The sequence below is a fragment of the Typopeltis vanoorti genome, chromosome 11 (assembly GCF_054136105.1).
Source record: "Typopeltis vanoorti isolate ZY-2024b chromosome 11, IOZ_Tvanoo_1.0, whole genome shotgun sequence".
Lineage (NCBI taxonomy): Eukaryota > Metazoa > Arthropoda > Arachnida > Uropygi > Thelyphonidae > Typopeltis > Typopeltis vanoorti.
The window spans coordinates 48,783,870-48,917,303 of record NC_143559.1 but is presented as its reverse complement, the minus strand read 5'-3'; the positions used below and the strand labels follow the sequence as shown (position 1 = coordinate 48,917,303).

The window sequence follows — 133,434 nt, the reverse complement described above, 5'->3', positions numbered from 1 at the left end:
TAAATTATAATATGCTTAATCAAATCCAGGTGCTAGCTAATTCTCGTCCCACTGATGATAATAAGAGCATTATAAGTTTCCAACTTTTCATAAATGATGTTATAAAAAATCAGGATGATAATCATCATCATCATCCTTTCAGGGATTATTTATTGTAGGTATAATGGCCTGTTCCGGTGTCATTCCATCTTTTACTTAGTTGACCCTGACTTCGATGTCCTTCAACTGGGTAGTATTGGAATATCTTTTGTGTAGTCTGTCCCTTATTTCAATATGTTCGATCCACTTCTTTCGATACTCGTATATTTTGTCCAATATCGACTCTATTTTTGGTTCTTTATGTATTTCTATGCTTCCTTTTTCTTTTCCTTTTGTCCCTGAGTATATAGCCTGTATTCTTCGTAGGAATTAAATTTCTCCAGTTTTTATTATTTTTATGGTGCGTAATTCACTTCCGTATACAGAAGGTCTTCCCAAAACTTTATAAATTCTTATTCTGGTATGCTTTTGAACTTTTCTAAGGTTCAAAATATTATTGATCATATATATTATCTCTAGGAAGTTTGAAATTTAGATATCAGTGTCAGATTCCCGTATGTATAATACAGCACATCCAAGGCATTTGAAGCTATTAATTTATTCTGAAATTATATTTTTAAATGAGATTTTATTTACTTTTTATTTTTTCAAAAGGATCCAAAACGCATGGATGCGCAATATACGACTCTCTCAAGTAGAACCTAACCTTCTTCCTCAATCCAACTTTCCCTTCCACGTGGTTAACCGTGGAACTTGAATAACCAAGTGGAAGATCGGGTACTAACCCCAGTAGGAAGCTTGGTGAGGTACACATACCTGCCACTGAATTAAAAATCTGTATATAGATGTACGCAAACTTCTCTTACTCAGCGTATATACAAAATACTTGGTCACGTGCATCACCACAGGTTCTAAGCAACTGCTGGCCTGTAATCGTCAATAGTTCTGATCACAATGTGGAAAAACAAAGCATCTTTTGTAGCTCGATAAAGAGCTTATTGTGGGTATCCGTCTGACTGGAGCCACGATTTTGAAAACAGCAGAGCTGACTAGTTTCTCAAAAGGCAGATATCCTGGGTGTTTAATCAGCAGAAAAATAATCCTCAGTTTGTCTAAGAGGCCTAACCGTGGTACTAAGACAGTCTGCTAGGAATGAGATCGCTGTCGTCTGAGAAGTCTTGTATGGACAAACAGAACTTCCTGTGTGCAACAGTTGACCAAAGCATTTAATGAAGGCTGTTCCCAGAGGCATGATGAGGCTATGGCCAATGTGGCCCTGGCCATAGGCGCAAAAATTTAGATTTTTAAAGTTTTTTTTTAGAACGGCGCAATTTTCTTTCCTCACCGTAGGCGCCAAAATTCCTCACGACGTCTCTGGCTGTTCCCAACCCATACGTGACCGAACTGTGTGCACAGAATTGAAGAGGATCAGTACTGGTAGTCGCATACCTATACGGAAACCACTGATTTCTGCGAAATAAATGAAAGTTCCTAATTCAATGGCCAGCATGTGTAGTATTACTATTATATTTGTATTACTTCCAAGCTTCCATCCTGTCCAAAGACTGACCAGGTGAGGGAGGAGGATTGAACACTCACAGCCCACAATAACTATCATATCATGCCTTGAAAACATTCAGTGTTTTCATTCACGAACTTATAATTTATAATCATATCGCCCCTCCTCATCATCTTATTCACCAAGCCCTGAAGATTGCACTCTCTTAATCTGTCCTCATGCTCATAATTCTATTGTCTAGAGACATTTATTCACCTTTGCACTCTCTCTCTCTCTCTCTCTCTCTCTCTCTCTCTCTCTCTCTCTCTCTCTCTCTCTCTCTCTCTTTCTCTCTAGTGTTTACTTTCCTTCTCTCCAATATAATAGCCTGGTGACTGTATCTGTATACACAAATCAAAATGAAATGATGCCATTTTCTGGGTAATCTTTATAATTTTCGCGATGTGTCCCTGAATTTCGATTTCTTGTTCCCCAAGGTCCACAGATCATTTGTTTCCTCCACCTCCCAAAGCAAAAAGTTCTTCCAACCCTAATTCCTTTTTCACTAACCAAAGTGCATAACTTTATACTTAGCATCATTGAAATGACATCGCCATTCCTCAGTCCAAAGCACCTATTCAGATTCTCTTGAGGCAACATCCGCAAACAACTGAATATCTCCTTTCGCACCTTCCTTTTTCGGGACAATTGATCCATCCCACACACAATGTGTTGACTTCTCTCAGTCAATTATCCCCGTAACCAAGCTACCAAATAACTATTCATTCCATCCTGCACAATTTGAGACGTTTATCATACAGTACTCTATCAAATGTGCTAGAAAAATCAAGAAGAAGAATGACTGTATAAGAATCTCATTTCCTTAAATCCCTGATGATACCCCCCCTTCAGTTTCACATCCTTATTAACACCAAAGTCACTTAATATTCTAACGGCTTCCCTTTCCTTAACTGTCCCTCTTCTGAACTCTTTCTTGTTATTATTATTTTCTAACACTACTCCTAACTCCCCAAATGAAATACACCATCAAATATGACAGACTGACATCACCTCCTGAAGATTGCAAGTAGCATTTGTGAGCATTTAGCAGAAATGTTCAAATGTTCACAAATGTTACTTGCCATCTCCAGGAACTAAAGTCAGTCTCTCATATTCCCCCTTTCTTCTACTAGTGACATAGCTATAGAATTCTCTATAGTTTAACGTTACTCCTCCGGTCAATCTCCTTTTATACTAATTTCTCACTACCACTTTTACTAGACTGTTCCTTAAATCCTCGTGCTGCTGAGGAGGAGTACCCTGTTCTTGATATCTCCTCCATAACATACTCTCTACCTCCCTCTCTGAACCTCCTGCATTACATGATTCATTCATTTCACAATTACTTTATTTATGCTTCTAGCCTTAGGAATACAACCTGATATTGCCATAAAGTAAATAAACAATTCCAAATCAAATCCCAGGCATTTGAAGGGGAGAGAAATCTGCTGATTTCTCTCACCTTCAAATGATCAAGACAGTGCCTCACTAATCTGTTTTCTTAAATTATCATAGTTCCTTTGCACTGTAATTCCACATATCTCTTTAGTTCCATGAAGATTGTACCTGCCTAATCACTTCCTCACGTCAAAACTACAGGATCATTCTCCCAATTGGTAGCATCGCTGTGACATCTGTTATCTATGTATCACACCATATTATGTAGCATACCATATTATTAAATACAATACTCGTGTCTCACGATTTGCTCCAATTATATGTTACATAAGGTAGTTTCGCTAAGTGACTCAACAAATTCCAACTGAAATGGAATAATCTCCCTTTACATTTTCTAGACTGTAGCAACACCAGACTAAATATCTATCATTCATGCTTGCTTCAATTTCATACCAAATGACTTCAAAGCCATTATCACTACTGCTTTCTCTAAGTTGCACATTGAGAGGATACAACTCTTACGAAATCATCAGTAATACGCCCCCTCCTCTTTTATCTTTTCTGTCTTTAGAAATATGCCAGAACAATCACGTTCTATTCCCGTCAGTATATCATCCTCCATTAATTGTATGACTGATATCAATGATTTGTGGGATGACTAACTGTATCATGACCACAAACTGTTGAGCCTTATTCCTAATACTCCTTTCATTGGTGCATAAGCACAGTAGCTCTCTCTCCTGGTCTTCCTTTCCTTTGTACAATTTCTCGCGCCATCTCGTCCTTTGCTCTCACTTAGCCCATTCCTGCTTCCTTATCTTGTCTTCCTTCGTCAGTTATCTCACACCTATCCTGGTAAGTTACACTCACATTTCCCTCATCTAGTTTTCGTTTCCCTGATTAGCTACACTCTTTCTTCTTCTCGTCGACAACTACCCAGTTTCTCACTACTGATCTCACTCAGATGCAGACTGTCTGCAGCAGAAAATCTTCAAACTTATTCCATACATTCACATAATCAAATCCTCTATTCTGCACATGCTAGCTTAATGCAATTAGTAATTATTTTACTTATCTTCCCCTCTGCACCTTTAGCCTAGGAACATAATCATAATTCCCCTTGCACTCTTCAGCTTCTCTCCATGAACACTCACACATCTCACCCTATATTATTCACACTTCCTTGGAAATCATTGCTTCCTATGTTATGTTAGAAGGGGAAAAGCCATTGATCTCCGGTTACATAATACATTGATAATTAAGATAAATACTATAATTGCTTGTAATTTTAAAATTCAAAATGTGTAGGTATACTGTGAAGACATTTCACAAATACAGTATATGTGCACCACCCATTTTCCAGCACTCTTGATTCCAGAACCTTGCTGGATTAGACGTTTCTAGACCAATGGAGTCACATAATAATCATTCACCACTATATCTCTGACACACGAAGAAAGTTCTCGCGTCTCTATAGCACTATGGACTGCTCTGAACGTAAATTATATATCAATTGAGTAATTAAACGAAACACATTACTATAAATGATACAATACAAGTGGTATGGACCTGTGTTTATGCTTAGCATTACAACGGCGACTGTGAACTGACCCTTGCTTAGAAGCCCTAATTAAGGTTAAATGTAAGCAAATTTAAATGTAAACTAAGAATCACCATTCAATACAGATATAAATAATTAAGCTTTCGTGCGCAAGTAACGCCATCTATTGTAGTCCAGTAAACTAGCAGGCCACATTAGGCATTGCTTGATTATTGTGAAATTTCGAGTGTGCTCTCTTGCCTTCAAATGAGACAAAAAAAATTGCTTCATTAGCAATTTTTTTGAACAGACTTCATTAGCGAAAAGGACATAAAAAAAGTATCAGAGAAAATCATACGAATACTGGATTTCTACACAGCAGAACGTATAAAACAACACAGGTTAACGTTTAAATAGAAGAAAGAAAGAACTCTGGCTGTAGCAACATGGCCATGCGTGCGTGTCAGGTCTCCTGATCTCCAGTATTGAATGGCAGAGCTGTGAGAGTCTAGCAAACTACAGCTCAGGTTGCTATTGATATTAACGGGATTAAGAACCATTTCCTTAGATTCTAGAATCCGTCTCTCTAATTTGTCATAAGATCTGTGAACGTCGTGAGTTAGATCCCAGCGTATTTGATGTTGTAGGCCTAGTTTTTTTTTAATTTTTTTATGTTGTTGCCAGTCTCTTTATCGGTTGTGGGCTTATAATGATTGATAGTCTTGGGTCGGCTATCTCTGTTGGCTAATGGTGGAAATTAAAACTTCCCACTCAGTCTTCGAGAGCTAGATAGGGTTAGAAGGCCTCGTCTACTCCGTATAAGGGAATAAAAGGTGTTAACTGAATTTTTTTGGATTTTTTTTTTACAGTTAGAAGAAATTAGGTATGAATGAAGTAATGACATGAAAACACATCTCTTCTGAAATAAAATAAAAATTATGAAATGATATTTTAATTTACTCCTACTGTATTATCGTCGAGTGATAATCGCTCAAAGAAAAACTTCAGTTTTCATACTCTGGGACCAAGGATTACATATGTTTACAATTATGTTTCAGGGAAAATGCAGCCTGAAATAAAATGCGACATGTTTCGCTATTTGGAAAATATGATATGTCAAATATACAGATGTTTATAATTTGCAAATGTTATAGGGAAAATGTTGTTTTTTGTGTGATATATTGGCTTCACTGACTTTAAAACATCAGGTTAGCTTTTGCTAACAGGAGACCAAAGGTGTTTGTTTCCAGGCATTTTTTGCTTGTGTATGTGTGTGTGTGTGTGTGTGTGTGTGTGTGTGTGTGTGTGTGTGTGTGTGTGTGTGTGTGTGTGTGTGTGTGTGTGTGTGTGTGTGTGTGTGTGTGTGTGTGTGTGTGTGTGTGTGTGTGTGTGTGTGTGTGTGTGTGTGTGTGTGTGTGTGTGTGTGTGTGTGTGTGTGTGTGTGTGTGTGTGCATTGACTTTAAATGGTGAGATTTTCTTTTGAGGGACATAAGTCCGAGGAGTTTGCTTCTTGATACGCGTGTTACTGGTGTTGGTTTTGTGTATGGTGAGCGATTTTGTAACACCTCTGGCCTGCAGTTCTCGAAAGTTAACATTGCCTTCTAAAGGCAGTGAAGCCAATGTATTACAAGTTATAAACATCTGTACATTTTTCATATCATATTTCCAAAGAACGAAAACAGTGACGCTAGCAGTGATTGTTGTCGGCGTATGAAATAATGCGAAACGTCATTGTAAAAAATATCTCCATAAAAAATTGAAAATGGCGTGTCATTTTTACACCTGTCGCCGAATGTGTGAAAATATTCTAGCGAGCTTCTGCAGATTCACAGTATGTTGGAAATATAGCCCAGCCTGAACATGTTAGAGTTTTAATATATTTCTGTATTACGGATTTTTTCCCCACAACCATGCATTTTTGATTGGTGGTCCCTTTATTGTCTTTTTTTTTAATGTTCCTGATTCAAAGTATTTCACTCTGAAGCGTGGAACTCCAAGTATATCAAGAAAACCCTTTGAATATAGAGATACTTACTCATTTTAAATTGCATTAACACAGTACTTAGTCAGTGGCTTTTCAACTGTATCGTTCTGTCTTTTTAATTATTATTATTACCTTTTTTAACTGTTTCTCGCTCTCTTCAAAGCTTGGAAATTTATAACGCATTTTATACTGTTGGCCGGCAAGTGAATCTTAAGAAACAATATACTCATAAAACCAAACATACTTTTTTTAAAGCCACTTTAGGCATCGCGTAAGTAGGAGGGTGTTCTCGCATTAGATGACATCGAGCATTAGAAGATTTATCCCCCACCACTAGTAAATTTTAAATCCACAATATGTTAGTGAAAAGCAGAATCATTACCCACTCTGTTGATGAGACCTGCAATTTGAACTTTCGTTAAGTGACATGTTCCAAAAACGTTTGTTAATTTATCGAAGTTCAAGTACTATTTAAGCTAATTTACTTCCGAAGTTAATTCCATATATCTATCGGTTATTTTAGAACGACTGCACTTCATGCATTTTGGGCAGGCTGTCCATATTTCCTTAAGACAAAAACGGGACATTGGGATGGCAAAAACGGGACGTGGTTATGTAATATTCTGTATTCATGAAAAAACAAGACGATAAAAAAAGTTTTTTTTTTTTTTTTTTACATAAACATATTGAGCTTACCATTATTCTTCAGTGACAGAACCCATACAAAATTTTAGGCAGACGTAGAGGAGACTGTATTTCACCACGATCGTACAATCAATATTTCCGATGAAGTGATCTTACACAGCAAATTTCGGTCTTTCAACATCTTACCATAAAACTTCTCACATTCCATAATGCAATTTTGTCTTACAACTAACATAGCCCTCATTGTCTCAACATTTAATCTAGATTTCTCCTTTGACCACATACTGTTCATAACAGAAAATATTCTCTCAACAGGTGCTATACTTCTTGGAAGACCAAGAATAAACTCTACAATATTATAAAAGTCTTGAAAATCTAGGCGTTTTTCGCTCATTTCAGAAAAAAATCGGTGCTTTTGTTTCATCACTTGTGCACAGCTTTTCCAGTTAAATCTGAATTCTTTCTGGAGATCGTCATATAGGAAGTACGGATTAAAGAAGAAGAAAAAAAATCAGCTAACGCCTATTTGTTCCCGTATAGAAAGTGGACGGGACCGTTTACCCTATCTAACGGATTAAAGTTTTCTTTTAATTAATATTCCGGATATTAAGGACTAAAATAATTTAATAGTCATGTGTGACCAACGTATAAGCTTATCAACATGAATAAACTCTTTCTGGAGATTAAAACTTCAATTTCACGTCTCTGACATTGCAAGGAAAGACTTAAAACTTTAAAAAATATGAAATTTAAACAGTTGGCATCGAATCACAAAAGCCACTGGTTAGCATACAGGCAAATCAAAAACTAACGCTACAGCAGAACAGACGATGCGTCTGAGACGCGCAAGTGTTGACAACATGTATTTTTATTTTTATTTTCTCTGAATAAATCACTGCAGATATCGATATTTAGTATCCAACAATGTCACTCCATGGTTATACAAATTGCTGGTATCGATGATATTGATATAAGATTATAATTTTAAAAAATCAGCTAACGCCTTTTTATTCCCGTATACGGGGAGTAGGCGAGGCCATTTAGCCCAATCTAACTTTTGGAGTGGGCAGTTCAATCTCCACTGGTACCAAATCAGAGATAGATGGCCCAAGGCTATCACTAATTAAGCGGTACTCAGTGAAGACAGACGGCTCAAATGTGCCGCCATCTCGTGGTCCCTAACCCTAACACAATATATTTAATGTCTGAAATAATGTGGGCTCTACGGTCGATTTTCTTGAGTTTACAGGACGAAAAACCCGAGTTTCCGGGAGGAAAAACCTGCTTGCCCGTGCCAGAGATCGACTAACTCGGGAACCGGTCGAAAAAAGGCTTAGAAAAATTTCCTCTAGTCGCCGACTAGACTCGAAACCAAGTCTTCCTTCGTGCGGCCAAGCTCTGTGTAGGCCTGTGTAGCTCAGTGGAAGTGGCGCTTGCGTCCTCTGCGCTTGGTCGCTTGAAGTCAGACTTAAGCTCAAGTCTAGTCACCGACTGGAGGAACATTTTCTAAGCCTTTCTGCGACCGATTCCCGAGTTAGTCGATCTCTGGCACGGGCAAGCGGGTTTTTCATCCCGTAAACTCCAGAAAATCGACCATAGCACCCACATTATTTCAGACAGTGACATATCTTGTTAGGGTTAGGTACCAAAAGATGGCAGCACTTGTTTGCCAGCCTCTTCATTGGTGGCTGCTATAATTAGTGATAGACATGGGCCAGCTATCTCTGATTGGCTACTGATGGAGATTGAACTGCCCACTCAGTCTCCAAAAGCTAGATAGGGTTAAAAGTCCTCGCCTACTCCCTATAAGGAATAAAAGGCGTTAGCTGATTTATTTTTATTTTTATTACTTTATGATTGACCAATATTAAAGGATATTTATAGTTTTTATTAAAAACGGGACAAAATTGACATTTTTATTAAAATGACAAGAACGGCCAGGAAATTTGAAAAAAACGGTACTGTCCTGTTCAAAATGGTATATGGTCAGCCTAATTTGCATTTTACCTGCAAATAAGAAAATGATACAGTTTGAGCTTTCAAAAAACTTATAATGTTTTGTGATGTTTGTATCATCGTTGATAATAATTTGTATCATTTATCAAAAATATGGAAAAGTTTGATCTGAATAAAAAAAATAAAATGAAATAAAAATCAGCTAACGCTTTTTTATTCCTGTATAGAGGGGCTGCTTTTTGCTCTATTCTAACTTTTGGAGACCAAGTGGGCAGTTCAATCTCCACTGCTAATCAGAGAGAGTTGGCCCAAGGCTATCACAAATTAAGCGTCACCCACTGAAGAGAGACATGAAAGCTCAAAGAGAGACAACAAGTGCCGCCATCTCGTGGTCCCTAACCCTAACAATATATTTAATGTCTAAAATAATGTGGGTTTTAAGGTCGATTTTCTCGAGTTTACGGGACGAAACACCCGAGTTTCCAGGAGAAAAAACCCGGGTGCCCGTGCCAGAGATCGAATAACTCGGGAACCGGTCGAAACAAGGCTTAGAAAAATTGCATCCAGTCAGCGACTAGATTTGAAAGCAAGTCTTATTTCGTGCGGTCAAGCGCTGTAGTGTGCAGTCACATCCACTGAGCTACACAGGCTCTCGATCCGAATAACACATTAATTTTTTTTTTTAAATTAAGACCTTCTAGATACTACATCTGTCTCTTGTCAAAAAACTGTTTTATGTCAAGCCACTGATGATAGTTTGTTATTTTCAAACAGAAATATCTGGCAATACGTTAAATATATATGATATATGATATATGATATATGTTAAATATGTTGAATATATATTTATAAATATATAAATATATTAAAAACAAATATGTGGCAATATGTTTTCTTGTGCTAATGTGTTGATAATTCTTAATTCGTGTCACAAGTTTCTCTCAAAAGTAGAATTTTCATCATCATTTGATAATAAATCATTGTGAAACATATGGTTTCAGTTCCTTTTTTTCTGATTTTTCTTATTCTTTTTTCTTTCCTTATTACTTCTGCTGTTGCTGATCGGAATCGATATATTATTATTACTGGCACCTCTAGGGATTTATGGACTCATTGATGCGAGGCCACATATCATTCACACCAGCTATAATACCGTTTCTTGAATACATTCACAGTACATGCAGTGATCACTACAAAGGTAAGGCGCTTCAATCGCATCCACTCTATGAGAGAAAAATCGAGCTGTACCTCCTTTCTTGACTGAAGTCGTGATCAACTTCCATGGACGTCGTCTCGCCCTTTCCCACTCTCCATGAATGAAAAATTTTATCGACTAATATCCCGAATGATCTTTTTATAAGTCACATCTTTCTTTCTCCTCTTTGCTAGTATTTGTGGTCCACAAATTCTCGGTCTGTTGTCTTAATCTAAATTCCACAGTTCCGATATCATCTTTAGCAACTCCTCTTCACCCTTTCCATTCTCATTGCCTCACTTGCTCGGACACTAGCAGACCCGACCTGCCCAAAATAATTCAGGTAATGTCGCATAAAAGCCTTGTTAAGAGGCAAAATGGCTTTCTTATCCCTATATATCAAGGTTGGTATATATATATATATATATATATATATCGCTCTGATATTCAACTTTCTATAAAATAAAACTAAGATTTCTAACCGGTCAGTTTCTTCTAGCATAATCCTCCAATGTCATACGATATTGACATCTCAACACTGCAAAGCATGTAAATTTACATTTACCATAAGTGAAGTGAAATGACAGCCATTTCACATATCCACAATTCCAGTCTATTCAAAGAATTCCGCAAGTACTGCATATCAACGGAATTTCTGTTGTCGATTGTCTTGCCTAATTTTACAGTCTCCAATTAGCTACATGTCTCATGTCAAATCCTACCCAATATAATTAATATAAAGATTGAATAGCAAGGTATCAAGTCATGATTCCTAAGGTACAGCATTGGTCATAATTAATTTTGAAGACTTATTCCATACACTAAGTTTTCATAACTTTCAGTCAGCCATCCCATGCTCTTATTCGGGCTAAGAATTCATAATCAGTCCAGTATCTTCCATTTTATGCAACTTCCCTCCTTGCTGCATCTTGGCCTTAGCAGTCCAAAATATCTTGATGTATCCATAACACTATTATGAAAGGTGAGCAAGTTAATGAAACGTGACGTAAAAAAAAAATCAGCTAACGCCTTTTTTTTCCCTGATAGGGAGTAGACGATGCCTTTATACCCTATTTAGCTTTTGGAGCCTGAATGCACAGTTCAATCTCCACCAGTAGACAATCAGAGATAGCTTGCCCATGTCTATCACTAATTATAGCAGCCACTGAAGAAGAGGCTAGCAAACAAGTGCTGCCATCTCTTGGTACCTAACCCTAACAAGATATGTTACTGACTGCAATAATGTAGATACCATTGTCGATTTTCTTGAGTTTACGGGATGAAAAATCCGAGTTTCCGGGAGGAAAAACCCGCTTGCCCGTGCCAGAGATCGACTAACTCGGGAACCGGTCGAAGAAAGGCTTAGAAAAATTTCCTCCAGTCAGCGACTAGGTTTTAACTTAAGTCAAACTTCGGGTGACCAAGCGCAGAGCACGAAGTGCCACTTTCACTGAGCTACACAGGCCTTTGAAACGTTATCTTTCCTTAATAAAACCATACTGTTATTTTTGGAGTATTCTCTATCAACCCATTTTTGTATGGGAGCTCTTATGAACTTTTCGTAATCTTTAGGCGAGATAACTACAGTACCATTCAGATGTAAGAGTGGTGGAAACTTGGGTGGCCAGAAGATGTGTTCAATGGCCTTGGTAAGGGTCCAGAAGGAGCGATAATCATTCGGAAATGAGGCGAATTTTCAGCATTTGGCCCTTTCAAAGTCTGATTTGGATTTGATGATGATTCTTTTGCAACTGTTGCGAGCTGCAGTATTGGCAGAGTGGGCAGTTGGAGTTTTGGTCTTGAGCCATTCTTAGTATATAGAGGTGTTTTCTTTTACAGCATTGCCACAGTTTTTTTTTTTTTGAGAACCAAGGCTTGACTATGGTAAATTTGGAGTGGAATAAGGGATGAAAGCCTTCATTTGTGTGAGGATTATTTCTGTTATTAGGTATGAGGAGGTGTTTGGATCAAAGGAACCGAAGCGGTAGTTGGACCATGAGAAGGAATAAAAACAGTTACTGAGGTCGTTCCATTTGGCATTCTTGTAGTGCCAAAAGACATGACACTGTGAATTGGTGGGTGGAGGTCTATGACAAAAAGAAACTCATATGAAGTTGTGATCCGAGTTACCAAGAGAAGAACTGACATCCACATTATACTTGGAAGGGGAGCTTGTTAGGAAAAGGTCAAGTGTGTTGTCAAATTGGAGGGTGTTGTCAGGTATTCTGGTAGATAGACTGATGATCTCTGATTGGTCTTTGCTGATAGCAAACACCTCAGCATCTCTTCCTACTTGATCGGTGAAACTAGAGGAAAAAATGCCAGTATGATTGTACATGTTGAAGTCCCCCAAGAAGGATAACCTCACTATTGGAGTAATTTCATTGCAGAAAGTCGAGCTTTAGAGAAAGAGAACGTTGAAGAGGCCAGAGTACTTAATGGAGTTTGGAGAGCAACAGAGAGAGATAGCATATGAAAAGGGCAAGTTGATTTGGTAAGAAACTTTTGAGCAAAAGCAGATTAAACCGTGAGATTCGAGGTTTTTCAATCTCTGGTTTGGTATGTCAGTTCTGATGAATGCACATGCGCCTCCCGTATGGCGGAAAGAATTGTATAATATTTGCTTTAGCAGTTGACATGAACACTGGTTGTTGAGGTTACCAATTGAGGTTCTGATATTCCTATCAGAACCTCAGTTGGGAATCGAAACCTCAGTATGTGGTTTTGATGACAGTAGGTTCTTGTGCACATCGTTTAAATTGCAATGGATGTGAAATTTTTTTAAAGAATTAATGTTGGTCGGTTGTTTGGTTGGATTTTGGTGTTTTTTATGGATTTTTGGAACTATTTTTTGCGGGAGAATTTTTGTGATCCTCAGTAAAATCGCATGTCATTGGGTTGTGGTCCATTGTATTTGGTGATAATGAAATAAAAAGGAAGTGAGGCATTCATTGGTAGGTGACAGACTCGCAAACATACCGCCCACACACAGCGGGAACTTGGACTCCTGTCCATATGTGCCTCATCGACCATTCCCCCTGCAGCCACAGTATTTGGTCTCCTTCTAGTCACACACTGGCAAAATATGTGGTTGCAGGAATTGACGTTAGTTAACTGGGTAACCTTCAGATTCGTTACTCAGTGGTTTGGTCCTGTGTGCTAACCTCGGCCTGCCTACAGAACTGTTTTTCTGCTGTATTACCCTGGATTGGGGAGTGTCCGGTCCTCCGAATTGAAATGAAATTGATATGTCTTTGAAGGTATTACTCTCACTGCATGTGAGAAGAGTAGGGGGACAGAATCTGGAACCCTTGCTGTAGTGACAAACATGTCTTCAGTCACTCTAGATCTCTAATAAGCGAAGTGGTGGTATTTCACTGGACAAAAAGACATATACCGCCTATGGGAAAATATATTTTGTTGCTACACTGATCGCTAGTCCCGAGTTCCGTTGTGGAAACAGTGAATCACTCTTATAAACGAGTTTATTAATGTTCATGTTCCTGCCGTATTACTCTTTTCCGCATATCAACTAAGTGAGCTCCCTCATTATTATGGTTACCCACTATATCGAAATAATAAAGCAAGCAAGCAAACAAACTAATCTATGCACACTATTATACAAATGGCAATATCAAAGTCCTCTAAATATCTTAATATGCATGATTAAGATTAGTTTGGTCGATTTTGTGGCAGACTAGATGCAGGAACAGTCTGCAATTCCAGACGATATTACCACTCTCCATTTTGTATTTATTTTAATTTTATTTTAATGGATATAAGTGTTTTTTTTTTTTTTTTTTTTTTTTTTTTTTTTTTTTTTGTACTCACTGCTTCGAAATTGCTGACTTAAAAATTTCCGCCTGTGTAGCTCAGTGGATGTGGCGTTTGCACACCACCGCGCTTGGCCGCACGAAGGAAGACGTCATTTCGAGTCTAGTCGGCGACTAGAGGAAATTTTTCTAAGCCTTTTTTCGACCGGTTCCCGAGTTAGTCGATCTCTGACACGGGCAAGCAGGTTTTTCCTCCCGGAAACTCGGGTTTTTCGTCCTCTAAACTCAAGAAAATCGACCGTAGAACCCACATTATTTCAGACATTAAATATATTGTGTTAGGGTTAGGGACCACGAGATGGCGGCACATTTGAGCCGTCTCTCTTCACTGCGTACCGCTTAATTAGTGATAGCTTTGGGCCATCTGTCTCTGATTGGGTACCAGTGGAGATTGAACTGCCCACTCAGTCTCCAAAAGTTAGATAGGGCTAAATGGCCTCGCCAACTCCCGTATACGGGAATAAAAAGGCGTTAGATGATTTTTTTTTTTTTTTTTTTTAATTTCCTCAGTTTGATCAAAATTTTCGAAACTCTTGCTTGGACTTGGCAGTTAAATTCAAAAAAAAAAAAAAAATTGGTTGTTTTATCTTCCAGTTCTTTTCACGCAATGCTTCATTGGGAATACAAACAACCACAACCTTTCAAATAATGAATATTAAAAAAAAATAATAATGAATATTATACTTTTTTAAATAATATAATGAAGATCGGCTTCCCCATTCCCAGTTTCAAGAATTTTGTTAAGCCTCTCATACTCCATTTCGTGAATAAAAGGTTCTAGTGGATTTATTTATTGATTCATTTATTTATAGAATATCAGAAAACGGTCTAGGCTACTCCCTATACGGGAATAAATGACTTTTTCCAGAATTTTTTTCGACAAATAAATTTTAGAAATTATTAATTTTCCCTTTTTCGATAGAGGGCACATCATAGTTTTAAAATGGTGAGAAACGTGTATGATGTTTATGTTGCTGCCGAAACTGGTTTGTTTAAAGGTATGCGTTCATATATATTTAAAAAAATTTTTATATTTAAAAAATTTTTTTTTTCAATATAAATGATCAGTATCCATGGCAATAAATTGATTAGTATAATGTAATTTTAATCAGACATACTCTTTCTGATTTGCTTACCCTGAGCTCAGAACTACATTCTCTGGACCATTACTAGAAGTACTAATGTTCACTTTATGATAATAGAGTGGTCTTTTTGTTTGAGAAGTGTGCCATAAACTTGTTTATTCTAGATCATCTCAGTTAATAGATGGGAGTGAGTTTACTGATAACATTAAAGCTGCCATGATTAGAACAGGTGTAGGTAGCTTAAGTTAAGGGGATAATAAATCCCTCATTGTTTTAGCCTCTTGGCTCTTTATCGTAGGTGTAGGTAGCGTTCTAAATATACGTAGAAAAACAATTAGTAAATCCATGTCTGTATTAAAGGTCTATCTGACAAACTAAACAAACAGACATTTAGACAAGCAAAGCATCGAAGGTGTCGATATAGACAAGATAATTGAAGCGTAAACGCTTCAATTATCTTGTCTATATCGAAAAGAAAATTACGAAAAGCAATTCCCTACCTCTGTTCAACTCCAGAACGATCTCTAAAATTCGTCGCCGAACCACAGCTTTTAAAAATTTCCACTTTGAAAATCGGACTATTTCCGATGTTTTTTAACATGGAAGTCTATGGAGAGAGCCTCATGAACTCGTTGCTGTGTGAAGCTTCCAGAAATTCTAGAATTTTGAAAATTTGATGCATCCATTACTAGTCTTAGACCCATTTTAAGTGAAGTATATAAAATTGTGGATGCCAATTTGCTCACAGCAAATCAGGAAGAAGAGAAGAAAAACAATACTTTGGGGTTTTTATTACTATTGATTCTTGGTCTTCGGTACATCATTTCAATGTCAGAACTGCATCAATTGCATTTCATCCCTCACAGATGTCACATTCGGTGGCATCACTTGGGTGCATCTACAAGGTTCTCTCCTTAAACTTCCATATTAAAAAACATTGGCATCACTCCTACATCATTTTCATTTCATTTCATTTCATTCCCCACAGATGTCATATTCGGTGACATCTTACAGTGATGCAAAGTGATGGGTGCCCCAACCAGTTGCTTTACACAGTAATACATCTGCAAGGTTCTCTCCATAAACTTCCATTTTAAAAAAAACATCAGAAATAATCTGATTTTCAAACTGGAAATTTTTAAAAACTGTGGTTCTGGTAATGGATTTTGGAGGTGGTTCTGGAATCAAACAGAAGTAGAGAATTGGTTTTTGCTATTTTTTTTTATTTTTATTTATGCTTTGGTTATCTTGTCTATATCAAGACCACATCAAAACCACCTTTAAATTCCCAAAATTGAAATTGCCTCACATTCAGGAATTGCCAAATTAAATTATGTGAAACCTTCTGTACTTAGTTGAAATTGGATGCACAACAGATATTAGAAAATAACTAAAAACCATATCCATTAAATCCACCTTTTGGAAAACAAGCCTTTTTTTGATCATACCTGGAAACGTTTCTTAGGACTGATTGAAAGGCACATAGCTTTTACATAGAAGCTTGTGAAAGCTTCATAAATCAACCAAACTTAAGAACGATCTCAAAATTTTGAAGATTCAATTATCATCTATACAATTCCAATCACAGTGCTCACTCTCAGAGTGCCTCATCAATATCCACCTAGAAATTGGTCAGTAACAAAAATTATAAGAATGATATCAGCTATTGGTTACTTCAGATAGGGCAAAGAATTAACAGGATCCTAAGTTGTGAATGAACACTTTAACATAAATTAATAGAACTAATTATGATTGGTGTCAATAATAGGAATTTCTGATTGGCTGATATAATGATTTGTTTTTGTTTTTTAGGTTTCCTACATTCCTACATTTTAGTTGCTTTTGAAATGTAGCATCACTAGTGTGTATGTATATACACACACACACACACACACACACACACACACACACAGTGATGCTACACTAGTGTGATATAATGAATGCAAAGTGTATCATTATACACATCACTGGTGTATGTGTAATATAGTGTATAATCAGTCCTATTAATTTATGTTAAAATTTTCATTCACAACTTAGGGTCCTGTTAATTCTTTTCCCTATTTGAAATAGCCAATAGCTGATGTCATCTTCATAATTGAATGAGCATGATATTGATGAAGTGAATTGTTGTGTGTGTATATATATGGGTACACATACACACAGCATTTCAAAGCACTTAACATTCATATTAGCTTTGCCCTTTTTTCCAGATTTTCCCCAAAAACTTCTTTCTGTTTGATATTCATTTCCCTTTTGCAGTTTATATTACCACCAAGAACCATCTTTATCATTTTCTTTATATCAGATATTCTCTCTGAGAATTCAACAAATTCCTTTGCTTCTTCTCTACAAAAATCATTCATGAGACCACCAGGCATAAATTGGTCTTCATTGTCCATTCCATTTTGAAATTTGGACATCACTTCCGTGTCACTTGAAACATGCTCCTATTTTAAAACGTATTTTTATGTTTAACATTGAATATATATATATATATATATATATATATATATATATATATATATATTTATTTATTTATTTATTTATAATTGATTAGGTGTAAATACAGAAAAGAAGGTTTTCGACAACTTGAACACACTTACAGATCTTAGTAGAGATCAGGAGATTACATCACTTTGCTGGGGTGACAACACAGAAAATGAGGTAAGTCTAATCATTATGAATTGTGCTTGTTTTTATCCTTTTCAGAGCAGTCACAAGTCTTGATTTACATTAGTGTTTTATAAATAAATTATGATATTTCATGATAAAGTGTAACATGGCTGTTAATGTAACTGAAGTCGATAGAAATGTATAAGAGAAGACAAGAATTTGATAAAGTCAAGTTGTCTAGCACGATATACTATTGAGATGTTGTTTCTTGTGTATTTTTATCTGTGTCATTACAATTTTCACATTGTATTCCTGAAGATGTCTCTGTGATAGAGACAAAATATTGAAACTCTTAAACCTGTTGTTTAATTATTTCTCTTTGTGGTCTAGTTATTCCATTAAATTGTATTATGGATGTGAGATATAATCATCATCAAATTCCTGCCATGTACCCTCAAGGGGTGTACAGAATATGATAGTACTACATTAAAAAAATTACATCATTATTATCTTCCTATCTACAATTTTCCTCCAAATCAGTCTGTTACTTGTCAAGACTCCAACATTATCAGATCTGTTATTTCTATCATCTAAGGCACTTTGTACCATATCAATCCACTTATATCTTGGTCTTCCTCTGGGTCATTTTCCTGCCAACCTAGCAGAGAACACTTGTTTTGCTAATCTTTCTTTGCCCATTCTGTTTAAGTGACCATACCACTAGAGATTAGCTCTTCTAATGCATTCCTGGATGCTGACAATGTCAAGTTCTTTCCTAATATCCTCATTTTTAATATAATATTGCCATTGATGCCATCTGTTCACGCCTCTCATCTTTCTCAGGACTCTCATATGTGCTGTCTCTAGTCTTTGGTCAAGTGTTTTACTTCTGACCCAGCTCTCAGATCCATAAGCTAAAACTGGTTTGAACACTGTCTTGTATATAGCTAATTTAGTGTTCCAACTAATTTCTCTCTTATTCCATATGAATTTATTCAATTGACTTCCCACCATACCAGCTTTGCTGATTCTGTTGTCTATTTCTATATTTAATTTACCATCTTCACTAAAAATCATGCCTAAGAAGCTGAAATGTTTTAGTTGTTCCACAGGTTCTCCATTCACAACACAGTTGACATTTTCGATGATTCTGCCTGTTTTCATTGTCTTTGTTCAATTTAGTTAGAGAATCTGGCAGACTTGTAGCGGTTTTATTTAGAAGTATAACATCAATCGCATAAAGCAAAGAGCTAACATTAACATCTCCAATTTTGATATCATGTTTAATACCACTTTTCTTCATATAGATAATGAATAACAGAGGGGATAATGTACATCCTTGTCTCACACCAGATTTAACATTAAACCATCTTCCTGTACTTCCTTCAATTCTAACTGCTGACTTTCCACTCAAATAAAGACTAAGTATTGCTTGATATAATGCCCCATTGACACCATTTAACTGTAGCGTATCGAATAGCTTCTCTCTTGGCACCTTGTCATATGCCTTTTCCAAATCCACAAAACTTAAATACAGATCTTTGTTATATTCCCATACTTTTTCGACTATTTGTCGTAAAGTGAAGATCTGATCCTGACATCCTGAATCCAGCTTCTTCTTCACCAAGCTTTTCTTCCACAATTCTTCTCAACCGTTTCACAAGTATATTTGCATAGATTCTGCCAGGAACACTCAATAGGGAAATACCTCTGTAATTCTCACATTGTTTTATTTCCCTTTTTATATATCGGTACTATGAGAGCTCTACTCCAATCATCGGGAATTCGTTCCACTGTCCAGGCTTTCTGAACTATGCAGTGCAGCCACTGTAAGACTTTTATACCACCATACTTAAGCATTTCTTGTCAAATATCATATACTCCTGCTGCCTTTCCACATTTCAAGCCTTTGATGGCTTTTTCTACTTCAAGTATGGATATGTATTCCTGACTGCATGCCTGGTCAGTGTTTTTTACCACTCTGTTGTAATCACTGCTAGTTTCATTGAGCAGTTTTTCAAAGTAATTACTTCATACTTCAAGGATATCTTTTTTTTCCCATTTTCATGTCACCTTTATCATCTCTAACTCCTTTTAAAGCACTCTTTCCTCCATTCCTAAGCTTCTTCAACAACCTCCAGAATATTTTGCTACCTTCTTGATATTTATTTTCTATATTCTTGCCAAAGGCCTCCCATGACTTTTGTTTAGCTAGTTTTACACAGTGTTTAGCATTCTTGCATTTGTCTCTGTATTCTGTAAGAGCAAAAGCTGACTTACTTGCCAGGAACTTTTGATATGCTTTCTTCTTTTCCTTCACTGCTTCTTTAACTTCCTGTGTCCACCATGGAGTTCTAATTTTTCTATCCTTGCAGACAACTTCACCACATGCCTCTTTAGCTGAATCAATCAGGGCTTTCTTCAAGGCTTGCCACTGAATCTCCAAGGTTTGATTCTTGTTCTCAAACTCTTTCATTTTTTCTTCAATAATCTTTGTGTATTTTAGTCTACAGTTCACATCTGAGAGCTGCTCAACTTTTATTTGCTTTAAAACTTTCTTACAGGTTATTCTTTTCAATATGAAATTCAGTTTTATCCTGCTCAATACTAAATAGTGATCACTTCCAATTTCAAATCCTCTGTAGACTCTGGTGTCCTGTACTTGGGAGAAAACATCACTATCAACAATAACATAGTTAATGAGACTTTTCTTATTCCTTGCCTCTTCTCTCCATGTGAATTTGTGCTCATTTTTTATGTTGGAACATGGTGTTAGTAATAACCTGAGCAGAAATCCAACAGATATTTGCCATTATTATTAGCTTTGCTCTTTTCTCCAAATCTTCCCGAAATATGTTTTTATGTCTGACAATCATTTCCTACTCTGCTATTTAGATCCCCATCAAGGACCAACTTTTCCTTTTTCATTGTGTCAGTTGCTTTTTCTAAAGACTCAAAAAAATTCTTCCACTTCTACCTTAGTAGAACCTTCTGTGGGACCATAGGCACAAATAAGTGTCATTGTCCAGTTCCCTATTCTCATATTTGCCCACATTACTCTACTTGAGATTGACTGCCATTCAAGAAGATTAGCCTCGTATTTTGTGTTGAATACTATGGCTACTCCTTCTTTTCCTTGATTGTCATTGCCTGAATATAACATTTTGTATTTATTGCTCAGAAAGATCTCTCCAGTTTTTGTCTTTTTTGTTTCATTCACCTGTATTATGTCGATCTGGTACTTATCTAATTCCTCAGCTAGCTCCATTTCTTTGCCATTCAGGCTTCTTATGTTGACAGTGCATCTTTAACTCTGGTGATGCTGAGTTGGGGTGTGTTTTCAGATTTGTTCCAGGTGCTGACTTTTTGCTGTTCGCCCTGGTTCCCTGGCGAAAACTATGGGGGCCTTGTTTAGGTGACGCCCCAGCCGGCATGAAATTTTGTCATGTTGTACCATCATTTTTTATTTTGGTTTAACCAATAAGAATACAATTTGGTCGGCTAAATCCCATATTGCCAGCCCATCCTCGTTTGTTCAGTATCCAAGTAGATACCCAACTGGGTGCAACATGAGAAGGTGAGGATTGGACATTAGGTCAGAAGCCCTTATCGGTTCTCCGCATTCCTTTAAAGGCTATGTGGAAGTGTCCTCTTAGTTATACAGCTTTGACCCTTAAGCATCCCTTTGTTTTCTAAAGTTTCTTGGCAAATCATTAAAAAGAATTGTCTGTATTATGTTATCATCAAATTTTTGATAGATAACTCAAGGAATGTACAAGATCTGTGATAGTATTACATGAAGAATTTACATTATTACTAACTTCCTGTTTTCAGTTTTCCTCTAAATTAGTCAGTTTCTATCAGAATGCCAATATTATCAGATTTTTTTTAACTCTTCTTACTTCATCAATCCTTTGGTCTTTCTCTGGGTCCTTTTCTTGCTATCCTTGTGCATCCATAACATGTTTTACTGACATATTTCTACACTTTTGTTTCCCTTACTGAGTCACTCTCCTTACTTGTTCTTTGTACTCTTCATGTAACTGATTATTGTCATTATGCATCTTATACTCCCTCCAAAGTGCCTTCTTCCAGATTTTATGCATACACCCTCATTCATCCATTCCTACCCTATTTAGCATTTTGATCTTCTGAATACAATCATACATTGATGCAGTCATTTTCAGATTGCATCTGGTCCGACTTCTACTATCTAGTCCTAGTTCTTTTATAATTTACATTGAATTGTTTGTGCAACTATGTAGTTGATTGCTCTCTGTTTACTAACAAGTATATGGTTACACTGAAGATGCTGGTTTGAAATCCAACAGAATATTAGTAACTTAATAAATAATACATATTTTGTTTCTCTGGTGTTTATACCATAAAGTCAGGCTATCTCAGTTTATATTTATAGAAACATTCCATGTCTGTGATATACATGTATAGTATTAGCATCATTGGGTGATTGCTAGTGTATAAATATAACTCATGTATCTTCCACTGACAAACAAACTCCAAAGCCTAATATGTTGCCTGCCTGCTTGTAGATCCCAAAGTCTTAATCTTGCATGCTTCAATAAAACAATAACTGCCATCCCATGGCTTAGATCACAACTGTTTTATTTCTTTTGCTAGTGTTATGTGTACGTTGGTCTGTAGTTTATACTGATAAGGTATTTGTTTGATTTTTATTTTTAAAGCATTCCTTATACATTTTTCTTTGTATTGTTCTTTTACATTACTCCTTTGGAGCCAAATCATGCTTGTTTGATTTTTGTTAGAAAGAAATAAAAGGAATCTTCTTTACTCTGTATACTAAAACACTCACCTAATCTTTGTATTATTCTGAAAGTTTTGTGTTCCAAATTGTTGCCTTTTCACATTTCCTGTTGGTATGTCTAGCATACATCTACTCAATTCCTAAAAAGGGGGCAAATCTTTACCATCACTCTCAAAAGCAACTGAGTCAACGTTACTAGTCTACTTTTGTATTACCTGGAACCTTTTCAACTTTTTACTATCTAATTGTGAGTATAGACTGCATCACTGTTGATTGATAACGGATTTTCTTGCTTATGTCACCATAGAAAACTTTGGTAGAATGGTTGCTCTTTATTTCAAAGTCATTGGATCAAATGTCTTAAGTATGCTTTCATTTTATGGTTCACCTTTTGTAACTAGTTTACCATATCGATCTCTCTTTCTCTCTGTTTGCAGATCTAGAATAGTGGACAGATTATCCTCAAACTTTGCAACCAATACTAAAGTACCACAGAACCATTTATTCATCTACTCTCTTCCTTCCATATATCATTGGTCTTCTCCATTTGATTGCAAATCCAATCCATAGTATTGCTGATGACCGCATTACACTTGTTTGATAAAATTTTCACTACATAAAATGAACAAAACTTTTAGATTATCCACTTCTATAAGTAGTATTTCCAAACCATTCTTCCAGTTATCAGGATTCTGGTAACCTTATCTCTTGTAAAATAAACTCAATCCTGTCTTATTCCTATAAATTAAAGATGCCAAGAAATTATATTCTTGGTTTAATCTTTTATCCAAGTGCAATCAAACAAAGTTTGTGTGTGAAGTAACTTCATGATTGGGCAACTCATATATAGAGACTAATGACTTCACATCACTTGCCTTAATATTCCATGATGCAAAGTACATATCCTTACAGACATATATAATGCTATGCATTATGGGAAGGGTCACCACCCAGATCAGTTTTGACTTTTATTGAGGTCTCATCAGTGGGAGCCAGACCTAGAAGTAATTCCAATGTTAAAGTAATGCAGAAGTCACATTTCCATATACAGGGTTACTATCCTGTCTGGGTAGTGACCTTTCCCATAGTGTTTCAACTTTTGTCTTATTCCTCACTTCATGAAACTAGGTTTTCTCTTTCAGTAATAGACAATACTTCACTTTGGAACAACTGTTGACCTTATATGAGTTGCAGATTAATCTACCCATTTAATGCTGAAATCTGGGAAGGTTCTCGGTTCTTGATTCATTATTAACAATAGCAACCAGATTAAACCCCCATCTTTTTCTGATTTTCTATACTCTCTTTCACATAGATATTCATGTTCTTCTGTGTGCATTTCCTGTGGATATTTCAATGGTCACTGTTTATCCTCTACTCTACTCTAAATCTGTTAGGACATAATGTGATTAGTCACCATCCCTTCATATCTGTTGTGCAAAAACATGTTCATTCTTGCTTATTCTCCCTGCTGTCCTTGGAAACATTCTCTTCATATTTTCCCTAAAAAGTGCAATCTGCAGATTGTCATATCTTACATCCACAGCAGTGGTATACTATAGACAGAACAGCCTCTTGTTTGGGTCATCATAAAACTGTTCCCCCCCCCCCCCCTGCCTGCCTTATTACCTGGAAAAAAATAATAATAACTACACACCTTGTTCATGCATATTCTCATTACTAATTTCCCATCAGCAAATTTCTTCCAGAGTAGTCTTGTTTTTTAGGCTCCTAATTTTATCAGCTCTGGCTTTGTTATACCACCTTATCTTATTCTGTTATCTATTTCGCACATGCATGCACACATTATCTCTCACTGAACATTGTATCGAAGTATCTAAAATAGTGCATTACTCGTTGCTTTTTGTTTGCCTTTCATTTTGATATTTTTTGTACTGTTGCTGATTTTTCATACCTGATTTTTTACTGCATTTATTTAATTTAATTTGATTCATCATTATCAGTGGCTTTTTTTGCAGGCACTAAAGCACCCATGGCCTTCTAAGTATCCTTGGATTTCCTAACTATGATACAAAGATAAGGTGGTTAGCCCTGTGTCTCTAAGTATTCTTGTCTTTAAATTGTGTGTGTTCTACTGGCCAGTTTGCCTGTTCTGGGGGACGAAAAACCGAGTTTCCAAGTGACTCCCCCCACCTCCATATGAGACCAGCTAACTCACCTTTCATCGAAAGAGACCAGATAAAGATTCCTTGCATCACTGACAGGAATCAAACCCAGGTCTTTCCAACCACAGGGCTTCATCTATACTGACTGAGCTGTGGATGCTCATTTAATTTGATTACTGAGTCTAAAAAACTTGTAAGGGTAGGGTTTAAGAGGATGATGCCATTTCAGGATCTTCAGTAATGATGCCCTTCGGTTGGAAACACCAAGGTTCAAATCCTGTTTAGGAGATGCAAAGAGCCTTTCAACTGAAGGTGAGGTAGTCTCATATGGAAGTGTCATGATTTTCATTTTGTAAGACACAATCTGACCACCAATACATGCAGTTGACAGATAGTGTAATAATTTATATAGGATTTACTATCTTGCCATAAAATTAAGCCAGGTAGTTTCTGTAATGCCATGACAGGCCATTGAGCCTTACATCTAAGGCTGGGGTAGGGGAAGTCTCATGCATCCAAATTTGTTGAGGTTTGAGAAGTTTTTTTAGAGCTGAGGCTGATTCCAGGAATAATCATTCATATTTGTACTTGCTGCCGTGTAATATAGTGGTCTTCTTCCAGCATATTCTGTGGTGGGTGTCCAATGCATTGTCAGCAAGCCCTGAGTGATCATATTGGTGAAACTGGATGTAGTCCTTGTGTTCAGATATCCTGATATTGGCTGTCCTGCCTGTTTGGCTATAGTAGGACAGCTTGCAACTGCAGGGGACCTGGTATATTCCATACAGGTCTAGGGGAAGTGGCTGGTCTTTGGAGGAGATAAGAGATGCCAATTGCTTATGTGGTTTGTAACAAGTTGTGAGGTAATATTTTTTTAGGATTTTTGTTAGTTTTTCGGACGTACCCCAGATATAAAGAATGGTGATAGATTTAGAGTAATCTCTGTTATGAAGGGGGTGGTTAATTGGTTTTAATATTTTTTTTGGTTAAGGTTTGGATATGATTAAGTTCAGTAGTCAAGGCATTGTTATCTGAACTGATTCATTTTGCCCTGCTATATAAAGGTGTTTATAATCCTATACAAGGGAGGGCCTGCTGGTGAATGTATTCACCTATATGTATAGGTTTTCTGTAAACAGAGAAAGCCAGGGATCCATTAGGCTGGCATGTAATCAGAGTATCTAGGAAAGGGCCACTATTGTTGTTTTCCTTTTCCAAGGTAAACTGGATCCTGGGGGTGTTGATTGTTTAGATGTGTTAAGAAAATGAGGAGTATGTATCCAGGCCATGCAGCCAAATAGCAAACACATCATCCTTGTAGCATATAGCCAAACAGTGGGTTTATATGGGGCAGAATTTAAGGCATTTTCTTCAAAGGTCTCTATAAAGAAGTTGGCCAGGGGTGGAGAGAGAGCAAAGAACCATGACTGTCCCCTCTATCTGTTTGTAGAATTTTCTTTGCCAAATGAAATAGCCTGAGTTCATGGTGAACTGAAATAGGGCTGATATTGGGAGAAATTTGGCTTGGATGAGGTCTAAGGCACCTTTGAGTGGGACAGTCATGGACTCCAACATGCTTACACAATTTCCATTATGTAAGCGTGTTGGAGTGAGAGGTTTTCTATACTGACTTTAAAGTGGGCTGAGTTTTTTATCTGAAGGTGTGTTGCCAGTACATTGTGTGTGCACTTTGGCTAATTTGTATGTAGGTGAATCAATGCCATCCATAATGGGATGTAATGGTACATTCTGCTTATGGATTTTTGGTTGTCATCAAATATAAAGTCTCAATCACTCTTTGGCCTGAATCCAACTTATTATTCAATAGGTCCTGGGTAGCTGTGTTCTGCTCATCTTTTTTATAATATTCTTATAATAAAAATTAATATAATTCTTGAATGTTAGTTATTTTATTATTATACAGCATAATATAAAAACTGGTAAAAATTACATGTTGTGACTAGAAAGTGAAGGATTATTATGAATTTTCCCCCCCCCTCCCCCAAGGTACTCTTAGGCCTGAGAAGTCAAGTTGTGAAAACCTATAACAGAAAACTGAAATGTTTTACTAATTCAGTCAATGTCAAAGGAGGAGAAGGACCTCTGAAAGGATTGGGAGTATACGATGGGTATGTATTTCAATTTAACAAAAAATACAAAAAAAAACAGGAGTCTCTTCTTTACTCAAGTAGTGTATCCTATGAAAATGCTGTGTTAAGTGAAAATGTGTTAATGAAATATAGTAAACAATGAAAAAAGATATTTGAAAGAAAATTATTTTGTTGAAAAATGTTTAGAGAAGGTAGTTTGCAGTGACTTTTTTTTTGTGTGTGTGTACATCTCACAGCTTTGCCTACATTCAGGCAGACTTGCATATTACAATCAAGGTTAGGGTCAGTATTCCTAAGTTCTTTTATGTTCTTTGCCACACTCCTGTCTCTTAATTCACATTTTTGCTCTAAAGTGTTAACTTTTCACTTCTTTTTATCATCGGCATTCACCATTTCCCTGTTCCATTTATCCATATCAGTGTTGATGTATAATTTATTAATATGAAAATCCTATATAATGTAGTAGACATTAGTTAACACACTGTTTATAAGAAACTTTTGGAACACTTATATTTGATGTCATTAAAGACCTTTATTAATCCATAATCGTAGATTAATCCATAAATATGCTGTATATTTATGCATTAATAAATTAATCCAGAAATTTATATGGATTAATTCATCAGCTATGCCAGTTCTGGAGCCCGGATAAAATTTGGGGAGACTGAGATGGTGCCGTACCTCTCTGTTAAGGAGACTCATGGCCATGTATCATCATACGATTATTATTAACACACTATAGGCGTTATGTGATTTTTTTTTTTTTATTTAATGGTGGCTTGAATTACAATGCTGACTACCCTTATATTATGTATGTTTGCCATGGTATAACTGTTTATGAAGACATGTGCATCACTTGAAATTATAAAGCAGCTCTTGGCAAAAACACCAATTTTAAATAAATTATAATATCAATTATTAACTGTATTCATTCGAAAAGCATGTTATTAAAAACCACGTAGAGTGAGGGATTCCCTTATATGTTATTGCTTTAGTTTCTTGTGTTTGGCATGCATGCCTCTTAAGAAAGAAATCAATAAGAAAATGCTGAAGTGTTCTACAGAATACTGTATGTTTGTTCGCTATATGTTAATTTGAACATCTGTAATGTCAACAGCTTCCAGGATTGAGACCACATGTTTTTAGATAAATAATGAGTTTAATAAAACTAAACAAATATAATCCTATAAGTTTCGTAAGTCACCAGATTTATATCGTCTAGGATATTAGCATAAGTTGTACAAAAAAGAGATTAGAAATAATTAATTACACATATTAGATGTTATCAGAACTTCACAGTTGGTATATATGTACCAATTGTGATATATGTACTGCTGTGTTTTGATAAGCACAACTGTCATTTAATATAATTTTTTTCCAGCAACTTTTTACATTTAAAGTTATTTTAATTCTTAATAGATTCACAAAATTTTCAGCAATCAGGGATATCAGCAATGCATGGAAAGCTTTGAATCATCATCAAATTCCTGATATGTATTCTCAAGGTGTACAGAATATTATGTGGTAGTATGACATGAAAAAGTTACATCATTATTAACTTCCTATCAATAATTTTCCTCCAAATGAATCTTATCTGAGAAGTTTGAAAAGATGCTTAAATAATGCACATAATGCCAGAAATCCGAGTATACTAAAGAAATTGGCTGTGCAGGCTAAAGGCAATCCAAAAGATTATCATTATGTTGCAAGTAAAAGAAAGAAAGAAAGAATGAATGAATGTGGGATAATAACTATACTGATGCAAATGGTACCCACTGTCTTAGAAGATTGTTCAGCTAATGAGTACTCACTTTGCTGAGAGGTATCAGGAGTTTTTAACATAGCACACAGTGTTATCCCTGCATTGGATGAAGAGATAGAGGTGCACGAGAGGGAGATTCTGGACCATTGCAAAACCTGGATAAGAATTTAACAATAAGGATAGATAAGATAACAGCACGTATGCAAAACGAATATTCATCCAAGCTGTCTAAGTCCCTGACATGCTTGTATAATTTGAGTCTCATCTTGGGAAAGAATGTATGATAATTCTATTGCACAAGAATAGTGTAAAAGACAGTATCTCTGAAGAGGTTGTGAAGATTTTAGAAAAGTAGTTGTTAGAACTCACATACAAAAATGGGTTAACAGACAAACTATACTTTCCAATGAACTATATGTGTTTACTTAAGGGAGGCCATGTCTGAGCAAGTTGCTCATATTTTATGTATTAATAAATACTACATTCATAGAATGATTTGAATAGGCTGGAAGTGTTGTGGTCAAATGATAATGGCTATCACATTCAGTGATAAATTGAGTGTAAAGTTATGCATTTTGATGGAAAAAGTTATGAAATGTCCATTGCATATTTATATTAGTGGGATTATGCTTAGAGTAACTAATGAGGCTAGAGATGTTGAAGTTATGGTTGTAGAAAGTTGAAGTTCAAAGGTCACATGCCAAAAATTGCAAATACAATTCAGAGGATAATTGTAATGTTGAAACAAACTCTGACTTGTAAGGATAAGGAAGTCATTTTGTATCTTCATAAGACTTTGACTGATCTGTACTGTGTACACATTTGGTCTTCCTGGCTTTGGAGGAGATAAAGGAGCTGTGGAAAAGTAGCAAAGAAGAATTATAAAAATGATAGCCAGATATGAATGTAGATTATGAGAATAGATTGAAAGTATGTATGCTGCAGTTGCCAGTTGATGGGAGAAAGAGGAGTGATATGATTGAAGGCTTTACACCTCTGAAAGGATGTTATAAGATATCAGTTGATAAAATTGTTCATGATATGGAAAGTGAGGAGAAGAGGATAAGTGTGTGTGTGGGGGGTATCTGCGAAAGTTAAGTTTGTGTGCAGTTAAGAAAGAGTTGAAAGAGCTAGATTTTTCTGTCACTGGGCAGTGAATGAGTGGAGCAACTTGCACACACACACACACACAGTTGTGTGTTTGTGGGCAAATGCTGTTGTGTCTTAGGACCTCTTGTGTGTGGAGCTAAGAGCTAAGGGTGGGGGGAACTCATAGAGATGAAGTGTGTTTATGTTCTAATAGGGCCTGAATCATATGATAATGCATTATCATCATCATCACGAACCATGGGTTCACTGCTCGTTGGTGTCCAATGCCTCCTTCACTATCTTCTTCCACCTTTCTTTATCCAGTGCACAGTGTCGCAGTTTCTGTAAACCCATTCTACACCACCAGTCCTTTATGTCGTCTATCCATTCTCTGTATGGTCTACCTCTTATGTTTACACCGTCCATAATACCAAACATGAATGTCTTTATCTTCCGGTCCTCACTCATTCTGCAGATGTGTCCAAATAATTGCAGCTTCCATTTTATAATCTTCTGCATTAGATTCCCCTTTGGTTGTATCTTCCAATAGAGCTCTTCATTTGTGACTTTCTGTACCCATCCTATTCTGAGAATCTTCCTGTAACAAGTTCTTTCAAATGCCAAAATTCGTTTTCTTGATTCCTTATTGTATGGATCTGAAACCCACGTTTCAGATCCATACAGTACTGCTAAAGATGAATGTTTCCAGTACTCTTAGTTTTGTTTGCAGGCTGATCACTTTGCTTTTCCAGAAGTTATTCTTGGCCTTCGATTTGTTCTTCCTTTTGCAATCATGATCTTTATTTCTTTTTTACAGTCCAAATCATATGTCATTTTACTTCCTAAATATGCAAATTGTTCTACATTTTCTATATCAATCAATTCCATCCACTTGTATCTTTTGTTTCATGTTCTTCTCACTAAATACCATTGTCTTTGTTTTTTCCAAGTTCATAATAAGTCCAAATCTTTTCCCTTTCTCATTTAGCAGTTTCAATGTTTTTTGTGGTTCTCTTTCATCTTCAATAATGACATTCTCATCTGTAAATCTCAGATTGCTAATTCTCATACCATGCATTGATATTCCTTTTGCATCTTCCTTCATTTTATCCATTGCTCTTTCTAAATGTGCGATGAAAATGCTTGGTGATATTGGTTCCCCCCCCACCCCATCTCGTACCTCTGCTTGTTTTAAACCATTTCCCCAAATCATCACCTATTCTAACTGCTGCAACTGCATTGTTATAAGCATCTTTTAATATAGCTATTAGTTTTTTGTCAATTTCATGGGATTCTAGCACTGCTAATGTCACTTTCTGGTCGATACTGTCAAATGCCTTTTGAAAATCAACAAAGCAAGCATATATGCCAAAATTCTGGCATATATGCTTGCTTATATGTTTTTGTTTATTCCTCCTACCTTTCTCTGCTATTAACCGCATTGTCAAAATCTGTTGAATTGTAGTTCTATCTTTCTTAAATCCTGCTTGCTCATCTGCAAGGTATGCTTCCAATTATGTTCTCAGTCTTCCTGTCAATATCATCAACATCACCTTACCAAGATGACTTGTCAAAGCAATTGTCCTATAATTTTTACATTCTAGCTTATTTCCTTTCTTGTATAATGTCACTAATATCGATTTCACCCACTCCTCTGGCATTTTCCCTTCTTTTCATACCATATTACATAGTTGGTGCATTTCTGTAACCATACTTTTGCCACCATATTTAATCAAAGGGCGCTTAAGGGTCAAAGCTGTATAACTGAGAGGAGACCTCCACATAGCTTTTAAAGGAATGCGAAGAACAGACCAGGACTTCTGACCTAATGTCCAATCCTCATCTTCTCGTGGTGCACCCTGTTGGGTATCTACTGGGATACTGAACGAATGAGGATGGGCTGGCAATTTGGGATTTAGCCGACCAACAAATTGTATTCTTATTGGTTAAACAAAAATAAAAAATGATGGTACAACATGACAAAATTTCATGCCGGCTGGGACGTCGCCCGGTTAAACAAGGCCCCCATTGTTATTCTCCAGGGAACCAGGGCGAACAGCGAAAAGTCAGCTACTGGAACAAATCTGAAAACAAACCCCAACTCAACATCACCAGAGTTAAAGATTGGTACTGTCAACATAAGAAGCCTGAATGGAGAAATGGAGCTAGCTGAGGAATTAGATAAGTACCAGATCGACATAATAGGGGTGACTGAAACAAAAAAGACAAAAACTGGAGAGATCTTTCTGAGCAATAAATACAAAATGTTATATTCAGGCAATGACAATCAAGGAAAAGAAGGAGTAGCCATAGTATTCAACACAAAATACGAGGCTAATCTTCTTGAATGGCAGTCAGTCTCAAGTAGAGTAATGTCGGCAAATATGAGAATGGGGAACTGGACAATGAGACTTATTTGTGCCTATGGTCCCACAGAAGATTCTACTAAGGTAGAAGTGGAGGAATTTTTTGAGGCTTTAGAAAAATCAACTGACACAATGAAAAAGGAAAAGTTGGTCCTTGTTGGGGATCTAAATAGCAGAGTAGGAAATAATTTTCAGACATACAAAGATATTTTGGGAAGATTTGGAGAAAAGAGCAAAGCTAATAATAATGGCAAATATCTGTTGGATTTCTGCTCAGGACATGGACTGGTTATTACTAACTCCATGTTCCAACATAAAAATGTGCAAAAATTCACATGGAGAGAAGAGGCAAGGAATAAGAAAAGTCTCATTGACTATGTTATTGTTGATAGTGATGTTTTCTCCCTGGTACAGGACACCAGAGTGTACAGGAGATTTGAAATTGGAAGTGATCACTATTTAGTCTTAAGCAGGATAAAATTGAATTTCATATTGAAAAGAATAACATGTAAGAAAGTTTTAAAGCGATTAAAAGTTGAGCAGCTCTCAGATGTGAACTGTAGACTAAAATACACAAAGATTATTGAAAAAAAAATGAAAGAGTTTGAGAACAGGAATCAAACCATGGAGATTCAGTGGCAAGCCTTGAAGAAAGACCTGACTGATTCAGCTAGAGAAGCATGTGGTGAAGTTGTCTGCAAGGATAAAAAAATCAGAACTCCCTGGTGGACACAGGAAGTTAAAGAAGCAGTGAAGGAAAAGAAGAAAGCATATCAAAAGTTCCTGGCAAGTAAGTCAGATTTTGCTCTTACAGAATACAGAGACAAATGCAAGAATGCTAAACACTGTGTAAAACTAGCTAAACAAAAGTCATGGGAGGACTTTGGCAAGAATATAGAAAATAAATATCAAGAAGGTGGCAAAATATTCTGGAGGTTGTTGAAGAAGCTTAGGAATGGAGGAAAGAGTGCTTTAAAAGGAGTTAGAGATGATAAAGGTGACATGAAAATGGGAGAAAAAAGATATCCTTGAAGTATGGAGTAATTACTTTGAAAAACTGCTCAATGAAACTAGCAGTGATTACAACAGAGTGGTAAAAAACACTGACCAGGCATGCAGTCATTAATACATATCCATACTTGGAGTAGAAAAAGCCATCAAAGACTTGAAATGTGGAAAGCCAGTAGGAGTAGATGATATTCGACAAGAAATGCTTAAGTATGGTGGTATAAAAGTCTTACAGTGGCTGCACTGCATAGTTTAGAAAGCCTGGGCAGAGGGACGAATTCCCGATGATTGGAGTAGAGCTCTCATAGTACCGATATATAAAAAGGGAAATAAAACTGAATGTGAGAATTACAGAGGTATTTCCCTATTGAGTGTTCCTGTCCTGGCAGGATCTATGCAAGTATACTTGTGAAACGGTTGAGAAGAATTGTGGAAGAAAAGCTTGGTGAAGAAGAAGCTGGATTCATGCTATCAGGATCAGATCTTCACTTTACTACAAATAGTCGAAAAAGAATGGGAATATAACAAAGATCTGTATTTACGTTTTGTAGATTTGGAAAAGGCATATGACAAGGTGCCAAGAGAGAAGCTATTCAATATGCTTCAATTATATGGTGTGAATGGGGCATTATATCAAGCAATACTTAGTCTGTATTTGAGTTGTAAATCAGCAGTCAGGATTGAAGGAAGTATAGGAAGATGGTTTAATGTTAAATCTGGTGTGAGACAAGGATGTATATTATCTCCTCTGTTATTCATTATCTATATGGATCACATTATGAAGGAAAGTGGTATTAAATATGATATCAAAATTGGAGATGTTAATGTCAGCTCTTTGCTTTATGCGGATGATGTTATACTTCTAAATAAATCCGCTACAAGTCTGCAAGATTCTCTGACTAAATTGAATAGCTGTTGTAATAGATATGGTATGAAAGTCAGCAATAGAAAGACAAAGAAAATGAAAATAGGCAGAATCATTGAAAATGTTAACTATGTTGTGAATGGAGAACCTGTGGAACAAGTAAAACATTTCAGCTACTTAGGCACGATTTTTAGTGAAGATGGTAAATTAAATATAGAAATAGACAACAGAATCAGCAAAGCTGGTATGGTGGGAAGTCAATTGAATAAATTCATATGGAATAAGAGAGAAATTAGTCGGAACACTAAATTAGCTGTATACAAGACAGTGTTCAAACCACAAACCATTTTTAACTTATGGATCTGAGAGCTGGGTCAGAAGTAAAACATTTGACCAAAGACTAGAGACCGCAAACATGAGAGTCCTGAGAAAGATTAGAGGCATGAGCAGATGGCATCAATGGCAATATCATATTAAAAACGAGGATATTAGGAAAGAACTTGACATTGTCAGCAGGGCCGGCGGAAGCAGTCATGCGGTGCATGCGGGCGCCGCTACGAAGGGGGCGCTGCTGCCGAGGCACATTCATAAGTTCATTTTTAAGAAACAAAATTTTTATCATGAAAACAAAAAATTTTCAGAGTGATCAATATTAAAATAAATAAGCGGATACACCGAATAAAAATTAAACAAAATTGTTACTTAAGTATAAAGAGCTAATAAGCTTCATTTCGGCAATGAAAACATTACTTAAATTAAGGGGATATTAAATCCCACATAGTTTTAAAACCGAATAAGAAACTCAAAGATCGGAATCAGAGAGTTTCTTGCCGAATATAGTATAGTATAGTAAACTATAAGGTATCGGCGACACTAGCGTTAGCCAATGCAAGTGATCCTAGTACGTAGTACAATACCGGGCAACTCGTTGCAAAGGTGGAGGAAGTTCAGATCGCTATTCTTAGGTATTTTCCATAATGTAAAAACACATTTCCTAGGAAATGTATGCTGTTATTACATTATGGAGGGAGGTCACTACCCAGACCGGTTTCAGCCTTTTTTGAGGCTTCATCAGTGAGTAGCTAGACCTAATACCAAAGTGTATAACGAAAAGAACTTATGTACTCTGCGAACGAGTGCAATGGTTGCACCTGTTTGGAAAACTCGTTCGCAGAGTACATAAGTTCTTTTCGCTATACACTTTGGTATTAGGTCTAGCTACTCACTGATGAAGCCTCAAAAAAGGCTGAAACCGGTCTGGGTAGTGACCTCCCTCCATAATGTAATAACAGCATACATTTCCTAGGAAATGTGTTTTTACATTATGGAAAATACCTAAGAATAGCGATCTGAACTTCCTCCACCTTTGCAACGAGTTGCCCGGTATTGTACTACGTACTAGGATCACTTGCATTGGCTAACGCTAGTGTCGCCGATACCTTATAGTTTACTATACTATATTCGGAAAGAAACTCTCTGATTCCGATCATTGAGTTTCTTATTCGGTTTTAAAACTATGTGGGATTTAATATCCCCTTAATTTAAGTAAAAAAATTGTATATTGCCGCATCTTTGATCAGCCAGCTGTTTACAATTTTGCAGTGAGAGCAGGCTAAATGCTTGCCTACAGAATGTTGTGTCTAGTGCAGTCTATCTGAAGTGAAACGGTGAACGGTTTTTATGTGCAGAAACGAATTTTCGTACAAAACATTTGTTGCTAGTTAACCAGTCATATGGTACGCATCTCAGTAGGCTACTGACAGTAGCGCAGTGTGGACTATTATTGCGTCTCTATGTCGTGTTGTTTAATCATTTCTTGTGGGTATAAAATAGAATGGGAATCAAAAATTAAAAAAAAGTTATCCGGTGCAGAAAATCATAAGCGTCATGCTGTGAAAGAAGCAGAATTTAAGATACAAACTGGGGCTCTTAATAAATTTATTAAAATATTAAAATATTCTGATGCAGATTGTAACCAACTTGATACATCAGAAATCAGGGTTGAAGAAAAATGTGCGCATCATCCAGTTTGCATCCAGTTTGCAACTATTGAACAAGATATCAAGACGCAGGATTTAAGTGAAAAACAGTTAAGAGAAGGTTTGGTTGTAGTTGACCATGAAACTAACACGTTAGTCTCTGTAAATTTAGAAGATCCAGGTGAATGGGGAAATATTGATGAAAAATTACGAGTTGTTTTAATTGAAATGGGGCCTGTTCAAAATAAAAATATAATATATCCCATAGATACATATGGTTGTAAATTTGGCGACACGTATTATAATAGAAAAATAGAAAACAGGGAGCTCGTGCCAAGAACATGGCTCATTTATTCCGAAACTTTAAATTCTGTTTTTTTTGCTTTTGTTGCAAACTTTTCGCACCTACCGAATCAAGTAGTCTTGTAGAAGGTTATAACGATTGGAGAAATGTAAGTACAACTTTGCATAGACATGAGACACTAGTTTAACTCACATGAAAAATTTCTTAAAATGGAAGGAAGTTGATAAAAATTTAAAAAACAAAACTACTATTGATTGCCAGACTCAATGGAAAAGAAACATTGGACGAGTGTTTTAGAACGCTTGATTGAAATCATAAAATTCCTCGGTAGCCAAAATTTAGCTTTTCGTGGATCATCTGATAAATGGACTGTACAACAAAACCATAGAGTACAATATTTGAGTAAAGACAGTCAAAATGAAATATTGGAAACTTTAAGTAACGCAATCAGGGATACAATTTTATTATCAATTCGAAAATCTAAATATTATTCCATAATTTTTGACTGCATACCTGATGTAAGTAAAACAGAACAAATGACCATTATTATTCACTTTGTTTCCTGTGACAATGGAATTGTCAAGATCAGGGGAAACTTTTTAGGTTTTGCATATATATATCAGATTCCACAGGACGTGGTTTATGTGCAAAAATAATGGAACATTCCCATTGAAGACATGCGAGGTCAAGGGTATGACCATGGGAAAAATATGGGCTTCAAAATTTGCTTTTAAACAAAACTCCTCGAGTTTTTATGTACCATGTGCTGCTCATACTCTAAATTTAATCATTAGCGATGCATCCAAAGTGAATGTAGATACAATTAGTTTCTTTGCAATTATTCAAGAAATATACAATTTCTTTTCATTCTCTTACAAATGTTGGGCAATCCTTTTAAAGGATTGCCCAACGTTTGTAAGAGAATGAAATGTCCTTCATACTGAGTTGGTAAAAAAATTAACATTGAAACAGCCATTAGAAACGCGATGGGAAAGTAAAATGAATGCAATCCGCCCTCTACGATATCAGTTACGAGAAATTTACGATGCACTTTTTGAAATTTTAAATAATGAAAATTTTAATAAAGAAACTCAGCATGAAGCACAAATGTTATGTGCTAAAATAAAAGACTACAAATTTATTTGCTCTCTTATAACTGAGCATGATTTACTTAGCAGAATAAGCCCTGTGAGTAAAATGCTTCATGACAAAAATATGAACATTACACTTGCTTTAGAATCTATCGAAAACTTAAAAATATTCTTATAAGAGTATCGATCAGATACAAATTTTAAAGAAATTCTAAAAATGGCAAAAGAACTGAGTGAAGAGATGGATGGAGAACAAGAATTTAAAACTGGTACGGAAGTTCGATGACAAAAATAGACACGACAATTTGACTACGAGCATCATGACAAAATGTCACAATTGCCAGAAGATAAATTTAGAGTGAATGTGTTTTATACACTTCTAGACGTTGCAATGTGTTCATTAATAGAATGCCAAAAAACATATTATGATAATTTCAATTTCTTGTATAGATCACTACAAATTAATAATGAAGATTTACGAAAAAATTGTGACGATTTAGAGATTCTCTTGAAGGATGGCGAAATAAAGACGTAAATGCAATAGAACTATATGACGAATTATGTGCTTTCCAGGATATTTTTCGGAAGGATAATTTAAATATTCAAAACCCTTTCGATATTCTTAATTTTAGTGTGTCCAATAATTTATCTTTCCCTAACTTTTCAATTGCTTTAAGAATACTATTAATCTTACCTGTTAGTGTAGCGAGCGGTGAACGTTCCTTTTCCAAGTTGAAATTGATTAAAACCTACTTAAGAACAAGTATGTCACAAAAAAGGCTTGTTAGTTTGGCGTTAAAAGCTATTGAAAATGATATATGTGCGGAATTAGACGTTAAGACCATTATTTCTAATTTTGTGAATATGAAATCAAAAACCCTAAAATTTTAATTAAAAAATATAGTATATTTATGTAATTTGATTTATTTTCTGTTATGCTGTAAAGATGTTATTTTTTGAATACTTATATTAAATGTTCTAATTATTTCTGAATTCTTTTCTTATTTTCTCATCTATCTTGAGTTTCTTTTATTTTCCTAAAAGAGAGTTCCACTTATAAAAATTATTAAAATATTTTTACAAGTTTCTAAGAATTTAGTAACTTGTAAACTGCAAGAATTTTTGAAACCTTAGTTCAAATAAATTTTAACTTTAATTAAAATTCATTTTAATTTTGTTAGCGATTTGGGTCGGTGAGAAGGCTATAATCCCTGTATCATTATATTCAACGATTAAAGTGAAGTGGCTTTATCAAAATTTGCTTTAACTTTTGAGAATGTTTTGAATTTTCGGGTTTTTAACAATTATCCTGCCTAGTCAACAACCTTGGTTCGTTACATTTAGCGAACCAACGTGTGGCTGTTCTGTCAAAATTTATTTAAGAAATTTCAAATAATTAAAATTTTTATTATCGTAAAAGAACCACACACACCTGGATCGTTACAAGGGTGCTTAGATAAACATTGTATGCGGGCGACAAATACTCTAGCGCCGGCTCTGATTGTCAACATCCAGGAATGCGTTAGCAGAGCTAATCTCAGGTGGTATGGACACTTAAACAGAATGGGCAAAGAAAGATTAGCAAAAAAAAAGGATTTTTAACGATTATCCTGCCTAGTCAACAACCTTGGTTCGTTACATTTAGCGTTACATTTACAAAAAAAAAAAAATCAGCTAACGCCCTTTTATTCCCGTATATGGGGAGTAGGCGAGGCCATTTAGCCCTATCTAACTTTGGAGACTGAGTGGGCAGTTCAATCTCCACTGGTACCAATCAGAGATAGATGGCCCAAGGCTATCACTAATTAAGCAGTACACAGTGAAGAGAGATGGCTCAAATGTGCCGCCATCTTGTGGTCCCTAACCCTAACACAATATATTTAATGTCTGAAATAATGTGGGTTCTATGGTCGATTTTCTTGAGTTTACGGGATGAAAAATCCGAGTTTCCGGGAGGAAAAACCTGCTTGCCTGTGCCAGAGATCGACTAACTCGGGAACCGGTCGAAAAAAGGCTTAGAAAAATTTCCTCTAGTCAGCGACTAGACTCGAAACCAAGTCTTCCTTCGTGTGGCCAAGCGCCGTGGTGTGCAAACGCCACATCCACTGAACTACACAGGCTCTATTTTTGAATTATATGATTGATAATTTTTAAATAACAAAAGTAAGGATTTTGAGAAAAATCATTGCTCCCAAATTATATGTGTATGCTGCTGAAAATTTTTTGAATCCTTATTGACATTTAATACTTAGATTCCTTATTATTAATGTATTCATGTATTTCATATTCATATTTATGTATTCAAAAACAAATTTGATATTTGTTTTTTATACAAAGTTTTGTATAATAAAATTTGAATTTTTATAATACTGTTTATTATAATTTGTTTATAACATGTGTGTTTCTTTCTCCTGTCTCCACTTTCGAGTTAAACATGTATATTGTTTTATTTGGTTTGGTCTATAATCAGCAGTACTTTCAACTATAGAATAAAGTGGCGACAAGTTTCTTTAATTGTGTTAAGACTGACTCATCATCTGTTAAGTTTGTACATCCCACCTAATAACTACACATATGTGCTACAGAAGCAGAGCTTTACCCACTCTGCCAGTAAAGCTGGAAGTTAAATTTCTGTATGTTGAGAGAGAAGTCAGCTAAAGCACCAGGCTATCAATATACAAAACAATGTTTAGACCAATTTAGCATATGAATCTTGAGAGCTGTATTAAAAATAGTCAAATTTGGTGACTACTGATATGTGAATGATAAGGGAAAATTCAAAGAAGACTGTGTAGCATTATTGGTAGAACTATATTAAAAATAGATATTAGAAAGGAACTTGGCATTATTAAAATTCAAGAAAGTGTATATCAGATCAGTTTGGAAGAAAAATTGTTTCTGGGAAACTAGTAAAGAAATCCTAATTGCATTGGACTGTCATTGCACTTCTAATAGATACTTTGGGAGTACTTTAGAAAATGATTAAATGGATATCAATACATTTTGTGTTTATTATATAAAATGAAACAAATCATAGCAATAAACAAATCGGGTATTCTACTTTCCCCCATTCACATACCTCTCAGATTATTAGGAGCATGGCTGTAATCAGAAATCTCATAAAAACATTTCATATGTAAAAAAAAAAAAAGTGAGCCAGGTAATTAGAAAGTAAATGATTGTCTGCCATTTAGAAGCAGCTACTTTGTTGTTATTGTTATTTGCCATCCAGTCATTTCCATCTCTTGGTGATTGTGAACAAAGGATCTCCATCTCACATGGTCTCATCTTTTCTTTCAGCAGTTGTTCAAAGTTCAAATTGGTTTATGTTGTTCATTCAACTCTATCACAGTCTTACTCTCCTCCTCTTTTTTTTTTTTTATTTTTTTTTTAAGTCAGTAAACCAGTCATCAAAGAACTAGTCAAAACAAGTTGAATAATGTGGCCTTTTTTACAGGGTCTGAATCATTTTTTCTCCCTCTTTTACAACTGCATCTTTTCACCTCAAATATTTGTGGAGAAAATGACCCACCATTATATCCCATTCCCTACTTCCTTTTAGTCCAATTAGGCTGAATTTTTTTGAGGACTATTGTCAAAAATATCTGTATTCCACATTTGGTCAGCATTATTCAGCTTAGAATTGGAGATATAGCAGGTAGAATTTTAACCATAATGATTCTTGTAATAAGAATAGCCAGTGACTACTGGTTAGACTATTTGGCTAAAGACTTGCTGCTGCTGTTGTTATTATTCATGATAGAAAATTGTCCCTGAAAGAAATTAAATATGATTTTAAGAGTTGTCTATGTAGTACGAGGGTGGTCTGAAAAGTTCTCAGCCTCGACCATAGATGGCAACACTATTGGCACGATTTTTTTTTTTTTTCTAAGTTGTTACATCTGTCATAAGCATGCATGTGAAATTGCAAGTCATTCTATCAAGTAGTTTGTTTTATATTGCTGTCTGAAACAAAAGTGTTGTCTGTATCCCTTGAAATGGATAAAATTGAGTATTGCGTGGTTATAAAATTGTTTGTAAAAGAAGGTTTAACGCCAAAAGAAATTCATTCGAAGTTCATATAAGTTTATGGGCACTCTTCTCCTTCATTTTTGACAATTAAGAAATGGGCTGCTGAGTTTAAACGTGGCTGTACCAGCCTTGAAGATGATCCACATGAAGGACATCCAAAAAGTGTAATAACACCTGAAATTATTGAATAAGTGCACGATATGGTATTGGATGATCGACGAGTCAGAGTACGTGAAATTGCTGAGACTATAGGTATTTCAAAAGAACATGTAGGATATATTTTGTGAAGAATTGCAACTGAAAAAGCTTTGTGTCAGATGGGTGCCACGCTTGCTCACAGCAGATCAAAAATGCACTTGCTTGAAAATCTCTGAACAGTGCTTGGACCGTTTTAACAAGAATAAAACTGATTTTGTGCATCAATTTATTACTATGGATGAGACTTGGATTCACGATTGCATATCAGAATCCAAACAGCAGTCAAAACAGTGGACAGAAGCCGGTTGTTCAGCACCAAAGAAGACGAAGTTGGTTCCATCAGCAGGAAAGGTCATGGCATCGGTGTTTTGGGATGCTAAAGGCATTTTGTTTATTAATTATCTTGAAAAGGGTAAAACCATAACTGGGGAATATTATTCCAATCTTTTAACCAGACGAAAAAAATTTGTGAGAAAAGTTCCGGTTTGCAGAAGAAAAAAAATCATCTTTCATCAGGACAATGCACCTGCCCACAAAGGTGTTTTGGCAATGGGAAAATTAAGGGATCTGCACTATGAATTGTTGGAACATCCACCCCTATTCCACAGATTTGGCTCCCTCTGACTTCTATCTCTTCCCAAAACTAAAACTCTTCCTTACTGGTCAGCATTTTTCTTCAAATCAAGAGGTGATTGCAGCTGTAGAGGGGTATTTTGCAGATCTTACTGAGGTGGGCTAATGGTGTTGGAGCATCGCTGGAATAAATGTATTAGTCTTAAAGGAGATTATGTTAAAAAATAAAAATAATTTTGAAATTATAAATTTGTTTTTTCATTGTTAGGCCGAGAACTTTTTAGACCACCCTTATAATTAGAGGAATACTCCTTGTTTTTGTAGTCATGGGAAGAAATATTTTTCTCTTCCCATGATTACATTCTTTTCATTTGGGCACAGCTGTAGCATTATGATTTTCTAATCACTTATTTCAGAAATTTAAATTTCTGCCTTGGCCTTCCGTGCATTCTCTCACCCATCATTTTTCTTTCAGAAATCATTTTCAAGAAATTGCTGTGCTTCAGGAGATGCCCTATCCATTTTCTTCTATTTTTCTACTGCCTTAATGATATTGCTGAAAGTTTATTTTTCACTAGGTTAGACTATAATAAATTTAGTTTAATCCTTTATTCCAGTGAGAGCAAACAAAGTTTGCACCTGAAGATATCTTCAGGACTGAATATAGTGTTGTACTATCTTACCTGGGTAAGTAGTACAACACCAGGCAACTCAGAGCAAAGGTGAAGCAAGCTACCAACACTCCTATCCCAGTATCTCCCATAATGCAAAACACATCTCCTTGTGGATATGTATACTGTTATGCATTAAGGGATTGGCCACTACCCAGACTAGTTTCGAACTTTATTGAGGTCTCTTCAGTGGGAGCCAGGCCCAGAGTTGGAGATACCAGGCAGAAGCAGTAGCATGGTCATCTTTACCTATAGGAGTTGCCAAAAGGTTTGCCACCGTTTTTTTTTTTTTTTTTTTTTTTTATAACTTAATCTGGATTTAGAAAAGATGGGAAAGTTTATTTTTCACTAGTTTAGACTGTAATAAATTTATTTTAATCCTTTATCCCAGTGAGAACAAACAAAGTTTGCACCTGAAAATATCTTCAGGACTGAATATAGTGTTGTACTATTTTACCTGGGTAAGTAGTACAACACCAGGCAACTCAGAGCAAAGATGGAGCAAGCTACCAACACTCCTATTCCAGTATCTCCCATAATGCAAAACACATCTCCTTGTTGATATGTATACTGTTATGCATAAATTTTCAACTTTCAACATCTTTCTCTAAATCCAGAGTAATTTAAAAAAAAAAAAAAAGGTGGCAAATCTTTTGGCAACTCTTATAGGTAAAGATGACCATGCTACTGCTTCTGCCTGGTATCTCCAACTCTGGGCCTGGCTCCCACTGAAGAGATCTCAATAAAGATTGAAACTAGTCAGGGTAGTGGCCAATCCCTTAATGCATAACAGTATACATATCCACAAGGAGATGTGTTTTGCATTAATTATGGGAGATACTGGGATAGGAGTGTTGGTAGCTTGCTCCACCTTTGCTCTGAGTTGCCTGGTGTTGTACTACTTACCCAGGTAAAATAGTACAACACTATATTCAGTCCTGAAGATATTTTCAGGTGCAAACTTTGTTTGCTCTCACTGGGATAAAGGATTAAACTAAATTTATTATATTTTAATGATATTGCTGCTTTCACTTATTCTCATAAGTCACTTTTCCACCTATTTGATTTTCAGTACTCTTTGCTAACACTGTAACCAAATGCTTCCATTCTTCTTGTGTCTAGATTGATAAAGATTGTGTCTTAATGCATAAAGAACAGTAGTCTAAACATGTTCTTGTATGTGTCTTTTATTTTGCTCCAAAATTTTGAATTTCATAGTTGTGAATATAAATTTGTTTTGTAATTATATTATAATTATTTAAGACTGATTATAATGGTATATTTTGCAACTTTTAATAGTCTTATTATTTCTTACTTAGAATTGCAGTAAAAACTTTAATAAATTATTTCATTTTATATTATTTTTTATGCAGAAATTTATTGACTTGTGTAGAATCAGGACTTGTGAAGCTGTGGAATAATAAGCAGAATGAACAGGTAAATATATGAAATGAAAAAAATTGACATTAACTGCATGTGTGTTTGTTTTAAGAAATTTCTTTACAATTTGTTAGTAAAAACTTTATTTCAAGACTTACAGTTTGACTGTGTATGTTCCCTTGAAGAGAATTTCTGTGAGAAGTAATAATGTTCTGCTTCCATCACTTTTTCACCATTGCTAAGGATGTTTATGGAATCACTCTCATTTCATTTGCCATGATAATTTATGTCATTTGAACTGAGATGAACTTATTTATAACGATTCTCTATACTGATTGAAATCTTCCTTTTAGGATCATTTTTAATCCCGTAGAAGGCATCTGTAGGAAGAGAGAGTCTGGGTGAATGGAGGATTTGCAAAAGAACGGAAATTGAAAAATTCTTGATATCTACCATGATCTACTCTCAAATTGACAACTTTGTCATTTTGAGAGTAGATTTATGGTAGATACCAAGTTTTTGTTACTTTCATCAACCAGCATTCTACCAAGTTCTTGTAAGCTTGATTAACCAGCTTGCCCAGGAGTGAATTCATAATGAGTCATGTTAATATCATAAAAAAATTATCCACAACCTTTTCATATTTGAGTGCACATGTTTTGTGTATAACAAATGAGGACCTTCCATTGTCATGATTGTCGTTTTGTTGAAGTATCTGTTTATTAACCTAAGTGTTATATATCCAGTGATGTTTTTCAGAAATGTTCATCCTCTTTTGCTCATTGCAGAAAATCTTTGCAAATTGAAACGTGTTGAATTCTTTTTGTTCATATAACAGCATTGACACAAACTGTGCAGACACATAATCATTTCTAAATCTGTTAAAATTTCTGCACACCAGTGGATATTCCTGTCTCATCTGCTATTTGAACACTCAATGACTTCTTCATATTAGGCTCGGACTTCTAAAAGGCTATCAGTGCTCAACATATAGCCTCTCAAAGTTAAGTTACTCCAACCTTTTTTCATGATGTAGCCTTTTACATAAATGGGGTTCTGGTGTATCTGAGGATTATTACTGCTTCAGAACCATACCTCCTCTGGTTGGAGTAAATGTCAACTAGACCTCTTGGTGGTAGTCTTTCATCACCTGGTGAAACACATTCTTGCTTATTGGAGGCTTGAAGCAGCTTGATTTCATGTTTCCTCTTCAAAGCAAGGACAGCCTTCAAGGACATGCAAAATATGCTATAAAGATCCAGCCTCTCCCATTCAAGGGTAAGTACAGCATTAAAGATGGTTCCTCTGTCTTACTGCTAGATAGTACACAGGACTACCTGATAGTAATGAATTGGGAGGCCTTCTCAACCAGCTAGAGAAAAATCCTGCTGCCACTTATCTATCATTTCCTATTTGAAGGGAGTGCATGTGAATAGGAGACTTGGTTACCTTTGTGTGGGCAGTATATCTGCAAATCTTTCACTTTCCATTGCATTCCCCTATTCTTTATTTAAAACTTCTCTCCACATATACTGAAGGATACAACTTAATCATATACAATTTACTGCAGATAACAAAAAATCTCTAGCAAACAAAGACATAAAAATAATAAAAATCCAACCAAAAAAAAAAAAAATCAAAAAAGCAACAAAAATCCAACTAAAAAAAAAAAAGTGAAAAAATCTAACCAAGATAAACTACAAACATGAATAAATGTTACAAAAAAAAAGTTTCTCTATCCACTTTACCAACAGCTATGAACTCAACAGCAATATAAATGATGTGCACCAACACCTACAGTCATCTCAACTAGACTTATTATTCTAATGGAACCTCATAGGGCAATCTCAGCAACTACTATCCACTGCAGCTGCTCAACTACACCTTGCACAATTCCTTCTACCACAAGGGCAGCATCTGTACATTCATCAGAATGTATTTCCCATTGTCAGAGAATGCAAATCTTGAATATCTTCCTGTTTGATTGGCTTTGGCTCAAAATTTCTCCATAGTGCCATATTGTATTTATTTGCAAATTTCACTCCAAATTGAAAATCACCCTAACCTCTTTAACTACCTATCTCGAAAGCTCAATTTAGATAGATATCGAATAGATAGTGAGAAAGCTCAGAAATGGGGAAAAGAGTACTATAAAAGAAATCAAATAGTAAATATTCCATAAAACAGGATAATATGGATTCCTGGGATTATTAAGGATTACTTAACAAGATAAGATAACAAGAATTTGTGTTTAAGTAATCTGTTTATAAGTAAATCTGCAAAAGCATAGGATAAGGTGCCAAGAGAAAAGCTATTCAGAACTACAGTTATATGGGATAATTGGGACACTGTACAGAATAATACATATTATATAATTTAAATTGTAAGAGAGTAGAATTGAAAGAGATAGAAAGGTGTTTTGATTTAAAATGAAATGTAATACAAGGGCACACACACTATCTCCACTCTTATTCATCATCTGTATGGGTCTTATTATGAAGAAAAGCAGCATTTAATCTGATATCAAAATTGATGATAATCAACTCAACTGTTTATTTTATGAAATGATGTTACGTATAAAAGTACATAAATTGAGTACATCTTCAGAATTCTTTAACTAAATTGAGTAACTGCTGTAATTGCCAGCCTGGTTGGCCAAGTGGTTAGTATCTCCACTCTCCACTTAACAGGCTGTAGGTTCAAATCTCATCATGACCATGAATGTTTGCGAAAATGTTCAGGTGGGAGATGATGCTCATTGCCCAAATGCGAGATACCATTCCACTTATTCGAGGTTCAGAAGTGGCTTGAAAAAGTTCCATATTTCGTTTCTAGAGTAGAGTTTCTGATTTATGTATAAAAGAAATACCAAAAAAAAATTATATAAAATTAATAAAAATTGACAAACATATACTATAGAAAAGACTCAGTCAGAAGCTCTGCAATTAGGGAAACCCTATTCAACTGCTGCTTCTCCATGTTGAGAGATCACAGTTACGTGATCTCTCAACACGGCTCCCCCCCAACAGGCCCTCTTTGCCAGGCCAGAGGGTGAGAGGCTATGCAGAAGGCCAAGGACTCACTGGGTTATATCCAGAACCTTGGGTGGACATGTCTTGGAGTCCTGCCAGAACACCTAAGCTTTGTGGTGGAGGATTGTGACCATTGGAAGTCCCTCTTGCAGCTGCTGTCCCCACAATCCAATTAGGAAAGGTTGGCCTTGAAGATGGATGGATGGACTATAGAAAAGGTTTTTGTGAAGCAAGGTCACATTAAAAAAAGGGGGGGGGGAAACCCATGAAAATGAGCAGGAATGAATCAACTGTATTTTCAATGGGAGACCTGCAGAATAAGTAATTTTTTCACTTATTCGGGTGGCACAGTTTTTAGTTCAAATGGCAAATTACATATGGATGATGGAATAAGCAAAGCTGGTATGGTTGAAAACCTGTTGAAGAAATTTATATGAAATAAAAAAAGAAATTAGTCAAGACATAACTATAATGGGGGGAGGGTGCTGAAAAGTTCTAATAAACACCTAGAACAAAAAGGACTGGTTTGTGCAACAAGGGAAAGACTTTTTTCTCAAAGAATTGCAAATGATGCAGCACATTGTAACAAGTGTATAACACTTTGTGAGAAATATGTAGAACAATGTGTAAGTGTCATGGTTCTACCTTAATTCCTTCATAGAAATTTTTCAGCACACTCTCATAGGTGCTGTATACACTCAGTATTCAGACCAATTTTAGTTGTGAATCTGAGGTTAGATATAAAACATTTAATTATAAGCTAGAGATCACAGAGTTCTGAGAAAAATTAGGAGCATGAACAGATGACATCAGTGATAGAATGAATCCTGTGAAATATGAAATATTAGGAAGTAACTTGACATTAGCATTCAAGAATTTGCTTGCAAACAGCTCAAATTCATAGATATGACATATAATGGAGAGGAAAGCTGAACAAAACAGGTATTTGATGGCAGGAAAAAGACCCGGATGAAGACCAGTAATTGAATCTCTCTGTTTACTAATCTGTGCAGATTGATATAGTTTGCCCACAGATTCGATACCCTTCGACATTTCTGTGCATGTCAACAGGAGAAGAATCCATTCCGATAATAGGGTAATCAGTCCGTATTGTGGGATGAGTTGTTTATTATCACACGTCGGAAAATTAAGTTCTCTTTTATGATCATTGTAGTTAACTATGTTGCTTGTATAACAGTTGGAAAATTTTACCTATAAAGCACGTGATTTCACGTATTGGCAACCAATTCGTACATCTTTCATTTCTTTCTCCCCTTCAGCATGAATAGACTATTCTTGGCAAGACGCCAAGCAGAGACCTGCAAACTGTGGGTGAACTATACGGTTAGAAGTGCCATAGATAAGATTTGACAGTTTGGTAAGAACAAATAAATAACTCATTTGGAAGAAAATTGACGATAAGAAGTTAGTACAGTATTAATGTAAACTTAATCATATAGTACACTCTTTGAAGATGCATATAAGGAATTTGATGATGAACATCATCTGCATAAAGAAAAGAGCTCAGAAACAGAGATGTTAAATTCTTTAACATCTCTGTTTCTGATATTGGATTTACCAGCACTCTCCATCTAATAATAGTGGAGATAAGATGTGCCCTTGTTTTACATCCAGTTTTATGTCACATCAACTTACTGTAAATCCTTCAATTTTAAGAATGTCCCATTTGTAATTGTAGCATTTTGACACTTTTCACTTGCACCTTATCATCATATGCTTTCTCGAGAGCTACAAAACTTAAATAACAATTATTATTAATGTTCTCCTAATTTTTAGATTCTGTCTAAAAGTGAAATTGAGTTAGCTGGCCTCTTATGAAGGTAGCAGTGTTCTACTGTCTAATTAAAATCAACTGCCTTTCCATTATAGCATTCTTTAAATTTCTATAAAAAGCCAAGTTTCTGTCCATGATTGACCATTGAGACTAACACATAAGGAAAATATGAAGAAGATATTGTTTTCTGGTAAAAAAAAAAAAAAAATATAATCCTGACAATCCTTGTAGCAGCCTCTTTAGATCATTCAGTTTCAACAATTTGTAAATACCGGTGTTCAAATCTTCTTAAGCATGCAGAGAACCTTTATCACGGCTTTTCAGGCGAAGGTTTTCCCTCCTTGAAACTCAGCCTACAAAACAAGCAAACTGGTCAGAAGAACACACAGTTGATAGCCATAATACACTATGCAGATAGGATTAACTGTTCTATTAGTGCATTTATAAGGTTTCAAAGAAAGCAAAGTAATTGGCTGTGACAGGTCCTTGGGCCTAATATGTTAGGAAAGTGGAGAAAGGGACATTGACTGTTTGGCCTGAACTCAGCTTGTTGTTTTCAAAGTTTCTCTTCCATAATTTTTCTTAGTCTCGTGTTATGTATACTTATATACATCTCACCAGGTACACTCAGAAGGGAAATTTGTTTCTGTACTTCTCACATTGAGTTTTATTTCCTTTTTTTTATGGATAATATGAGACTTTTACTCCAATTATTCAGAATTCAACCTTCTAATCAAGCTTTTGGAATTGTACAGTAGTCACATATAATCTGCTACAGCTGTTTCACATTTCAGATTTCTGTCAGTTTTTCTGCTAAATGTATTCTACAAAATATACTCATGACTACATTCCTCCAGTATATTTCCTACCACTTTATATCACTGTTTATCTCATTTCTTCTTCTTCAGTGGCATTAACAGACTTAAGTGCCTGTTAATGCCACTGAAATCCAACTATCCTTAGATTTCCTAACATAATACGAGGATAAGGCAGTTACCCTTATGCATCTAAGTATTCTCCCTGTAAATTGTGTATGTTCTACTGGCCAGTTTGCCTGTTCGGAAGGATGAAAAACCCTCTACCTCTGTATGAGACCGGCTAACTCACCTTTCCTTTAGTCAAAAGAGACCCTTAAATCATTTAATACTTTGTATTTACTCCAGGCATCCAAAATGTCTTTAGTTTATATGTCACCATTATCATCTCTGATTCTCTTTACAGTATTCTATCTTCATTTCTGGGCTTCTTCAATAACCTCTAGAAAAGTTTGCTGCATTCATGATATTTATCTTTTATATTCTTTTCGGTCTTCCTGTGATTTTTGTTTAGCTACTTTTATATAATTTCTTTTGATATTATTTCTTTAACTTCTTGAGTTTACCATGATGGTGGCCTGATTTGTCTATTCTTGCAGACAACATCACTATACACCCTCTGTTCAAAAAGAAACCAAACTTTTGATAGAAAATAAAATACAGGCCAATTATAATTATTCAAATCATTTATTTCAATCAATATACTCTCTCTCAGCTTCGATACAGCATTTGGCATGGTCAATTAATTTGTTAAATGAGTTTTTTATATCAGTTTTTGGGATACTCTTGAGGATCATGGTTACTGATACTTGAACGTTTTCCTTTAGTCAAAAGAGACCCTTAAATCATTTAATACTTTGTATTTACTCCAGGCATCCAAAATGTCTTTAGTTTATATGTCACCATTATCATCTCTGATTCTCTTTACAGTATTCTATCTTCATTTCTGGGCTTCTTCAATAACCTCTAGAAAAGTTTGCTGCATTCATGATATTTATCTTTTATATTCTTTTCGGTCTTCCTGTGATTTTTGTTTAGCTACTTTTATATAATTTCTTTTGATATTATTTCTTTAACTTCTTGAGTTTACCATGATGGTGGCCTGATTTGTCTATTCTTGCAGACAACATCACTATACACCCTCTGTTCAAAAAGAAACCAAACTTTTGATAGAAAATAAAATACAGGCCAATTATAATTATTCAAATCATTTATTTCAATCAATATACTCTCTCTCAGCTTCGATACAGCATTTGGCATGGTCAATTAATTTGTTAAATGAGTTTTTTATATCAGTTTTTGGGATACTCTTGAGGATCATGGTTACTGATACTTGAACGTTTTCAGTGGTGTTGTATCGCTTTCCTTTCATCGGCAAATAAAGTTGGGGAAAGAGAAAGAAGTCAAAAGGTGCTAAATCAGGTGAATACGATGAGTGACCCAACACACAAACTTGGTTTTTGTTCAAAAACTGTCTTACAATGTTCGAACGATGAGATGGTGCATTATCATGCAAAAGTGACCATCTGCCTGCATCACAATACTCACCGTACGCGACGAATTCTCGCTATCAGTCGCTTCAAAACTTCGAGATAAAACTCACGTTGACCGTTTGGCCAGGCGCTTGGAATCGTAGAAAAAAATCAGCATTGTCTTTACTTTTGACTTCTCCAAGCGACTTTTTTTCAGATGCCCCTCTTCTGGTGGTCTCCACTCAGTTTTGACACTTTGTTTCGGGCATTTACTCAAAACCTCACGTCAGTCGCCTTGTGGGGACAAATCGCGAATTCAGTTTACAAAGGCCCAAACTCTCAGTCAAAATGTTGTGCACAGTTGATTTTGGAATCCCCAATTCATCTTCAATCAATCTCGTGGATGATTTTGGGTTTTCTTTCATGAAATCATACACTTTTTTTGATGTTAACTTCGCTCAGTCCAGTTTTTGGAAGGTCCGGCTTTTCATCGTCCTCAAGCGTCTCATGACCACTTTGAAATCGCTTAAACCACTTGTAAACTTGAGTACGGGATAAGCATTCATCACCATATGCTTTTTTGAAGCATTTGATGCGTTTCGGTAAAACTTTTACAAAGTTTAACACAAAAGTCAATCGCTGCTGTCTGTTTGAAACTCATTTTCCAACCATTTGTCAAAACACACTGTCACTCTTGGCACTATAACTCAGCTTCTAATGAAACAAATGTCATAAACAGTTGACTCAACACTAATGAAGGTTGCCGCCACTAGTTTTTTCTATTTTCAAAAAGTTTATCTTTTTAAAAATAAAATTTTTGAATTAGAGATGATAAAGGTGTCATGAAAACTGGAGAAAAAATTATCTTGAGGTATGAAGTAATTTCTTTGAAAAATGGCTAAATAAAATAAGCAGTGACAGCATGGTAAAAAACACTCAAAAGGCATGCAAGCAGGAATACATATTCATACTTGAAGTAGAAAAAGCCATTAAAAGCATGATATGTGGAAAGGCCGATAGAGGGTGTATATACCTACTTTGTTGTTGCCAATCAGTCGGTGTTTAAAAAGAAAGGTGAGCAACTTCATAACACATATGAAGTTGCTCACCTTTTGATTCTTTTTAAAACTTTCATACATATTTTTGTTTTTAATATGATATTAATTTTTATCCTGTTCAAAATTGAATGATTATTGCTTCCTGTTTCAAATGCCTGTATTGTTCTTGTATCCTGAACATGTCTGAAGGCAGCACAATCAACAATTAGCAGTCACTAATTTGTGTGGGTGTGTGTGTTTTCTCTGTGAATTTATGCACATCTTTATGTTAAAAAAGAGAATTAATAATGACTGAAACGTGTGTTCAGCAGAAATCATTCTGGTACATTAGCTTTGGTTTTTCTTCAATGTTTTTCCGGTGCATTTGAAAAAAAAACAAATAAAGCTGCAATCATAATTGACAGAGAGAGACACCATATGAGAAGTGTGGACACTGGATTTAAAAGTGAATGTGTGAGTGAACAAGAAAGGACTGAAATGACCCAGAATGTGAGAGAATTTTGGAAGGATTGTAGACAACAGAGAGGAATTATGGAAGAGTAACATCTGATAAGTGGTGTCCATGGGACTTGTTATAGAAAAGGAAATGAACTATTATGTTTGTATATGAATACCAGAGGTATCTTAAATAAAGGGAACAAAAACTGTTGCATTGATCGAGTTCATTTTGACCAAAAATTGTCAAAGTGGGTTGGATGTGGATGACATTCTGATAGGAATAGTAGAGATGAAGAGATATGTTTTTTGTGAGGAAAGAGTGGGCAGAAAGGAGGAGGGATGCTCTTTATGGTAGCCCTTTGGACAAATAGTGACAGTGGTTTTTGAGGCAGTATGGCATGAGGTAGAAGTGGACAAGATGAAATATTTAGTTGGGTGTTGTTGGTTTAGACTTGTAATAATGAGTGTGTTGAGAAGGAAATGTATCGGTCAGTTAGATTAAAAAATAAGAAAAGAATGAGGCAGGTGAGGTTTACTAAGGTAACAGTGGAGGAATTTTTTGAGGCTTAAGAGAAAGCAACTGACACAATAAAAAAGGAAAAGTTGGTTCTTGTTGGGAATCTGAATAGCAGAGTAGGAAATGATTTTCAGACATACAGAATTATAAAATTTGAAGGAAAGAGCAAAAATCTAATAATAATGGCAAATGCCTGTTGGATTTCTGCTCAGGACATGTACTGGTTATTACTAATACAATGTTCCAACATAAAAATGTGCATAAATTCACATGGAGAGAAGAGGCAAGGAATAAGAAGAGTCTCATTGACTATGTTATTGTTGTTAGTGATGTTTTCTCACTGGTACAGGACACTAGAGTGTACAGAGGATTTGAAATTGGAAGTGATCACCATTTAGTCTTGAGCAGGATAAAATTGAATTTCATACTAAAAGAAAGACATGTACGAAAGTTTTAAAGTGAATAAAAGTTGAGCAGCTCTCAGATGCAAAGTGTGGAATAAAATACACAAACATGATTGAAGGGAAAATGAAAGAGTTCGAGAACATGAACCAAACCTTGGAAATTCGATGGCAAGCCCTGAAGAAAGCATTGATTGATTCAGCCAGAGAGAAATGTGGTGAGCTTGTCTGCAAGGATAGAAAAATCAAAACTCCATGGTGGGTGGACACAGGAAGTTAAAGAGGCAGTGAAGAAAAGAAGAAAGCATATCAAAAGTTCCTGGCAAATAAGTCAGCTTGTGCTCTTAGAAGATACAGAGACAAATGTAAGAAAGCTAAACACTCTGTAAAACTAGCTAAACAAAAGTCATAGGAAGACTTTGGAAAGAAAACAGAAAATAAATATCAAGAAGGTGGCAAGATATTCTGGAGGTTGTTGAAAAAGCTCAGAAATGGAGGAAAGAGTGGTGTAAAAGGAATTAGAGATGATAAAGGTGTCGTGAAAACTGGAGAAAAAATTATCTTGAGGTATGAAGTAATTTCTTTGAAAAATGGCTAAATAAAACAAGCAGTGACAGCACAGTGGTAAAAACACTCAAAAGGCATGCAAGCAGGAATACATATTCATACTTGAAGTAGAAAAAGCCATCAAAAGCCTGAAATGTGGAAAGGCTGCTAGAGTGGATGATATTTGACCAGAAATGCTCAAGTATGGAGGTATAAAAGTCTTACTGTGGCTGCACTACATAGTTCAGAATGCCTGGACAGAGGGATGAATTCCATATGATTAGAGTAGAGCTCATAGTATTTATATATAAAAAGGGAAATAAAACTGAATGTGAGAATCACAGAGGTATTTCTCTACTGAGTGTTCGTGATAAGATTTATGCAAGTATACTTGAGAAACGGCTGAGAAGATTTGTGGAAGAGAAGCTTAGCGGAGAACAATCTGGATTCAGGCTAAATAGAAGCTGTCAAGATCAGATTTTCACTTTACAACAAATTGTGGAGAAATCATGGAAATATAACAAACATCTGTATTTAAGTTTTGTAGATCTTGAATAGGCATATGACAAGGTGCCAAGAGAGAAGCTATTCAAAATGCTACAGTTGTATGGAGTCAGTAGGGCATTATATCAAGCAATACTTAGTCTCTATTTGAGTTGTATGTCAGCAGTTGGAATTGAAGGAAGTAGAAAAGATAGTTTAATGTTAAATCTGGTGTCAGACAAGGATTATCCTCTCTGTTATTCATTATCTATATGGATTGCATTATGAAGGAAAGCGGTATTAAGGACTTGACATTGTTAGCATCCAGGAATGTGTTAGCAGAGCTAATCTCAGGTGGCATGATCACTTAAACAGAATGGGAGAGGAAAGATTAGCAAAACAAGTGTTCTCTGCCAGGTTGTCATGAAAAAGGTCCAGAGCTATACCAAAAGTTTTTTAATTAATATTCTAGTATATTTTGTCATTTCCTGAAAAAATTTAAAGCTGTGTGTAACTAATGTATAACATTATCTACAAGAATGGAAGATACCATGTCTTCATCCATTCATCCTCAACTCTCTCTTTTGTTTCGTTATGTCAAGACATTTTTGCTGTTTGGCCTCATTTTGGAAATGAACCTACCACTTTTCTACATTGGATCAGTAGCCTTCACCCACACATTCAGTTCACCATGGAAGAAGAAAATGCTGGTAGTTTACCAGTTTTAGACATCCTTCTTACTCACACAGCCTCTAGTACTTTGTCAACCAGTGTTTAACGAAAACCTACCTTTACTAGCAGATACATTTATCAAAATTCTGCTCATTACACTTCTCAAAATATTGGTGTTGTTACATCTTTGATTAATAGAGCATATAATGTATACTTCTCTCCCTTAAGCTTACAACAAGAACTTCTCACTATCAAAACTTTAATTGAATTGAATGATTACAACCCTTGTCAAATCCAGCAAATAATTGACTCCCATGTTCCATCACCTGAGGATTCTTCAACAGACCTCAGGGTTTCATCCCCCTTATATTTCTGTTATCTTAATCTTATCTTATATTTCTGTAATTCTACTAACCTATTAGTAGAATTATTTTAAAATTTATGCAAGTATACTTGAAAAATGGTTGAAGGATAGTGGAAGAGAAGCTTGGTGAAGAACAAGCTGATTAGGGCCAAATAGAGGCTGTCAGGATCATATTTTCAATTTAGGACAAACAGTTGAGAAATCATGGGAATATAACAAAGATCTATATTTAAGTTTAGATCTGGAAAAGCTGGCCTGGTTGGCCAAGTGGTTAGTGTATCTGCTCTCCAGCCAAGGGGCTGCAGGTTCCAATCCTGCATAGGCATGGATGTTTGTGATTGTCTTCCACCTTCATACATTCATTCACCCAAGTATAGATACACTCTATACTTGGATGAATAAATGTATGTATAGATAGACTCTCCCAATATGGATTGTGTCACGCAAAAGTTGTAGTAGACCCAAACCTCCCTCAATGGGAGAGGCCTTCACCCTGCAGTGGGTAGAAAAATAGGCAGTTCATCATCATCATCATCAGATCTGGAAAAGGCATATGACAAGGTGCCAAGAGAGAAGCTATTCAAAACACTACAGTTGTATGGAGTAAGTAGGGGCATTATATCAAGCAATACTTAGTCTTTATTTGAGATGTAAGTCAGCAGTTGGATTTGAAGGAAGTACAGGAACATGGTTTAATGTTAAATGTGTTGTCAGATAAGGATGCACATTATCTATATGAATCACATTATGATGGAAAATGGTATTAAACTTGATATCAAAATTGCAAATGTTAATGTCAGCTTTTTGTTTTATATGGATGATGTTATACTTCTAAATAAATCTGCTACAAGTCTGCAAGATTTCCTGACTAAATTGAATAACTGTTGTAATAGATATGGTATGAAGGTCAGCAATAACAAGACAAAGACAATGAATATAGGAAGAAGTATTGAAAATATCAACTGCATTGTGAATGGAGAACCTATATAACGAGTAAAACATTTCAGCTACTTAGATATGATTTTTAGTGAAGATGGTAAATTAAATACAGAAACAGACAACAGAATCAACAAAGCTGGTATGGTAGGAAGTCAAATGAATAAATTTATATGGAATAAGAGAGAAATTAGTCAAAACACTGAATTAGCTGTATACGAAACAGTGTTCAAACCAATTTTAACTTATGGATCTGAGAGCTGGGTTAGAAGTAAAACACTTAAACAAAAGACTGGAGACTTAAGATATTTGAGTCCTGAGAAAGATTAGGGTGTGAACAAATGGCATCAATGGCAATATCATATTAAAAACAGGGATATTAGGAAAGAACTTGACATTGTCAGCAACCTGGAATGTGTTAGCAGAGCTAATCTCAGATGATATGGTCACGAAAACAGATGGGAGATGAAAGATTAGCAAAGAAATTTAGCAAAGATTAGAAAGAATTTCCCAGGTTGGCAGGGAAAAGATGCAGAGGGAGACCAATATATAGGTGGATTGATATGGTAAAATGTGCCTTAGAAGATAGAAATATAAAATCTGATAATGTTGGAGTCTTGATAGGTAACAGATTGATTTGGAGGAAAATTGTAGATAGGAAGTTAGTAATGATGTAAATTTTTAATGTAGTACTATCGTATCCTGTACACCCCTTGAAGATACATGTCAGGAATTTGATGATCATGATGATGGATGTTTTTAAACTGTGGAAAAGTATACACCTCAGTTTGTAATTATTGATGATTAACAATTTATGTGATAGGAAATGGTGGAAATTTCCATAGACTTATGTGACTAAATTTTAAGTCACTTAACTGACTGTGAAGCACATTTCAGCAAAATTTATAATGCATTTTCTAACATAGGATTAATGAACATTGTCCATTGACAGCCTCTGCTTTATTTGTGCATGTCTCTGATATTGAAATCTTTTGAAAAATACAATTAAAAGAAGAAAAAAAAACACGTTACATGTAAATGAGATGTAGATTTTTAGATGTATTCCTGCTGTGATGACCACTGCCTGGTCATCACAGCATGAGTCCCCAATCAAAAAGACATATGTAACAAGTACATACTGCAGTAGGAGTTCTATCCAGCAGGAGCAATTGTCTTGGAGGAATTTTGCATTGAAGCCATTTGAATGAAATTCTGAAGAAATGGAAGCTTGGGAATTAGATGATTTATCATTTCAACATGACTGACTGGCATCTGAACTTCTCCAGAATCTTTGCCAAAAAAAAAATTAAAATGTCATAAATATTAAAGTCTATTTGCTGTATGCAACTTTTTGTTTGTTTATTCCCATAGCTCTGAAAAAATTTTGTAAAGCCACAGTTTTAACATTCAGGCCATATTTAACAAAAACACTCAAATTCTGAAAATGGATTTTGATCATTATTTCCAGCAATGTGTTTTCTGAAGAAGGAAATAACTATGAAGGACTCTGAATCCTGCAATTTCTTTGTGCATTCAGGGTTCAGTCTGGAAACTTTTTGAAAACCTATTGTATATTTCATTTACCTATAAACATGTATGCAGTCATGCATAACTTTCAGCTGCATTTTATTGAACTCTAAATATTATATGGATTTTTAATTTTAGGTGGAAATCAATGTTGGAGAAGATATTTGCAGAATGCGACAGAATCCACAGAAACCAAACCTGTTTGCAACAGGTGGAAAAGAAAATGATTTAAAAATATGGGATTTGCAAAATCTTAAAGAACCTGTTTTTAGAGCTAAAAATGTAAGTAATCATATTTTTACATAATATAAAATCAGGTATGGTTTATTTATATTTGAAATTCTTTTGAAAAATAGAAAAAGATTTCTATTAAGTGAATTTTCGCTGAATAAATATGTGAAAGCTTGACTTTATATTTCAACAAATCTTATTATTTATTATTACTGTTGTGCATTGGAACAATATGGATTCAGAAGACTCATTGCAGAAGAGAGACACACACACACAGCACCTATCATGTCTTCTCTCCTTGAACACATTCACTGACAGAATACTTACGAGAGTGGTCTGAAAAAGTTCTTGGTCCAACAATGAAAAATCGAATTTATAATTTCAAAATTATTTTTATTTTTCAACATAATCTCCCTTTAGACTAATACATTTATTCCAGCGATGCTCCATCACCATTATCCCGCCGGTGTAGTGGTTCTCAGTAAGATCTGCAAAATACCCCTCTACAGCTGCAATCACCTCTTGATTTGAAGAAAAATGTTGACCAGCAAGAAAGAGTTTTAGTTCTGGAAAGAAATGGAAGTCAGAGGGAGCCAAATCTGGGAAATAGGGTGGATCTTCCAACAATTCATTATGCAGATCCCGTAATTTTCCCATTGCCAAAATACCTTTGTATGCATGTGCATTGTCCTGATGAAAGATGATTTTTTTCTTCTGCAAATCAAGTCTTTTCTCATGAATATTTTCGTCTAGTCTGGTTAAAAGATCGGAATAATATTCCCCGGTTATGGTTTTACCCTTTTCAAGATAATTAATAAACTAAATGCCCTTAGCATCCCAAAACACCGATTCCATGAACTTTCCTGCTGATGGAACCGACTTTGTTCTCTTTGGCGCTGAACAACTGGCGTCTGTCCACTGTTTTGACTGCTATTTGGATTCTTGTGTGTAATAGTGAATCCAAGTCTCATCCATAGTAATAAGTCGATGCACAAAATCAGTTTTATTCTTGTTAAAATGCTCCGAGCACTATTCAGAGATTTTCAGTGTGTTTTTGATCTGTTGTGAGCATGTTTGGCACCCATCTTGCACAAAGCTTTTTCATTTGCAATTCTTCATGCAAAATATATCCTACACGTTTTTTTGAAATGCCTATAGTCTCAGCAATTTCATGCACTTTGACTCGCCAATCGTCTAATACCATATCGTGCACTTGATCAGTGATTTCTAGTAGTGTTACATTTTTTGGATGTCCTTCATGTGGATCATCTTCAAGGCTGGTACGGCCACATTTAAACTCAGCAGCCTATTTCTTAATTGTCAAAAACAAACAAGAAGAGTGCCCATAAACTTTTATGAACTTCGAATGAATTTCTTTTGGCGTTAAACCTTCTTTTACAAACAATTTTATAACCACATAATACTCAATTTTATCCATTTCAAGGGAATACAGACAACACTTTTGTTTCAGATAGCTGTATAAAACAAACTACTTGATAGAATGACTTGCAATTTTACATGGATGCTTATGGCAGATGTACCAACTTAGAAAAAAAAAAAAATCGTGCCGATATATGTTGCCATGTATAGTCAAGGCTGAGAACTTTTCAGACCACCCTTGTAAAACAGACTTTGGCCATATCCATTTCACTCATTCATTACTATAAGCAAAAAATCTAATTCTCATGCCCTTACAAAGCACACTCTTCCTCAGTTTCCAGAGATAATCCCTGTAACCAAGTGCTAAAAATTTCTTTTGCATCAGTCCTATAAAACCCTTTTAGTAACTAAAATGTTTCTTTTATATTCCCTCTTTTTCTGTCTACCAACCAACTTTTGCAACCCACAAACCCTCAATTTGTTTTTTAGGGAACATTCCATAGACCACTTGCATCTTGGTCATTTGTCTCTTGGCTCTCTACACCACTTTCTTATCCCATGAAACCCTTATCATACCTGTGCACTTATCATAATTATTTATGGTATATACTCTTGAGGAGTATATATATTAGATACAGCCAAACTTCTACTTATGAACTTTCAAGAAGTGAACAGTTCTTATTTATGAACATTGTACAAACTAACAAATTGCAACTCCCAGTTCATTTAATGAACACAGAATCCCACTCTTAAAGCATTTTATGACATTTCAAGTTCACTGATGTATAACAGAAAACATTTAGTCTAATAATTCCTTTCCATTTCTGTGCCAATAAATAGATATATATATTTATTCAATATTCTTCAGTTACTGTGCATAGTCTGCACTTTGATGTAGGGCATGTTTATATATACAGCTCTGTTTTTTTGAATACCTGATTTCTACATGGGATGCTTAAGAGTCATAGCCTTTAAAGTAATGTGGAGAACCAACCAGGGCTTCTGACCTTATGTCCAATCCTAACCTTCTTGTACTGCACTCTGTTAGGTATCTATCTGGATACTGAACAAACATGGCTGGGCTGGCAATTTTGGATTTAGCCAACCAAATTATATTCTTATTGGCTTAGAACCACAAACAAAATGAAGGTACAACATGATAGAATTTCATGCTGACTGGGTCACCCAGTTAAACAAGGCCCCCATTGTTTTTGCCATGGAACCAGGGCAAACAGCAAAAAGTCAACTACTGGAAGAAATCTTGAAACACATCTCCTACTGAACATCACAAGAGTTCAAGATCAATACTATCAACATAAGAAGCCTGAATGGCAAAGAAATGGAGCTGGCTGAGGAATTGGATAAGTGCTAGATCGATATAATAGGGATGACTGAAACAAAAAAAAAAAGGCAAAAACTGGTGAGATCTTTCTAAGCAATAAATACAAAATACTATATTCGGGCAATAACAATCAGGGAAAAGAATGAACAGCCATAGTATTCAACACTAAATACAATTAATCTTCTTGAATGGCAGGCAGTATCAAGTAGGGTGATGTAGGCAAATATGAGAATGGGGAACTGGAAAATGAGACTTAGTACCTATCGTCCCACAAAAGGTTTTACTATGGTAGAAGTGGAAGAATTTTTTGAGGTTTTAGAGAAAGCAACTGACACAATGAAAAAGGAAAAGTTGGTTCTTGTTGGGAATCTGAATAGCAGAATAGGAAATGATTTTTCAGACGTACAGAATTATTTTGAGAAAATTTGGAGAAAAGAGCAAAGCTCTTTTCTCCAAATTTGTTGGATTTCTGCTCAGGACATGGACTGGTTATTACTAACACAATGTTCCAACATAAAAATGTGCATAAATTCACATGGAGAGAAGAAGCAAGGAATAAGAAAAGTCTCGTTGACTATGTTATTGTTGATAGTGATGCTTTATGTTTTCTCACTGGTGCAGGACACTAGAGTGTACAGAGGATTTGAAATTGGAAGTGATCACCATTTAGTCTTGAGCAGGATAAAATTGAATTTCATACTGAAAAGAAAAACATGTAAGAAAGTTTTAAAGCGAATAAAAGTTGATCAGCTCTCAGATGCGAACTGTAGACTAAAATATACAAACATTATTGAAGAAAAAATTCATTTTTTCTTCAATAATGTTTCATTTTGTCGCTTGCGAACGAATCTCTCAATTTGTTCGCAAGCCCTGAAGAAAACATTGATTGATTCAGCCAGAGAGGCATGTGGTGAGGTTGTCTGCAAGGCTAGAAAAATCAGAACTCCATGGTAGATGCAGGAAGTTAAAAAGGCAGTGAAGGAAAAGAAGAAAGCATATCAAAAGTTCCTAGCAAATAAGTCAGCTTGTGCTGTTAGAGAATACAGAGACAAATGTTAGAAAGCCAAAAATTGTATAAAACTAGCTAAACAAAAGTATTTGGCAAGAACATAGAAAATAAATGTCAAGAAGTAGCAAAATATTCTGGAGGTTGTTGAAGAAGCTCAGAGACGGAGGAAAGAGTGCTGTTGTAAAGGGTATTACAGATGATAAAAGTGACATGAAAACCGGAGAAAAAAGATGTCCTTGATGTATGGAGTAATTACTTCAAAAAATTGTTAAATGAAACAAGCAGTGACGGCACACTGGTTAAAAACACTCAAAAGGCATGCAATCAGGAATACATATCCATACTCAAAGTAGAAAAAACCCATCAAAAGCCTGAAATGTGGAAAGGAGCAGATGATATTTGACCAGAAATGGTGATGAATTATTGTAGAAAATATTCAAGAAGAATGTAGTCAGAAGTACATATCAATGCTTGAGGTTAAAAAAATCAAAATAAATAAATTGATTTAGTCACAGTTTTTAGTCAAGATGGCAAATTAATTATGGAAATAGGCAACAGAATAATCAAATTTCATATGGTAGAGAGTTAAGTTTATATGGATTAAGAGAGAGATTAGTAGGAACACTAAAGTAGCAGTATACAAGATAGGCTTGTAGATAAGCTTACCAATACAGCCATTCTGGGCTTGCAGACCATGCTCTGGATATCCACCACAGAATACGATGGAAGAAAGCCACTTTACTACATCGCAGCAAATATAAATACGAAAGATTTATATTTGCTCTATAAAACTTGGGAAGTTTTATAGAGCCTCAGCTCTATAAAACTTCCAAACCTCAACAAATTTGGGTGCATGAGACTACCCGAAATTTGGGAAGCTTTCATCATAAGAACATCAGCCCAACAGCCAAGACGACCCAATTTAGCCCACTAGGGGGCACCTTTAGGACTCTAGGAACAACATTAGTTACTCTCTTTGGCCTCATTTGCTCGTTGTTAGTGCCTGTGTGCACTTATCATAGTTTTATGTTCCATGAAGATGGCAATATAACATTTCCGAAATATATGAAGTATTGATTAAAGTTTTCTTTTAATTAATATTTAGTATGTGTTGTAATTTCCTGAAATAATTTAATAGTATACAATACAGTTGATCAAAGACTGAAACTATAGACATGAGAGTTCAGAGAATAATCAAGAGAGAAAAGAGATGGCAGCATCACATTAAAAACGAAGATATTAGGAAAAAACTTGACATTGTTAACCTTCAGTAATTTGTGAGCAGATTTCATGTGGAATGATCAATTTAACAGAATGGAAAAGAAGAGGTTAGAAAAATAACTGCTTGATGCCAGACTAGTAGGAAAAAGGCTCAGAGAAAGACCGAGATCCATGTGGATTGGTGCAGGTAGAAGTGTTTTAGAAGATTGAGATATGAGATCTGACTGTATTGGAGTTCTGACAGATACAGATTAAATAGAGTAAATTTTTTAATAGGAAGTTATAATGTAAACTTTACATTTTGTAGTATTATAGTATCCTGTTCACTGCTTGGCAGTATGTATCAGGAATATATGATGATGGTGAAATGAAAAGTTTCATTTAGTTATTGACACTTCAAAACTGTAAAAGTTTAAAAGTAATGATATTGACTAAAATAAAAGTTTTTTTTTTATCCTGAATGAAATAAGAGCTTTTAATACACATCAATGTATTATATAAATCACAAATTCTTTGACCATTCAATAGAGATTCAGCATCCCACTTATGCAATAAATGTGGCAAATCTTTGGTTATCATACTGATGAGTTGTACATTATCACTGGCAGTATTGTACAGTTTGAGGTAGAGTATGTTGGTAATAACTGAACTACATTTCCTTGTACAGCAAATCACACATTAATAGGCTACGTAATCACAGATCTTGGGCTTGATTTTGTTGGCTGAGTGGTTAGCATATCTGCTCTCTTGCCAAGAGGCCGCAGGTTCGAATACCACCAAGGGCATGGATGTTTGTGATTGTCTTGCTAACCAGTTACCATATGTACTGCTGTGACCTGTGTCTTGGCACAGTATGACCTTTGATGTCTTTGTGCCATAAAAATACAATTAAAAAAAAAAATCATTTCTATTGTGTAGGAAACTTCTTTTCCTTTTATCTCCTGTAAAATTTTATCTGATTTTTAGCAACAATGTTCATGAGCTGTAGCATAGACTACTTTTTTTATAATATTATGCAAGCTAAATTCTAAATTGATCAGCTGATTGTTGATTTAATTAATTGAATCATAATTTGATTTATGACTAAGTCTTTGATGATTAATGATTCTGTTACCTGAAGTTTAGATATTTTTTTTTAATGGAAATTCGTTGAAAGTAGTAAGCCTATTGCATATTAGTACAAGTAATCTTAAAGGTTAACAGATAATCAGGAATTCTTCTCTCAAGACTTAACAATGTTTTTTTAAAGCCATTTCATCTCCAGTAACTGATTGTTTCAACTCTCAGATGAAAATCATCTACTATCTGAAGGACAGCTGTCCATGCTGCAGTAGGACTTAAACCCAGACTCTGGAAGACATCAACTCTAACTGTTAGAATTGATGCCCTCCAGGATTTGTACAACATACATATGATGCTGTACAAATATGCATATATTTCTTTTCAGAAAGTCAGTTATCATATTAGTTTTCATTATTGAAATAATAGAAAAAGTTATGCTGAGTCATATTTTATATGCCATTTATCCTTGAATAGTTTGCTGTTGGAAAAATAATTTTTTTTTCCTACTGTCAAATTTCATAGAACTATCATTCAGGTGCACATTCTTATATCAGGGGTGGGGTGGGGGGTAAGTAAGCTTGAATATTGTGTTGTATATTGTTAATTTTTAAAATATTGCTTTAGGTGAGAAATGATTTTCTGGACCTCAGAGTTCCAATCTGGATATTGGATATGCATTTCATTCCAGACAGTGATAAAATAGTTGCTAGTACAGGTTATCACCATGTAAGTAGTATGTATTGTTTCATATAAAAATTTTCTATTTATTTTCTGTTTTTAATGTTTTGTTTGCATGCTTATCGTTATCAGTGTGTGATTAATGACTTACATAATATAGGGTCATTCCAAGTGAAATCATAAGTTGCATATGATATTATTTGATTTTGATAAAATCAGGTTGTTTTGTCACCCTGTCCTGTAGTAGATGGAAGTTTTTTTTTTTTTTTTTTTGATATTTCTTGCCATTCTAATAATTATGACAGCCACCTTTATTTGGTTGCTGTTAAATTTTCAGTTTTGAAGAGATTTAAAATTAATAACAGCCTATTTCTAGATTGTTCATTTTTTTTTTCCAAGGTGGCAGCTGCCACATGCTTTAGGTATTCTGAGTGCATTTTGTACTCTGCCTGTAGGCCCTAGATTGATATCACAAGTCTAATATTTTTCTGTAATTTATGTTTACATGTAGTAGAATATGCATACCCTAAATCACTTACATTTGAAGTCCTTTTTTTTGATGAAAAAAATTGCTTTAAAATTTGCAAAAAATTAAAAATGGCTCACTTTAAAGCCTAAAATGTTATGTGAGAGATCAAATAAAAATTTGAAATTTTTATGAGAGATACTCATGATTAGGTGACCTTAAAACAAAATTGGTCCTATTTTGTTATTTTCATGCTTTCAGCCTTAAAAACACTTTCTAAGATGAAGGTGTGAATTGTTTAAGTTGGGGAGTGGGATTAGTTAATGCTTCTTCTTTCGTTGTGAGAAATTAAGCTCAGCAGATCTTGCTGCCTCAAACACTAAATACACAATAAAATAGAATGTGATCACAGTGTTGATAATAAATATCACTTAAACCTCAAAATACATCATCCTTATAGCCAAATTCTCCAGTTGAATTATGAGAATCACTTATGTGATAGAGCCTACAGAATTTCCATGAATATCGATAAAGGAAACCAAGAGCTACATTATCATAATTCTGTCCTCCCAAAAAATGGCTACAACAGAACATTAGTCAAAAAAATTCTATCTCAACCTCCAAAACAAACAGAAGAACAAACAAACCAAGAATATAAAGGAGTAGTGATTCTCCCATTTTCTTTGCCAAAAAAATCTAAAATTCACTTTCTTTCCAATCAACAAAATTTCCAGTCATTTGAAACCTCCTGAACCACAACATCTGCCACTTAAAAAAATCAGGTGTCTACCAGATCAATTGCAGTTGTGGGCTACACTAAATGGGACAAACTGGCAGATCTGGGGTGATATGCCGATTGGAACACATCAAGGATGTTGAGAATAAAGCACAAATCAAGGCTGTCAGCACACAGATACAAAACATTTAGTAGAATGGGGGGATTGAGATGGCCTTCCCATGTCCTCACCTGTACAATGCAGAGGCGAATCGACAACTCAACCTTTCTTTCTGTGGAAAAATGGTAGAATACGAGCCTCACCCAAAATACCTTGGAGTGAGCCTGGACAGAAGCCTAACCTATAAAAGGCACATCATTAACTTCTCCAATAAAATTAAAACCAGAAATAACATCATTTCAAGGCTTGCTGGAACAACCTGGGGTTGTGGTGCAGAGGTCCTAAGGTCGTCTGCACTAGCCCTAGCATTTTCTGCAGCAGAATATTGTGCCCCTATCTTGGAAAGAAGTACACACACACTAACATTATAGACACCCAGCTAAACTCTACCATGCACGCAATTAGTGGGACAGTGAGAAGCACTCTCTCTCCTGGCTGCTTGTTCTATCTAACATTGCTCTACCACACATACGGAAAAAACAAGCCTCAATTAAGGAATTTAATAAAGCAATGAGCAACCCACTCCTGCCCCTACACCAGACTCTCATAAACCCACCTAGTTTTCTCCTCAAATCTAGAAAGCCTCTCTGGTCCATGGATGAACTCTCTTCAGCTGTGCTGCCATTAATATCTCATATATATGGAGAGAATACTGGTCCAACAATCTCCCAACAAACGGCTTCCTGGTAGAAGATCCCTGTGCTCTGCAACCTGGTTTTGATCTTCCTAGGAAGATTTGGTCATCAATAAACAGGATCAGAACTAGTCAGGGCAGATGTGGTTACCTTTTACATAAATGGGAGCTGTCTTATCACCCTTATTGTGATTGTTCTCCCATGGCTCAGACAATTACTCATGTTGTGTACAACTGCCCAAGGCCAATTTCATGGTGGTGGCCTACAGGACATCCACAAGGTGATGGATGAGGCCTTGAATTGGCTTTCCAGCCTGGACCTTGACCAGTAGTTGGTATGGTGGTGGCAGTGGTTATGGAGGAACCAGAAGATCACGGTCCCGTCTCACCACGAAGACGTTATTCTCATAGTCCTCGTCATAGTATCAGCAGAACTCCTCCTCGTGTTAGAAGATGGTGATACAATGTGAAATGGGTCTCCTCTAATGGATCAAGTTTTCTCACACAAGACACAACTGCTCTCTGCTTAAACCTCGGATACAGCTACATTTATGTTGTGAAGTGTTGTGAGAACATGCAGCCTTGTCATACTTGTTGCAGCAGGATGATAATTGTCCCTGGCTTGATTATGACAAGTTACTTTTGCTCTATTTTTTTTAAAAAAAAGGAAAGACTTAGAAAGCAGGTTGTGCCTTTTATGTAATGAACTTTTATATGTTAAGATTTTCATCATTTGTTTCTGGAAATTGTGATTGTACTTTTCACTTAGAGTTTCATGTAGCATAAGCATAAATAAGTAGAATGGCAACAGACTGAAATGCTCCACATTGCTTTTACTCAAGAACATTCAAAGAATAACATCACCTGAAACGATGAAGCATTCTCTACAGTGTATTAAAAAGAAGGGATGATTTTACATCAAATCTGGTCCTCCTTAATCCATCAAGACACATTTGTATCTACCAGCAATATACAGCAGCCAGCATAACAACAAATGTATGCTTTCCATTGATTAAATGTTTTCAAATATTTTTCACTAGAAATGTTAACTGTTATTACTTTGCTTGTAGTTTTTTAATTTATTTGTGCTATTTCCTGATGAAGTGAAACAAAATTTTTTCATAAAACTAGTCAAAACATAATTTCTTTGTAAGTAGTTTAATACTGAAAATAGTGATTCTAATATGTCCTCTCCACAGAAGCCTTACACAATGATACCAATTAAATTATGTTGCATTAAGTATATTTCTCAAGCGTATGAAGATTAAATTATTTATTGCCATTAATTTGTGAAGCGTTTGTTATTAAATGTTATAACATTCTGTTTTCAGTTTTTCATTCTCCTATGTTGGTAATCTCTATAGCATACATAATATTAGGGTGGGCTAAGTTTAAGAATAATCTGCAAATCCTACCTCCAGAGATGAGTTGAACTTTTTCAAGTCGCTTTGACTGCCAGTAAGTGTGATGGTCTCATTCTAAATAATAAAAAATCATCTGCCATTCTAAAGTCTCACAAAAACATCCATGTCACAGTAAAATTTTAACCCATTTGAGAAGCAGAGACATTATCCACTCTACCAGCCAGCCAGTGTGTTGTGTAATGAAATGTAATTAACAAATAAAACTTATCTTTCATTTATATCCTGTGCTTGGTACACAATAGCCACAGTAGCCAATGTATCATAAATAAAATCCCAACCAATCAGCCAACTAGTTTCATTATTATTGTTGTTACGTGACACCTCCACGTACTCATCATGGGAGGGCACTTTACTCCACTCTGCTACACACATCTAACCGTCTCGTCTACTACTTAATTCTCCTACTATACACAACTACTATCAATGCCATCTACTACCAACAGTATTTTTTTCATATAAATTGCGTGTGTTCTGAAGGCCAATTTGCCTGTATGTATGCAGGATGAAAAACCCAATTCTCGGAGGAAAAAACCCTATGAGATTGGCTAAGTCACCTTCAGATGAAAAAGCCCACATAATGAAGACTAATTGCATGTAAATCAGTTATAGTATCATGACGCCTAAATGATAATACATGTTTATACCTGCAATTTCAATCCATAAAAGCTGATGTGCTTGTTTGGATTTGCCAGGATGTCCAAAAATAACAAGCATCATAATTATTGAGCATTATTAGCACTTCATCTACATTTTCTACTCATTTATCTTTAACATTATCAGTGTATTTGAGCCTTTTTGTGTAGGAGGGAGAATTGATGCAGTTAGCACAGTCAACTCTCACTATGGCTAACTCATAGGGACCAGAGGAATGTTCATTATAGTGGATATTTTACTATAGAATTTCTTTCAGCATAGCATTTTATCAGTAGTAAGAGTTGACTGTAGTGGCTTAGAAGACAAGCATGCAAAATTGGACAATATTGGAGACCTGACAAACAGATTAATTTGAAGAAAATTGTTGAAAAACTTTTAATGTAATCTTAACAGTGTAATACTGTCATCGTATTTTGTATATTTCTTTGAACCTTATTAGAAAATGGTGGTGATACATCACTGATAAACAAAATGGCTGAACTTCAGAATGTGTACATTTTACACACACAGCACATTATTCTGTAACTTACGTTCATCTAGAACAAGGGTCGGCAAAGTGGTCGATATCGACCCCTGGGGGGAGTCCAAGGGGTCAATAAATTTCTAGGGGTCAAAAGGAGGTCGATAAATACCTAAAATGATTTTGAGTAACACCTAGTAAACATGCAACGCCAACTGGCTGATCAGCTGAGCCATCAAGGGAGAAGCGCAGGCTCTGTCCGATGAAGGCATCTAGAACAGAGACAATCAGGGATAATGCATTTATCACCCATAGCTATCAGAGTGGTGTTCAGTGATCTGATAACTTTATGAGCCAGTATAAATATAAATTTCATATATATATATAAATATAAGCCAGTCTGGTTGGCCGAGTGGTTGTTCGTTGGATGTTCGTAATTATCTGTGAAAATACTAGTGGTGGTAGTGGGCAGTAAATGGCGTTGATGTAGTTGTGGTTTGTTTTAGTTGGTGGTTTGATTGTTGGAGACAGAGAGTTGTAGAGTAGGTGCCCTCTCTCGATGAGTCTTTGAACTCTCTGGAGGTGTCATATAATAATAATATAAGTAAAATGTTAATGTTCTTTATAAATTTCTTTAAATATTTCTTATCAAGAAGCAGTAAAATGAAGTAAAAGGGTGAAGGAATTATTATTATTTTTAAATTGAGAAATTTATGTTAAAGGGAGATGGTAAATCCCATTTTATTTTATAGCCAGGTACAAAACTTGGATCGAAATCCATCAAATCCATAGAGTTTCATGCCGAAAAAACTATTGGCGAACCCAACTGTAAGCAAATCACTTGAGTAGTACAACACCAGGGCAACTCCATGCAAAGGTGGAGCAAGCCCTGTCACTAACCTTAATATTCTCTCATAATGTAAAACACAGCTCCTAAGAGATGTATATATACTGGTTTTACATTATGAGAAGAGGTCACTACCCACGCTGGTTTATCTGAAATATTTTTAGCTGTACAAAAGCACCTGTTAGAATTGCTTTCTATCCATTTGCATATTATTTGATTAATTCTCTGGTTGGATGGATTTTGAGGAAATTGGATATTTAGGATCTTGTTAATATTTTTATTTCTTCTTAAATCACATTTTTCCTCCTGGAAACTCAGGTTTTTTTCATTCCACAATGCATACAAACAGCCATTAGAATACACACACACACACACACACACACACATAGCTTGAGTTGCTTCAGCAGTAAATCCAAATAAACCAAACTTGACTCGCTAACATTTATTGTACTAATTTACTTTAAACCTATGATATTTCCCATATGAGATTACTATTTCCATTGTTTTTGAAACATGCTATTTGTTTATATTATTTTTAAAATAATAGAAACAAAAATATGTAAAAATATAAAAAATATTTTTACTTCATGATTTTAGAAAACCAAATTGCTTTGTAATTGAAATAGTTGATATCACATCCTGTGTTTATTTGTTATCACAAGCTACTTGTTGATTTTCTGTTTATGGAACTTTTGGTTCCAAGAAATATACTTTGAGGAATTCTGCAATAGTCCAATCTTCACTCTCAGTATAGAAGCATCATCATAAATAGAATTTTGTGCATGGCTCTAGATTTCTTATAGAAATCTAGGAAGGATTTACTTCCTTTCCCTTGGGAAAGGAAGTAAATCCTCCTTTACCCTTGTAGGAAAAATTTCAACGGATGTATACCCAGTCTTGGGTATACATCCATTTGTTTTTAAAATATTAAATAATTTTAGCAACAGCATAACTTATATTCATGGATTTATACTTGCATTGATAAGAACCCAGTTCTTATCAATGCAAGTTGTTCTTTAAATTCAAATTAAGGTGTTCTTTAAAAATAAATAACGCTAGAAAAAATGTCTGTAATACAAGACCGTGTTCAAACCAATTTTAACCTATGGATCTGAGAACTGAGTTAGAAATAAAACACCTGACCAAATACTAGAGATCACAGATATGAGAGTCCTGAGAAAGATTAGGGGCATGAGCAGATGGCATCAGTGTCAAGATCATATTAAAAATGATAATGTTAGGAAAGAACTTGACATTGTTAGCAGAGCTAATCTCAGGTGGTATGGTCACTTAAACAGAATGGGAAGGGAAAGATTAGCAAAACAAGTGTTCTCTGCCAGGTTGAAAGCAAGAAGACCCAGAGGAAGACCAAGATATAGGTGGATTGATACAATAAAAAGTGCCTTAGAAGACAAAAATATAAGATCTGATAATGTTGGAGTCTTGACAGGTAACAGATTGATTTTGAGGAAAATTGTTCATAGGAAGTTAGTAATGATATAAATTTTTCATGTAATACTATCATAATATACACCTCATGATATATACTGGTATATAATATACATCCTGTACACCCACCCCGTGAGGGTCCATGTCAGGAATTTGATGATGATAATGAATGAGGAGAGTGAACTCGCACTGAGAAGTGTGTCTTTCCTCTAAAAAAATGTTTCAGCAGGAGACAACTTACAGTGAAGCCATCATTTTAGTGTGAGAGTACTTTCACTGCAAGTATAATTTTCTGTTTGTCTGTCTATCCGGACATTCATAGTTTCCAAATTTGGTTAAACATCAGAGCATTAATGAAGTTTCAAAGAAGTTACTTGACCGAGACAGGCAATTCGGCTTAACACACAAGGGAAAATAGAATTAAAGTCCCAATATTTTACCATTGAACATTGATTACATCGCATAATTTTTACTTCACCAAATGAGGGAGAGATAACTTTGATGTGTATTAACGTTTTACCATTGAGTAGAATGCTTAATGGAAAGTTAAAGAATGGCAGTACCAGTTCAGCAGAACAGTGCTTAATAGAGGAGACATAAAACAGAAAGTGCTTAGAGTAAGTTTGTGAGATAGGGAGTGGAGAAATCATAAACATATTTTAAAAAATTGTTTAATACACTTAAAGGAAATTAGAATTTATTACTATTCCTATATATTTGTTCACTGTAACATGATGCTCATATTACAGTGAACAAAAAAGGAATAGAATTAGTTGCAGCATTCAAAACATTAACACAAGAATGAGTTATACTTTTACATTGCAGCAGGAGACAACACCATTAAAGTTCCTTAGAAAACGGTCAGGTATAGTTTTGCAATTTAAAAAAAAAAAATTAATAATAAAAAATAAATAATAAAATTATGAACAGTTTATGGCTATTACTTCCCAAAACTTTGAGATAGGCATGCATTTTGTTTGATTAACATTAGGATGATGGCATAATGTTTCACTTGTTCAAGGAACTGTTGAGCAAATTTAAAATGTAAGTGTAATATCATTGTCGGATTCCAGTGAACTGCATGTCTAGTGTCAATAGCATGAGAAGCAAGGCCTGAACATTCTGATTTTAGAAATCTTATATAAGCTTGGTGTTCTTCAATTCTGATCCTAGCAGAAGCAGAACAGTCATTCAATCCAAAATAGCAATGTCAGTATTACTTTTGCAACATGATGATCATCATGACATGTTTTTAAAGATCTGAATGTTATGTTCAAAAGTTTTCTGCCCATTTTCTGTGGGCAGGAAATGATTGTAAATTACCATTCACTGATAACATTATCACTGATAGGTAATTACAATTATCTTCTTGTGAGAAACTCGGGAAAAACAGGCTGGGTTCAGCTCTGTTGTCTTTCTATTTCTTCACTCAGAAATGTTTTCAGTTCCTCATATTTTTCCAAATCATGTAATTTTACCCTGGAATCAGATTCTGGAATATCTTTAGTAAAATTCACAGAAGTTTCCTTAGACTTTTTCCTTTTATTTGCAACTTTACTTTTTTTAAGCTTTTCTTCTCTCATTTTATCTGTACCCACAATGCTAGGAGAATGAGTTTGATTATGCTGAAAATAATTTACTTGCTTATTGCTTGAGGAATGAAAAATATCTCTTAATCTTTCTTCCTTTTCTTTAACAAGCTCAAAACATTGTTCAAGATTTCTAACTTTTTTCTTATATGCTGTTTCTTTTAAATTATCCTTGAGGCCAAGCCTAAATTGATCAAAGAGCAACCATTCTAAAGAGGATTTCTCTTCAGATGAAATATTGAATCCATGAGCAATGGTCCACAATCTATGATAATATTCAGAAACAGATTCCTTATTACCTTGGATACACTGTTGAATCTTCCAAATGTTAGGCCCTAATTCTTTTACATTTGAAAATTCTGATATTAGCAAACTTTTAAAGGTTGCATAATTGTCAGTATCTCGTAGTAAAGGAGATGTATTCAAAAATGTTTTTGCTTTTCCCAATAATTTATTACGAAGTATAATTAACAAGTGAAAATCTGACCAATTCCCTAAATCTTTAATTTTTTCTGCATACCTAAAAAATGTTTCTATGCTCTCACTACTATCACCTGGGAAAGAAGGTATTACTAAGGTTGGATTTATTAACCTAAAAAATTCTTCATCATTAACTGAAGGAACTTTACTACTAATATTACTATTTTCTGTAGCCAATTTTTTTTTTTTTTTTTTTTTGAGTCAAGATTTGCCTTTTGGATTCTAAAATAGTTTTGTCATAACCAATTATCCTGTCGTCGACTGTGCCATTGTTAGTTATCATAATCAATTATCCTGTAGGCTGCGCCATTGTTATTTATATATGTATTTTTATATATACTTCCCTCTTTATGTATATTATTATTCTCTCTATATACTTATGAGGTGATTTATTATATAAATCTCTTTTACTAACAATTATTTTTATTTTGACTCCGAGTGTCCCTATATGTTATTATATTTGCACAAAGAGTTCACTCCAATTGGTGCAATGACTTTAACTCACTCTTTCAGAATCCAACTAATCATTGACTCAATACCAAGTACAAAATAAACACATTTAATAAAACTAAAACAATATATATACATTTCTAGTAATAATACATAACTATAACTACAGATTATATGGATCCAAGGCCTTATTTAAAAATATAAACTTACTCTTAAGACTAAACACTTTTTCTTTCACAATCACAAAAAAATGTTCATAGTCTTTTTCTCTTTCTGTTAAGGCTCTTTTCCAGAAGTTACAAGGCTCTGTACTTCATTATCAGGATCCTTTTCATCAATCAATATAACATACAAAGTCTTCTTGACTATATCCTGTTTTCTTTTTAGTAGTAATACTCATCAGATCAGGCACCTTTAATACCTAAAAATCTTCTTAATCAATATATTTTCTAAACTTTCACTTTCAGGCATTCTTAATACTTATAAAACTTCCTTATCAATATTTTCTCTAAGAAAAACATTCACTTGTAAGCAACAAGTTCTCCTTTCATTCACAATACTAAATTGACAGTCTTAACTTATTCCACAATAAAAACTTACAGTTTCAAGATTTCCTTTTATTCATTACTTATTTCTCCTTGAAACCTAATATTTCCACTATTCCCTTTTCGGAATACACTATAAAATATCTTCCGACTGCCACACACAAAAAAATATCAAGTTCCTTCTAACTTGAATATTTACCGGCCAATTTATAAAAACTTACAGTTTCAAGATTTCCTTTTTATTCTTTACTTATTCCTGCTTGAAACCTATTATTTTCACTATTCCCTTTTCGGAATACATTATGAAATTTCCTTCTGACTGCCGCACAAAAAAATCAAGTTCCTCCCAACTTGAATATATCTCGGCCAGTGTTCTAAAAAACTTCCGAACGCACTCTTGTTTACAACTGTAACTTGGATACGCAACGCTTTCCTTGTCAGCTGTCAATCACACATCAAGTTCTCTCCGGGAGCATGCGCACTCTACAAAAGTCAGAAACTACGCACTGCAATAAAATGGCTGACTCGCTGTATCCATCAGCGCTAAGAGAAAGTCTTTCACAAAACACAAAATTCAACAATTTTAAAATACAACAAACTTTCTTATAAGTAACACAAATAATCAGTTTAGTAAGTACTTCAATATTTTTTACTTCTTTACATGTTACTTCTAATATAACATTTTCATAACGAGCACATCACAAGTGCAGACACTGCGTGTATGAAAACAAAAACTAACAGGCATAATTAATACGTAAAAATATTCAGAATTTTTAATATGATTATTTTTACATCTTCATTTTTAATGTGATAATTGCCATTGATGTCATCTGTTCATGCCCCTTAATCTTTCTCAGGACTCTCATATCTATGCTCTCTAGTCTCTGGTCAGATCGATAAATTAAAATTGGTTTGAACACATCTAATTGTATACAGCTAATTTAGTGTTTTGGCTAATTTCTCTCTTATTCCATATAAATTTATTCAGTTGACTTCCTGCCATACCAGCTTTGTTGATTCTGTTGTCTATTTCCATATTTAATTTACCATCTTCACTAAAAATCATATGTAAGTAGCTGAACTGTTTTACTATAGGTTCTACAGGTTTACCATCGAAAATTGATATTTTCGATGCTTCTGCCTATATTCATTGTCTTTGTCTTGTTATTGCTGACCTTCATACCATATCTATTACAACAGTTATTCAATTTAGTCAGAGAATCTTGCAGACTTGTAGTGGATTTATTTAGAAGTACAACATCGTCTGCATAATGCAGCTGAGTTTAACATCTCTAATTTTGATATCAGGTTTAATACCACTTTCCTTCATAATGTGATCCATATAGATAATGAATAACAGAGGGAATAATGTATATCTTGTCTGACACCAGATTTAACATTAAACCATCTTACTCTACTTCTTTCAATTCTAACTGCTGACTTACAACCCAAATAAAGACTGAGTATTGCTTGATATAATGCCCCATTGACATCATATAACTGTAGCATTTTGAATAGCTTCTCTCTCGGCACCTTGTCATATGCCTTTTCCTAGATCTACAAAACTTAAATATAGATCTTTTTTATATTCCCATGATTTCTCAACTATTTGTTGTAAAGTGAAAATCTGATTCTGACAGCCTCTATTAGGCTTGAATCCAGTTTGTTCTTCCACACTCCTTTTAAACAATTTCTCAAGTATACTTGTGCAAATCTTACCAGGAATACTAAGTAGGGAAAAACCTTTGTAATTCTCACATTCGGTTTTATTTCTCTTTTTATATATGGGTACTATGAGATCTCTACTCCAATCATCCGGAATTCGTCCCTCTGTCCAGCCTTCTGAACTATAACACTTTTATACCTCCATGCTTGAGCATTTCTGGTCAAATATCATCTACTCCAGCTGCCTTTCCACATTTCAGGCTTTTTCTACTTCGAGTATGGATATGTATTCCTGATTGCATGCCTTTTGAGTGTTTTTTTACCACTGTGCTGTCATTGCTTGTTTTATTTAGCAATTTTTCAAAGAAATTACTCCATACCTCAAAATAATTTTTTCTCCAGTTTTCATGTCACCTTTATCATCTCTAATTCCTTTTATATCACTCTTTCCTCCATTTCTGAGCTTCTTCAACAACCTCCAGAATATCTTGACATCGTCTTGATATTTATTTTCTATGTTCTTACCAAAGTTTTCCCATGACTTTTATTTAGCTAGTTTTACACATTATTTAGCTTTTTACATTTGCCTCTGTATTCTTTAAGAGCACATGCTGACCTATTTGCCAGAACTTTTGATATGCTTTCTTCTTTTCCTTCATGCCTCTTTAACTTCCTGTGTCTACTATGGAGTTCTGATTTTTCTATCCTTGCACAAACCTCACCACATGCCTCTGGCTGAATCAGTTGATGTTTTCTTCAGGGCTTGCCAATGAATCTGCAAGATTTGGTTCCTGTTCTCAAACTCTTTAATTTTTTCTTGAATAATGTTTGTGTATTTTACTCTACAGTTCACATCTAAGAGCTGCTCAACTTTTATTCGCTTTATACTTTAATTGTAAATCAGATGTTAGAATTGAATGCGGTGGAAGAAGATGGTTTGATATAAAATCAAGTGTAAGGCAAGTATACATGCTGTTTCTATTGTTATTCATCAATGAAATGAATCATATCATGAAAGAAAGTGACATCAAACTTGATAACAAAATTGGAGATGTTAATCTCTGTTATAGTTCGCCCACCGATTTGAGGTCCCTCGAAACTACTGCGCATGTCAGAAAAAGGAGAATCCATTCCGATAATAGAGTAATCAGTCTGTCTTCTGGGATGTAATAATAAACAAACTCAGTTTGTTTATTATTACAGGTCGGAAAATTTAGCTTTTCTTTTACGAACGTTGCTGTTTTTAAAGTGTAACTATTTTGCTTGTATAACAGTTGGAAAATTGTACGTAGAGTGTTAATACGTGCAAATACTGCGTTCTACATAAAACAGTGTCACTTCGCTCCATGATAAGTTTCCTTTTATTCTGGGACTTTTTAAAACAAAATCCGATTTCATTAAGTATTTTCCTTAAAGTTTCTCTTTTCCAAGGAAAATTAATTTTTTCTTTAAGCACAGGAATCAATTTCGGAACAGTTGGCACTCTTTTCTCGAATACGTAAAATTCGTGAATAGCTCTTCTTATGACGTCTACATCAAAATCATTCAAAGCTACGGTTTCGATGGTTTTCTTTCTCTGGCGCTTTTTTTTTTTTTTAGGAGATTTAAATTTTGGCTTACCTTCACCTTTTGATTCCCTACGAATTCTTTTAACAGTCGACCCCGATATGCCCGCAATTGCACCTGCACGTTTTATGACTTGAGAAAGGGGAACAAGAAGACGGCCTTCTGACGATTCTTTTTCGCAGAATGTCAGCACATTATTCAATATTCTTTTGCAAGAGTTACTGAAACGTGTAACGATAGAACTTGTTGACTGTACTGGATCCATCATACAAATTAATAATAAAAAAATAATGCAAAAAGAGAACAACAAAAATCAAGCTAGTACTAGTACAGCGACAGACAAGAAAGCACGTGATTTCGCATGTTGGCGACCAATTCGTACATCCTTCATTTCTTTCTCCCCTTCAGCATGAATCGACTATTCTTGGCACAAAGCCAAGAAGGGATCTAGAAATGGTGGGCGAACTATATTCATTTATGCAGATGATGTATATGCCTAAACAAATCCAGTATAAGCCTTCAGGACTTCTGTACAAGTTTAATATCCAAATCTGAAGTAAAAAGGCGAGAGCTATATATATATATATATATATATATATATATGTAGAAAGTATTTTTACCTTGGGTATAAATATGTTAAAGATACCAAGTAATTTTAAACCTGGTTTTACTCCATTTCCCAAGTAAGCAAACAGACTAAAAGTCAAGTTTGCGCCTGCAATTGATGCAAGTCTAACTGATCCCACAGGTAGTGCAGGACCAGGGCAACTCGTGGCAAAGGTGGAACAAGCTCCGATCACTAATCTTAATATTTACCCTTAATGCCAAAACACATCCCCAAGAAGGGGATGTATAATGTTTTGTATTAAAGGCAAGGGGCCACTACCCAGACCGGTTTCAACCTTTATTGAGGTCTCGTCAGTGGGAGCTAGGCTAGAATTAGAAATACCAAGATTTAGTAGTACAGAGCTTGTAAGTATTTCGCCAAAACAAGTTACCATAAGGTGTTTTAACCTTATTAAATAAGAATCTCTGGAGGAGATATATAAATGTAGAAAGTATTTTTACCTTGGGTATAAATATGTTAAAGATACCAAGAATTTTAAACCTGGTTTTACTCCATTGGAGATGTGTTTTGGCATTAAGGGTAAATATTAAGATTAGTGATCGGAGCTTGTTCCACCTTTGCCACGAGTTGCCCTGGTCCTGCACTACCTGTGGGATCAGTTAGACTTGCATCAATTGCAGGCGCAAACTTGACTTTTAGTCTGTTTGCTTACTTGGGAAATGGAGTAAAACCAGGTTTAAAATTACTTGGTATCTTTAACATATTTATACCCAAGGTAAAAATACTTTCTACATTTATATATCTCCTCCAGAGATTCTTATTTAATAAGGTTAAAACACCTTATGGTAACTTGTTTTGGCGAAATACTTACAAGCTCTGTACTACATCTTGGTATTTCTAATTCTAGCCTAGCTCCCACTGACGAGACCTCAATAAAGGTCGAAACCGGTCTGGGTAGTGGCCCCTTGCCTTTAATACAAAACATTATACATCCCCTTCTTGGAGATGTGTTTTGGCATTAAGGGTAAATATTAAGATTAGTGATCGGAGCTTGTTCCACCTTTGCCACGAGTTGCCCTGGTCCTGCACTACCTGTGGGATCAGTTAGACTTGCATCAATTGCAGGCGCAAACTTGACTTTTAGTCTGTTTGCTTACTTGGGAAATGGAGTAAAACCAGGTTTAAAATTACTTGGTATCTTTAATATATATAATATATATATATATATATATATATATAAAAGCCAGGAATCTGGAAAACAACTGCATTCTCAATGACGAACCTATAGAACAAGTAAAATATTCTGCTGTTTTGTTATGAAAGCAAATTAAGCTTGGAAATAGATAGGGAATAAACAAACTGGTCTGGTAGGAGAGTGAAATGAATAATTTATGTGAACATTTTTTTTTATTAATTATGTAGTAGTAATACAAGATGCTGTTCAATCTGATTTTAACTTATTGATCTGAGAGTTGGATTAGAAATAAATAGTTGATCAAAGCTATGAGAGTTCTGATAAAAATTAGGGGAATGAACAGAAGTGCAGAATCATACTGAAGATGATGATATTAAAAAGGAACTTGATATTATTAGCATTCAAGAATGTTTGAGCAGATCTAATCTCTGGTAGTATGATTGGTCAATCACTTAAATGAAATGGAAGAAGAAAAACTACAAAAGAAATGGTATGGTGATTCAATCATAAAATTTGGGTTTGCCAAGGGAGTCACTACTTCTAGTTTCCCAGGGGTGAAAATTAAAGATGATTAAACATTATAGAAAATAGGAACTAATAATTTAAGTAGCAACAAATATAGCATGAGAGAGGATATGAAAGATCTGTTGGAAGAATTGAGAAAGAAATACGAGAGAGTAAATATTGTTGAATTTCTTCCCAGATACGACAGTACTCAGTTAAATAGCAGGACAATGATGGTAAATGATTCCATGCCCAGGCTGTTTAGAAGAAATGGATGGGAAATACTTAGATGTGTGGAGTGTGTTTGATGGCAGAAAAGACTTGTATGGCCTGCACTGAATTTGGCATCAGGAGCCTGGAAAAATTACTTTGTGGGATGAGACCTAATGCAGAGAGTTAGGAAAACTAGATCATCAAGGGAGGAATTGAAAAAATGTGGGTGAAAAGCTATGATATGAAATGCAATAAAGATATGAATTTTCAAACATGAGTGTGCATCTGGAGAAAGGGGGGTGTAGAATATACGCTTTGAGTTTGGATCTTTTGAGTAGGTCTGAGAAGGGAAAAGTTCTACAACAAGGCCAAATAGATTGCATATCTAATTATAAGAATAGGCTATGTGGTAATTGGTTATGTCTATACACAAATGCCAAGAGCATCAGAAAGAAAGGGGGGTTGATTCATTGCTTTATTGAATATGATGCGACCTAAGATTATTGACATTAGTGAAACCTGGCTATTAGAATCAGATATGGTAACTGGGATCAAGTCTAATGAGTATACTGTGTTTAGGAATGACAGAAGAGATAGGAGGGGAGTATTACTGATGATATCAGATGACTTAAGTCCAGTTAGGGTAGAAACACAAGAAAACAATGTCGTAGTGAGTTTGAGGTTGTCTGGTGTGAAGTGGAGGCTAACAGGATGAAATATATGATGTGGTGCTGCTACAGACCAAGTATCATTATGGGTGACTTTAATTATCCCATGATAAGAATGAAGAGAAATTTAGTGAATTGTTGCAGGACAACTTTCTCAAGCAGCACATGAAGAAGGAACTCGAGGTCAAAGAGTGTTAGATTTGTTCATAGCATCAGAAAGTGTCTCTGTTATAAATATGACTATTTTACTACCAGTTGGTTGCAGTGATCATGCCATGCTTTCTTGGGAAGTATCTGATTATGTTGATGTTCCCATTAGAACAGTTTACTTGCTGAAATACAAAGCTGGAAATTATAATCAATTTAGGAGAATACTATCTTTGATCCCATGGTATCAGTTACTGAATGGAAAAAATTACAGGAACGCATGGAAACTTTGAAAAAGTACTTAAATGAAGCTGTATTTGAATGTATCCCTATGGTTTGAAGAATAAATAGGTTGGGAGTGAAATGGATGTCCAACCTTATTAAGAAGAGATCCATAAGAAGATGATGTGGAAAGTATATTGTGAGAATAAGAGTGAGACGAATTATGAAATATATATAAAGCACAGGCCAGAAAAATAATAAGTAGTGTGTGGAAAGTTAAATCAGAGTATGAAAAGAAATTGCTAGGCAAGCTAAAGGCAGTCCATAAGAATTTATCATTATGCCACAAGTGTCAGAAGCTAATGAGTGTTCAGTTAATGAGTAATCACTTTGCTAAGATATATCAACCAGGTGTATGTAACATGGTGCACAGTGCTACTGTTACATTGGATGAAGAGTTAGAGGTGCATGAAAATGAGGTTGAATAGCTTCGCATAACCTGGATAAGAATTTGTCAATAGTGACAGATGGAATATCACCACGTTTGCTGAAAAAATCTTCAGCTGAATTGGCTAGGCTTTTCACATGTATTTATAACTTGAGTCTCAGCTCAGGAATGGGCAGAATGTATGATAATTCTGTTGTACAAGAGTGGTGCAAAAACTGATGTGACTAACTACCAACCTATCAGTATTTATGGTGTGGTTAGTGAAGATTTTAAACAAGTTGGTAAGAACTCACATACCCAAATGGGTAGATAAACAATCTATTCTCTGCAAGGAGCAGCATGGTTTTATTAAAGGAAGGTCATGTTTTAGCAATTTGCTTATTTTAACAATGTTATGGCTGAGTTGGATAAAGGGAATGGATACATTATGATAATGTTGGATTTTGGTAAGGCATTTGATAGGATACTACACAAAAGGCTGTTGCATAAACTGAAGAATATGGGATCGGAATATAAACTCTTGACTTGGATCAGTGGATGATTGATAGACATATATCAAAAAGTGGTATACTATGGGTTTGAATGTGTGCCAGATTTAAGGTGACCAATGGTTTACCTCAGGATTCAGTTCTTGTGCCATTGTTGTTCAATCTGTACATTATTGACATTAGGAAGGGTCTAACATGAGATGTGCAATTATTTGCCAATGATGCAAAGATAGGCAGGGCAGTCAAGGATGTTACTGATATCCTTACAAAACACTTACAAAATGATTTGAATAAGCTGGAAATTTGGGCAGACGAAAATGGCTCTCAGTTTAATAAGCATAAGGTTATGCACTTTGGCATGATGAGATTTCCAGTGGCATTATTCTATCAGGTCATCCCAAAAGTAATGTCGTCTTTAGCATTAAGATTTGAAAAGATATAAAAGATAAATCACTTGCTAATTTAATCAAGTATATATTCTCCATTTGAATCAGCAATGCTCTTCCAACATTGTGAAAGCTTCATAATGCCATTTGTATAGAATTCAGGAGATTTGGAGGCTCAATTTCAGTGCCTCTAATGTATCGTATTGTTTTTACATTAATGAAATGTTGCAAACTTTGAAATAAGTGGTAATCTACAGGTGCAAGATCAGGAGAGTATGGAGGATGTGGAAGCTTTTCCCAACCAAGTTCCTCAGTCTTGGTATAGGTGATTCTTGCACTATGAGGGTGTGTGTGTTTTCATGGTGAAAAGCAACATCCTTTCATTTGACCAGAGAACACCTCTTTTCTTTTAGTTTTTCATTCAGTCGATCTAGTTGGTCACAGCATACTTCAGCTGTGATTGTTTGCTTTTGTGGCAATTTTTCAAAGTGTATAATACCAGCCATATTCCACCAAATGCTTAACAAAACCTTCTAAGGATGAAGGTCTTTTTTTTGGGTGAGGTTAGCCTGTTTCCCTGAATGAACCCACTGCCTTCGGCACTTAACATTCTTGTCAAGTATCCACTTTTCATCACCAGTAACTACACGACTCAAACACAGAGATTGACCCTCTTGAGAATGAAGAGCAGTGCAGATGTTGACTCGCTCTCTTCGATTGTTGTTTGTCAGTTCATGAGGAACCCACTTGCTGAGCTTTGACACTATTCTAAGTTCTTGCAAATGGCAATGGATGGTCGATGGTGATGAATTAGGATCTCTTGCTAAATCTTCAGCAGTTGCATTGGCATTCTTGCAATAGAGCAATTTGCAGCATATCATTATCGAGTGAGACAGAGTTCCCAAAGCGAGGGGATTCTTTCAAGCTAAAGTCCCCTTGTCGAAATTTTTGGAACCATCGCTGGCACTTTTGCACATTCAAAACATTATTGCCATACACTTCTTGCACATTTTTTACAGTGTTAGCAGCATTGTTGCCTTTTTTGAACTCATAAAGCATGATGTGCCTAATGTGCTCTTCAGTGACCTCCATAGTAATAAAGGAATATATTTAAACAGTGACTTATGTATGATATTCTTGCAAGGTGGAATTCCTTATAATGAGTCCTGTTCAGCTTAATTAAAAAAAAAAAAAATGTTTATACAAGCTGAGACATGTTTGAACAAATACAGTATAAATACACATTACTTTTAGAATGACCTGATACAAGAAACTGATGCTAGGGATCTTAGCTTACAAAGATATTTAGATTATGAGGACAGATTGCAAGTGTGTAGATTACAGATTCTGATTAACGGGAGAAAGATGGGTGATATGATAGGGGTCTATAAACTTCTGAATGAGTGTTATAGGATATCATCTGATGAAATTTTTCATTATATGGAAGGTGGAGAGAGAACATGGGTGCATCCATAGAAGTTAAGTTTGTTTGCAGTCAAGAAAGGGAGGTAAGAGCTAGGTTTTTGCTCTCACAGAGCAGTGAGTGAGTGGAAAAGTTTGCCTTTAGGGATAGTGAGTGCATCTAGTGTGATTGAATTTAAGGGAAGGTATTACAGCTGGTGTGAATGATTTATAGCATCTCTTGATGAGTCCTTGACTTCCTGGAGTTCTCAGATAATAATAATAAAAACAGGTTGTTAATACCAGCATGTTCAGGAAAAAGAACTATATGACAATTTCTGGGTCGATTGATACAGTTAAAATTGATTGCCAAAATGTTACATTTGTGAATACTGGAGACCCGGAGACAATAACATTTTAGTCTGGAAGAAAATGTTATTAAATTCCTATTATATTCCTATTATATAGCCAATAGTATGAAGTTTCTTATTGATTTCATCAACTTTAACAGGGATTTCTCTCTTTGTCCACTATAAATTTCTGTTATTTTTATAATAGTTCAAACTAAACTTCCTGTGTATATTGATATTTGTTCCTGTTTTGTATTTTAGTAATCTTACCAAGTTTATAGTGTCTTCAGCTTTCTTGATATTTTTTACAAGCACAAATATCTTTTCTTGCAAATGTACTACAGTCAACTCACTATAGCAAACGTTGCTATAACACACTGCTGAAAAGTTCTTACTAACATCCCATGTGTACAATGCTGTGCTAAACAAAATTAATTGCAGTAAAGTATCCACTGTTATGAATTATTAAGCTCATAGGGATCTTGCTATAATGAAAGTCAACTGTAATACACTATATTTCTTCAGGAGCAAATTCACATTTGTGTATATGCCTTTGTTGTTCATTTCAAAAGTTACTATTTGTGAATAGATGTATTAATTCCTGAAAGTGATTATGTTACTTCTTTACAGATCAGGGTGTATGATCCAAGTACACCTCAAAGACGACCAGTTATTAATATGGAATTTGATGAGTACCCTCTCACAGCTTTATCTCTTACTCACTCTGAATAGTAAGTGTTACCAATTTGAATTTAAGTATTCATATTTATCAGCCTCTATAGCTAAATTGGTAAAGAAAAATACTCTTTGGTTTGAAAGACCCACATTTGAGCCCCATCTAGGATAGCTACAAAGAACTTTTTCAGCTGAAGATGAGTTAGCTAGTCTTATATGAAGATGGCTGGGTCTGTCTCAAAACTCAAGTTATTTATCCCATAAGACACACAAACCAGCCAGGAAATGTACTCAATTGTGGCAGACTTTGTAGATAGGATTAACTGCTATCATAAGCGAGGTCATATATCATAAGCAGCTAGAGTGCATGAACAAAAGTAGACTGAATGAACCAACCAATAATAAAAGGTATGACAGGAAAAATAGACGTATGAATGTGAACATGAACAAAATGAAGGATAGAGTGCTGTATGGAGACCCGTTAGTACGAGGTGTGTTAGTAGAGGATTTGACAAAATCGTACCAACCTGGTGCGACCATAAAGGACGTAACTGAGTCTATTAGAGAGCAAAAGGAAAGGGTGAAAGAAATGATTGTTGTGGCAGGTACGAATGATTTGAAAGGAGATAAAATGGAAATGATAGAAGACCTGAATGAATTGTTTGAGGTAGCAAAAGAAAAGAGTGAGAGAGTTAGAATGATTAGTCTTTTGCCACGGTATGACAGTGAAATGTTTAAAAGGAAGGCCATAATTGCGAATGACTTTATGCGTGGGTTATGTATGACGAGTGGTGTGGAATTTGTGGATGTGTGGAGTGAGTTTGATGGGCGAAAGGATCTATATAAGATGGATGGCTTGCATTTGAATGGTTACGGTGTAAGAAGACTTGAGAAAGTGTTGCTGAATGTAGTGGATGTGCAAATTCAGGGAAACTAGATTTGTTAAGGAGGGGGAAGTAGATATACAGTCCTTATGGAGGCAGTTGAAGGTAAGAATGAATATAATATGCCAGAGCAAATAAGGACAACAAATCTGAGTGGGATAGTTAATATAAGGCATCAAGGTAGGGTTGGGACTAATGGGGGTCTTAAATTCATGTACACTAATACTAGGAGTATTAGGAACAAGAAGGAAGAGTTTTTGGCCATGGTTGGCACTTCCAGACCACAGGTTATAGGTATTAGTGAAACATGGCTGACTGTAGATGATATAACTAGTGGGATTGAATGTGATGGGTATAGTGTGTTCAGGAATGACAGAGAGAATAAAATGCGGGGAGGAGTATTGTTGATGATAGCTGTTGAGCTCCAGCCAAGGAGAATAGAAGTTGAATTGCAGGATAGAGAAAAGAGCACATTTGAGGCCATTTGGTGTGAGATTGTGGCTAGCAGAACTAAATATACAATTGGGTGCTGCTATAGACCAGGTGATGGAAAAGATGGTGGTGACAGTATGCACAAGCAAATAGAAGAAATGGGTGGAAGGAGGGTGATTATTATGGGAGATTTCAACTATGGTCGCATTGATTGAAGTGAGGAGAGGACACACGGAAGGAAGGAACTGGATTTTATGCGGTTATTAAGGGATAACTATCTGCGACAGCATGTAATGGAAAATACTAGGGGTTAGAGAGTGCTTGATCTAGTAATTACATCTGAGGATTTGGCTGTAACAAATATGACCACATTGCCACCAATCGGTGAGAGTGATCATAGGGTCTTAACTTGGGAGGTGGCTAAAGGTGTAGAATTTTCAATTAAGACAGGGTACATGTGGAATTATCAGGCTGGAAAGTATGACAAGCTTAGGAGTTTGATTGGTTCAGTGCCATGGCATGTACAACTGCAAGGACTAGAAGTTCATAGTGCATGGGAGGTAGTTAAGAAGTGCTTGCATGAAGCAATGGCTGACTGTATACCTAGAGTCCGAATAATAAATCAAGTAGGGGTTAAATGGATGAATAACACCATTAAGCTTGAGCTGCAAAAAAAGAAACAACTATGGAGGGAATTTAAGGAGAAGGGTGACCGGCAGGCACATGAACGGTATAAAGCGCAGGCCAGAAGGGTGACGAGTGTGGTAAGAAAAGCAAAAAAGGATTACGAAAGAACATTGGCCATGCAGGCTAAAGAGAATCCTAAACAGTTTTTTAGATATGTAGCAAGTAAAAGGAAAAATGTACATGGCAGATTGATTTTAAAGAATGCCGATGGTAGGGAGGTAACTGAATCAGTTGAGATAGTTGAGTTACTGAGTGAGCACTTTGCAAGAGTATATCATCCAGGTGGTGACATTGCAGAAACGAATAAACCAGTAGATTATATGGGAATTGTGGTTAATGAAGTGGAGGTGAGTAGTCTATTGCATAACCTCAATGTCAATACATCTGTGGGATTGGATGGTATACCAGCTCGTGTTGTACGAGAAGCAGCTAAAGAATTGTCAGTACCCTTGACCATTTTGTTTAATTTGAGTCTCGGGTCTGGGTTAGTCCCGAGCGGGTGGAAAGAGGGGAAAATAGTTCCACTGCATAAAGTTGGTTCCAAGACTGCTGTTGTAAATTACCGACCGATTAGCATATCAGGAATCATAGTCAAGGTCTTAGAGAAATTAGTCAAGAAAAGAATACAGGATTGGATAGATGAAAATGGGATATTGTATGGGGGACAACATGGTTTTGTGAAGGGTAGATCATGCCTCAGTAACTTGCTCATGTTTTATAACACAGTGACGGCTGAACTGGATAGGGGTAATGGGTTTACAGTGATACTACTGGACCTTGCCAAGGCCTTTGATAGGATACCACATGGAACCCTAATCAGTAAACTGGAGCAGATGGGTATAGATATAGGGTTGGTGAGATGGATAGGGGGGTGGTTGAAGGAGAGATATCAAAGAGTGGTTTATTCAGGAGTGGAGTCTAAAAGACGTCTTGTGACTAGTGGAGTGCCACAGGGCTCTGTTCTTGGACCACTGCTTTTCAATTTGTTCATCAATGATATTGGAAAGGATCTGAGAGGAAGTGTTCACTTGTTTGCTGATGATGCAAAGTTTGGTAGAGCAATTGTGAGTGCACAGGATGTCAAAATTTTACAGGATGATTTGGATAGTTTGGAGGACTGGGATAGGAAAAATGGATGTCAATTTAATGTGGCAAAGTGTAAGGTTATGCACTTTGGGGTGAAAAGAATAGCAGCAGTATATCGCATTGGTGGAACCATACTCCAGGAGATTGATGAGGCCAGGGATTTGGGAGTGTTGGTGGATAGGGAGTTGAAGTTTAGGGGGCACATTGCAAAAGTAACTAAAACAGCTCACCAAATCACTTGGCTTCTGAAAAATACTTTAACATGCAGAGACGAACAAGTTGTTGTTCCTCTGTATCGAGCCTTGATAAGACCCCATCTGGACTTCTGTGCCCAGTTATGGGCACCAGGGTTTCTTCGTGATGGGGAGGAAGTGGAGAGGGTCCAGAGACGAGTGACCAAGATGATAGCAGGTCTGTGGAATGAACCTTATGAGAATAGGTTGAAGATTTGTGGGTTGCAGAAATTGGACGATAGGCGAAGGAGGGGTGATATGAGGATTTGGCTGATTCAGTAATTTGAGACATTCAAATTACTGAAGGGTTTTTATAAGATTGATCCAGAAGATATTTTTGAAAATATGACTGGTGGTGGGAGGACTAGGGGCCATGCATGGAAGCTGGGCAAGAGCGTGGTTGACAAGGGTGTTAGAGCTAGGATCTTTACTTGGAGAGTGGTAAATGAGTGGAATAAGCTTCCAGAGTCTGTTGTGGGTGCTATGACCGTGAATGAGTTCAAGGCAAGGTATGATAGATACTGTGTGAATGTTGAATAGTTGTTCTTGATATGATGTTGGGGCCTCCCTCGATGAGTCTGTCGACTCCTTGGAGTTTCCCGGAACAATAATAATAATAATAATAACATTGTTTCTTCAGAGCCATTTACTTGGCCATGATAGGCCATTGGACTTAACATGTAAGGGAAAGATGAAACATTCATACTTTTGTCTAAAATAATCTCATCATCAAATTCCTGACATGTAACTTCAGTGGGGGTTCAGGATCTTATGATAATACTTTATGAAATTTACATCGTTACTAACTTCCTATTGACAATTTTCCTTAGATTTAATCAGTTATCTGTCAAGACTCTAATCTTATAAGATCATGTATATTTTTGTAAGTCATATCTTACTGTGCCAATCCACCTAGACCTTGGCCTTCCTCTGGGTTTTTTTCTGCCATTCTGGCAAAACACTTGTTTTGGTAACCTTTCCTCTCTCATTCTGTTTAAGTGACCATACTGCTTGAGATTAGCTCTGCTAACACATTCCTGAATGTTGACAGTGTCAAGTCCTATCCTGACATCCTTATTTTTAACATGATACTGCTGTTGATTCCATCTTTCACTCCTCTAATCTTTCTCAGAACTCTCATTAGTGGTCTGTAGTCATTGATCAAGTGTTTTATTCCTAATCCAGTTCTCAGATCCATAAGTTAAAATGGTTTGAATACTATCTTGTATATACAGCTAGTTTAAGGTTTTGACTAATTTCTCTTATTCCAGATAAATTTAATCAATTGGCATCCTACTATACCAACTTTGATAATTCTTTTGTCATCATCATTAAAAATCTAATTGCTGCAGTCATTTTTGAAATTATGGACTTTACAACCTTGTTATAAATAACTATTTTAATTTCCCGATGTTTCAACCTTCATATTAAGGTCATCATCTGGAGTATATACAAGGACAAGCTGAGTTACATTTCACACAGTAAGTTAAAGAAACAATGATTTGATCACCGGTTATTCTACTGGCATGACCTCTAGTGGAAAAAAAAATACAGATAAAATTAAAAATTAATTATTTGGAAACTACATCAAAGCTAAATTCTATTTAACCCTTTCTGTCCTAGTGATTCCAGTTGGAATTACTAACTGTCTTGCCTTTTGTAGCCCATATTACGTGGCTAATGATTCCAATTGGTATCGTATGTCTCTAGTTCCATTCTTTTAATATAATAACAGGTATGTATTATATGTATAAATTTTACTAATATCGGTTTTTATGACTTAGTAGAATAATATGCATATATTGGGTTATAGAGTATACGCTCAGAAGTTGAATATTTGCTACCAGAATATAATGATTCCATATGGAATCAGTCGGTCAGAATTTCTATCCTGAAATGTATTTTTCAGAAAAATACTTGATACTCTTTCTTTTTTAGACCTAAAGACAAAATAAATAGAAAGAAAACTTTTTTTCACTTGGAAAAAAAATTCAGGTCAGAAATGGTTAAGATAACATGAGAGAAACATTTTTTCATATAGATAGTTTTTTTACAGTAACAATGATGTCCTATTTTTAACATGACAATTATATTAGATTTAGGATTCTGGATTATCTACAATCCTGTTTATAGTTAACTCTTAGGGAGAAAGGTTCTGTGGGTAGAATATGTGCCTTCCATATGCTTGGGATTTTTAGACCATCATTATTGTTCAGATTGGGATGGTTGATAGGAATTTCGCCGGCTTCTTTAAATGCATTCATACCATGTTTTGGTGTGATGTAAACAACTGGTGCTTTTCCAGTCAATTGTATGTAAAGTGTTCAGAGCATGATCAGAAAGGCAAGTGTCACCATAGTTATTATATTTAATGCGTCGTTTATGTTCCTTTTGTCTGATAGGAATTGTGCGTCCTGTTTTCCCTATACATGGTAGATTACAGGTGTAATAAATACGATATACTCCAGGATGGGCCAGTGGAGGGAGTGGGTCTTTGGATTAGTCGAGTAAGCTTTTTAATTTTGCAGGAGATTTAAAGGTGGCTTTGAGGTTGTATTTCTGTAGTATTCTGTTTATTTTATCTGATGTCCCTTTAATGTAAGGAATGGTTATAGTTTTATTATAGTCTGGTTTATCTTTGTTTTTTATTGAGGTCTTCTTGTAGAGAATTTTGTTAATAGTGTTTTGGCTGTAACCATTTTTTGCTCATTTCTATCTACAATTTTCCTCCAAATCAGTCTGTTACTTGTCAAGACTCCAACATTATCAGATCTTATATTTCTATCATCTAAGGCACTTTGTACCGTATCAATCCACCTATATCTTGGTCTTCCTCTGGGTCGTTTTCCTGCCAACCTGGCAGAGAACACTTGTTTTGCTAATCTTTCCTCTCCCATTCTATTTAAGTGACCATACCACCTGAGATTAGCTCTGCTAATGCATTCCTGGATGCTGACAGTGTCAAGTTCTTTCCTAATATCCTCATTTTTAATATGATATTGCCATTGATACTACGCCTATAATCTTTCTCAGGACTCTCATGTCTGCGGTCTCTAGTCTTTGGTCAAGTGTTTTACTTCTGACCCAGCTCTCAGATCCATAAGTTAAAACTGGTTTGAACACTGTCTTGTATACAGCAAATTTAGTGTTCCGACTAATTTCTTTCTTATTCCATATGAATTTATTCAATTGACTTCCCACCATACCAGCTTTGCTGATTCTGTTGTCTATTTCTATATTTAATTTCCCATCTTCAGTAAAAATTGTGCCTAAGTAGCTGAAATGTTTTACTTGTTCCACAGGTTCTCCATTCACAACACAGTTGACATTTTCAATGATTCTGCCTATTTTCATTGTCTTTGTCTTTTTATTGCTGACCTTCATACCATATCTATTACAACAGTTATTCAATTTAGTCAGGGAATCTTCCAAACTTGTTGCGTATTTATTTAGAAGTATAACATCGTCCGCATAAAGCAAAGAGCTGACATTAACATCTCCAATTCCGAAATCAGGTTTAATACCACTTTCCTTCATTATGTGATCCATATAGATAATGAATAACAGAGGGGATAATATGCATCCTTGTCTCACACCAGATTTAACATTAAACCATCTTCCTGTACTTCCTTCAATTCTAACTGCTGACTTACAACTTCAATTCTAATTGCTGACTTACAACTCAAATAAAGAGTAAGTATTGCTTGATATAATGCCCCATTGACATCATATAACTGCAGTGTATTGAATAGCTTCTCTATTGGCACCTTGTCATATGCCTTTTCCAAATAGACAAAACTTAAATACAGATCTTTGTCATATTCCCATGCTTTTTCGACTATTTGTCGTAAAGTGAAGATCTGATCTTGACAGCCTCTATTTGGCCTGAATCCAGCTTGTTCTTCACCAAGCTTTTCTTCCACAATTCTTCTCAACTGTTTCTCAAGTATACTTGCATAGATCTTGCCAGGAACACTCAGTAGGGAAATACCTCTGTAATTCTCACATTCAGTTTTATTTCCCTTTTTATATATGGGTACTATGAGAGCTCTACTCCAATCATCGGGAATTCGTCCCTCTGTCCAGGCTTTCTGAACTATGCAGTGCAGCCACTGAAAGACTTTTATACCACCATACTTCAGCATTTCTGGTTGAATATCATCTACTGCTGCTGCATTTCCACATTTCAAGTCTTTGATGGCTTTTTCTACTTCAAGTATGGATATGTATTCCTGACTGCATGCCTGGTCAGTGTTTTTTTATCACTGTGCTGTCATCACTGCTTGTTTCATTTAGCAGTTTTTCAAAGTAATTACTCCATACTTCAAGGATATCTTTTTCTCCTGTTTTCATGTCACCTTTATCATCTCTAACTCCTTTTACAGCACTCTTTTCTTCATTCCTAAGCTTCTTCAACAACCTCCAGAATATTTTTCCCCCTTCTTGATATTTATTTTCTATGTTCTTGCCAAAGTCCTCCCATGACTTTTGTTTAGCTAGTTTTACACAGTGTTTAGCTTTCTTACATTTGTCTCTGTATTCTGTAAGAGTAAAAGCTGACTTATTTGCCAGGAACTTTTGATATGCTTTCTTCTTTTCCTTCACTGCCTCTTTAACTTCCTGTGTCCACCAGGGAGTTCTGATTTTTTTTATCCTTGCACACAAACTCACGACATGCCTCTCTGACAGAATCAATCAATGTTTTCTTCAGAGTTTGCCACTGAATCTCCAAGGTTTGATTCCTGTTCTCAAACTCTTTCATTTTCTTTTCAATAATCTTTCTGTATTTTAGTCTACAGTTCACATCTGAGAGCTGCTCAACTTTTATTCGCTTTAAAACTTTCTTACATGTTATTCTTTTCAATATGAAATTCAATTTTATCCTGCTCAAGACTAAATAGTGATCACTTCCAATTTCAAATCCTCTATACACTCTGGTGTCCTGCACCAGGGAGAAAACATCACTATCAACAATAACATAGTCAATGAGACTTTTCTTATTCCTAGCCTCTTCTCTCCATGTAAATTTGTGCACATTTTTATGTTGGAACATGGTGTTAGTAATAACCAGTCCATGTCCTGAGCAGAAATCCAACAGATATTTGCCATTATTATTAGCTTTGCTCTTTTCTCCAAATTTTCCCAAAATATTTTTGTATGTCTGACAATCATTTCTTACTCTGCTATTTAGATCCCCAACAAGGACCAACTTTTCCTTTTTCATTGTGTCAGTTGCTTTTTCTAGAGCGTCAAAAAATTACTCCACTTTTACCTTAGTAGAACCTTCTATGGGACCATAGAAGGTTCTACAAATAAGTCTCATTGTTCAGTTCCCCATTCTCATATTTGCCCACATTACTCTACTTGAGACTGACTGCCATTCAAGAAGATTAGCCTCGTATTTTGTGTTGAATACTATAGCTACTCCTTCTTTTCCTTGATTGTCATTGCCTGAATATAACATTTTGTATTTATTGCTCAGAAAGATCTCACCAGTTTTGGTCTTTTTTGTTTCAGTCACCCCTATTATGTTGATCTGGTACTTATCTAATTCCTCAGCTAGCTCCATTTCTTTGCCATTCAGGCTTCTTACGTTGACAGTACCGATCTTTAACTCTGGTGATGTTGAGTTGGGGTTTGTTTTCAGATTTGTTCCAGTAGCTGACTTTTCGCTGTTCACCCTGGTTCCCTGGCGAAAACAATGGGGCCTTGTTTAACTGGGCGATGCCCCAGCCGGCATGAAATTTTGTCATGTTGTACCATCATTTATTATTTTGGTTTAACCAATAAGAATACAATTTGGTCGGCTAAATCCCAAATTGCCAGCCCATCCTCGTTCGTTCAGTATCAAAGTAGATACTTAACTAATTCATCTACAAAATCTTTTATGGTAGACATGCACTATATCAAACACCACTATAACAGAATGATTCACTATCACAAACTGCTGAAAAGTCCTGACCTAAGTTCCATAAAACCATTGCTATTTTAAGTTTATTATGAACAATGAAGGTTGAAAACTTTCACCATGGCAAACTGAATTTCCTAGCAAATGACCTCAGAATCAGGAGACAGAAGAAAGGGCAGGAAATATAGCAAAAGTAAATGTGAAAATCACAGGAAATGTAACAAAAGTAAATTTCAGACAATTAAACAGAAAAATCATGAAAAACAAAAGGAATGGCAGGAAATTGGAAATTATACATTGAGGAACCATACATAGGGCACACAAAATGAAAACATGAAAAAATACAAATGCAAACAATAATAGGAGACATAAATAAGAAATAGGAATGCATCTAGAGTTAACTTTTAAATTTTGAAAAGCTACATTAGCTTGAAATCTTCATATGGAACTGTTGTAAATGTCCGCAGATTTTGAAATTATAAGTTTTTACAATTAGAATAAAAAATTTAAGTCAAAAATTCTAAATCAGAAATTTATAATTTTTTTTTTTACCTTATAGTTTTTCAGTTACCTTATAGTCTTTCAAATCTTTCTATCCAGACATATTTAATAATTTAAATTTTGAGGTAAAGAAATGTATTTTGTGCTGTATTTCTTTCATTTACAGTTCTAAGAGAACAGTATCAGTCTATGCCAGCTGTACATCATTGGGTCTCTGTCAATAGGAAGCTGGCATTGATACCAACTAACTGTGTCTGTCACTTTTCCTTTCCTCTTTGTAGGAGGTAATCAAGATGACTACTGAAATTTTCAATCATTTTTTATTTTAATGGTACAGACTACACATATTTAGCTTATTATGAAGAACTCCACTGATTTTCTGGCACCTCCTTTAGTCCAGACAGAATTACGAGAGTGCACTTGAAATTCCTGCAACCACCCAACTAGTTCAATGGGCTGCTTAAATTATTAAGCACATGCTCAGTTACTTAATATAAGTGTGACTGTGGTGAAAGATGACTTCAGATGTTTAAGAAGCATCATGGAATTTATCTTCATAAAGTTTATAGTAAAAATTGGAGGATGAGAAAGGACCAAATAATTCAGACAAAATAGAGTTACTGTTCTGAGTGTGCAAATACAGCAGATATACACTGGTAAGCTGCTGATGATACATGAAAAACTAAATGCTATAGGTTGTCAAAAGGCATTAAATTTTACCCTAATATACTGTGCAAATAAAAATGACTGGATTACCACCAAGATTATATTAGACTGGTTCAAAAAATAATTTTTTTTTTTGTGCCTGAAGCCCAAGCACATTGCATATCTGTAGGTCTATGGGAAGATTGCAAATTTCTTTTCATTCTGGACATTCTGTTCAACTCACCCTCACAGCTAAGAAGAATGTGAAAGCAAATTACTGCTCACTTTCACGAAAATTTTGATAGATATTGTTAGATGTTGGTAAGCTTGTATAGACATTTATTGAATAATTTAACATGAAAGAAGTGTTTTGATTCATTTCTTGGAAGAAGGTAAAAGTGTTACACTAAAGAAATGCTGGCATAAGTTGTGGCTCATCTTGATGTTTGATAATTCTCCTGATGAAAATGTTGTCAATGAATTTACAAGATGTATCAAAGGAAAGGAGAAAGAAGTTGTTCTTGAATTGATTAAGTATGCAAAGAGTTGTTAAGGGACCTAGTAAGATAGAGCAAGTAAGTAGGCTTAATGAAGAAAACCTGTTCATCACTATACTGGCTCTATAATTATACATATTGTTCTGAATCTGATAAAAAAAAAAAAAAAAAGGAAATAATTGCATTATGTCATTTATACAAATACCGTTCATTTGAACACTAAAATCACATGTAATTTATATTTAATATTCAAGTTTCTAGTCCAGAGAAGAGGCAAAAGAGGCAAGGAATAAGAAAAGTCTCACTGACTATGTTATTATTGATAGTGATGTTTTCTCCATGGTGCAGGACACCAGCGCGTACAGAGCATTTGAAATTGAAAGCAATCACTATTTAGTCTTGAGCAGGATAAAATTGAATTTCATATTGAAAAGAATAACGTAAGAAAGTTTTAAAGCGAATAAAAGGTGAGCAGATCTCAGATGTGAACTGTAGACTAGAATACACAAAGATTATTGAAGAAAAAATGAAAGAGCTTGAGAATAGGAACTAAACATTGGAGATTCGGTGGCAAGCTTTGAAGAAAACCCTGATTGATTCAGCTAGAGAAGCATGTGGTGAGGTTGTCTGCAAGGATAGAAAAATCAGAACTCCATGGTGGACACAGGAAGTTAAAGAGGCGGTGAAGGACAAGAAGAAAGCATATCAAAAGTTCCTGGAAAATAAGTCAGCTTTTGCTCTTAGAGAATACAGAGACAAATGTAAGAAAGCGAAACAGTGTGTAAAACTAGCTAAACCAAAGTCATAGGAGGACTTTGGCAAGAACATAGAAAATAAATATCAAGAAGATGGTAAGATACTTTGGAGGTTGTTGAAGAAGCTTAGAAATGGAGGAAAGAGAGTGCTGTAAAATGAATTAGAGATGATAAAGGTGACATGAAAACGGGAGAAAAAGATATCCTTGAAGTATGGAGTAATTACTTCGAAAAATTGCTAAATGAAACAAGCAGTGAAAGCACAATGGTAAAAAACACTGACCAGGCATACAGTCAGAAATACACATCCATACTTGAAATAGAAAAAGCCATCAAAGGCTTGAAATGTGGAAAGGCAGCATAAGTAAATGATATTCAACCAGACATGCTGAAATATGGTGGTATAAAAGTCTTACAGTGGCTGCACTGCATAGTTCAGAAAGCCTGGACAGAGGGATGAATTCCCGATGATTGGAGTAGAGCTCTCATAGTACCCTTATATAAAAAGGGAAATAAAACTGAATGTGAGAATTTCAGAGGCATTTCCCTACTGAGTGTTCCTGGCAAGATCTATGCAAGTATACTTGAGAAACGGTTGAGAAGAATTGTGGAAGAAAAGCTTGGTGAAGAACAAGCTGGATTCAGGATGTCAGGATCAGATCTTCACTTTACGATAAATAGTTGAGAAAGCATGGGAATATAACAAAGATCTGTATTTAAGTTTTGTTGATTTGGAAAAGGCATATGACAAGGTGCCAATAGAGAAGCTATTCAATACGCTACAGTTATATGGTGTCAATGGGCATTATATCAAGCAATACTTAGTCTTTATTTGAGTTGTAAGTCAGCAGTTAGAATTGAAGGAAGTACAGGAAGATGGTTTAATGTTAAATCTGGTGAGAGACAAGGATGTACATTATCCCCTCTGTTATTCATTATCTATATGGATCACATTATGAAGGAAAGTGGTATTAAAAATGATTTCAGAATTGGAGATGTTAATGTCAGCTCTTTGCTTTATGCAGACGATGTTATACTTCTAAATAAATACGCTACAAGTTTGGAAGATTCCCTGACTAAATTGAATAACTGTTGTAATAGATATGGTATGAAGGTCAGCATTAAAAAGACAAAGACAATGAAAATAGGTAGAATTGTTGAAAATGTCAACTGCGTTGTGAACGGGGAACCTATAGAACAAGTAAAACATTTCAGCTTCTTAGGCACGATTTTTAGTGAAGATGGTAAATTAAATATGGAAATGGACAACAGAATCAACAAAGCTGGTATGGTAGGCAGTCAATTGAATAAATTCATATGGAGTAATACATTAGCAGTGCTAATATCAAGTGGTATAGTCACTTAAGCAGAATGGGCGATGAAAGATTAGCAAAACAAGTGTTCTCTGCCAGGTTGGCAGGAAAATGACCCAGAGCAAGACCAAGATGTAGGTGGATTGATACGGTACAAAGTGCCTTAGATAATAGAAATATAAGATCTGATAATGTTGGAGTCTTGACAAGTAACAGACTGATTTGAAGGGTGTAGATAGGAAGTTAGTAATGACGTACATTTTTCGTGTAGTACTATCATGTCCTGTACGCCCCCTTGAGGGTACATGTCAGGAATTTGTTGATGATGTTTCTAGTCCATGGTGTTTTAGAGACATGGCAGAGGTATGATTAATTGGTCAGAGGGTACTGATGAATTATTATTATGTGACCTTGGTTGGTCCAGCAAGGCTCTAGAGCCAAGGGTGCTGAAAATAACATTTTGAAATATAAACATTAATTCTGGAGTTTCGTTTTTATGATTTCAATCTTCTAATTATTTCGTTTCCCCTTGTCTCCCATTGTTGTTTGCATTTGTACTTTTGTATGCTTTATGTATGGTTCCTGCCAAACCGTTGTATTCTGTCATCAATAAAATTTCTGCAATTTTGTTTCTGGTAATTTCTTTTATTTCTTGCAAATTCTTTTGTTCTATTTCTAGGGATGTCTATTTCCTATGTTGTGTTTTTGTGATTTCTTTTATTTCTCACAATTTCCTTTGATTGGTTTCTTGTAATTTCTTGTTCTGTATCTTGTGATTTATTTTATTCTGTTTCTTGTGATTTCTTGTGAATTTCTGTTTTATGGGAATGGAACATGTAACCTTGCGTTATTACAACCTATGTCAGTCTCTAGGGGTTGGTTCACTGTAGTGGTCATCTACTGTGTATAGGTTTCTTGCATTGTCAATCCTTCTTAGAATTGATTCAAACTCAGATCTTTTGATATTTTTTGTTGTGCTATTCATTTCACTGTACTGTGAAATAGGTTACATATTGGGGTATTGAGCATAATATCATTATTTAGTTAATTAACCAGGTTGATTAACTATACAAACTATACAATGTTTGCCATACAAAGGAACGCAGCAAAACATTGCATTTGAGAATATTCATTTCTCAAGATCATCACCTGAATGAAACGTGGCTGATTGTGATGTGCCAGGTGTTCTGTATGATGTTGATGAATCCTAGGTACTAGGCTCAGGTAGTTGGCTATTTATCATAGATTTCTAGTTGCTGGTGTGTCAGGTGCTGCATTAGAATTCAGCATATCTATCCTTTCTCGGCATTGGGAATAAATGAAGCATGTTTCATACAGAATGGGATTGTATTGCTGTAATCAGCATATATAAGCTGATGAAAAGCCCATTCATTTTAGAAAACAAGATTCCAACAATAGCTTGTAATATTTGGACAGGAATAATTTACAATTTCATCGATTGTCTTTGTAAGTTACTGTTTTGACTATCAGGACCCTCCTCTTTGCAGTTTCTATATAGGTTTGAAAGCCGTGGGAGTTGTTCCCACAATGTCAGGCAGCATTTGGATAGCCACTACCCAGTTCAGTCTCATTTCACTCCTTTACACAGGACCTCTGAAAAGTATCATTTTTTCCCCCCATTTATCAGCTGCTAAGTGCAATACATTCTTAGCAGCTGATAAACTTTCAATTCACAACTTTCCACATCTTTTTAACAAAGTGTTCAGCTATGTTCTGAATATTTCTGTTTGCTTGAAGGTGTAGAACACAGTGTTTATATTTAACGTATATAATTGCAAATCACCCTATGTGTGTGTTTATCATCATCATCATCATCATCAGCTTCCTGATATGTACTTTCAAGGGATGTCAGGCTACTATGATATGCTACATGATAAAGTTTACATTATTATTAATCTCCTATCAACAATTTTCTTCCACATAGCTTGTTATTTGTCAGCACTCCAATATTGTTGTATCCAGGGGCGGCTCATGCATAGGCGTTGTGGAACTGCAGTACCCCCAATTTTTCTCGATATATAAATATATTTATTAATTTATTTATATTTGCTTGTAATATTTAATTTTATCATCAACAATCCTATACAATTCTCTTATTTTGTATAAAAAATAATAAAAATCCATCTTGTAGCTCTTAGGAGGGCGAAGGACACTAGCAGCACTGTGTTTACCACAGTGTCATATTGCTACACGCTCAAGCATATGCACGTCATAGTAAGATGCGAGCTATTAACGTAATGCCGCACTGTCCGTCGCACAGTTCCATTCTTGTTTATATGCAGTTTGCACCAGTAGTAGAGTGTTCGTAATGCTTATTGTGTTTACTCCGTCTCTTTAAATATTTGGACATTACAATTAAAGGATTTAATTGTAATGTCCAAAAATTGTAAATCCATTCCTTTAATTACAATTAAAGGAATGGATTTTATTTTTAAGTAATTTTGAATTATACTAAACTGTATAATTTTATCGATAATAAACAATATTTTTCATGAAACAAAACAAGAAGAATATATTTTATTTTTAAGTCATTTTGAATTATACCAAACTATAATTTTATCGATACTAAACAATATTTTTTTCATGTTTAATTTTTCTTTAAATTTTTACCATAATTTTGATATTTTATCCAAACACATATACACTGTACTTACAGTGTGTATGTATATTTCGAACGTTGTAGCACCCCCACGATTTCAAGCCACGAACCGCCACTGGTTGTATCTAACATTTTGTTCTTCTTCTTCTTCTTCCAAGTCACTTCTGAATGAATCAATCCACCTAAAAGCTTGGTCTTCCTCTGGGTCTTTTTCCTCCTATCTTCGCATAACACCTGTTTTGGTAACCTTTCTCCTCTCATTATATTTAAGTGACCATACCACTTGAAATTAGTCCTCTTCACACATTATTGGATGCAAACAATGTCAAGTTCCTTCCTAATGTATTCATTGTTAATATGATTCTGCCATGGATGTCATCTGTTCAGGCCCCTAATTTTTCTCAGATCTCTCTTCAGATCCAGAACTTAAAACTGGGTTGAACACTGTCTTGTATGCTGCTAGTTTGGTGTTTTTGCTAATTTCTTTCTTATTCCTTATAAATTTATTCAGTTGGCTATCCATTGTATGAGCTTTGCTTATTCTGTTGTCTATTTCTAAATTTAATTTGCCATCTTCACTGAAAACTGTGCCTAAATAGTTGAAATATTTTATTTGTTCTGTAAGTCTTCTCCATTGAGAATGAAGCTGAGATTTTCTATGTTCATGTCTAATTGCATAGTTTTGGTATTTTTATTACTGATTTTCATGCCATATTTGTTACAGCTGTTATGCAGTTTAGTTCGAAAAACCCTAGAGACTTGCACTTAATGTATTTATTTAGAAGTACATCATCTGCATAAAGCAGAGAACTGAGGTTGATATCAGGTTTGGTACCACTTTCTTGCATAATGCAATTCATATAGATGATGAATAAGAGTGAATTTTACATCATTGGATTTTACCCTTATTTTTCATTACACCATCTTCCTGTATTTCCTTCAATTCTAACTTCTGACTTACAGCTTAAATATAGATTATATATTGTTCTGTATAATGTTCGATTTACCCCATATAATTGTAGTGTATTGAAAAGCTTTTCTCTGGGCACCTTGTCATATACCTTTTCTAGATCTACAAAACTTTAAGTACAGGTCTTTGTCCTATTCCCAAGATTTCTCAACTGTTTATAGTTTACTTGAAAAGAAGCTGAGAAAAATTGTATAAAGTGAAAATCTGATCTTGGCAACCTTTATTTAGCTTGACTCAGCTTGTTCTTCTCCAAGTTTCTCTTCCACAATTTTTCTCAGTCTCTTTTCAAGTAAGCTTTCATACATCTTACCTGGAACATTTAATAGAGAAATTCCTCCATAATTCTCAGCTTCAGCTTTATTCCCTTTTTTTATATATATATAGATGAGAACTAGGAGAGCTCTACTCCAGTCTTGTGAAATTTAACCTTCTGACGCCCTCTAAATTATGCAGTGCATAATTCTTAATATTTTAGCAATTTTTGTCAAATATCATCTGCTCCAGCTGTCTTTCTACATTTCACATTTTCTATGACTGTTTGTGACTACTCCTTTTATTTAAGTCTTTCAAAGTAATTATTCCAGACATCTAGGATATCCTTATCTTCAGTTTTCATGTCACCTTTATCATCTCTGATTCCTTTTAAAGTACTGTTTCCCCCATTTCTTAGCTTTTTAATAGCCTCCAGAACATTTTGCCACCTTCCTGATATTTATCTTCTATATTCTTAAGTTTTCCCAAAGACTTTTAGCTACTTTTACACATAGCTTAGCTCATTTACATTTTTCTCTGTATTCTTTTAGAGCATTTGCCAAGTTATTTTCTACGAACTTTCAATATACTTATTCTTTTTTACAACTGCTTCTTTAACTTCTTGTATAATTTCTGTACATTAAACATATGTCAGAATAATAATAAAAAAAAAATACTGTAGTCTCTTTCCCAGATTGTTATTTAATTTCACTACTTATCATTTACAGTATGTTGCTAAATCTGTGAAAAGATTCCTGAGTGTTATATGAAAACTAAATAATTGCACTACTCTCTGTATTTTATTTTTCCTACCTTAGCCAAGTAGTGGTTGGAAATACAAGGGGTCGTATGGCACTAATTGACCTGAGGAAACGAGCTATGGTTCATGTGTTTAAAGGCTTTGCTGGTAGTATTAGGTCTGTTTACTGCCATCCTGTATTACCTATAGTAGCATCATGTGGATTAGACCGTTTCCTCCGAATACATGACCTTAACACACACAAATTACTTCTGAAGGTAAGTGTTTTTTAGGAAGTTTTAATTTAGCCATACAAAGTTTTATATTAATATAATGCAATTGATGTAGGTATTTCAAAGAAATTAGTGAATTCTGCCATACAGCTGATCCTATAAAAACTGGTACTTTGGTTTTTAAGCATTCATAGTTAATCATCATATAGAAATAGTGTTATCTCAGTATAAATAATACTTTTTTTTTATAAGAATATAGGTGAACCTCTACTTGAAAACTTTCACGATACAAACCGTGCATATTTATGAACATTGTATGGACTAACAGCTCAATCCTAGATTTATGTAATGAACACAGAACTCCACACTTACAGACATTTTATGATTGTGAAGTTCATGAATGTGTTATGTTGCACAGCAGAAAATGTTTAGTTCAGTAATTCTTTCTCTTTTCTGTGTCAATATGTTGAATATTCTTCAGTTGAACATATTCTACATGTTAATATTGTGCTTGTTTATTTATTACCCTTCTATTTGTTTAATACTCTTGAAATATGGAAAACAAGTATTGAACATAGTGATTGTGAAAGTGCTAAAAGTAGCAAAAAAGGAAAAGAAAAAAGAGTGCAAAAAAAAATTGCATGTGAATATATTTCAAAAAAAAATTGCATGTGAATATATTTCCCAAGGAGACAAAACATTGTTTTGTCTCCTTGGAAAAAAGATTAAAACCAAGTATATAATTTCTTGGTATCTTTAATGTATAATAAATACAAGATAAAAAAACTTTCTACATCTTTCTCTCATCCAGAGATTTTTTAAAAATAAATTCTAGCACCTTTTATCTACTTGTATATGAGATATCATATATCATATCATATCATATCAAATCAAAACAAAACAAAACAAATCAAGATATTAGGAAAGAACTTGACATTGTCAGCATCCAGGAATGCATTAGCAGAGCTAATCTCAGGTGGTATGATCACTTAAATAGAATGAGAGAGGAAAGATTAGCAAAACATGTGTTCTCTGCCAGGTTGGCAGGAAAACGACCCAGAGGAAGACCAAGATATAGGTGGATTGATACAGTACAAAGTGCCTTAGATGATAGAAATATAAGATCTGATAATGTTGGAGTCTTGACAAGTAACAGACTGATTTGGAGGAAAATTGTAGATAGGAAGTTAGTAATGATGTAATCTTTTCATGTAGTACTGTCATATCCTGTACACCCCTTGAGGGTACATGGCAGGAATTTGATGATGATGATGATGTATATGAGATATATATGACTTCTGCATTACTTCAACCTTGGTATCTCCTGAGTCTGGCTCTCGCTGATGAGACCTCAATAAAGATCCAAACTGGTCTTGGTAGTGGCCCTTCCCATTATGCATAGAATTTTACACATCCGAAAAGGGGGGGGGGGGCTTTGATTATGGGATACATATTAAGGCAAGTGATGTGTAATCATTAGGCTCTATATACAAGTAGCTCAGATGTGAATATATTTCACGTGCAAAACATTGTTTTACCTCCTTGGGAAAAGTATTAAAATCAAGTACATAATTTATTATTATTATTATTATTTGTCACCTCTACGGAGTCCAAAGACTCATCAAGGTAGGGCATCTACTCTACAACTCTGCTTCCACCAACTGACCACAACTACACCAACGCCATCTGCCACCACCACCACCACTAGTATTTCCACAGACAATCACAAACATCCATGCCCATGGTGGGATTCGAACCTGCAGCCTCTTGACTGGAGGCCAGACATGCTAACCACTCGGCCAGCCTGGCTGGCCGAGTGGTTAGCTTGGAATCTTTAACGAAATGGAACACTGTTTAACCATGTAACCGGCCATTATGGATCAAATATGCATCCTTATATACTTCGTATCCATCATATATTTGAATGTAATATAAATGGTATTACAATTTTAATATGCACTTCGCATCCATGATAACTTTGACGTCTATAGACGTCTTGGCTGGTAGCATGGTTAACAGTTTGGATTCAGGATCAGAACAGAAAAACCTATGCTATAAAGGCATTAATAGAGTTAGTCTGTTATAAACAAACGGATGAAAAAAGCAACAAAAAAAAAGTTTAAAAAATCTTAATTTTTATGACTATTTTGTCTATTTTGGTTAAAAAATCTTTTCAGATTATGTATTTTTACAATAATCTCTTTTTAGATTAAATTATTTTTGAATTATGCATGTATACTATCTTTATAGTATAGTTTATGAAAAAACTAATTCAACTTACAAACATTTTCCAAGGAGGCATTATGATCATAAGTTGGTGTTCACCTTTATAACAGAAATACAGTAATCTACTGTTTATCCAACTGCATTAGGATGGCAGTTTGTCATTCTGATAATTTAAGTATTTGATAGGTAAAAATATAATTACATAACACAGTTACTAGAAGTTGGTTGATGTGGACAGGTCAGTTAATTGAAGGATCATTCTTTTGACGGTTGGAATAAATGGCAGATTACTGTAAAAATGCAGAATATTTCAAATTCTTAAATTTTTGCATGACTAATTAATGGAAAATAGTCATCAAATGTTTATGTCACTAATGACAGGTAATTTCTAACTGAAGAAATGTTCTTTTCTCTGAAATACTTATTTGTTGCATTCCTGCTGGAGCTGCACAACTATTGAAATTAACTTATTTATGTCTAGAAAGTGATTTGCAAGTGAGCTGTGAAATGTGCAAAGATGGAAATTTTTTACCCCCCCCCCCCCCTTCGTATTTCAGCAGTGGCATTAGGTAAGGCACCTATATCTCAAAAATTGAGGCCGGTAATAATTATCAAAAGTTAACTTGCTTTAGGTAGTAATGTTGTAAGAGTAAAGTTGCAACAACCAAACTGATGTATTTGGTTTTGACTTGTAATAGCAATATTTGACCTATTCCAATCAGCATCAAGAACAAGACTAGCTGTGTTGTATTCTTCATCTGATGACATCCATTGCTTTGGAACAGCAACTATATAAATTAGACTTGTATATGTTGAAAATTCCCAGCATCATGTGAATTTATGTGAAAATCCAAACTCCACATCTTTCGAACAAATTATTATCTCCACGAGGCATTGCAAAACTGCTATTTCATAGTGGCTTTCTTTCCCTCTCCTTCCATTTACATATAGATGCATGATGTCACAGTGCATTCTCTCTCTCTCTCTCATATATTTACCTCTTTTACCACCTTAACAATAAAATTGTGTCTGCTTGGTTAGCCTAGTGGCTATGCGCTTCGCAACTGTATGCCTGGGGAAGGAGGGTCCTCCTGTCGACGACGTGAGGAACTTAAGTTTCTTCCTCAGCTATAGCCAAGTTAGCTGGTCTTGGGTGTGGATAGCAGGGTTTTTCATCCCGCAAGCAGGCAAACTGGCCCCGTGACCACACAAGGATACAGTCAGGAATACTTAAGACAATCCCTCCAGCATAGGTCTGAATTGGGGGGGGGGTAATGAGGTGGTGCCGTACCTCCTCATAAAAGGGACTCACGCCCATGAATGAATAAAATTGTGGAGATCATGTGATGAATTTTAAATGGTCAATATCATGCACGAACAAGATCAGTGATGCAGCCTTCTGAAGATGAGAGCAAAACTGCCTGTATCCACACACACATACACAGACTTAATAAGTAAATGTACATAATAGTTATGGCTTTTACAGATAAAAAAAAAATATGCAATTAAGATAAATATAAGAAAGTATACAACAAAATGAGGAGAACATAAATAAAATAATAAAAGGATATATATATATAGAGAGAGAGAGAGAGACAGATGCATCATGCACACACTAAGTAAAAACACACACACAGTAAAACAGAAATTATGCGTATCCTGAAATATCATGTGGCTGCTTGCAAGAGAAATATATACACAAAGAGGCTTATTGATATTATGAAATTATGATAAAAATATATCATATATGGGACTGAAACTAATAATTCATCATTCCATGAAACAATAAGGAAATTCTTTAGCTTGCAACAAGAGTTTTAAGGCATAGATAGCATCTGATTAGCTGAGATCTGAATGGTGATATAATGTTTTTTTAATAGCATTATATCACCATTCAGATATAATAAAACAGCTGCCCCAATTAATTGGCATAAGTCTGGAAAAACAAGAACAAAATGAGAATATAACAATAATTGCTTTGTTTATTTTGGATGCAGTGCTGTTTATTTGGATCAGCCAGTAATCCTACCACACAGAATGTAAGAAAAATTACATAATCTTGATTCAAAAATTTAGTGTTGGTAACACCTGCAATACTAACAAAACAGAGCTATTTTATCATACCACATCGAATGATTCTCTGTGTTATAAACACGTCACACTGTTTGAATCAGTGAAAGATTGTGTAACAGTTTTATTCTGTTTAAATATGTCAGAAAACAGTAAACAAAAGATGTAACTTATTGGAAAAAGGGCTGTGCCTCGGTGCTTTAAAGGGATTGGAATGGCCAATTTACCAATTCAGTACTATGCAAACAAAAATGTGTGGATGATATCCAAATTTTTTAACAATTGACTTATGAGTCCGGAGATGAATTACAACAGAAATCAAGAAAAATTTTACTGGTTCTTGATAATTTGCTAAGGAGATCAGTACAAAAGTTAATATTTTATAAGCAATACACAGTTTATGGCTTTACGGCAAGGAATAAGCAGCAAGGCCATTCAAAACTGTTTTGCTCACTGTGGTTTTAAACGTTCAGTCATTGATATGCCAGATATGGCTATTAGTGAAAATGACTGAATGCTTAAAACCACATCGAGTGTGGTTTTAAGCATTTGAATGTTTTGAATGATCTTATTGCTTATTCCTTGCCAACTATCGGGCATAAACTGTATTACTTATAAACCCAGTAGATGTGAACCATATCATAAACTGTGAAGTGTTTGCATCCATTGATGGTCATCTTCAATGCTATAATGAAAATGAATATATTAAGGAGGGAATTGAAGCAGAGGACATTAGAAGAAAAAGAGAGTGATGAGAATAACACTCCTGAGCTCGAGCAAGTGACTGCCCTGGAAGCTAGGAAATTTATTACTGGATTACAACTCTATTTAATGCAGGATAGCAATATTATATGTGCACTAAATACCTGTGCTAATTTTGTTTAATTACAGCTAATTAAAAAAAATGACAGGCCCTGCTCAATCAATTCCTACGATGTCATTAACTGCTGAGAACTGCATGCATGTTTAATATGTATATAAATGAAGTTATTTTTATGGATTTGTATTTTGCTTTAATGAAAACCTGTTGTTTATCTACAAGTCAGTAATTTTTCTACACAATAAACAAAAAACTTGTCTAAACTTGTATTTTGTCTTATGTACATACATTTTAAACTCTTAATGTTGAACTAATTGAGGCAGCCACTTAATTGAACCAAATTATACTATTCCCAGTGTGGCTCAATTAACTGGAATCCACTTATTTATTTATTAAACATTCACATTTAAAATGGCTTCTATGGGTTAAGCTTACATCTAACCAAAGAATTCTATGTTCTATGTTGCATGGAGTCGACAGAGCACAGAATCCATTGGTTGAATGCATGCTTAATCCATAGAAGTGATTTTTAATATAAATGTCATTTTAATTTGCCTTTGTATCATTGATGATGGACTGTTAGAATCAGTCCAAAATATCAGCTAATTGCTTTCTTGTTTATACAGGTCTTTCAGTTCATTTCTATCAGAATTACCTTTAAAAATTTGTGGGATTGCTACTTTACATATGTATGCTGTTTTAAAAAGGAGAGGAACAAGTTATGTGTAAAAGCATCGCAACAAATAATATAAGTGGCAGAAAATTTTGTTATAGTATTCTGATAAATTTTATTATTTCTGTTTAAAAGCTATACCTCAGGGCTAAGGAATTATTCTTTTTTCTTTTTAAAAGCTATACCTCAAATCAAGGCTCAATTGTCTTCTTATGTGTTCTGATTACTTGGTAAAGGAAACAGAAACACCTGAAATATGCAACAAAGAAGTGGTAGAAATTGATGAGTCAGAGATAGATGATACTTGGGAACATATGGAAGTTGTTGGAATGTCAAAAAATTCTGATTTCACTGAGCATTCTACAGAGATGACTCAAAAAATAAAAAAGAATTTGAAAAGGCCTAAAATTGCAACAAGTAGTAACTCTGAAGGCAACAAAAAAACAGATAAATTACCAAGTAAGTCAATTTAATGATATTTTACTTTAATATAAATAATGATACATTTCTGATGGAATTATTACAATAAATTGATTAATATGATTTGATTTACTTGATTTTGAACCCCATTCATAATTTCTAAATACCTTGGATGAACCGTGAAAATATAACACCTGATGAAATAAAAGAACAATCTTTGAAGGCCAGTAAAATATTGGGATGTTTATTTTATTGTTTATTATATATAAATATAATGATGTATGCATTTGAAACAAGAATAGAAACATCAAAAATACAACTACAACATACAAAATAAAAACATTAAGAAAAATATTTAACAAATCAAAATTTGATCAGTAAAAAACATAATTTATAATCAATGTTAGTTACAGCCCTTAAACACATGGAGAGAAGAGAAGATTGGGATGGAATCAACTTGTTAAGAGGATTGATCCAAAGTTAGAGTTGAACTGGCCAGAGACTGGAAACTAAATATGAAAAAGACCAGTTGGTCTTTTCATATTTGGCAATGGACAGACTCCTTGCATTAAAGTATTGGAGATTCAAGAAGCTGAACCTTAAAGCAAAAGAGATTCATGCCTCAGTAATGTGTCAATCAAATTCTCATTGGATGAATCAATATGCACACACACACACACACACACACACACACACACCATCCATCCATCCATCCATCTCATCAAGAGTCAACCACTTCCTACTTCCTTTTTTTTTTTTTTCTCTCTATCACCATTTTGAGCAGTCCTTTCATTCTTCCTATATGTCCAAAGTATTTTGCCTTCTTTCAGAGTCTTAAAAGTCCTAAATAAATCTCTATTTTTCTAGCCATTCCTAGTCTTCCAATGTTTTCTGATGAACAGCAATTCATCATCATCATCATCAAATTCTTGCCATGTACCCTCAAGGGGTGTACAGGATATGATAGTACTACATGAAAAATTTACATCATTACTAACTTCCTATCTACAATTTTCCTCCAAATCAGTCTGTTACTTGTCAAGACTCCAACATTATCAGATTTGATATTTCTATCGTCTAAGGTACTTTGTACCGTATCAATCCACCTATATCTTGGTCTTCCTCAGGGTTGTTTTCCTGGCAGAGAACACTTGTTTTGTTATCTTTCCTTGCCCATTCTGTTTAAGTGACCATTAGATTAGCTCTGCTAACGCATTCCTGGATGCTGACAATGTCAAGTTCTTTCCTAATATCCTCGTTTTTAATATGATATTGATATTGATGCCATCTGTATCAGGACTCTCATATCTGCGGTCACTAGTCTTTGGTGAAATGTTTTACTTCTGACCCAGCTCTCAGATCCATAAGTTAAAACTGGTTTGAACACTGTCTTGTATATAGCTAATTTAGTGTTCCGACTAATTTCTCTCTTATTCCATATGAATTTATTCAATTGACTTCCTACCATACCAGCTTTGCTGATTCTGTTGTCTATTTCTATATTTAATTTACCATCTTCAGTAAAAATCGTGCCTAAGTAGCTGAAATGTTTTACTTGTTCCACAGGTTCTCCATTTACAGCACAGTTCACATTTTTAATGATTCTGCCTATTTTCATTGTCTTTGTCTTTTTATTGCTGACCTTCATACTATATCTATTACAACAGTTATTCAATTTAGTCAGAGAATCTTGCAGACTTGTAGCGGATTTATTTTCTTCTTCTTCATCAAATTCCTGCCATGTACCCTCAAGGGGTGTACAGGATATGACAGCACTACATGAAAAAAATTACATCACTATTAATTTCCTATCTACAATTTTCCTCCAAATCAGTCTGTTACTTGTCAACACTCCAACATTATCAGATCTTATATTTCTATCGTCTAAAGCACTTTGTACCTTATCAATCCACCTATATCTTGGTCTTCCTCTGGGTCGTTTTGCTGCTAACCTGGCAGAGAACACTTGTTTTGCTAATCTTTCTTCGCCCATTCTGTTTAAGTGACCATACCACCTGAGATTAGCTCTGCTAACGCATTCCTGAATGCTGACAATGTCAAGTTCTTTCCTAATATCCTCGTTTTTAATATGATACTGCCATTGATGCCATCTGTTCACGCCTATAATCTTTCTCAGGACTCTCATATCTGTGGTCTCTAGTCTTTGGTCAAGTGTTTTACTTCTGACCCAGCTCTCAGATCCATAAGTTAAAACTGGTTTGAACACTGTCTTGTATACAGCTAATTTAGTGTTCCGACTAATTTCTCTCTTATTCCATATGAATTTATTCAATTGACTTCCCACCATACCAGCTTTGCTGATTCTGTTGTCTATTTCTATATTTAATTTACCATCTTCAGTAAAAATCGTGCCTAAATAGCTGAAATGTTTTACTTGTTCCACAGGTTCTCCATTCACAACACAATTCACATTTTCGATGATTCTGCCTATTTTCATTGTCTTTGTCTTTTTATTGCTGACCTTCATACCATATCTATTACAACAGCTATTCAATTTAGTCAGAGAATCTTGCAGACTTGTAGCGGATTTATTTAGAATTATAACATCATCCGCATAAAGCAAAGAGCTGACATTAACATCTCCAATTTTGATATTATGTTTAATACCACTTTCCTTCATAATGTGATCCATATAGATAATGAATAACAGAGGGGATAATGTACATCCTTGTCTCACACCAGATTTAACATTAAACCATCTTCCTGTACTTCCTTCAATTCTAACTGCTGACTTACAACACAAATAAAGACTAAGTATTGCTTGATATAATGCCCCATTGACATCATATAACTGCAGCGTATTGAATAGCTTCTCTCTTGGCACCTTGTCATATGCCTTTTCCAGATCGACAAAACTTAAATACAGATATTTGTTATATTCCCATGCTTTCTCGACTATTTGTCGTAAAGTGAAGTTCTGATCCTGAAAGCCTGTATTTGGCCTGAATCCAGCTTGTTCTTCACCAAGCTTTTCTTCCACAATTCTTCTCAACCGTTTCTCAAGTATACTTGCATAGATAGATTCCAGGAACACTCAGTAGGGAAATACCTCTGTAATTCTCACGTGCAGTTTTATTTCCCTTTTTATATATGGGTACTACGAGAGCTGTACTCCAATCATCGGGAATTTGTCCCTCTGTCCAGGCTTTCTGAACTATGCAGTGCAGCCACTGTAAGACTCTTATACCACCATACTTCAGCATTTCTGGTCGAATATCATCTACTCCTGCTGCCTTTCCACATTTCAAGCCTTTGATGGCTTTTTCTACTTCAAGTATGGATATGTATTCCTGACTACATGCCTGGTCAGGGTTTTTTTACCACTGTGCTGTCATCACTGCTTGTTTCATTTAGCAGTTTTTCAAAGTAATTACTCCATACTTCAAGGATATCTTTTTCTCCCGTTTTCATGTCACCTTTATTATCTCTAATTGCTTTTATAGCACTCTTTCCTCCATTCTTAAGCTTCTTCAACAACCTCCAGAATATTTTGCCACCTTCTTGATATTTATTTTCTATATTCTTGCCAAAGTCTTCCCATGACTTTTGTTTACCTAGTTTTACACAGTGTTTAACATTCTTGCATTTGTCTCTATATTCTCTAAGAGCACAAGCTGACTTATTTGACAGGAACTTTTGGTATGCTTTCTTCTTTTCCTTCACTGCCTCTTTAACTTCCTGTGTCCACCAGGGAGTTCTGATTTTTTTTATCCTTACAGACAACCTCACCACATGCCTCTCTGGCAGAATCAATCAATGTTTTCTTCAGAGTTTGCCATGTAGCGGATTTATTTAGAAGTATAACATCATCCGCATAAAGCAAAGAGCTGACATTAGCATCTCCAATTTTGATATCATGTTTAATACCACTTTCCTTCATAATGTGATCCATATAGATAATGAATAACAGAGGGAATAATGTATATCCTTGTCTTACACCAGATTTAACATTAAACCATCTTCCTGTACTTCCTTCAATTCTAACTGCTGACTTGCAACTCAAATAAAGACTAAGTATTGCTTGATATAATGCCCTATTGACACCATATAACTCTAGCATATTGAATAGCTTCTCTCTTGGCACCTCATCATATGGCTTTTCCAGATCGACAAAACTGAAACATAGATCTTTGTTATATTCCCATGATTTCTCAACTATTTGTTGTAAAGTGAAGATCTGATCCTGACAGCCTCTATTTGGCCTGAATCCAGCCAGTTCTTCACCAAGCTTTTCTTTCACAATTCTTCTCAACCATTTCTCAGGTATACTTGCATAGAACACTCAGTCGGGATATACCTCTGTAATTCTCACATTCAGTTTTATTTCCCTTTTTATATATAGGTACTATGAGAGCTCTACTCCTATCATTGGGAATACGTCCCTCTGTCCAGGCATTCTGAACTATGCAGTGCAGCCGCTGTAAGACTTTTATACCACCATACTTCAGCATTTCTGGCCGAATATCATCTACTCCTGCGTTTCAACATTTCAAGCCTTTGATGGCTTTTTCTACTTCAAGTATGGATATGTATTCCTGATTTCATGCCTGGTCAGTGTTTTTTCTCACTGTGCTGTCATCACTGCTTGTTTCATTTAGCAAATTTTCAAAGTAATTACTCCATACTTCAAGGATATCTTTTTCTCCCATTTTCATATCACCTTTATCATCTCTAACTTACAGCACTCTTTCCTCCATTCCTAAGCTTCAACAATCTCCAGAATATTTTGCCCCCTTCTTGATATTTATTTTCTATGTTCTTGCCAAAGTCCTCCCATGACTTTTGTTTAGCTAGTTTTACACACTGTTTAGCTTTCTTACATTTGTCTCTGTATTCTCTAAGAGCAGAAGCTGACTTATTTGCAAGGAACTTTTGATATGCTTTCTTCTTTTCCTTCACTGCCTCTTTAACTTCCTGTGTCCACCATGGAGTTCTAATTTTTCTATCCTTGCAGACAACTTCACCACATGCCTCTCTAGCTGAATCAGTCATGGTTTTCTTCATGGCTTGTCACTGAATCTCCGGGGTTTGGTTCCTGTTCTCAAACTCTTTCATTTTTCCTTCAATAATCTTTATGTATTTTAGTCTACAGTTCACATCTGAAAGCTGCTCAACTTTTATTCGCTTTAAAACTTTCTTACATGTCATTCTTTTCAATATGAAATTCAATTTTATCCTGCTCAAGACTAAATAGTGATCGCTTCCAATTTCAAATCCAATGTACACTCTGATGTCCTGCACCAGGGAGAAAACATCACTATCAACAATAACATAGTCAATGAGACTTTTCTTCCTTGCCTCTTCTTTCCATGTGAATTTGTGCACATTTTTTTATGTTGGAACATGGTGTAAGTAATAACCAATCCATGTCCTGAGCAGAAATCCAACAGATATTTGCTATTATTATTAGATTTGCTCTTCTTCTCCAAATTTTCCCAAAACATCTTTGTATGTCTGACGATCACTTCCTTCTCTGCTATTTAGATCTGCAACAAGGACGAAGTTTTCCTTTTTCATTATGTCAGTAGCTTTCTCTAGAGCCTCAAAAATTTCCTCCACTTCTACCTTAGTAGAACCTTCTGTGGAACCATAGGTACAAATAAGTCTTATTGTCCTGTTCCCCTTTCTGATATTTGCCCACATCACTCTACTTGAGACAGCCTGCCATTCAAGAAGATTAGCGTCGTATTTTGTGTTGAATACCAATGCTACTCTTCTTTTCCTTGATTGTCATTGCCTGAATATAACATTTTGTATTTATTGCTCAGAAAGATCTCACCAGTTTTTGTCTTTTTTGTTTCAGTCACCCCTATTATGTCAATCTGGTACTTATCTAATTCCTCAGCTAGCTCCATTTCTATGCCATTCAGGCTTCTTATGTTGATTGTACCGATCTTTAACTTAGATGATGTTGAGTTGTGGTGCATTTTCAGATTTGTTCCAGTAGTGGACTTTTCGCTGTTTGCCCTGGTTCCCTGGCGAAAACAACGGAGGCCTTGTTTAACCGGGCAATGCCCCAGCCGGCATGAAATTTTGTCATGTTGTACCATCATTTTTTATTTTGGTTTAACCAATAAGAATACAATTTGGTCAGCTAAATCCCAAATTGCTAGCCCATCCTTGTTCGTTCACTATCCAGGTAGATACCCAACAGGGTGCACCACGAGAAGGTAAGGATTGGACATTAGGTCAGAAGCCCTGGTCCGTTCTCCGCATTCCTTTAAAGGCTATGTGGAGGTCTCCTCTCAGTTATACAGCTTTGACCCTTAAGCCCCCCCTTGAATAAAAAAGCCTTAATAATTGTTTCACTAAATGGATTGAATTCTATAAGGCTGTTTGCTAACTTTCTCTAAGTATTATGGTAACTCTTTCTTGTGTGTGTTTTTACCTGTATCTGAACACTGAATTATTTTGTTAGCACTCTATCCAATCTTGCTTATTCTGAGCATAATCAGTTTTATATTTTGTAACACTTCATTTCCAATTTTATGCATTATATTTGACTCTATTTATTTTGTTTTTTGCCATTGTTAATAGATTAATGATGATATTGTTAATGAGACATGGAAGAAATCATTCCATGAATTATATTCCTGTTTAATTGTTTATCCAAGTGTAAGCAAATAGAGTTCACATACATGAAATATCTTCACAACTAAGTTACTTGTAAACAGAGACTTTTGACTTCACATCAGTTGCCTTAGTATCCCATAATGCAAAAAACACTTCCTTTCTGATGTGTATATTGTTATGCATTATGGAAAAGATATACCCAGACCAGTTTCAAACCCTTTATTGAGACGTTGTCGGTTGGAACCAGACCCAAGAAGATACCTAGGTTGAAATAATGCAGAAGTACACTATTTTACTATTTACATATAGAAAATGTATGACTTCTGCATTAATTTAACCTTGGTATCTTCTTGGGTCAGGTATACACCTTCAAAAAAGGAAGTGTGCTTTGCATTATGGGATACTAAGATAGTTGATATGAAGTCAACAACTTCTCTTTTCAAATAGCCTAGTTGTGAAAATACTTCATGCAAAAACTTTGTTTGCTTACACCTTGATAAAGAATTAAACAAGAATATAATTTCTTGTCATATATAATTTACTTTGCAACTAAGTGAAAAAAAAAATTGTTCATTATTCTTTGTCTCTAGACATGGAAAGATCTCTTTCATGTCTTAGCACTTTCCCTTGAAAATTAATTTATGTAAACCTCTCCTGCCAACTCAAATGGCCATTCTTCTGGTGTCTCACAAATCACATCAGCATTGTATACATTAAACTTTTTAGGATTTCAGTTTATCTAATCAGAATTTTTTAATGGTTCTCACCCATACATCTTCCTCTCTCACCTGTACTTGGCAACAGCATTGACAGAATTTTCTTTATGGCTGCAGTACTATTATTTCATATGACATTATATGCCACATGTATAATTTATATTATATAGGCCACATCCCACAAACACTTTCAAACTTTTTTTTTTTTTGTCTTTTTCCAGTTCTGAACTTTTACTTATACCATTTCTGTAAGTTATAGCATTTTAAACATGCCCACAGAATTATTAATCATTACTCATTATTTTAAGTTAAAATAGTTGATTAAAAAAAAGAATTCGTATCTCATTCCACTAAATAGATATTTTAATTTTTTATAGGGAAGAAAGTAAAGAAGAAACAGTGCTGAAAGAAGTTTAAAAATGAGTGTATTTTATGAAATTGTAATATAAATGATGATGATAATAAAAAAAAAGTTGCTGTTTTGTTTTTCATTTGTAAACTGTTTTATTTTTTTCTGGACAGTTTGCAAATATTGAAATAGTTTCAGATATTTGCTTTATGCATTCTTTTAAGCCTGTTATGTTCTGTTACCATGAGATGGTTGAAAAAATAAATTTCAGATACAGTTTTTTAATATCACACACACACACACACACAATATATATATTCACGACGTATAATACTGAGTGCCTTATGTGTGCAAGTGATTAGAGAAGAAAGGAATCTTAATGTGTTTCTTGAAGAGATAGAGATTGTATTTATTGGGGAAAATGATATGGGACAGACATGTGCCCCATTTGATGGCTTATATGTGACACTGCTGTTCAGTTTAGATGGAGAGAAGATACAAGAAATAAGAAGTCTCATTGACTGACTGTGTTATGAACAAAAGTCATGGTAGGACTTTGGCAAGAACATAGAAAATAAATATCAAGAAGGGGGCAAAATATTCTGGAGGTTGTTGAAGCTTAGGAATGGAGGAAAGAGTGATATAAAAGGAGTTAGAAATGATAAACGTGACATGAAAACAGGAGAAAAAGATATCCTGGAAGTATGGAGTAATTACTTCGAAAAATTGCTAAATGAAACAAGCAGTGATAACACAGTGGTAAAAAACACTCAACAGGCATACAATCAGGAATACATATCCATACTTGAAGTAGAAAAAGCTAAAGGGTTGAAATGTGGAAATGCAGCAGGAGTAGATGATATTCGACCAGAAATGCTGAAGTATGCTGGTATGAAAGTCTTACAGTGGCTGCACTGCATAGTTCAGAATGCCTGGACAGAGGGACGAATTCCCAATGATTGGAGTAGAGCTCTAATAGTACCATAGATAAAAAGGGAAATAAAACTGAATGTGAGAATTACAGAGGTATTTCCCTACTGAGTGTTCCTGGCAAGATCTATGCAAGCATACTTGAGAAACGGTTGAGAAGAATTGTGGAAGAAATGCTTGGTGAAGAACAAGCTGGATTCTGGCCAAATAGAGGCTGTCAGGATCAGATCTTCACTTTACAACAAATAGTTGAGAAAGCATGGGAATATAACAATGATCTGTATTTAAGTTTTGTTGATCTGGAAAAGGCATATGACAAGGTGCCAAGAGAGAAACTATTCAATATGCTACAGTTATATGGTGTCAATAGGGCATTATATCAAGCAATACTTAGTCTTTATTTGAGTTGCAAGTCAGCAGTTAGAATTGAAGGAAGTACAGGAAGATGGTTTAATGTTAAATCTGGTGTAAGACAAGGATATACATATTCCCATACTTTCTCAACAAATAGTTGAGAAAGCATGGGAATATAACAATGATCTGTATTTAAGTTTTGTTGATCTGGAAAAGGCATATGACAAGGTGCCAAGAGAGAAACTATTCAATATGCTACAGTTATATGGTGTCAATAGGGCATTATATCAAGCAATACTTAGTCTTTATTTGAGTTGCAAGTCAGCAGTTAGAATTGAAGGAAGTACAGGAAGATGGTTTAATGTTAAATCTGGTGTAAGACAAGGATATACATTATTCCCTCTGTTATTCATTATCTATATGGATCACATTATGAAGGAAAGTGGTATTAAACATGATATCAAAATTGGAGATGTTAATGTCAGCTCTTTGCTTTATGCGGATGATGTTATACTTCTAAATAAATCCGCTACAAGTCTGCAAGATTCTCTGACTAAATTGAATAACTGTTGTAATAGATATAGTATGTTCTGTGGTGTAAATGGAGAACCTGTGGAACAAGTAAAACATTTCAGCTACTTAGAAACGATTTTGAGTGAAGATGGTAAATTAAATATGGAAATAGACAACAGAATCAACAAAGCTGTTATGGTAGGAAGCTAATTGAATAAATTCATATGGAATAAGAGAAATTAGTGGGAACACTAAATTAACTGTATACAAGACAGTGTTCAAACCGATTTTAACTTATGGATCTGAGAGCTGGGTCAGAAGTAAAACACTTGACCAAAGACTAGAGACCGCAGATATGAGAGTCCTGAGAAAGATTAGATGGGGGGGGGGGTGGGGGGGGGGGGGGGTGGGGGGGGGGGGGGGTGGGGGGGGGGGGGGGTGGGGGGGGGGGGGGGTGGGGGGGGGGGGGGGTGGGGGGGGGGGGGGGTGGGGGGGGGGGGGGGTGGGGGGGGGGGGGGGTGGGGGGGGGGGGGGGTGGGGGGGGGGGGGGGTGGGGGGGGGGGGGGGTGGGGGGGGGGGGGGGTGGGGGGGGGGGGGGGTGGGGGGGGGGGGGGGTGGGGGGGGGGGGGGGTGGGGGGGGGGGGGGGTGGGGGGGGGGGGGGGTGGGGGGGGGGGGGGGTGGGGGGGGGGGGGGGTGGGGGGGGGGGGGGGTGGGGGGGGGGGGGGGTGGGGGGGGGGGGGGGTGGGGGGGGGGGGGGGTGGGGGGGGGGGGGGGTGGGGGGGGGGGGGGGTGGGGGGGGGGGGGGGTGGGGGGGGGGGGGGGTGGGGGGGGGGGGGGGTGGGGGGGGGGGGGGGTGGGGGGGGGGGGGGGTGGGGGGGGGAGATATTTTTCAGAATAGAAAAAATGTTATCGAGGGAAATGTAGATTAGTCCTAGATATTAATACAGATTGTTTAATTATAGGTAAAACAGGAAGTCACGAGTTTAAAACTAAAGGCTAAAAATGTAAATTTCAATATATACCAAAATGTTTTGAAATGTGTACATACTTGTACATTTCTCAGAATGATTCTAATAATTTTATTTAAGTATTTAAGAATACATTCTTTGAGAAAAGAAAAATTGTTTGGACATCGTGTTCCAGTATAATTTGAACGTACGTAATTCTACCGAGTTGCAAGTTTAATTGGCGAAGTTTAAACGAACATGTTTTCCTATTAGAGGCACCATCGTTTCCCCGTTGTTGATCGGTCTTTTGTGATCATTAAAATATTTCTAGAATCACGTGAGAAGCCCACTTTAAGATAAGTTTTTTAATTAAGAGAACTTTTAACGATTTGCCTTTCTCAAAGAGCTATTAAATTCCTATTAAATGTTGCTCGATTTAATAGAAATATAGATATTAATTTTCTGGGATAATAAACATCAAATGTATTTCGTAGTGGAGAACTGCTGATATAAGAAAAATATTTTCTCAAATGAAGTCTGACAATAGATGGCGCTAGTAATGCGACAAATGCTGTCAGACTTCATTTGAAGTCTGACAGCATTTTTCACAAACAAAAATTGAGATGGTGCGAACAAGTTTAAGTATTCCAAATATTGAATGTATTTCAATAACATGCATTCAGCCAGGAATAAAAATAAACAAATTCCAGGAATAACTTGCAAACGAAAGGAAAATACAAATATAATTAAGTATGCATTTTGTGAAACGCATCTAAGAAAAAAAAAATAATAAAACCAATCTTAAAGTAAATTAACAGAATTCTGTGAAGAAAGTCTGTTAATGTGATTAGCGGATTTTTGATTTAGCAGATTAAAAGTAAACTGCGTAGTTATCAAAAACAACTTAATCTAAACGAGGCTTTTTATCTTTAACTATGGTAATAAGTTGGCTTTAGGTTGCAAAATCAATCCGAACAGTTACAGAAATTACCATTCATCAGAACAATCTGAAGTCTTAGAGGAACGTAGTTATTTCCCCTGGTGTCGAGGGTTAATTTTGCTCACGTTAATTTCATATTAACGTGATCGCAATATTCTTCTTACATGCAATATTGTCATTGGAAAAGGATTACGTAAATTCATAAGAGAATTAAAAGAACTTGAAAAAAAAAAAACATTGATTTCACAAAACAAAGGTAAGTTGTCAGTACATACATGAAATTTAATGTCCGCAAAACTAATCATTTCTGGTTAAAATAGGTGAATTTTTAATTAAACAAAACATGAATATTTGTGGCGCCATCTAGCATTGTTTGAGTATGGTGCAAACGATTAATATATACAAAATTACCGCTGGAAGAATATTTGGATTTCTAATTTTATCAGCTCATTCTCATTAAAGAAATGGTTTTACCACAATACTTTGTGCCCAGCAAGGTGGAAATACTTAAAAAAAAAAAAAAAAAAAAAAAAAAAAAAACAGTTTATCTTAGGTAAATTGCAAGCAACGGTAGTATATTTTGTTAACGTTAATTTCATATTAACGTGAACAAAAAAAATTAATCCTCGCCATCAGGGGGAAATAGGTACGTTCCTGTAGCTATATTTTGTTACACGTATTCAAGACAAAATTCTAAGAAGTATTATAATCAGGTGTGTAGTCGGGCCAGGGCGACGCCCTGGTACTTTTTTTTTAAAAAAAAATCACAATTTTTTAATTCATTATAAAGAATTATAATAACGAGACTGTTAATGCATTTCCAGCTTTCGGTCAAAAAATAGCAGGGGGAAATAGGTACGTTCTTCGTGCTCTGGATTTTTGTTTCCAAGGTAGAGCCCTGGCACTATTTCTTTTAGGACTACACCCCCTGATTATAATTGGTATATTTCATATAATTGATATAAAATAACCTCTGTATTATTAATAATTATCATAGTTTACTTATAGTTTTGCATTTAAACGAGGCAAATGTTATTAGCTAATGTAACGCGCTAGGGCAATAGTTAACTTTCAAGTAACATAGAACGACTTTCATCCGTGTATGATGACGTGGATAATTTGTTCGATTTCTAACATTTTTTCCAACTATTTACATTTGCAAATTTACGTTATATATTGTTAACATGCTGTGGAAAACGAGTATTTTAATTATAATGAAGGGGATACAAATCCTTTGATGTTTACCTGCCAGTAAGCGAAACTCTAAGAACTAGGACTAAGATCTATGAGTTTCATACCGGAAAACTATCGGCAAATCCAAGTGTAAGTAACCACTTGGTAGTACAACACCAAGGCAACTCGTATCAAAGGTGGAGCAAGCTCCCTCACTATCCTTGATATTTTCTCATGATGTAAAAACACAGCCCCTAGGGAATGTAATGCTGTAATTACATTATGAGGAGAGGTCACTACCCAGACCGGTTTCAACCTTTTTTGAGGTCTCATCAGTGAGTAGGTAGAATGGGAGTTCATGTCTTTCATCATCGGCCTTTGGAGTATAAAGATTGCTGAGAGTCAGCCTGGAAGTAAGAGAGCGAAAGGTAGAGTATGATAGTAGGAGGTAGTAAAGAGGCCTCAGTCAACCTGTTTAGCTGTATAAACCAGAGGTTGTGGCTAAAAGGTCTGTGAACATCTTCTCCTTGCACCTGTTCTTTAAAAAAAAAAAAAAACTTTGAAATAAACTTTTCTTATATGCGCTCGTAAAATACTTTTAAATTAACAATTTAATTAACCAGGTGTCTATATGGAGGTCATCTCCTAACACCTCGTTTAGTATAAAACTTAAGCCGGATTTTTTTCTTTTTTTTCGAAAAAAAAAAAAAAAAGGGGAACACTTAACTACGGGAGTCAAAAGGTAAAAATACTGCGGGAATGAAAGCATTTCTGCGTGAATTAGAACCTGAAAGTTATGAGCGTTTTTTTTTTTAAGAAGCAGTAAAGAACTGGCTAACCTTACACCACGGGTAAAGCAAGATTTGGGGGAAGAATCTGGCCCGAGAGATGCCGCTCCCGAGGAGCAGCACCGCCTCGTTGTAAGCCTTCGCAGCTCGGGTTCTCAGATCTGCCCCCTCCTATATGAACTGTAAGAACCCGTGAAGAGAGAAAAAGAAAAACAGATCTTACTTTTTAAAGGAACAGACACGATATGATTAGGCCCTGTCTCAGGACACAGAGGATAGGAGGTTTGCACCATTTATTTACAAACCTCCCATCCCCTAGTATATGCCTTTCTTGTGCGAAAAACCTAGGGAGGTAGAAATAGATCCCGCTGAACATTCTGGCTTGTATTATGTTTTCGTCGCTGATTTGGGACTTTTTTCCGCACTTTCCAGATGTGATACTTGATTACATTGATGAGAAAAATTGTAAATTTCTGAATTTTCTTGACTGGTGGGGGAAATTGCAGGTACAAGACCTCCTCTAGTGTAAGCGGCTGGATTCCCAGTACTGCGCTTAATCTCTGCCAGACATGTCGGGGGGGGGGGAGGCACAAGTAAAAGAAATGTCCCACCGTTTCAACGCTCTGGCAGACGTCGCAGAACGGGTCCCACGGTCTTGAATTGTATCGGGACATAACCAGTTTCACCGATAGCTGACCAGAGGCTATTCGCCATGCCAGGTCGCGGTGAAATGGCTGTCCCCAGCTATTTCTGATATTTTGAAATAGCGTTTCCATGTTAGTTTCTATATTTGGCGTATCACATCTGGAAAGTCGAAAGAACTCCCAATATCTTGCTTGTGGCTTTAATTTTAGGATTTCCATCCCTTCGGTTTTAAATTTTTTAAGCCGTTGGCATAATGGATAATATCATTCTGGCACAACCTCTGCGCTGGGATCAGCATGTCCCGTGGTCCCGAAGTAGGGCAGAAAATGCCCTAGAAAGTATTTAATTAGGGATCCTGAAATATCGTTAGATTTTAAGGCCTTCCCTATGGTTTTAAGAGTGTTTGCATAGAATGGGCAGTTTAATTTCGGAAGTGAGAAACCCCCTTGATTGGTTTTGAGTTTTAGATATTCTTTTTTAACCTCGTGCTTTCTTCCGTTCCAAAAAAAATCTATTAGGATTTTGTAAAGTTGATTTTCTGGGTTTTTTTTTTATATTAGTTATATTTATTGTATGCATTAGCATGGGATTATTACTGTTTTTATTATTACTGTTCTTCCGTAGAAGGAGAAATAATTGGGTTTAAATGGGTTTAGTTTCTTTTGGCACTCTTCCCGCAATTTCTTAACAGGCAGTACCGGGCTCGCCGTGAATGGGACGCCTAGTACTGTTAGAGGCTGAGTTTGCGGGACTAAACTACAGGGAAGGTTATTTCTATGGAAATTTCCAAAAATTTTAATTTTTGTCTTTGAAGTATTAACGCGAAGACCACTGGCCATGCTGAATTTTTGCAAAATGCCGAAATTAATGTAGATTGACTCAGAGTCTCTGAGCGTTGCCACTACATCATTGGCATATGCTACAATTTTGCTCTGTCTAGAGACTAGCGGTAACGGTATTCCTCTAACTGCAGGAGAGTTATCTATTTTTTCTTATGAGGGGTTCTAACGCGAGTGAGAAGAGGAGAGAGCTTAGTGGGCAGCCCTGTCTTACCTCCTTTTTACTAGGAACTGGTTCCGAGAGGAAACCGTTGATAGCTATTGGGGTAGAGGCCTCTGCGAAGATGGTTTTGATTGTTTGCCTAAGCCTCCAGCCCACACCTATTTTTCTGAAGGATGTCCTGCAAGTACGCGTGTCTGACGCTGTCGAACGCCTTTTCCAATCCGTAGAGAGAATTGCCAAAGGGTAATTTTTGTTTTTGGCCAGAAAAAGAGATTTAATTCCATCGATCTACCCGGTATTCCGTAAACCCGGGTGCTTGTTATGATTCTTTCTATACCGCATTTGATGCGGCTGCAGATAATTTTTGCAAATATTTTGTAATCCGAATTAGTTAGGGAGATCGGTAGCCAGCTATCTGCCAAGGTGCGATCTCGATCTTTCTTAGGGATAAAAATTGTGTAGCTTTTAACGAATTCCTCGGGGATATTTCCCGAAGTGAGGAATTCGTTAAATATTTTTACTAAAACTGGTAGTGCGTAGTCCCAGATAGAGCGGTAGAATTCTATCCCTAACCCATCAAATCCTGGGGTTTTTCTTGCCTACATTGTTTTGCAAGCTTTTTTTTTTTTATTTCCTCAGTAGTTATCGGCCTGTCATGCAGAGCGCTAAGATGCTCGGGAAGACGTGTGATGTCCCACTCACTGAAAACATCTGCGCTCTGCTGATGGAAACAGCGAAGTATTTCAGGGGTTGATTTTAGCAGTTGGCCATTCTCTTGGATCTGGTAAACCGTTCTCTCGTCATTTGCCGCCACCCGTTGTTGATTATAGAAAGCGGCGGAAGGTGTTTCCAAATATCTGAGATAGAGTCTCGCTCGAAAATCGAGGTCCTCGACTCTACTCTGCCGCTCTTGCTGTAGCTCGGTTTCTACCTGTCTGATAAGATAGCTGCAGGGAATTCCTCTCCGCTCGTTGGTGCGGTACCAGCCGAGTTCCCTATAGAGATCCCTCAGACGTCGTCTCTGTTGGTGTGCCCTTTCACGCCCACACCGCTGAAAGAATTTCCTTGCCTGCGACTTGAACTGTAGCCAGGTTTCCCAGTTAGTATCTCTCCATTCGTTACAGAGGTTCTGTAGCTTATCGCTAAAAAGACTGGGGAAATTGGGAGGGAGCCTCCAAGGACCTCTGGCTGTTTCTATTATTTCTGGTATCCTTATTTTTAATAGTACCATTTGGTGGTCTGTTAGCAGACCTCTCACAGCGATATGACGTACCCCAAGAACATGTGGTTCTAAAAACTGGGATACATAGAACCTGGCGAGCCTTGTTGATATCTGACCACGGCACCACGTTGTTCCGACTTTTAATGGATTCTGCCGCCTCCAGATATCAACAAGATCGAAGTTTTCGCAGCAGCATTTCAGTGCTGCAAACCCGCCAGTTCCGTTGTTAGCATTTCCGCCTATTTTGTCATATCGTGCGTATTCTATACAGTTCCAGTCGCCCGCCACGATTAGGTGTTGCGCACCTAGAAAATAGTTTTCCAGTGTGGCAGAGAAACCGTTTCGTTGGTAGGGGCTATTCGGGGCGTAGACCACAAACCGGGTGTTACGGCCACCGTACTTCCAGTCCACGGACAATAGACGTCCCCTAGTGTCTTTCTGGACATTGAAGAAACCCCCCGCGATTGGGGGGCGAATTAGTATCCCCACCCCTCGCCAGTGAGCTTCCCCGAAACACCAGTAACTGGTAACCAGGTAGCTTCTCGAAAAGTTCTCCACGTCCCAGTTGTTTGTAAAAGTGGGTTTCTTGTAAGAATAAAATGTTGATATTATGTATTAGCATCAGTCTCCAGACAGCGCTTTGCGCCTGAGGATTGCGCATACCGCTTACGTTTAATGTTGCAATTTTTAAACTTTGGTTCATTGGTTCATTTTAGAGGTTGGGGGGCGGTTGTATTGCTATCCTCCATGTTGCCGTCCTAGAATTTCATATCATCGTCAGAATCGTCTTCACCCGAGATCTGGGATTCCAGTTCCCCTGGTTCCCCCATTGTTGTTAGATTTTCCTCTGCTGGTGTTGGGGTTTCACTATTATTTTCTGCTGGCTTTTATCCTTTTATTTTCTTCCGTGTCTGAGTCCCTCGTGCGTTTTGCGGCACTGTTTGCTTCCATTTTTATTCTCTTGTTTCTGTTTTACTAGTAGGGGTTTCTACCTTTGCGGAGCGCTTCTTCTTTTCTGTTTTTCTTGGTGTGGTTTGTTTCAACACTTCAGGATCTGCTGTCAACATCCTGTCAGGTGGTGGCTGTACGGATGGAGCTGCTTCTTGCTCTGCCATCGCAGGGTTTCCTGTAGGTATTGCAGAGACAGGAGTTATATTACCTCCTGTTCTTTCCGCATGTGTTCTTTGCGGGCATGCATTTACTTTGTGTTTTGTGTCCCAACATTTTAAACATGATTGATCGCATTGATCCAGACCGTGTCCTGGTGTCAAGCAGTTTTGGCATTTGCCTTTGGGGCAGTCTGCCCCCATATGTTCGAAGGATCCACATCTGAAGCATTGCTTCTTGACGCCAGGGTAAATGATCATTACCCTGGCTGAACCGATAAAGACGAAGTTGGGAACGGGTGTTTTCATCTCCATGGAGACGTATACCACCCCCGACTTCCATTCTGGGAAGATTCTTAATTAGAGCGTCCCCGCTTTCTGAATATTCTACTGGGAACCTGTCTATTCTGATCGTTTTTAACACACTTCCTATTATAGTAGGGAGGTATTTTTGTCTTTCGCATTGAATTCCTAAAGAGAATTTTTCTCTCGTTGCTTCGTCTTTTACAACGACCTGGAATCTCCCTCCCCATGTGGGTATATATTATTAATCCCTACAGTATCTATTAAAGCTTTCGCGAACGTCCGCTTTTCGATGTTAGATTTTATCTAGAAACCGAGGGTTTTCACTTAGGTAAGAAGGAAGTCATATCAGAAAGTTAAGAATATCCTTGTTATAATTTCCCGAAAAAAAAAAAAAAAGAAAACGCAAAGCGTAGACCTGGAAGATAACAAGGAACTTTGAACTTAATTGGTTGGACTGAGTCCTTGACTCTTTATCCCTTCATCTTGATTTTAGATTGTGGGTGATGAGATTATTGTGGATAATTTACCCGCTCATTGTGAGCATTGAGACTATATCAGCTTTCTCTTGCGATGGAGGATTTTTGTTTTTTATGTTTGAAACGATCTGAGGGCTTGTATTCCGCTGCCTGTCGAACTAGCTGATTTGGGTGATTATCCGTGATTGTGAAGAATTTCTCCCCAATGCCTGTGATTGTAGGTCTTAATATCTGGAAGATTGGCTTCTTGATGTAACTGGATGTTTCTGATGAACCATGGGGCATTAAATGCCATTCTTAGGCATTTATTCTGTATTATCTGAAGTCTGTTGATGTTGTTTTTAGTCGTGTGACCCCAGGTTGGAGAGGCGTAAGTTAGTTGCGGTCTGATTACCGATTTGAAAAGGAGGATTTTGTTGCTTATGCTTAGGAAGCTGTTCCTGTTCAAAAGTGGATATAGCTGTGCTATAGTCTGACTTGCCTTAGTGGCAACACTATCCATATGTGACTTGAAGTTTAGACGTCTATCAAGATGAATTCCCAGATATTTGGTAGAATTGCGCCAAGGGATGATTTTACCAAACATTTGTATACTTGTATTCGGTTCTGCTTTACGTCTGGTGAAAAGTACTGCAGAGCCTTTGTTTGAATTAATTGCGATACGCCATTTGGTGTACCAAGCTTCCAATTCATTGACTGCTCTCTGTAGTTTGATTGTGGCCAGGTGTGGACGGAGGGATCTGGCTATAATGATTGTCATTCGCATAAAGAGCAGTGATAGCTGGGGACAGTTTGGAGAGATCTGCCATGTATATGGAGAAGAGTAGGGGAGATAGCAGAGAGCCTTGAGGGACTCCGGCCGTGATTCTCCTCTCTGTGGATCTGATACCGTTGAGTTTTATTTTAAATTTTCTGTTATTTAGATATGATTTGATAAGGAGAACTAGTGGTAATGGAATACCAACTTTGTGTAGTTTAAAAATTAGTCCGTGGTGCCACACTCTATCAAATGCCTGAGTGATGTCCAGGAATACTGCGCCAGAGTGTTGGTGCCATTCATACCCTTGGGTTATATGTTCGATAACTCTGTAAATTTGTAGCGTTGTGGAGTGTATTTCCTAAAGCCGAATTGTTCATCTTGAATGATATGGTTGATATCTGTTGCCTCTTGAACCCGTGTGAGAATAGCACGTTCGGTTATCTTACCTATGCATGAAAGAATGCTGACTGGTCTGTAATTTTCAGGAAACTGTATTTTTTCCAGGTTTGGGAATTAGGAAAACGTCGGCAATTTTCCATCGCTGTGGGAAATAATTTAGCCGGAGGATGGCATTAATGATGGCTACCAGATGCATAACCCTTTTGCGGGAAAGTAACTTGAGTAACTTGTTTGTTATTCCATCTGGATCCGGAGCCTTTTTGTTATTTAGTTTTCTTAAAATCTCATATATTTCTGTTGGTGACACGGATTTGTTATTGGATTGGAGTGAGGCATTTTGAGTTATTTTCCGCACTTGGGTGTGAATTTTACTTATGAAATTTATATCTATATTGATATAATTGGGGCTGCATTGTTTTTCTAAACTGTCAGCAAATGCTTCAGCTTTTTCCTCGTCGTTGTAGACAACATTAGATTCACCTTGGATTGGAGGAAATGTAAAACGCTTTGAACGGAGTGATTTCATCATTTTCCATATTGATTGAGCCTCTGTGTTTAATTGGTGAATTTTGTTATTCCAGAGTTGGTTACGGTGGTCCTTTAAGGCGTATCGAACTTGGTTTGTTGCTCTATTAACTGCTTGTTTATCAGCTGGGTTCATTGTTCTCTGATATTGTCTTCTTAATCTGTTTTTCTCTTGGATAAGACGTTTTATATCCTCTGGGAGTTTATTTGATGGTGCACATTTGGTTATATTTGTTACCTGTGTTATAGCTGTCAGTAGTTGTTTTTCAAGAGTTTTCTACATCTTCAGCAGATGTTATATGCGGTATTGGACCAAGTTTTTCCTGGAAGGCTGAGGGAAGTTGTTTCCAATTTATAAATGTGGTGGTGTTTTCTGTTAAATCTTGTATGGTGCCTAGCTGTAATATGATGGGGTTATGATCAGAACTTAAGTCGTTGATTGCTTGTATCTGATAGCTGTGTGCTATGTTTTTTAATATAGCTATATCTAGTATATCAGGACGTCCGGTTGCTCCGTGATGTGTGGGTTCAGTGGGTCCTATTGTTATTTTTGAAGTGGTGTAAGAGTTGAGTATTTTTCCGTTAATATTTGAGTTTCTGCTGTTCCAGACTGAATGTTTGGCATTAAAATCTCCCGCTATAATCACTGCTCTGCCCATATTTAGTATCACATCTTAGTCAGATTCAAGGAGTTTTTTATTTGGGGGGGTTGTAGGCTGCATATATCGTAATGCTGCTTGTGTTTTCCACATATATTTATATTCCTGTAGTTTCCATGTGTTCTGTTTAGGGTTCGGCTATTGAATTATGTTTCTTTTCACAAAGATGGCAGTGCCTCCACCTCTAGCAAAGAATCTATCTGTACGGTAAGTGCTATAACCGTTGATTCTGATTTTGTCACTTGGACGAAGATGTGTTTCATTTATGAGAATGATATCTGCTTGAGTTTCTGCTGCAAATTCCTGCAATTTGATGGATAAACTATTTGCGTTGCATGAAACAATTTATAACGATTTCGGTTTTCTTTTAGACTTATTCATTAAGAATTTCCATAAAGAGTGATTGTGTATGCCTTAAGATGATATCCTTGGCTTCTTGAGTTGGGTTGGTTTGTCGGAGTTCAGCAAGCATTTCACCTAAGTGGTTTGTTATGTTTAGTAGAATAGGTTTGCTGTGATTGATTTGGTTTCGTAACTTCAGCATACGATCTTCCATCCGTTATGGAGACTGTGGTTTGATGGGAGGACGTATGTTCTTTTAGAGGTTTGCTGGTTTTCAGTCGTGTCTTTTGGTTTTCAGGAAATGCTATGCAGCCCCTGTAGTTTGCGGGCCTCCACAATTTGTTGGTTGTGTGCGGGTTTTTTTGCATTCAATTGTAGTGTGTTTTCCCCCACATTTAACACATCGGTATTCTGCTTTGCAGCAGCGTTGTGAGTGGCCAAACTTTTGACAGCGATGACATTGCGTCGTCTGTTTATGTTTTAACGATTCAGTCTTTATTACTAAATCGCAGCTACTTTGAAGATCGTAGATGTGTTTTTGGTCTTTGCTGATCTCTACCAATATTCGAGGGTATGGTGTTTTGTCAGTTCTACGCATACGGCTGATCTTTGTAGGTCTAAAGCCTTTGTTTTGAAGATCTGCTTGTACTTCTTCTGTTGTTATGGATTCTGTTACCCCTCTGAGCACAACTTTCAGGTTCTTTTCGCTATTAAGTGCGAATGTGTGGTAGGGTAGCTTGTTGTTGTCCGGTAGTTTTGTTATTTGTCTGTAATCGGAAGAAGATTTTGGCTGGATGCGAATTCCTTCTTCTGTATTAGTGGCTTTAGTAAATGATATTTCTAGGGTTCTTAGTGAAGTAGCAACTGATGCCCAATGGTTTTTATCTCTTAGAATGACTGGGGGTATTCTTTCTTTTGTATTAGTGTCGGTCTCCATTTCTAATGTTTTGGGCGATACTCTAGTAACTGAGATTTTCCTTTTTTTTTTTTTTTTTTTGGTTTTAACGGTTTGGAATTCTTCTGTATCCAATACATGGTGGGCATTGTTTTGGGATATTGCCGCATCTTCAGGGTCTAGTGATTGTCCCGCCCTTTACTATCCGAAGTTCGACGCTGTCACGTGTTCATGGTGACAATTTTCCTGAATGTCGTCTGTGACAATTGTTGGGGGAAATGTGCCATAGAGCTTAACCTTTCCCGGCCAGTTAGTATTAAGTAGTTCACCTAAGCGGATAAATTCCTGGTAAACGTCTTCAAATTTTGTTTCGTCTATTGGATTTTCCATGTTTGTGTCAATTACTAAAAGTTAACAGAGAAACCTTACCTTTTGCTGAACAAATTTTAATCCAAATCAATTTCTCTATATCGAATCATCAATTCATCCATCATTATATCACTATCACTAACACTTCACTCATTGGTCTATCCCTAATCATCAGTATTATATTATATTATATTATATTATATCTATCTCAAAAACTTTTATCACTGTTGCATTAACTATGAAGAGCGCTGAGAAACACGTCTGTAGAGAACCATATATGATCCAAACTAAGAAGCCTGACCATGAGCCTTACACAGAAATCATATATATATATATATATATATATATATATATATCATATACAAGTAAATAAAAGGTGCTTGATTTTCTTAATAAAAATCTCTGGATGGAAGAAAGATACAGAAAGTTTTTTATCTTGGATATAAAATACGTTAAAGATACCAAGAAATTTTATACTAAGTTTTAAACCTTTTCCCAAGTAAGCAAAACAAAGTTTTGCGCGTGAACTATATTCACTCCTGTGTATGTTAAATATATTTCACGCCCAAAACTTTGTTTTGCTTACTTGGGAAAAAGATTAAAACCAAGTATGAAATTTCTTGGTATCGTTAACGTATTTTACACCCAAGGTAAAAACTTTCTACATATATATATATGTGCCATATTATAATAATTTAATTGGTTCATCGTAGAGAATTTGGATATTTTACCTGCCTAAGCGAAAGGATGATTCTTGCAAGCAAGTCTCTCTCTGTTGCTTTATATGTCGTCCATCTGTTGTGAACACTAGTTTAATTCAAAGAGATTTTCACTGTTTCGTCTCTCATTATGAAGTTAATTCTTACATTTTGTGAAACTTTTTGTCATTATATTGACTTAATTAACAAGTGACACTTGAAAGAATTTAAATTTATGTTAATGTTGATAATTTTAGGTATTGAGTTAAAATGTAATGGGATTGGTAGGAAAACAGTGACTTTCCGAAACTTCTCGGGTGATACTTGATATTTTCTCTGGGAGGAAGGATCTTCAAAGCAGGCTCAACGTTTACTTGGACCTCAACTTTCAGCTTGTTTATCCTATTTCTTTATTTCCGCTGCTTTCCACTTAGTCTCATACGGAGGTAGAGGGATTATTCACCTAAGATGCCACTTAAAATGATGATGAATATGAAATTTAGAATGAAATGATTGACTGATATTTCTTCCGTTTGTTATGTAAATGTGAAAAAAAAATTTCATCCGTGTCTTTTTTATTACAATTACTTTTTTCCCAAATTGATCCAGCCTTAAATCACTATTTTTTTTTTTAAATTTAAAACAACACTTATGCTGCATGAGTTTTGATCCTTGATGACAATTTCTTCTGAGATGTTTTCTGTTTATGGTTGATTTTATGCTGCTAGAATAGCATTAGAATTCCGTGTAATTATTAAGTATTCGGATTGTAATCATAATCTTACAAAATGCTAATTTTCTTCTCTTTTTGCTGCTATAGGAATTAGTTTATTGCACCATAACACGTCATGTGGTGAATTTTTTATTTATTTATTTATTTTTTATCAGAACACAAAAGCAGTTGTTGGTCAGATAGCCTACCCGGAGAAAAAAAAAATCGGTGAAGTCACCTACTGGAGAAAATAGTGTCATCAAGGGCATCGGTGGTTATATTAGGAAGCAATTAATCGCTATGGAGATAGATAAATGCTATTTAGTTAAAAAAATAAAATTAAACAATTGTCTCTTTGCCTGCAATGGTGACGTCATTACTGGAACACAAATATGATGCAGTTGGATGGTCTGATTTTATTGACTGGTTTCCGTTACCTGTTCAGCCAGAATCAACCAGTAATCAGCCCACACTGGCCTTCTTTGGACCTATCAT

At 35.7% G+C, this 133,434-nt stretch overlaps 1 protein-coding gene across 2 annotated transcripts; it reads left to right on the top strand.

The window, feature by feature from the left end:
* The first annotated feature begins 15,012 nt into the window (after positions 1-15,012).
* Positions 15,013-117,319, top strand: l(2)k09848 (WD repeat domain 74 lethal (2) k09848). Of its 2 annotated transcripts, XM_090400456.1 has the most exons (10): positions 15,013-15,147; positions 17,792-17,898; positions 26,764-26,885; positions 44,179-44,242; positions 58,380-58,523; positions 65,111-65,212; positions 85,510-85,610; positions 103,156-103,354; positions 109,278-109,557; positions 117,206-117,319. In XM_090400456.1, exons 1-10 carry the CDS (start codon positions 15,093-15,095, stop codon positions 117,232-117,234), a joined length of 1,203 nt encoding a protein of 400 aa, XP_090256582.1. In that variant the 5' UTR covers positions 15,013-15,092; the 3' UTR covers positions 117,235-117,319. The 2 variants fall into 2 exon arrangements, with proteins under 2 accessions (XP_090256582.1, XP_090256583.1); XM_090400457.1 differs by lacking the exons at positions 15,013-15,147; positions 26,764-26,885.
* Positions 117,320-133,434: the final 16,115 nt, after the last annotated feature.